This window comes from Schistocerca serialis, chromosome 10 (genome assembly GCF_023864345.2).
Source record: "Schistocerca serialis cubense isolate TAMUIC-IGC-003099 chromosome 10, iqSchSeri2.2, whole genome shotgun sequence".
Taxonomy (NCBI): domain Eukaryota; kingdom Metazoa; phylum Arthropoda; class Insecta; order Orthoptera; family Acrididae; genus Schistocerca; species Schistocerca serialis.
The window spans coordinates 156,986,772-157,130,950 of NC_064647.1; the positions used below are offsets into that span (position 1 = coordinate 156,986,772).

The window sequence follows — 144,179 nt, forward strand, 5'->3', positions numbered from 1 at the left end:
TTGTATTTGTGTGTTGCTTTTGCATTTGTGCTTATTGTTTTGTGAATAATTGTGACTGTTGTTAAAATGCCGCGAAAGACTGTGAATAGTGTATCGCGAGGTATTATGAACGAAATAAGCGAATTAAATAACTTCACCAATAGTACTAGTGACACGCAGTGTAATCATGACAATCCTGCGTCCACTAACAATCAGTGCATTCCAACCATTAGTGATGACTTTTACCCTGATAATGAACAAACGAACTCAATTGTCTCGTCTGTTAATTTGACGACAATTGATGACGCAGAACGCTCTATTGTAATGAGCGCTGCCCAGCTTAACACACCCGATTTGGAAAACTCAAGTAATGTACAGACAAATTTGTCTAATGAAAATGAACAGATCACACAAAGTAGGACAGATTTATTTAATTCCGAAACAATGACTGATAGTATACATTTGACTGACAAACCTTTTTGTAAATTTCAAAATGACCAAATGGTTACAGAAAGTGAAACAATTCCAGATCCACTATTGAACAGCACAGAGAATAGAAATGCTGACCTTGAGTCGAATCCAATTATGGCTTTGTTGCGACAAATGAGTAAACAACTTAATGAAAATAGTGTAGATAACAAACAATTTAAAGAGAATTTCAAACAACAGAATGAAAATTTCAAACAACTTAGGGAAGATAACAAACACTTAAATGAGAAACTAGACAATAATGACGAAAATCTCAAACAACTTAATAAAAAATTAGACGACAATTCCAGACAGCTTAGTGAACAAATTAGAGACGTTGCCGCGCAGTGCCATGACACTAAGGAACAGTTGCGCGTGGAAATTGAGGCTTGTTCAAAAAAAAATAGCGAAGAAATTAAGTCTGTTGCGCAGGAATTAAGAGAAATGCAAACAGCCGCAACAGACACACTCAGAGACGAAATTAGCAGAGTCGCTAAACAATGCTCTGAAAAAGCTGCACAATTACGGGACGAGTTTAAAGTAATGACGGTAGAACTTTCGCGCACAATGGACGCAAAGATAGACGCGAAATTCGAACAGCAGAACACTCAGATTAACGAGCGCTTTAATCAGCACATACAGAACAGTGATACGCGTTTCCGCAGATTTATTCAAGATCAAAACAAAGTAAAACGACAAGTCATGGAAACAATCACTGCACAAAGACAAGAGGACAAACGTAAAATGTTCGCGAAAGCAAAAACGTATGTAGACAATAATATTACTACAGTGTCCGACAAAATTAATACCATAGAACAATTGAACGCGGAATTAAGGGATGAAATTTCTGATCTTAAATCAAAAACAGATACACACACAGTAAATATTCAAACAGTGACAGATAGATTCGAACAATTAGATCTAACACAGGATTGCGATGTCATCAAAGCTGATGTTAAAAAACTGAGCGAAACTACGCGTAAGTTGCAAAAACAGATTAATGCGTCTGATTCTAAAACCGACGATCAGGTTAAAATACTGACTGAAAAATGTGATGAATTGGCCAGTCGTATTGATGTCATCGAAAATACTAATGACAATAAATCAGACGATACTGCACCGGTTTCACTTATCCAAACACCTGAATTTCAAAATTTACAGCAGGCAATTAATGAGATCGATTCGTCTAACAACACGTTACGTAGGAAGTTATCAAATTTACAACAAGAAGTAACAGAGATGAAAAACATTTCAGTTAATAACATACAGCAGACGCCACGTTGCGAGCATTTGTCAGAGTCACGCAGCGTGTATAATGTGAACAATTTACAGAGACTACGCGACTTAAAATCCGAAAAGCCACGCGACTTAAAATCTGAAAAGCTACGCAACTTGAAATCCGAAATGACACAGACGAACAGATTCACACACAAACCTGAACGTGTTATCAAACTGAGTGACGAGAACGTAGATTTCGAGCAATTTGCATTTGTAAGAAAATGTAAGGAATTTAATAATGACAGCGTACAGGTACACGATTTGCACTGTATACGACAATTTATCTTTGTACATTCACCGCTATTACCTGTAACGCAGAAACTAGCTTTGAACCAGAGGCGACAATTTGCTATTGTATTTTCATCAGCATTACGTATTATGCAGAAACTGGAATTAGCAAGAATACAGCGATTTACTTTTGGAATTTTACCGCTATTGCTTGCAACGCAAAAGCTAAAATTTATTTGCAGTGCGTAAATGACCTCAGGGGATTCATTACGCTTTAATGAATATGTGCCGTAGCGAGCATAGGGCCCCGAGCTGTAGTAGTGCTGTTTCATCTTTAGTTTTCTGCACTGCTGCCTTTTCTTCTACTATCCTTTATATCTATCAAAACTGCTCTTTAACTATTGCTCTATCTAGAATTAAGAAATATTGTACTGAAAACCCGATATGACAAATCTTTTACCGAATGTGACAATTTTCAACAGGCACTCCCGTAATGACAACCACCGCCGTAACTTTGTTAACAGATAAAATCGTAATCATCAGTATGTACAAAATTTTCGGCAGTCGCAACCACATTTTTGTAACAATAGATGTTTTTCACCACAATAGCATGAAAGTCAACCGCTTAGCATACCTAACCAACAATGCAGTCTACAAGGCCAACCAGGCTTTAATGTTTCGCCGCGTGCACGTATAGTCCCAGCTCCAACAAATGGTAACGCATGGCAGCAAAGAAATAACTACGTACAGACAACACTCTATTTCAACTCGTATCGCAATACACCGTATAGGAATGACTATCACGACAGACGTAAAAATAATGAGCACAATTCTCGGCGTACATTTAATAACAGTCGATCTTATGAGCAGCAACAACATCAGCAACAACAAATAATCATGAATGAAACAGACAATAGGTGTCATCCATAGCGTAACACGTCAGTAAGAAATAACAAAGCAGTTCATATAGTGGATATGCCACAATATTCTCCCGTAAATAACAGCACGTACGATAGAATTTGACCAGACACAGTACAGATTGCATATTCCAATAACGTAAGCAATAATTTAGGCACGCAGAATCTTGTTCACGAAAATGTTATTAATTTTGACGCCATCCGACACACGTTTGCATTAAGGACAGAATTACGACGTATGTAGACGATATTCTTATTGCAGAAGCTAACTGGTCTGAACACAATCTGATTCTTGAACAACTGTTACAAACTTTTCATGCACAAGGACTTATAGTTAATCTTGGTAAATCGCACTTTGGCAAAACTTCTATAAAATTTCTTGGACACGTAATTTCAGCAGAAGGCATTGCACCTGATCCGGAAAAACTTCAAGCTCTATGTGACATTACTGTTCCTACAACAAAAAAGCAATTACGCAGTTTTTTGGGCTTAATTAACTTTTTTCGTAAATTTATTCATTATTCCGCTTTAGACACGCCTAGACTATGCCAATTAACAGGTAAAAACACTATTTGGTCTTGGGATAAGCAAGCACATTCTGAATTTGTGAACCTGAAACACGCTTTGTTGAATGCTCCACTGTTCTCTCGGCAACAATCAGCAAGACGTAGCAACCAACTTCTGCAAAACAAATTTCAGTGTCATGTACATTCAGCAAGTCGCATTTGAAAACTTTATTTCATCGTCACTACAGGACATAGCGCAAGAGCAAAATAAGGACAATGTGTGGAAAGAAATTAAACACCTTTGGCAAGATAGGAAAAATGTTACGATTAGGAACCACTACACTGTACGCAATGACATTCTGTTTCGCCGCTCTCATCCTGACAGCAACAATTGGTTATTATGCATTCCTGACGAACTGGTTAACAAATTAATTTGGTACACTCATTTAAGTTACGCACATTACGGAGCACGAAAATGTTTTCTTATACTGAGACAGAACTCTTATTTTACTAACATGGAGAAACGTATACGACGAGTTTTAGCGTCTTGTAAAATTTGCCAGAAAGCTAAATCAGACACCACTTCACATATTCCTCCATTATATCCCATTATACCTGTTAAATTAAGACACATGGCCGCAGTAGATATTTTTGGTCCGATTCCGAGAACTAACAGAGGTTTTTGCTACATCTTTGTCGCTGTTGAGCTCATTTCAAAATTTGTTACTTTCACTCCATTACGCAAAGCTACTGCTAAAACTGTTTCGAAAGCATTTGTAAAACATTTTCTATTTCATGTAGGGCATGTGATGAAAGTAATTTCTGACAATGGATCACAATTTCGTAGTAGTGTATGGACACGCATGTTACGAGCCAGAAACATTTCTCCGATCTATATATCCAAGTACCACGCTTCTTCGAACCCCTGTGAACGGTTAATGAAAGAAATTGGTAAACTGTGCCGAATATACTGCCACAAAAGACATATTGATTGGGATACACACATATTCTCATTCCAAGATGTAATTAATTCCATTCCAAATGAATCCACTATGTTATCTCCGTCTATTATACTGAAAAACGTTGAACCACCAAACAAAATTAAAGAATTAGTAAACTTCCCTAAATGTCGTCGACTAAGACACTACGAAATAATTGACATTGCGCTGAACAACATCAAACGTGCCGCAGAGCGCCGGAGAAGACGGCAAAAACAGGTTTGTAGACGCCGAGACTTTCACGTTGGACAGAAAATATTAGTACGTACACATTATTTATCCAGTAAATTAAAAGGTAAGTGCAGTAAATTTGAACTTCTATACGCAGGTCCATATCGGATTCGCAGCATCCCTCACCCCAATGTTGTACACGTCGAAACTTTGAGAACTAGAAAATCGAAAGGCAACCACCATATCTCAAACATTAAACCGTTTATTGAATGAAGACACTTTATGATTCAACACACTATGATGTCATTTATTAATGCAATTATTTCACTTGACTAATTACTGATGATTATCGTATTTTTTCTTGGCAAGTGCCCGGCAAGGTAAGGTTAGCAGGTCGCTTTTCTTGTCGTTACACATCAGACCGTGCACATTTTCCACTTTTTTTGTGTATATGATTGTATTCCAGTTTTGTTTGTATGCACTGTGAAATAGTTAAGATATAACACACCTGTTGACTTTGACATTTTTTGCCTTATGACATCTCAACATCGTGACTGTTTTACATTTTTGCTGCTGCATTGTGATATTATCTGTACATTTTGCCTCTGAACACTGTCAATGTCTTTGACATATTACGTTTTCTGTCATGTTATGCTGTATGGTTAATTATGTTACCATAAACCAGTCATTATCTAGTGGGTATATGATTTAAATGCAGGACATTAATCTTTGTTCATCAATTTCAGAAAGAAATGATGCGTGTAAGAAATAAATTCAACAGAAATAGGAATTTCACCTACGGAATAAACGAAAGAAGATGCAATAACTTTATGAGGAAGAGTAAATGGATCAGGATTAACAAGCATTAACAAGAATATACTATACTCATCGTAGAATAGCAGTCTTAACTAATTTTTTCTTTCAGAATACAAGGTGATTGATGCAGGCTGTCAGACTGAACTACACATCTTAGTTTTAGTGATGAAGTATGCTAGAGATAAGGAATAGTTGTATAATGAGTAATGAAGTGATTTTTTGCAGATGATAATGAATACTGATGAATAATGATGAAGGATATGGTATTATGAATAATGAAGTTTTTATTTACAGGTGATGATAATAGCGAAGTTATGATAATATGGATAATGAAGTGATTGATAATGAAGTTTTTTCTTTACAGATGAGGATAATGTTGGAGTTTTATATTTATGCTATGTAGTTATTTAAGTATTTGTTGCAGTTTGTTTTGACAGCAGGTGTTATATTGCATAGTAGGATGACGGAAAGTTTTGGAAAGGACAGCTATGGAACACATTTTATACACATTTCACTACCTGTTAATTCGAAGTTCACTATTTTTCAGCATAGTGCGCGTTTCTTCTTTCAGGTCAATAATCCATTTTGTATTTTTTCCAGGAGATGCTTGTCATGATACTTACTAAAACTGTTACTTATTATACCTGTTCTAGTACTTGCATTTTTTTTTTTACCCATTTGTGTTTACCATTTATAAATGTAATCACATATACTGCCTTGTTACATAACCTTGCTACAGCTGACTCATGACGAATGACGTTACCTATCCTCATTGGCAGCAATAGGTCAAAAGCAAAAAGTGTTATGACTCAGCAATTAATTATCGATCCCAACGCAATGCATTGCTAACAAAAAAAATGTATTAACAGTCCCAAATAGTGATACCAGTTTGAGAAAATTCTGAATAATACTGATTAGCTCTGAATAGTATGTCACTTGAGTAATGACTTCTTAATGAGACAACAAAAATACACATATATATAAAATAATGCTTAGTAACTGGCTAGTAATTGCCACTGTTATTGTAATGAGACTACTTATAATCCCCATGATTATTAATGCTATGACTATAATTAACTGATTTTTAATAATGACTTCGTGATGATCTGAATAATACTGAATGAGGAACAATGCTTTATACTATTCGATTCCTGATGGCCACTGAGTGCCAATAATTAGTGTCACTTAATGAATTGTTATTAATTATGCCATTAATTAGCTCTTGTTTTCAATGTTGATACTTTGTAACTGGAAAAGAATGCGATTGTTTCATGATGCTTTGTAATTAGGAGAAGGTTAATGATTAATACTAAATTGGAATGACAAATGATTAATTAACTATGCCATACTTTGTAACTGGAAAAGAATGCGATTGTTTCATGATGCTTTGTAATTAGGAGAAGGTTAATGATTAATACTATATTGAAATGACAAATGATTAATTAACTATGCCATACTTTGTAACTGGAAAAGAATGGGATTGTTTCATGATGCTTTGTAATTAGGAGAAGGTTAATGATTAATACTATATTGGAATGACAAATGATTAATTATCTATGCTATACTTTGTAACTGGAAAAGAATGCGATTATTTAATAATGCTTTGTAACTAGGAAAAGAAGATTACTGATTCTATGTAAAACAATTAATGAACATTTTTCTGTAATACTACATACATGGTACAGAAATGTTCAATAACTGGGCTATGAATGCCGCAAACTACTACTGTAATTGACAATATTATGTGACTTAATGTCCTTCACCTCATGAGCTAACTACCCTGAATTACTGCGATGTCCATTTGTCCTGTTTTTCCTAGTGATCATGGAGCACTATATTTGGTTTTGCACTAATTCTACGTTGATGTGCCGTGTAAGAGCGTGGTGTTGACACGACATGCTGTCCACTACCGTGAGCGATGAAGACGTTATTATGGTCCCACTGTTTGGTGTACCTAATGTACTGCCAAAATAAAAAAAAAAATGGAATATTACTACGACAGTTCAGTGTCTTGGCTACACTGATAAATTCTGAGGGGAAAAGAACTTCAAGTTGTGTCACTTGGTGTTGTACTTCTGTGGAAAGATATGGACTTTCAAAACAGCTGTGTGCAATCTAAAGTGCTACAACCATGATGCAATCCTCCCCTTTCCTATCCTAATTCTTGTCACATAGTGAAAATCATTTTTGCTAACATTATTTATGTTCATGGCTACACATTTTTTTTCAATTCGCTAAACTCCAGTGCGAGTACACTTATGTCACTGGTCGACATGATTTTTTTTGCTATTATGTTTATTTATTGCCAAAATGCTAAAGACATTTTTTTTTGATTTGTTTTGAAGTACAGTATATGTGCACTTTTGTCTTTTATATTGTATATACATTTTTTATTTTCTGAACTACAGTGCATGTGCACTTCTGTTAGGTGTTAATATGTTTTCTACTGAACTTCAGTGCCTGTACACTTTTCTCATTTTTCAATATGATTTCTACTATTCTGTATATTCAATACTTTAATGCGAATGCACTTATGTCATTTTTTACTAATTGTACATACATTTCATCAATTACTGATATGTTCTCAACTGCAGTGCATGTGCACTCATGTCACTTGTCAACATAATATTTTGCCAGTCTGTTTATTTGTTCTGAATATGCTAAAAAATTTTTTTCAGTGCCTGTGCACTTTGTTATCTGTCAAATAATTTGTATATACATTTTTCTGATTTGCTACTATGTTTTCTACTCACATTTTGTCTTTGTCTGATATAGTTGGTACTTAGTGCGTGTGCACAACATTTAAATATTCTGTAAGTTGTAGAATTTTGTTAATTAAAGAAAAATTTTGCCGCGCTTGGCAAGTCCAAATGACTCACCATCGCTGCCAAATTTTTGCCCCCCCAGTGGAGGGTTATGAAACACGTATGTAACATAGCAGCGATGGCGAGGCATTGTAGCATCTGTGACCAGAGAGTATGCGCTTGACCGCGCGAGTGTTGCGAGCGGTTCTCAGTCTGTCGTTCAGCCGTTGCGAGTCTGTAGCTCTGTCTAGTTGAGGGCAGTACTCTGTCAGTAGTCGTCGCGAGCAGTAGCTCTGTTCAGTGGCGTGCAGTACGCTAGTAGTCGTCATGCAGAGCAGTCGGTCAGTGGTAGCAGTCCAGTGGGATTGCGTGATGTGGTCTGGCGACAACACTGGTCAAGATGCTGAATGAGGTATACTGTTAATTAAGATAATCATCGGATAATGTAAAGTTTAACTATTGTAACTAATTTTCAACAAGTGCCCCCAATAATAACTTTGATTTCAAAAGCAATTTTACATAAAATTTTCATTTAATTGAAGTAACTATTTCGTTCCACTTCCCTTAAACAAAAGTTTTAGTTTTCAATTAGATTACAAAAAAAAAAGGGAATATTATTATTTGCAATGCAGTTCCTCCAAGCGGTGCGCAACAACAAGAGCAGAAATTTGACTAGGTGTTGCAATGAGGTAAGAATTTAATTTTGATTTTTTTTGCACAGGGCCAAAGACCGATATTTCGGTTTAATTGAATCATTATTATCACTGAGATTTTCTTATCACTGAATGGACTTTAATTTTTTATGAAGAACTTATACTTGAGTCAGATTGCGATTCTCACTTTTATTGTCATTAAATTTAATTGCAGGGAGGTTACGTTTGGCTCCCATTTCTATTAAGTATTGTCTTTACATTCATATAAATTCTTTGTGGGGAGGTTACACTTATTATTTCTGTCTTTAAAATTTCAGTGGAGAGGTTACACTTAGCGCAATGTCCATTGGCATTTCTATATAATATCACCTTTTAAAATTTTTGTGGGGAGGTTACACCTTCCCCACAACATTTTCTATGTGTTCTTTCCAATTTAACTTGATCGTAATTGTAATAATTAAGTATTTAGTTGAATTTACGGCTTTTAGATTAGACTGATTTATCGTGTAGCCGAAGTTTAACGAGTTCCTTTTAGCACTCATGTGGATGACCTCACACTTTTCGTTATTTAGGGTCAACTGCCACTTTTAACACCATTCAGATATTTTTCCTAAATCGTTTTGCAGTTTGTTTTGATCTTCTAATGACTTTATTGGTCGATAAACGACAGTGTCATCTGCAAACAACCCAAGACGGCTGCTCAGATTGTCTCCAAAATCGTTTATATAGATAAGGAACAGCAAAGGGCCTATAACACTACCTTGGAGAACGCCAGAAATCACTTCTGTTTTACTCGATGACTTTCCGTCAGTTACTGCTAACTGTGACCTCTCTGACAGGAAATCACAAATCCAGTCAAATAACTGAGACGATATTCCATAAGCATGCAATTTTACTACGAGCCGCTTGTGTGGTACAGTGTCAAAAGCCTTCCGGAAATCCAGAAATACGGAATCGATCTGAAATCCCTTGTCAATAGCACTCAGCACTTCATGTGAATAAAGAGCTAGTTGTGTTTCACAGGAACCATGTTTTCTAAACCCGTGTTGACTGTGTGTCAATAGACCGTTTCCTTCGAGGTAATTCATAATGTTCGAAAACAATATATATTCTAAAATCCTGCTGCATATCGACGTTAACGATATGGGCCTGTAATTTAGTGGATTACTCCTACTACTTTCTGGAATATTGGTGTGACCAGTGCAACTTTCCAGTCTTTGGGTACGGATGTTTCGTCGAGCGAACGGTTGTATATGATTGTTACGCATGGAGCTAATGTATCAGCATATTCCGAAAGGAACCTATTGGTATACAGTATGGACCAGTAGACTTGCTTTTATTAAGTGATTTAAGTTGCTTCACTACTCCGAGGATATTTACTTCTACGTTACTCATGTTGGCAGCTGTTCTCGATTCGAATTCTGGAATATTTACTTCGTCTTCTTTTTTGAAGGCATTTCGAAAGGCTGTGTTTAGAAAGAGTACAGGCCTCAAGATCAACACTGAAGTCATCTAGACTTTAGACGCCGAGACTAACTGTGGAAAAAAACGGTTTTTAACTTTTTTTGCTGAACACACCTAGTATCGCATAGATCTTTGTCTAGATGTGGTCATCGCCTTCAAGGGGTACACCCTGCTCACTCTATGGCGGTTTCGTCACGAAACATGCATAATAGATCGAAACGAAATGGTTCAAATGTCTCTGAGCACTATGGGACTTAACAGCTGAGGTCATCAGTCCCCTAGAACTTAGAACTACTTAAACCTAACTAACCTAAGGACATCACACACATCCATGCCCGAGGCAGGATTCGAATCTGCGACCGTAGCAGTCGCGCCGTTCCTGACTAAAGCGCCTAGAACCGCTCGGCCACCGCGGCCGGCAGGAAATAACACTTTCTTGTAATATCGAAATATGTTACAAACTGTAGGGCGATGATGTTTAACAACTAAATGCAGTAGTGCGTCTGTATCCGTAATACGTGGAGGGACATGTGCGATGCTCGGTACACTAGTTTATTCAGACAATCGAACTGCATCGTCTTGTCTACCAATAAAAACTATACATATATTTGTAATAACATGAATCTCTTTTATTATTGCTAATGCAAGTACAATAGAAATGTATGCAGCGCAACCTAGTAAACAAAAAATTTAATACAGCTATACATTTCACATCTACAGTACTTATTTATGGATAGCATTAACTCTTTAAATAATACTTAATCTTGGACCGTCCAAGCATGCTTTACGAGCAGCTAAGTCATGAATTATTTTTTTTTTTTTTCTGGACTGATTTTATGCGGACAGTAAGCTGCAACCATAAACAAATGGGAACTCAGACTGTCAAAGGGGAGACGAGTGGTATGATAGGGATCGCTGGTTCCTTTTGTTTGGTGCTGCTGTTGGCAGTAGTTAAAGCTCTATACAAAGGGAAGTATGGCCATCCTTTCCCCTGCGTTTGCCGCCGTCTGCAGTTCAGGATTGCCCGAAACCGTGTCACGTGACATTAGCAGGCACTGTGAGCCTAAGCGTTACGTGTGAAGCATAAGAAGTGTTGTGTATCTTCGAAGTTGTAAGTAGAATAATGCCTCTGTGCCATGCTTTTGGCTCTTCGTTTCGAGGCGCAGAGAGAGGAAAACTGTACAGAAATCCTTCCGAAGGGAGAGACGCAACAGGAAGGAGAATATTGGTCGCAATGGGAAAGGTTGCAGGAACTCGATTTAACCATAAAAAAAGGTCAGAAGAGCTAATAGGATGTTTTCAGCCTGGGGGGGATGTTTTCAGACTGATATTTTCACTCTGCAGCGGAGTGTGCGCTGTTATGAAACTTTCCTGGCAGATTGTAACTGTGTGCCGGACCGAGACTCGAATTCGGGACCTTTGCCTTTCGCGGGCAAGTGCTCTACCATCTGAGCTACCCAAGAACGAATCACGTCTCGTCACACGCCAGTACCTCGTCTCCTACTTTCCAAACTTCACAGAAGCTCTTCTGCGAACCTAGCAGAATTAGCACTCCTGGAAGAAAGAGACCGACAGCCTGGGGGATGTTTTCAGACTGATATTTTCACTCTGCAGAGAAGTGTGCGCTGTTATGAAACTTTCCTGGCAGATTAAAACTGTGTGCCGGACCGAGACTCGAACTCGGGACTTTTTGCACAAGAGCTTCTGTGAAGTTTGGAAAGTAGGAGACGGGGTACTGGCGGAAGCCGCGCGGGATTAGCCGAGCGGTCTTAGGCGCTGCAGTCATGGACTGTGCGGCTGGTCCCGGCGGAGGTTCGAGTCCTCCCTCGGGCATGGGTGTGTGTGTTTGTCTTTAGGATAATTTAGGTTAAGTAGTGTGTAAGCTTAGGGACTGATGACCTTAGCAGTTAAGTCCCATAAGATTTCACTCACATTTGAACATTTTTACTGGCCGAAGTAAGGCTGTGAGGAGGGGACGAGAGTCGTGGTTGGGTAGCTCAGATGGTGCCGGCACGGTAGCTCAGCGTGTTCGATCAGAGAGCTGGTTGGCCTCTGTAATAAAACACTGAGTGAAAGGATCAACAAAACGAACTTGAACGGACGTCATGCCAAACTCAACGATCAACAACGATCAAAATGGAAAAAAAAGACGGTAGAGCACTTGCCCGCGGAAGGCAAAGGTCCCGATTTCGACTCAGTCCGGCATACGGTTCTAATCTGCCATGAAAGTTTCACCTAATAGGATGGTTTAATGGTAATATAATTACAAAATAGAAATCTTAGAGATAAAACTGCCACTGTTGGGAGATAAAACGAAAAATAGTGAGTGGTACGCTACAGTTATCACGTCTGGTAAAAAATTTGAACTGATTGACTGTACAGTATGGTTTAAACTTATATTTACGATGCTCGCAATAATAAATTGTACTTTGTTCCATGCGATGTAATGTACAAGAGAGAGAAAAAAAAATAGCACTAGACAAGTACCGGACCTACGACCGTTCATTAAAAAAAAAAAAGGGTTCAGATGGCTGTGAGCATTATAGGACTCAACTGCTGAGGTCATTAGTCCCCTAGAACTTAGAACTAGTTAAACCTAACTAACCTAAGGACATCACAAACATCCATGCCCGAGGCAGGATTCGAACCTGCGACCGTAGCGGTCTTGCGGTTCCAGACTGCAGCGCCTTTAACCGCACGGCCACTTCGGCCGGCGACCGTTCATTCAGTAACGATTAACGTTACCAGGCGACTTATTATTACTGTTGCAAACTGACCGCTAATATACATTATATTAATTCAAATACAGTTCTTACTGTTTCGCCGGCCGCGGTTCTAGGCGCTCAGTCCGGAACCGCGCGGCTGTTTCGGTCGCAGGTTCGAATCCCGCCTCGGGCATGGATGTGCGTGATGTCCTTAGGTTAGTTAGGTTTAAGTAGTTCTAAGTTCTAGGGGACTGATGACCACAGATGTTAAGTCCCATAGTGCTCAGAGCCATTTGAATCAAAATGTTGGCCATTGGCAAGTTGGCCGACTTCCCCTATACAGAGCTTTGACAGTAGTAGTGCAGGTCCGGCCTCTACCGGTATCTTACACAACCACAGTCCAAAACATTCCCCGCTTAAAACTGCCACGATATAGTGTCCGTGCAAACCCATGGCAAGGCAGTATCCAAACATGCAAGTGCTTCAGAAGCAGCGGTATATTTTCATCTTCATTTTCTGGACCACTAGTTGACAAGATGCTGGCGGCGTTAGCTTTATCAGTGACGTGGTTTACAATTTCGCTATCCTGCATGATTTGGCGCCCTGAACCTGCACCGTCGACGTTCACCCATTCTAGAACGTCCGCGCTCCGACCATTGTGGACTTAACATGCTGCTCATTGTTTTCCATTAGACTTTGAGAACATTCCACCATACCCAAAATTTTATTCCAGGCTTTTTCAAATTTTGTTCCTTAAGGGCTATTCCATGCTGCTGCGATCATGTGCGTCGCATCTGTCAAATCAATATTTTTATGATTTCCTAACAGACTTTCTTCTCCCGTCTTTTGTCTTTCTAGCAATAATTTACATAGCATTTCTTTTCTGTAACACCGTTTGAAAGTCTCAATAACGCCTTCATCCGCTGGCTATAATCAGGAGCCTACATTAGGTGGAAGAAACAACGCCAGTATGAACTCGTCTTTTCCCTTTTATGTTACCACGCGATGGATGAGTCGGTGCTTTGCCAAGCAGCAGTAACGTTTTCTCCTTTTTGTCATTCTTTAACTGATGGTCTTTTACAGAGAGTACAAAACCTTCCGCAAGCCACTCCGTGGCGCTCTTCTGTGAGCTGTAAGCAACAGGCACCACAGACATGTTATCTTCTCACCAGTGATACTGCATTGGGAAAAAGCAGGATTATTCTATAACATTGATGGATGCGATCAGATGCATTACTCTAACTTGGAGCTGGGTCACAGCGTAAACCATCAACAACGGTTTCCGACATGCGTGAATCACAACCGAAGGAAAAAATGCCGCTGGAACAGAAGACACGTTCGATGCTATCCGCATTGCTGCCAGAAATCAGCTGTGACATTCTCTCAATCAGTGCGAGTATGTAATGTATGTAATAATAGATGACGACCTTGTGAAGGGGGGTGAAGCTGACTCCTGCACGTGGTGCCCCTGCATAGGTACTGGACTAGATTCTCCAGTACTGAACTGAACGTCAGCATTCCAAAAGCATTGCATTATAGGTTTCACTATGAATGGAAACCAAAGGTCTTTATCAAGACCTCACCTTGTGATTGTATCAATCAACATAGAAGGATTGTCTGTTGCCAAAGAAGAACTCCTGCAACATATTGCCAAGGAACCTAGGTGTGATATTTTATGTATACAAGAAACCCATCGAGATGACACCATGAGAAGACCAAAAATCCTTGGGATGAAACTGGCAGTTGAGCGACCCCATAGACAATATGGCAGTGCTATCTTTGTGAGGAACGATATAGCTGTTCTCTCTACCTCACTTACAGAATTCAACAATATTGAAATACTGTCTGTAGAACTGAATGGTTGTATTGTGTCGTCAATTTACAAACCCCCAGGAGCAGATTTCCAATTTTCACCTACAGACAACTACACCAATCAACAAGCTCACTTTATTGTTGGAGATTTCAATAGTCATAGCAGTGTTTGGGGTTATGCTGAGGACGACAGTAATGGTGAAGCAGTTTTGACTTGGGCTGATACCAACCATCTTAATCTTGTCCATGATAATAAACTCCCACCATCTTTTAACAGTGGGCGTTGGAAACGTGGGTATAACCCCGACTTAATTTTTGTTAGCGAGAACATAGCTCACCAATGCAGAAAAACTGTTCTAAATCCGATACCAAATACTCAACACCGCCCCATAGGCTGCCAAGTGTTTGCAGCCATTACTCCTAGAATCACATCATTCCGAAGGCGATACAATTTCAAGAAAGCAGACTGGCAGAAGTTTGCTGATCTCCTTGACTCAGAAGTTTCACGCATAGAACCCTCAGTTTCCAACTATGATGAGTTTGTAGAAGCCGTGAAAAGATGCTCAAGACTCTCAACTCCCAGAGGCTGTCGAGTTAACTACATACCTGGCTTGACAGAAGAATCCGTGAAGCATCTACATAACTATATCCAACTTTTCAATGATAATCCTTACAGCATTGAAACTTTAACTGCTGGCCAAAATTTATCCTCAGCCTTAGCCAAATCCAAAAAAGAACGATGGATAGAGCTACTCGAGAACCTTGATATGTCTAAAAGCAGTCAGAAAGCCTGGCAGTTGCTGCGACGCCTGAACAACGACCCTGTCCACAATCATGGCCATGCAAACATTGCACCAGATCAAATTGCTCATCATCTAGTTCAGAATGGAAGGGTCAATTGTTCTAAAGATAGAACAAAACTCAAAAGAGAACCTGAACGTGAAAACAACCAGATATCAAATGACTTCATCTTACAAGAACTCAGAACCGCAATTCAGAAATGCAAAAATGGTAAAGCGCCTGGTCTAGACGACCTAATGATTGAGCAAATTAAACATTTTGGTCCCATCACGGAAAGATGGCTTCTGCAATTCTATAATGGTTGTCTGAAGCGGAAACAGATCCCTGCCATCTGGAGGAAAACTAAAGTTATTCCCTTACTAAAACCTGGAAAGGGTGCAGCTGATCCCAAGAACTACCGACCGATTTCGCTCCTTTGCCATTTGTATAAAATCTATGAAAGAATGTTGCTAAATAGACTCACTCCCATTGTTGAAAAACAACTCATACCTCAACAAGCAGGTTTCCGACCTGGAAAGAATTGTACAGCACAAGTCCTTAATCTGACTGAACATATTGAAGAGGGATATGAGAAAGGATACATTTCCGGGGCTGTCTTCGTGGACCTCACAGCAGCATATGACACCATTCAACATCGACAATTATTGCACAAAGTCTATTACATCACTAGAGACATTAATTTCACCAGAACTGTGCAGACACTTTTGGAAAACCGGCGATTCTATGTGGAGTTCCAAGGAAGAAAGAGTAGATGGAGAAGTCAAAGGAATGGATTGCCTCAGGGTAGTGTCCTTTCCCCCATATTGTTCAACATATTTACAAATGACCAGCCTCAACCTTCTCTTACAAAGAGTTTCATCTATGCAGATGATCTTGCCTTAGTCACACAAGCCAGAGATTTTGACACAGTAGAAAACCAGCTTACTGTTGCTCTCAAGGACCTATCTGAGTACTACAGAGTCAATAACTTAAGACCGAACCCTGCTAAAACTCAAGTTTGTGCTTTCCACCTACGCAATCGAGAGGCCTATAGAAAACTTACAGTGTTTTGGGAAGATCAAGAGCTTGAACATTGTTTCTACCCCAAATATCTGGGTGTCACCTTAGATCGAACGTTGACCTACAGAAAACACTGCACTAACACCAAGCAGAAAGTTGCTGCTCGTAACAACATCCTGCGGAAGCTCACTGGCAGCGTTTGGGGTGCAGATCCCAAACTACTAAGAACATCAGCCTTGGCCTTGTGTTATTCCGCAGCTGAATACGCATGTCCTGTATGGTACAAGTCATCTCATGCAAAGCAGGTTGATGTGGCCCTGAACGAAACCTGCAGGACAGTAACGGGATGCCTCAAAGCTACACCTATTGATAAACTCCATAAACTAGCAGGTATTGCTCCTCCAGACATAAGGCGTGAAGTCGCAGCCAAACTTGAGAGACATAAAGCAGATCATAACACCGATCACCTGCTACATGGATACCAGCTACCAATTAGTAGACTCAAATCTAGGAGGAGCTTCATGAGAACTACTACACCCCTCACCGGTCGGACTGGAGCAGCCAGACTATCTCAGTGGACAGCAAAATCTGACAGTAACGATTGGATGACTCCTTCTGAGACCCTTCCTCCTGGTGGAAATCAAGTCTGGACAGTGTGGAAGTCTCTAAATCGGCTCAGGAGTGGCGTCGGACGAACTAAGGACAATCTGTTTAAATGGGGCTTCATGAAGGAATCTTCCACCTTGTGTGACTGCGGAGAAGAACAGACAACCAAACATTTAATTAACTGTCCTAGATGTCCTGTATCATGTTCCACACAAGAGCTTGTTGATGTTTCAGACAATGCTGCTGCCGTTGCACAATTTTGGGCTAATACCGTTTAGTTTGTTCTTTTATGATTTGACCTGATTTGTTATATTGTATATATTGTAAATATTGTTGTAATGTTTTTGACTCGAAATAAATAAATAAACGACCTTGTTACAACCGAACCGCTAACTGAAGAGAATCAGGGCCACAGTGACCATGAAGTGAGCGAGGGAGATGAAGAAGAACAGGAAGAAGAAAGAAGTAAAGTACCTATCCCTATGCCACAGAAGCCACTGGAATAGTAAACATGTTCTATGAAGCTAGGCGAGGGAGCAGTGAAATTGCAAATGAAACAAGGGACACAGGACTTAATTTAGAAAGTGTGTATTGGGCAAATAGCAGAGTAAAACAAGCGATCCCTTCACTCCTAAGTAAAGAAGTCTGGTGTGTACTAGATATGCTGCTGTATGTACTGTATTCATGTAAGCTTACGAGGCAATGCTCTACGTAAAATAAAACAAAACTAAATAATTTTGTCCTTCCATTTGTCACCACAATAGACCGAAAACGACTCCTGTTTTTAACAACATAATTGTCAAGGTTGTTTGAATGTTATTACAATCAGATTCCACTGTATATAAAAAAAAGGGGGCGTTTTGGATTTATAGCAAGACCAGGTGAACACACTAAAGGAACACGCTTTTTTTTCTTTACTTTGTCGTGGGTTTACTCCTATTTGAACGAGACTAAATATTTAAGGAAATGGATGCTATACTCACCATCAACAAAGAAACTGTACTGTTTTTGCTGCCTATTATTTGCCTCTGAAAGCGATCCCAACAAAAAATAAATTCATTTCTGGCTTCTGTCAGTGGTGAAAATTGAATCCACAGAGCTCAAAGCACGAAGCGTCACCTGAACGCCTACGAAATTTAGAAAAATGGAAAACACTGTCTGTGGGATTGAAACGTAATAAAACTATTTGCAAAGCTCATCAGAAGATAGTTAATGAAGAAACATTTTACATCGCCTTTTACATATTACACTACTTTTAGCCCAGCAAAATCTTGCTTTCCACGGTCATCGTGAAAACGTTTCATCGGAAAACAGAGGAAATTTCTTAGAACTGATGCAAATATGATACAGTCTTAGGGTTGCCATATCTAGATTGGACCTCGTCGGCATACTCTGAGATGGGGATGTAGAAATGAAGTAAAAATGTGTTTAATGTAATTTCTTTTTATTTAGAACACAGTTACATGGTATCTTTTTACATCGGAAATATATGGTACACCATATTTTTCGGAAGATTTTACTTTCTTCAGCGCCGGCCGCTGTGGGGGATCAGGATCTTCAATGCGGAACCACGCGGCAGCTACGGTTGTAGGTTCGAATCCTGCCTCGAGTATGGATGTGTGTAATGCCCTTAGATTAGTTAGGTTTCAATAGTTCTAAGTCTAGGGGACTGATTACCTCAGATGGTAAGTCCCATAGTGCTAGGAGCCATTTGAATTCTTTACTTTCTTCAGCAAGACTTTTTTCCCTTTTACGTATTTATGAAACTCTGTGCAAGTCAGACGCTGGGTTTCTAAAAAAAAAAAAAATTTCAGATACACGTCGCCTGAAATCTTCACATCATTTTTAGTCAGGTATATTACAGTGTTTTCAATCATTACCGAATCTGGGCTTTCAGATAACGACGTGCAATCAAATACTTGCAATTTATTAAAAGAAATAGCCAATTTCTCTAAGTAATCAAATGGTATTTATATCGTCTCTCTCTCTCTCTCTCTCTTCCCTTTTGATATGAAAATGCTTTGATTTTTTTAATGTAACATGTAGTCAGGATTGTTGGGGAAAAAGGTTGTTGTTGTTGTGGTCTTCAGTCCTGAGACTGGTTTGATGCAGCTCTCCATGCTACTCTATCCTGTGCAAGCTTCTTCATCTCCCAGTTACTACTGCAACCTACATCCTTCTGAATCTGCTTAGTGTATTCATCTCTTGGTCTCCCTCTACGATTTTTACCCTCCACGCTGCCCTCCAATGCTAAATTTGTGATCCCTTGATGCCTCAAAATATGTCCTACCAACCGATCCCTTCTTCTAGTCAAGTTGTGCCACAAACTTCTCTTGTCCCCAATCCTATTCAATACCTCCTCATTAGTTACGTGATCTACCCACCTTATCTTCAGCATTCTTCTGTAGCACCACATTTCGAAAGCTTCTATTCTCTTCTTGTCCAAACTGGTTATCGTCCATGTTTCACTTCCATACATGGCTACACTCCATACAAATACTTTCAGAAACAACTTCCTGACACTTAAATCTATACTCGATGTTAACAAATTTCTCTTCTTCAGAAACGATTTCCTTGCCATTGCCAGTCTACATTTTATATCCTCTCTACTTCGACCATCATCAGTTATTTTACTCCCTAAATAGCAAAACTCCTTTACTACTTTAAGTGTCTCATTTCCTAATCTAATCCCCTCAGCATCACCCGATTTAATTTGACTACATTCCATTATCCTCGTTTTGCTTTTGTTGATGTTCATCTTATATCCTCCTTTCAAGACACTGTCCATTCCGTTCAACTGCTCTTCCAAGTCCTTTGCTGTCTCTGACAGAATTACAATGTCATCGGCAAACCTCAAAGTTTTTACTTCTTCTCCATGAATTTTAATACCTACTCCGAATTTTTCTTTTGTTTCCTTTACTGCTTGCTCAATATACAGATTGAATAACATCGGGGAGAGGCTACAACCCTGTCTCACTCCTTTCCCAACCACTGCTTCCCTTTCATGCCCCTCGACTCTTATAACTGCCATCTGGTTTCTGTACAAATTGTAAATAGCCTTTCGCTCCCTGTATTTTACCCCTTCCAGCTTCAGAATTTGAAAGAGAGTATTCCAGTTAACGTTGTCAAAAGCTTTCTCTAAGTCTACAAATGCTAGAAACGTAGGTTTGCCTTTTCTTAATCTTTCTTCTAAGATAAGTCGTAAGGTTAGTATTGCCTCACGTGTTCCAACATTTCTACGGAATCCAAACTGATCCTCCCCGAGGTCCGCTTCTACCAGTTTTTCCATTCGTCTGTAAAGAATTCGCGTTAGTATTTTGCAGCTGTGACTTATTAAACTGATAGTTCTGTAATTTTAACATCTGTCAACACCTGCTTTCTTTGGGATTGGAATTATTATATTCTTCTTGAAGCCTGTGGGTATTTCGCCTGTCTCATACATCTTGCTCACCAGATGGTATAGTTTTGTCATGGCTGGCTCTCCCAAGGCCATCAGTAGTTCTAATGGAATGTTGTCTACTCCCGGGGCCTTGTTTCGACTCAGGTCTTTCAGCGCTCTGTCAAACTCTTCACGCAGTATCGTATCTCCCATTTCATCTTCATCTACATCCTCTTCCATTTCCATAATATTGTCCTCAAGTACATCGCCCTTGTATAAACCATCTATATACTCCTTCCACCTTTCTGCCTTCCTTTCTTTGCTTAGAACTGGGTTGCCATCTGAGCTCTTGATATTCATACAAGTGGTTCTCTTCTCCTCAAAGGTCTCTTTAATTTTCCTGTAGGCAGTATCTATCTTACCCCTAGTGAGACAAGCCTCTTCATCCTTACATTTGTACTCTAGCCATCCCTGCTTAGCCATTTTGCACTTCCTGTCAATCTCATTTTTGAGACGTTTGTATTCCTTTTTGCCTGCTTCATTTACTGCATTTTTATATTTTCTCCTTTCATCAATTAAATTCAATATTTGTTCTGTTACCCAAGGATTTCTATTAGCCCTCGTCTTTTTACCTACTTGATCCTCTGCTGCCTTCACTACTTCATCCCTCAGAGCTACCCATTCTTCTTCTACTGTATTTATTTCCCCCATTCCTGTCAATTGTTCCCTTATGCTCTCCCTGAAACTCTCTACAACCTCTGGTTCTTTCAGTTTATCCAAGTCCCATCTCATTAAATTCCCGCCTTTTTGCAGTTTCTTCAGTTTCAATCTGCAGTTCATAACCAATAGATTGTGGTCAGAATCCACATCTGCCTCTGGAAAAAAGGTAAAGGATATTTAAGATTCTGTTGGAGTCGCGTATATTCTGCATGTTCGTAAATGCGACTTACATATACGCCAATGATTATCAAGGTTGCTACGCAGGTACAAATGTTAGTAAAAATGAGTATAGTTTTGCTTGTAATGATTTAACTGCGCTATCTAAACTCGTGGCTAGCTCAAAGATAATCAGAAGTAGCATGAAACCGTTACTGTTATAGCCCGTTAAATTAATTGTTGCGAAGAGAGAAATGATGTAACCACCTACGTGGCGTAGGGATTTTTACTCACAATAAATAATTTTCATTGAGACCGAGTTGGCTTCATTTTGAGTTAAGCATTTTATTGACAGTATAAATTTAATTGCGAAGCCAAGGAGATCGTAAGGAAAAGCTAGGCCTCGTTACCTGCTGCAATTTATCTATGCAATTCCGTAAGAATTCTGATAAAATGAACTTGCAAATATTAATACTGGAAAATTGCTGTCATTATTCAAAGTATTTATAATGTTAACTTGAGGGTGAAGCCTAATATTTAATTAAATATTACGTAATGACCGCCTGTGCCCCATCACGACAAAAGAAAGTCTGATCGGCAATCTTCTATACAACTCACCTTAAATAATTACGTTTCACTTAAATATTTCCACACGGAGGGAGGGGTTTTGAATAAGAACTGGAGAAATGACTGTTTTACCGAATGTTATAAACTCTAATACTCTATCTGACAGAACAGCTAAGCGACTTAATTCTTCCACAGCGGAGACAAAAATAGAATTCGATCTTTGAACCAAGTCTTTTTTAATCTTAATGAGATAAGACGTCCAGGCTACAAAGATTGGCTTTACATTGTATAGTTATTCTTTGATGCTAAAATATGTTTTATTTACATATTTAACACAAAAATATCATATTGACGAGGTGTAGATTTTATAGCTATCTGTCGTATTAGCTACGGTTTTTATCAATAGAAATATACCTAGTTTTGTACCTTTTTTAGACTTCACATTTACACGTCTGGTATAGGTATAGTTTAATTTTATTGGGCTATACATATGGTACAGAAAGCCATTGTCTCTTCCTCAAATTTCGAAATCAATTATTTCTTGGTTAGGGTTCTCATTCTTAAATTGTTCATATTCATCATGGTTTGCAAGTCAATAAAATTGGCAGTCTTACTTTCCTTCAGAAATCTTTGAGTTCTATTAACATATTTCTTGTTTCAGTTATCGAGGCTTTATTCTTCTCCACGCTTTTTACATTTTTTTTCAAACAGAGCCAGGTTTGAGAGCAGAAACACGAAGTAAATTTCATTGATCGGACAACTGAAAAGATTTGAAATCATTTTGGGTTGCCTGTCTTAAGAATTCTCTCAAGTGCGGGCATTAACGACAGTCATCTTGTTTTTGAGTGAGTTAGAAGGGTCTGATAATTGACATAAACATATAAATAGAACTCTTTAAACTTCTCTATCCTCACCGTGTATATTGAAAAGCAATTAAATATTTTCGTGACGATTATTTCAATGTCGAAGTTACGACTCCAGTAGCGCTTGACAAGAGGGGAATATGGGCGGGGCATTCAATTCCTTCTACGTATTTTCCACATTCTCCTTTACTTTGGTGAAACATATTCCGCTGGGAGCGCCGATGAAGCCCTCCGAAGTTCGTATTGGTATTGTAACCACACTCACTTATCTAATGGAATTTGCAATTGTCTTAGCTGTCTAGACAAAACTTTGCAACTGTCTCTGATGTTTCGTTATTTGGCGAGTCAAACTTCAACTGCTTCTGTTGGATTTCACCAGTTTCAGTAACGTACTGAACAACTAAAGAAAACATATTTTCAGCCTTGTGGTTCGATGCTTTGGTGCCTAAGCAATAAAATGAAACTTCTTGCAACTGTTTTATGCATTCGGATACGGAGTGTGGTGCGAGAATATTTTTAACAATCGCTGTAGCTTCGGTCTTGGATGTAGACTACTTTGCGGCGACCTTTAGAGTCAGGATACATCGCGGCATTCAGTTTTACGGTGCAGGAACTGGATTGATGATGGTTGACAATTTTATAAGCTGTTGTTAGTTCTGCAGCAGCAGTGAACACTTCTTCCTGAGCATCTTCGTTAACCATGAATGTAGAAATAGGCTTTGATGTCGATGCTACCGGGAATCTATTTGTATGGTTCTTCCTAGAAATGAGACGCTTCACACCTGCCTTACTTCCGTGAATTGCTGAGAAGAAACAGCTACAAATGTCACACAACGCTCTCTGATCCACACGTCTGTTCTTGACAAAAGCCCACTCTTTTGTGTAATCAACCAGGAAGTGACACTTTCTCTTTATATCGTTCGGAATTTCCATAAACTATGATAAGGATATCAGACCGTAAACAGTCGACAATAACACTTTAGTGTGGTCTCAGTTGCCTGGGACTGCAGTCGTGTGTGTGAGCTGCGTTTGCGTGAGTGTGTGTGTTCGTATGTGGGTCTATTGTTCACAAAGGCCATGGACCGAAAGCTATAAGCGTGAAAATCTTTTCGTTGTGCCTATCTGCGCCTCAGCATCTCCCCTATATGGTGAGTAGCAACTTTCCTTCTCATAATATTGTTACATTCCATCCTGGATTTTCCACTGTTTGACTTCAGTCATTGAAGTACACGTCACTATACACTTTACGTCCTATATACGAAGGTTGGAACTTAAATAGTGGCAACTACACTCCAGGAAATTAAAATAAGAACACCGTGAATTCATTGTCCCAGGAAGGGGAAACTGTATTGACACATTCCTGGGGTCAGATACATCACATGATCACACTGACAGAACCACAGGCACATAGACACAGGCAACAGAGCATGCACAATGTCGGCACTAGTACAGTGTATATCCACCTTTCGCAGCAATGCAGGCTGCTATTCTCCCATGGAGACGATCGTAGAGATGCTGGATGTAGTCCTGTGGAACGGCTTGCCATGCCATTTCCACCTGGCGCCTCAGTTGGACCAGCGTTCGTGCTGGACGTGCAGACCGCGTGAGACGACGCTTCATCCAGTCCCAAACATGCTCAATGGGGGACAGATCCGGAGATCTCGCTGGCCAGGGTAGTTGACTTACACCTTCTAGAGCACGTTGGGTGGCACGGGATACATGCGGACGTGCATTGTCCTGTTGGAACAGCAAGTTCCCTTGCCGGTCTAGGAATGGTAGAACGATGGGTTCGATGACGGTTTGGATGTACCGTGCACTATTCAGTGTCCCCTCGACGATCACCAGTGGTGTACGGCCAGTGTAGGAGATCGCTCCCCACACCATGATGCCGGGTGTTGGCCCTGTGTGCCTCGGTCGTATGCAGTCCTGATTGTGGCGCTCACCTGCACGGCGCCAAACACGCATACGACCCTCATTGGCACCAAGGCAGAAGCGACTCTCATCGCTGAAGACGACACGTCTCCATTCGTCCCTCCATTCACGCCTGTCGCGACACCACTGGAGGCGGGCTGCACGATGTTGGGGCGTGAGCGGAAGACGGCCTAACGGTGTGCGGGACCGTAGCCCAGCTTCATGGAGACGGTTGCGAATGGTCCTCGCCGATACCCCAGGAGCAACAGTGTCCCTAATTTGCTGGGAAGTGGCGGTGCGGTCCCCTACGGCACTGCGTAGGATCCTACGGTCTTGGCGTGCATCCGTGCGTCGCTGCGGTCCGGTCCCAGGTCGACGGGCACGGGCACCTTCCGCCGACCACTGGCGACAACATCGATGTACTGTGGAGACCTCACGCCCCACGTGTTGAGCAATTCGGCGGTACGTCCACCCGGCCTCCCGCATGCCGACTATACGCCCTCGCTCAAAGTCCGTCAACTGCACATACGGTTCACGTCCACGCTGTCGCGCCATGCTACCAGTGTTAAAGACTGCGATGGAGCTCCGTATGCCACGGCAAACTGGCTGACACTGACGGCGGCGGTGCACAAATGCTGCGCAGCTAGCGCCATTCGACGGCCAACACCGCGGTTCCTGGCGTGTCCGCTGTGCCGTGCGTGTGATCATTGCTTGTACAGCCCTCTCGCAGTGTCCGGAGCAAGTATGGTGGGTCTGACACACCGGTGTCAATGTGTTCTTTTCTCCATTTCCAGGAGTGTATTTATTCACAACCGATACAAAAGAGTTACGTGTTTGCACCAGTTACTGTCCTTCAAAGTAGTCACCAGCGTTGTGTAGAACCCGTTGCCAGCGATGTGGAAGGCGTAGTATACCGTTGGCAGAGCCTGTGCTGTTGATAGTGCGAATGGAGCGATATACTGCCTGTCGAATCTCTGGAACAGTTCTGAAGCAAATGCCACGAAGTGGTTCCTTTATCTTCGGAATCGAATCAAAGTCCAGGGACTTAAGGCAGGCGAGTATGGTGGATGGTACAATACGTCCCAGTCCCATCGACTGAACAGAGCAGCCACGGCTTGCGCTATATGCGCCCGAGCATTGTCGTGCAAAATGATGGGTGGGTTGCGCAGAAAGTGCCGCCCCTTCTTTCGCAAAACTTGTCGCAGATGATGCTCCAGAGCCCCAGTATGGTGAAAGTTATTCTGATTCTCGTGTACGACTGTGATGGTGTTATCCTATCGCATTACGTTCCTACACGGCAGACCTTCAATGCACAGTATTACTGCTCGTTTTTGAAGCATCACCTTCGACCAGCATTGCGAAAGAAGCGGCGACACTTTCTGCGCAACCCACCCATCATTTTGCACGACAATGCGCGGGCGCATACAGCGCAAGCTGTGGCTGGTCTGTTCGGTCGACGGGACTGGGAAGTACTGTACCATGCACCATATTCCCCGGAGTTAAGTCCTTGTGACTTTGATTTGATTCCAAAGATGAAGGAACCACTTCGTGGCATTCGCTTCAGAACTGTTCCAGAGGTTCGACAGGCAGTAAACCGCTCCATTCGCACCATCAATAGAACAGGCTCTGCTAACGGTATACTATGCCTTCCACATAGCTGGCAGCGGGCTCTACACATCGCTGGTGATTACTTTGGAGGACAGTAACAGGTGCAAACATGTAACTCTCTTGTATCGGATGAGGATAAATAGTTGCCACTATTTAATTTCCAACCCTTGTACCCGGAGTAAACACTTCAAACATTACTAGCTTGCACTCATCGTTCTTATCATGTTTAGAAAGAATCGTCTTATGAGATCGCTGTTCAAATGGGAACTGTCTGATTTTTCCGTGTGGCTCTGCTTAAATAGTTCCAGCCCCGTATTACTGGAGAAGTCTGGTATTTTCTCGAATATTGGCGCTAGATCTGGAAGGTGCTTGCATCGTTGGTGCAGCATACGCAACTTGCAACGACACGTGTGAGACGACCTTGTCAATATAAACTTGTCGACATGAATAAAACTGAAGCTGCATTTACACGTTGCGCTAACAGATCGCGTTACTTCAGTACTTGAACCAAGCTCATAACAGTGTTTTGCAAAATAGAGACAATATTGGCTCTTTTTGAGATGTCGGGACAAGAAGGTCCATGACGATAACGGTCCCGGTATATCGGAACGGACGGCAACATTACCCAGTATTGAAAGAGCACTGTTTAAAACTCGAAGAGTCCGCTGTTGGGTCAAAAAGAGTACGTTCTTATCCGTCAAAAGGGATACAAAATGAATTTATTTCCATTTTGGGAGAACACGTTAAGAAAAACAATTATTGTTGACATAAAAAGGTTAAATATTACAGAATAACTTTTGACAGCACCCATGATGAAAGCAGAACTGACCAAATGAGCCAAATAATTAGAGATGCCCATGTAGAAGATAAATGTTAATGTCGTGTGGCTAGGGCCACCCGTCGGGTAGACCGTTCGCCGAGTTGACGTCACGTCGGCGACCTGCGCGTCGATGGGGATGAAATGATGATGATTAGGACAACACAACACCCAGTCTCTGGAGGGAATCGAACCCGGGCCCTTAGGATTGACATTCTGTTGCCCTGACCACTCAGCTACCGGGGACGGACATGTAGAAGATGACATCGTGAAAGCTCAAGAATCCTTCTTAGGAAGACTGCAGATGATATGTCAAAAGACATTCAATAGAAGTTGCAAAAAGAAGTGGGCTGAATATTGCGTAGTGTAGGGCTCAAGGTTATGACAGACAGTGACAGGTGTACATAGAGGAGTACAAAGGAAAATTCGAGTTGTCAGTCCCACAGCTCTGTTCAGTCCCTGCACTGATCCGCCCTTAAATCTTTGTGGAATTCATGCATTCTCATGTGTTCCCTCTAGCGTCACGTGTTTGGGAACTATAGAGAGGTTATAATAATTCTTCTCGTCTTCTAATATAGATGGGAATTATTTTAAGAAAAAAACAGGAATAAGTATGAAACGATTGCCCTTTCTCGCTGAATTGTAACAAGTCATAAAGGAAAACGCGGAAACAATTGTGAGCACTCTGGAAGATTTGCAAGATCCATCAAAAGCAAACCTTGATAATAGATCTGCAGCCATATGTACTTTACCTTATGACCTACATCAACTTTTGGCACACGACACTGAAGGAAATAAATTTGGTCCAATAATATTCACAGGCTCCAAAACTGTAACAGACTTGTCAAATCGGAAACCCTGAATGAGTTTTTAGTGATGGAGCGAACAACATTTACAGACATAGCTGTCACTTTTGAAACTAACAAGTCCAATGATATTGACCGTCGACGAAGAAGAAGGGTTAACAAATCAACGCTAGTGACCTGTCTCATGGTGCTCGATTATCGATTCAAGAAGAAGTTCGTCGATCGTTGTTTTAATGCATAGACCGGTTTATTATAAGAACTGTCACAACGATACACGGCTATGAATGGAATTACCAACGTTTTCCAAATGGTTGAAACAAAATTTATGCTGGAAGCTTCCGACGATATTCTGGCTGTAACAGTGGAGAATCTGGTAGAAATTTACGATGACTTTGATAAGGAGCAAGTGCTACAAGAAATAAATTGTTAACGCAGGCATCCACGTGCAGCCGACACGAATGTGAACGTTCCTGCGAGTAGGACAGCCTAAGAATTTCTTCAGTTTATAGTTATATGGTTCTTCAGTGAGTCATTACCTTATACACCACTTACAGTAGTGGAAATCAGTATAAAGACAGGGTTCCTGCAAAAGTAATATACAGTGAAGCAAACAAGCATCGAATTTATTAAGAAAGTAGTAGATACATATAATACATAAACAATCACCAAGGAATTCGGAACAGGAGTAACATTCTGGATGGAAATTAGTATAAAGCCACTCACTGTTCTGTTGTGTTATTGCATTGTTAGTAGTTTGTCTGAACTCCACTCTTCCTAACTTCAGAACTTCTATTCGGCATTGATTTTATTAGGGTTCGTAGTTTTTGCACTGAAATTGTCACCCACTCTTCCTGTATCGCTCTTTTCAGCCTACATACGGCCTCATATTGCCTTCCATTGGATTAAATGTCGAGAAGCATGCACAGATGCATTATCTTACAAAAACATTAGATTTTCGTCTTCTAGGTCATCATACATTTCTAATCCATTCTGTCTCCAGCACCTCAGTGAACATGAGCGAGATTATTCTAGTGTTCATCCAAACAATGCACCTTTAGTGCAGAATGCTGACAAGACATACCAGTTCCACCACCAAAATTTCTGCTCATTCTTACCAGCTGCAGTGTTTGCAGATCATGCCAATCGTACTGATATCTATCAAGACCATCTAAATTAAACTTCTTATCATCACAGAAGATCACTGCCCCATTCTCAAGGCCATGAGATATAGTTTTCAGCAAGCTACAATCTAACCTATTTATGTTTAGTATTAGAGCAGGTTTCCGTAGTCGTTTCTTGAAGTCGGGTGTTTGTCATGTGACAAAATTTGTCCTAAACGTCTGGCAGTTACTAACAAGTGTAAATCCGCAATAAGGTGAAAAGAATAGCTGTTTGTGACCCTTGCATTGCTCAGAAGTAACCGTTTCAATGCGTGATACAATTTTCTACTGAGCCCATATTTTCCGTTCTGTCCATATTGTACACCCAATCTAATGAAATTATAAAACACTGTACTTGAACGGTACAACCTATTGGTGATTTGACGATAACTATTTTCCACGTGGCTATGTCACAGTCGTTGTTTATGTACACAACACTTATTGTCACTAATGGTGTCTGTTTCCTATCTGCAGGAAAGGTATGTACGCACACATTAACTCTGCACAGAGACGACTACTTTTATTCTGAGATCGAATCTCTGTCACCTGAATCGATAATATTTTGTTATATACCGTACTATTGACATCAAGTGAGATACCATTTGATTGCCTGTATACCGGATATTATGCACTGAAACAAGGAAGAAACTGTTATAGGCATGCATGTTTAAATACAGAGATAAGAGTTCGGCGCTGCGGTCGGCAACGCCTATATAAGACAAGTGTCTGGTGCAGTCATTAGATCGCTTACTGTTGCAACAATGACAGGTTATCAAGATTTAGGTGAGTTTGAACGTGGTGTTATAGTCGGCACACGAGCGATGGGACACAGTATCTCCGAGGTAGCGATGAAGTGGGCATTTTCCCGTACGACCATTTCACGAGAGTACCGTGAATATCAGGAATCCGGTAAAACATCAAATCTCCGACATCGCTGCGGCCAGAAGAAGATCCGTCGACTGAAGGGAATCGTTCAGTGTGACAGAAGTGCAACTCTTCCTCAAATTGCTGCAGATTTCAATGGTGGGCCATCGACAAGCGTCAGAGTGCGAACCATTCAACGAAATATCATCGATATCGATTTCCGGAGCCGAAGCCCACTCGTGTACCCTTGAGGACTCCAAGACACAAAGCTTTACGCCTCGTCTGGGCCCGCCAACACCAACATTGGGCTGTTGATGATTGGAAATACGTTGTCTGTTTGGACGAGTCTCGTTTCAGATTGTATCAAGCGGATGGATGTGTACGGGTATGGAGACAACCTCATGAATCCGTGGACCCTGCATGTTAGCAGGAGACTGTTGAAGCTGGTGGAGGCTGTGTAATGGTGTGGGACGTGTGGAGTTGGAGTGTTATGGGACCCCTGGTACGTCCAGATACGACTCCGACAGGTGACACACACGTAAGCATTCTCTGTGACACCTGCAGCCATTCATGTCCATTGTGCATTCAGACGGACTTGGGAAATTCCAGCAGGACAATGCAATACCCTCACATGTCTAGAATTGCTACAGAGTGCCTCCAGGAATACTCTTCTGAGTTTCAACAACCTCCGCTAGCCTCAAAACTCCCCAGACATGAACATTATTGAGCGTATCTGGGATGCCGCGTAACGTGCTGTTCAGAAGAGATCTCCACCTCCTCGTACTCTTACGGATTTATGGACAGCCCTGCAGGATTCGTGGTATGAATTCCCCCCAGCACTACTTCAGACACTAGTCGAGTCCACGCCACGTGGTGTTGCGTTACTTCTGCGTGCTCGCGGGGCCTATTAAGCAGGTGTACCTGTTTCTTTGGCGCTTCAGTGTTCTGCTGCTTACATCAACTATTCCAGCCGATGATGATAATTTTTCTACAAACATGCGTACGTTTATACTTATTTCCACTACTGTATAGCATTTACTAGAGAGTAGAACATACACTTCACAAATACTGGATTTTTTGGTCAGCCATTACCTCTACATAATTCATTTTTTACAAAATATACACTACAAAGTATTTGTAAGTAGACCGGAGCCCACATTTTGTTTTGCCGCCCCGGGCCTTCGACAGGCTTAGTCGTCCACTGCATCGCAGAGAACAGAGAATACAGCGTTCTCAGATGTTAAAGAACTTCTAAACCAAACTGTGCGTTTTGATGGCAAATCATGTGAACTTAAAAGATCAGTTACCATTATATACATATCATTTCAAAAATTTTGCAAACACCGATGGCATAGAAATAGGTCTAAAACTGTGTACACTATCCCTTTCTTCTTTTTAGAGTTCTGTACCTCAATCGGTAAAAACAGAACCCTTACAGTATCGCTTTGTTTCGTTTATTTATCTTTCCCTCTATCTGTTAAAGGCCCTTTTTCTCAGGAACGGATCGATGTATGAGGTCGAAATTAATGTCACATACTAAGGCCTATGGTCCCTTGGCGGTGTAAAATGTTAAAGCTTCGAAGTCAACGCAGTGAAGAGATATGGCCATTTACGTCACACATTTTAATACTCGCAAACTATAGAGTACTACCATTTCGACTAGGATCATGAAATGTAGCAAGAAACAAGGTTTCACAGAATAACCAAAGCAAATATACTAAAACTGTAAATCTGTAATTATATGAAACGGAAAAAAAGTTTTATCATTTGTTATCCGACTGTTCAGACCCCTTTTCCTCAGTAACAGTTGAAATTTAATATCTATGATCCCTTGGCGGTATAAAAAAATTGAAGTTTCTAAGTCAATGCAGTCAAAAGATACGACCACTTGTATCGCATAATTTGATACAAACTCACTCATCTAAACCTACAGGGCCTATAATCATGAAAGTTGAAAAAATTAAGGCTTAGCAGTCCAACCAAAGGCAAAAAATCCGAAATTTGTAATTTTGTAACTATGCCACACGAGAAGTCGGCTAGACGTATCACGCTGAAATGTACGTCACATACTAAGGTCTATGGCATAAAGGTCTTGGGTTGTATAATGAATGTAAGCTTGTAAGTCAATGTAACCAAAAGGTACGACCATTTAGATCATATATTTTGATACAAAATCACTCATCGAGACCTATGCGGTAATGAGCAACGTTTCACTGTACAACCAAAGTAAAAAATCCAAAACCCTTAATTTTTTATTATCTTCCACGAAAAAATATTTCTTTTGTTGTTATCCGACATCAGACTTGAAATTAAAACAATGAGTACCGCAGTTCTATATTCAGGCTGACTGAGTGGTAACCGTAGACATACATCAGACAAGCATGTGAAACGTTATTATCTATGTGCAGTAATCGCTCCTCGACATCTGATGACGGGTAAATTCCGAAACGCATCACATAATCGTAGATCGCTTGAGCAACAAAATGGACCAAACTACTGGAAAAAAGTGCAGGTCATTCCCGCTTTTAAGAAAGGTCGTAAGACAGATCCACACAATTATAAACCTATATCGTTGGCGTCAGTCTGTTGTAGAATTATGGAACACGTTTTATGCTCAAGAATTATGACGTTCCTGGAAATGAACATCTCCTCTGTAAAAAACAACATGGATTCTGCAAACAGAGATCCTACCAAACTCAGCTCGCTCTGTTCCTCCGTGAGATCCACAGCGCAGTGGACAACGGCGCTCAGGCTGATGCCGTGTTCCTTGATTTCAGTAAAGCATTTGACAACGTCCCGCATTGCCGTTTACTGAAAACAATGCGAGCTTACGGAGTATCGGAGCAGACCTGCGATTGGATTCAAGACTTTCTTGCAGAAACACGTCACTTTTAACGGATCTAAATCGACAGATGTAAAGGTAATATCCGGAGTACCGCAGGGAAGTGTGGTATGACCGTTGCTGTTTACAGTATGTATAAATGATCTAGCAGAAAGCGTCGGAGCTCTTTAAGACTATTCGCAGATGTTGTTTATACCAAAGTAGCAGCGGCAGAAGATAGTAAGAATTTGCAGAACGACCCACAGAGAATTGATGAATGGTGCAGACTCTGGCAGTTGACCCTGAACGTAAGTAAATGTAACATACTGCGCATATATAGGCAGTGTGCGATTTGTGCTTTTACCAGCGGGGGGGGGGGGGGGGGGATGTCTTAGGGGGTTAGTATAATTATATATGTTACTAGCTTGGACCATGGTTACCCATGGTTAGACAGTTATTTATAAATAGATGTTAATGCCGAAACTCACTATTGACGCGTATGAACTATCAGAAAAAGCATCCCTTGTTATATCTTTAAAAGTACATTATAGGCAAAGCTTATTTACAAAATCATCTACATACAGGTATATGAGGGGAATTCAAAAGGTAAAGGCACATTTGTGCAAAGCTGTACTTATTCTGATGATAGAAAACTGAAACATGCGTTATTTTTCTACGTAACCTCCCTGGACTTCAATGCAGTTTTCCCGACGTTTTACGAGGATTTTTTTTTTTTATTTCATCAGAAAATACGTTTTTCGGTTGCATCTGTAACCAATTTTGCACCGCAGCAATGACGTCTTCATCACTTTCAAATCTTCTTCCCTCTAGTGCTTCCGTTAAGGGTCCAAACATGTGAAAATCGCTTGGAGCCAGGTCTGGACTGTATGGTGGATGTTCCAGCACCTCGAATCTCAACTCCTTTATTGCGTCGGCAGAATGTGGGCGAGCGTTATCTTGCTGCAGGATGACACCTCTTCACAGTTTCCACGACGTTTGGATCTGATTGTAAGTTTTAGTTTCGTACGCAACACATCACATCCACCATACAATACGGACCTGGCTCTAAAGCCTCGTTTACGCTGGGGCGACGTCTTGCAACATTGTGGCATGCTACGGAAATGTGGCGTGCGTCACCTTATAGCATGCTACAACAGGCAACATCTTGCGGCGTGTGTTGCATGCGGCAGGTTAATTTATACCAAAGCAACAGAATTTGTGCCACACGTGTGTCGGTCTTGCAGCATAATGGATGATAAAGTGATCGCAGCGTCGGCCTACTTGGTACTTGCACATGCAGCTAACAACGGAAATGAAAACCAAAGGAAAAGAAAACTATGGTGGAAGAGAAGAGTATTTAAAGAAGGTCCATGAAATACTATCCTAGGAACTAGAAGCAGACGATGGTGCGTTATTTAGTAGTTTTACGAGAATGTCGACTGAAGACTTTAATTACTTACTGCAGTTAACTACACGTCTTATTGTAAAGAAAGATAACAACTGCCAAGACAGTATTTCACCAAGAATTAGATGGGCCATCACATTATGATTTTTAGCCACTGACGATTCATTCAAGTCACTAATGTACTTATTTAAAGTATCATATTCTGCTATTTCCCTCATAGTGCCAGAAGTATGTGAAGCTATTTCATTGGTGTTGAAGAATTACATAAAGGTAAGCACCCAACATTCAGTACTGATTTCATTTAAGTAATGTTTTATTGGCATTTTTAAGCAAATTAAAATGGATATTAAAGAACTGTTAAAAATACTTATTTCTAAAATCGAATTAATTCAAGCCCTTCTGTTTCTGTTTGAACGAATTCGTCACAATTATTATTGTCCACATATACAATTTCACAGTTAGGTTTTACAACCAATGTTTCGGTGCTCGGAGTTTGCTGTTCATACTCCCCCATGGCCGCTTTAAAAAGAACATTTGAAAATATGTGCTTGATATATGTGGGAGGTACATGTTCTTCAAGAGCTACATCGCCGTCATCTTTTGATACTGTGTCCTCTGTATCATCAGTCTGAAAAAATAGGGAAAGTAATATGTTTTACTTTTCAGATTCCAAAGGATGCTGAAGAATGGCAGAAGGTAGCAAGAAATCTCGAAGTGAAGTGGAATTTCCCCCACTGCATAGGAGCCATATATGGCAAACATGTGCAAATTATGTGTCCTCCGAATATTGGAAGTGAATACATCAACTGCAAAAAAAATTCAGCATTGTCCTTATGGCAATTGTAGACGATAATTACTGCTTTCAATATTTAAATGTTGGATGTCACAGGGACAGAAAGAGAGGGGAGGAGGAGATTGACTTAGAGGGGGAAAGAAATTGACCTTAATGAAGCGGAGAGTGATAGAGGGGGTAGGAGGTGATAGAGGAGAGAAGCAGATGGACAGAGAGAAGGGCAGGAGAAGATGGGGAGTGGGAAAAGAAGGAGATGGACATAAGGGGAAGGTAGAGACATCCGGGCATTGCCGAGTTTCTTTACCTCATTTATAAAATTAATAAATCTTCATATGTTGTTAATTAACATCTTTGTAAATGATTCATGTTATATACGATACTCAAACTATACTAAAATATGAGATGCATAAAATGTAAAATTAAAATTTTTCTGTTGTTTTGTGCTTAATTTTAACAATCTGAAATTATAAGTGAATGTTAATTTGTTAAATCATCGTATTATGAGACAGCCTCAGCAAAGTGTGGCCGGTTCAGCTTGTACTATAGTGCATAATGGTTCAAATGGCTCTGAGCACTATGGGACTTAACAGCTACGGTCATCAGTCCCCTAGAACTTAGAACTACTTAAACCTAACTAACCTAAGGACATCACACACATCCATGCCCGAGGCAGGATTCGAACCTGCGACCGTAGCAGTCGCGCGGTTCCGGACTAAGCGCCTAGAACCGCGAGACCACCGCGGCCGGCACAGTGTATAATGGTCATTTTAACTTACAGAGTTTAGTTGAAGAGACGAGATGAATGAGACTGCTCCTGAAGATTCGAGGGTTTACCTGTTGATTTATCAAGGACGCTATGGTGCTGAGACCTGATCCACTTTGCTGCAAATTTTTCTGCATCAAAGCAATGCAGTGGAGGTCTATTTATTGAAATGAAAAGTAGATTTGAATGTTTCGGAATTCGTAAGTGATTTCTGTGATCAGTCAGTGTTAAATTCATGGCACTAAATCGGCGTTCACATTCAGCCGTAGATATAGGTATGATTTCCTTTATAGATTCGAAAATCTTTAATTAGTGACGCACACGTGCTTTCACGTAACTTAAAATCCACCTCATTACACAAGCAAGAAATTGACATGTCACCATAAAACACACGTTTATAATCATCTGAAGGCCATGTATCTGAATTTAATACGACTACATCCGAAAAGAAATCCAGGTCCTCAAAGCGGTTTTTTATATTGTCTACCAAAGACTGAAAAATTTCTTCCGAAACGTCTGAAATCTGTTATATTCATCACAAGATGGGTCTTTAATTAATACCTCTTTGAATGTGCGCTTTTCCTCCAAGTCTTGTACTATCATCCTAATTCGTGGCGAGTCATTTGTTTTCAGTGTTTCAAGAGATCTTATAGCCACGTCAGTTTCCTGTTTCGCTTTAAGGACTGAAGAATTTCTGTTCTGCATAAAGAATGATAATACTTGCAGAACTTCTAAGGCCTCATAAAGCAAAACCAATTCGATTACAAGCAACCACTTTGTGCAATGTTTTAGTAAACCTTCAAATTTAGATCTCTCCTGAGTTGATCGGGAACCATCATGTCTCAGTTTTTCAAAAAGATGGACAAGAGAGCTGTGACTTTCAAGAAGAGCTCGAACAGCATTAAATGAGGAAGCCACCCAACGTACGCGAAAAATACGGCATAGTTTTAATAGCTGCGAGAATAGTTCTTGTGGAACACTTTGTAGTAGTCTCTGATTTTTGGGAGTTCGAGAAAACGCAGAATATAAGGAATCTAAAAAGACTTGTGTATGGTATACATCTGCTACATCATTCAAAACATCGTGGACAGCTAATTCGATTTTGTGGTTCATACAATGAACGACAGTTAAATCCTTATGTAAATGACTACGCAGTAGAGCGGGTACGCCTTTGTAAGGTGCAAGCATTGTTGAGTCACCATCTGTTGCGATACCTACAAAGTGGTTTTTTAGTACATCATTTGTAATGGCATACTTTTCAAGAGTTGCTTATAGTGTGCTGAAAATGCATTCTCCTGTCTCGTTTTCTAATTCAACAATGTCAAAAAAATAATTGTAAGCAACTCCCTCAAAGGACAAACGTAAATATATTTTTAAACGAGTTTTATTGGATACTAAAGTTTGTACCCGATTCTACAAGGAAGTGAGCAAGATTCTTTTTCATTTCTTCTCCTACAAACATAATGAAATTTCGGCATGCATGGTCAGAATGAAGCATATTACAGACTGATAAACCGTTAAGCTTTTGTAGTTCGTTTACTGCAGGATACGATCTCAATGATAATTTCTGTTTAGCTATTACATATGCAGATCTGAACAACGAAGCAGTTGTAATTACTTTTTATTGATGCTGCTTTCCCCACAACTTTTCACTTTCACTCACGCATTTTTCTAAACTTTTCTTTTCTTTTATACTCATGATTTCTACGCACTTCATGTGTGGTTTGCACTTTGCATGATCCCCGATTTTATCATTTAATTTTTTGGCGTTATTAGCAGAAAGACCAGCTAAAAACGCGTTATCGATACGCATACCTTCACTGCTTTCCACCTTAAGTTCACGAACTTGTGAACACACTGTGCATATTACTAAGTTTTTGTCATTTACGGACAGCCCAGCTTAGTCTTTTGCCAGTTTTGAATACGTGATAAGGCAACACAACTTCCTACTATAATCCCAAGAGTACTCTTACTCCCATTCCTATCTTGAGACGTGTCACAGTTTTCAGTCACCGGAGATTCAGTCTCTTCCCCTGTATTAGCACCATCATTACCGTTTTCTTGTTTACATTCACTGTCTATTTTAACTCTTGTAGCACCACTGTTAGTATCCTGACAGAGTTTGTACACGTATCAGGCAATGCACTGCTCTTAAGGAAATCAGAAATTTTGCTTTGTTTGAATGACATCCTGAAATTCCGTAGTTCTTACAGACCCGGACGCCCTCAACTCACTAATGAAGCTACTGAAGTGGGAACGTGTGAAGATCGCCGTGTGTTTGGCGGGCGCGAGGTAATGAACGAACGGCACCAGTTAATTTGGAGCACGCGATGCAGGGGAGCCTGTGTTAAGCTCCACCCACGTGGTTCGCGGCTAGCCAAGTCAGACTGTCCGATCCTGGTTGGTAGGTACCGTTGCTCACTTCGCACTACTTTGTGCTTTCGTCCCAGGTGCGTTAGTCCGTGCCATACCGTTGCCAAAAGATGGCCTAAAAATAAGTGTTCGCACAGGTACCGGGCCGGTCACCACCCTGTATCAGGGCTCGGGGTGGGAATTTCAGCCCCCACAGGTCACCCAACTCTGCGGTACGGCTGCTGCGGTATGACTGCCACACTACTTCCCTCGTAAGCTCGCAAGTAAACGGATGACGCACCTTAGACGGAAGCAACATGAGAATGATGATTTAGTTCTAAATGTTTTAAAATGCTTAACTACTACGTAACACTTTTTCAAAATTAATAAGCAAACATATTAACAGTATTAATAGTAAGACTGTATTAAAAATTTTCAGTGTTCGGCTCCAAAAATTTAAATTTTATGTTAAGTTTTATTCCAGTGCGTGGGAAAAAAACATCCCAGGTTGGGATGCATAAACTAAAACCAGAGGAGGGGATGGTCTGATGCAGAGGGGGGGAAATCCCCCCCATCCCCCCCCCCCCCCCTGCAAATCGAACACTGTATATAGGAAAAGAAATCCACTACTGTACAGCTTTACTATTGATGACAAACAGCTGGAGACAGCGTCTGCCATAAAACATCTAGGCGTAACTTTCCAGACCGACCTTAAGTGGAATGACAATATAAAACAGATAGTGGGAAAAGCAGACACCAGTCTCAGATTCATCAGAAGAATATTAAGGAAATGTAACTCATCCACGAAAGAAATGGCTTATAAGGCGTTTGAAAGCCCGATTCTTGAGTATTGTTCATCTATCTGGGACCCCTATCAGGTAGGACTGATAGAGGAGATAGAGAAGATCCAACGAAGAGCGGCGCGTTTCGTCAAGGGATCGTTTAGCTGTCTGAGATAGCGTTACAGAGATACTAAACAAACTCCACTGGCAGACCTTACTAGAGAGGCGTTGTGCATCACGGAGAGATTTACTACTGAAATTTCGGGACAGCACTTTTCAGGAGGAGTCGGACAAAATGTTACTCCCCCCCCCCACATACATCTCGCATATTGACCACGAGGAGAAAATTCGAGAAATTAGAGCCAATACAGAGACTTACCGACCAGCATTCTTCCCACGCACTGTTCGCGAGTGGAACAGGGTTGGATGGATCAGATAGTGGTACGGAAAGTACTCTCCGCCACACACCATTAGGTGGTTTGCGGAGTATGATGTAGATAGATCAAAAATAAAGTAGTCCCTTGCCTAATTTTTGACTTTTACCTTTGGGACCTAGCCAGGAAATTGAACAGACATTAATGAAAAGTTACAAATGTGGCACTAAGTATGGCGCTAAGATACGGAGCTCAGTGTTTCAGTATCGTACTCCATCATATACACGAAAATCCTTAGTCTTCAGCGATTTAATTATTGATTTTAATACGTTTGACTACTGCTTGTTATGTGTACAGACTAAATAACATGGCGGAGAGGCTGTGCTGCTCCACTCGCTTCCCAATGAAATAATAAAGGCAGTAACCAAGTCGTTCATTAGTTTATAATGAGCCGGTGTTTGTAAGGGGAGATGCACCTTCGGTTGACTTCCTGGCTGGTCGTTGGCGGGCGATCACGCCATGTGAGTCAGTGCCCGTCTAACAATGGCGCCCACTCACCTTTCTTGTGCCGACGGCGCCGACTGCCTTCTGTCACAGACAGCGGAAGATCGCGTGGCGTGACGTCACGTTTGTAATGGCGGCGCCGCAGTGTCCTGCCAGAACCACAGCAGCTGCCCAGTAGTCAACATGTGGGTGCCAGCTCTCCTGCTAATGATGACCGCAGCCTCCGTCGCCGGCGAAATCGTCGAGTTCCTCCAGTGCCCCGATCACAGTAAGTGTCCACACATTCTTTCCTGCCCGCCTTCTGCCTGCAATTCTCCCAGAAGCGAGTTATGCACGTCATGCAGAAAGTTAAAAGACGTCCGTGTGGAGCTATACAAGTCCGAAGCCATTTAATTTTACTGGTAAACTCTTTCTGGAGATCTGATTGTGTGATTCTCATGCATGCAGCTATTTCAGTTTTTAAGTCACAAAGCGTGTGTGGGCGATTGCTGTATCCTTCAGATTTTGCTGCTCCCCAAAGAAATAAGTCTGGTGGATCGAGGGGCCTTAGGTTTTTGAGCTGAAACGTTCCCCAAAAATATCTCATAGAGTTAGCTCTCCATCCAGTAGTGCCATCTTATTGAAGCTGGATGGTTGATTTCCTCTTCCTTTAGCCAGCCAGTCAAATCGTGGATCGTTAAACAATATCGTTCACCGTTCGTGGTTTCTTCGAGAAATAGAGGTCCAATAGGGGCCGTCTCGATATTCCTACCCACACTATTTTCTGATCGTACAATCGTGTCTCAAGCACAGCATGAGGATTCTCCGTTCATCATATTCCTGTGTTTTGTTAGCGTGACCACAGAGGTTGAACAAGATCTCGTGTATAGAAGGTGAAGTCCAGAATATCAGTGGTATTCCTCTCAATAAAACGCTAAAACCATTTGCAGTAAGGGATCGCTTTTCATGATCTGCGCTTTCAATTCATGCACTGCTATCAGTTTATACAACAACATTATCAATGTTTGCCTAACAGTTTTATGCGAAGTTGCAAGCCCGTTTTTATTTTTTTATTTTTTATTTTGCTAACTTGTACAAAGATTTTGCTGGTCCCTGCTGCACATAGAAATATCCAACAGCAACTGATCTGTTAGTTTAGGTGGTCTTAGAGTTCCATCTAACACTGAGCATGTCTCTGCAAATTTCTTTAGTCGACTATCTGCAGTACAATGAAGTGCAGCTGTTTGCCAAAATTTTTCAGGAAATATCCTCTGCACTAAATCTGTTTATTTATTACACTATCGAACGATACTTATGTTCGACAAGAAAAATATATTTCTGAAACGATAGCATTACAATTTTTTAAAAAAACTGAACTTCTAAACATCACACATTGCATTCAATAGCTTTCACTAGTTGAACCAAACAGTAAAATACCAGGCGACAGCTGAACAAATTAAAAGCAATCGTTTTTCTATCAAGAAACAGTTCTGCTAACTTGTGTTCTGCCGTACTTTATTTCGAACTTTCGACGTAATCCATATCTGTAGCCCATAGTCCAGTACATAGACACTTTCTGAGAACATTGTACACGTACTATGTTACTCTGGGACGTTGTCTCATCAATGGGCCGCAAAGTGTTGTTATTTACTTTTCAGCAGGGCCTTAAATTGAATATGACTGGTTTGCTGTAAACGTCAAGTGTTCCGTAGCTATCTACTTTTCGTCCAATGCTTTTCTTAACAAGCCACGTGCCACAATCCATTCACCCGAAAACAGTGCTTCACAGCTTTCTAGTGTATAAAATCTGCTGAAAATGGAATCCGATTCAGATTTTGAATTGGTATAATCTATATAATTATATAATCTATATAATTTTCGAATTTTTCCATTTAGGAGAGTGTGTGAATTTGAGCCAATTACAGTTTCACTTTCTTATCCTTTTTTTCTTTTCAAAACTTATTGATTAATTCACTGCATTTTTCTTCTTTTGCTCTGTCCATTTATTCCTTGCTGTTACTTTTTTTGAGACTTGTTCAATTTCCTTTTTTTTATTTTCTTTATGATTTGTTTTCAGCCCTTACTTTCTTCTTCTGAGATTTTCCATACTGTATTTTCGGTGGGAGCTTTTCTGTTTATTTGGTGTCCATGTACTGTTTTCTTTTTCATAGCTAATGTGGAATCCAGTTTACAGCGGATTTCACGCAGTTTACATAGAACTAGTTTGGTTTCATCTTTGCTGTTCGTTAATATAGCCACATCATCTAAAACACCAAGCATTTCACATTTTCTTTCCCTTCTTCTTCACACGTTGGATCTTTTAACGTGCTTTTCCCATTCCCCGATTACTTTTCTTCCTGTACAATGTTGAACAAGAGAGACGATAAGCCATCTCCTTGTGAGGTTCCTGTGTAAATTGCGAATGAGTTTGTAACTTCTCCAGTGAATTTCAGTTTCGAGACAGTTTTCGATCATGTGTCCTGGATGATGGCTCTAATCTTTCTATCGATTTCTGGCGTTCTAGGCTCTTAAACAGCGTTTATCTTCGAGAGACACGGCAGCAACCTCGACACCTGTACTAACTGTGCTACACTGTACTTCTGCAAGAGATGACCTTGTATTTTACTTTGCGATCTTCTGAAGGGTTTAATCGCTGATACGTTATTAACTGGCGTTTAATTATAACAAATCGAACCAAGAACGACGTGTTTTTCATGAATCACAGTGTTTTGTCACCTTAGAGCTGCGTACTTCCATAATATGCGAATAATAACAGAAAAATAACTAAACACGCAAATACTTTAACCAACAATATGGTGGTACTCGTCACTTCGTTACAACAAATCGTACCAAAGAATACGCGTTTTAGAGAGATCCACAGTCCGCTGGAACTTAAAAACAGCTTATAGTCATAGGATGTAAGTTATAACAGAAAAACCCACCAAATATGGGCTTCAACTGAAAACGAGAAATACAATCGCGTCAATTTTAATTGTGATGCAGATAGCGTACTTGCGTCCTTGGTTCAATCTTTCGTAGCACGTCGCCAAAATGTTGCAGAACTTATGCTGTGCTTCACACAACTCGTAAAGCTCCTGGTCAACATTAGCTAACTTGTACCGAATGTGGACGGCTTAAGGAAGCATGGAACTGCTGGTCAGGGCAAACTGTTTCACAGCTACCTCGGAAACCATACCTAGCTAATATGGCATACATAATTACCGTAATTCACGGATGACTTCTTTCAGTTATGATAAATGTGAATTATTAACTCCGAATAACTGCAATTAATATTTTTTTGTGATCCGCGATGTGAATTTCTAAAGTATCAGTCTTAATGTAGCAAATAAATAAATGCACTAGAAAAATAAACTGTGAATCAGAACACTCTCTCCGTCTGAACAGGCCTCGGAACGACCAAGGGTGCCGACCGACCGCCGTGTAATCCTGAGGCGATAGGCATCACTGGATGCGGTTTTGACATCAGTCTCCTGACTGGTTTGATACGCCACGAATTCCTCTCCTGTGCTAACCTCTACAGTTTTTTCCCTCTACAGCTCCCTCTAGTACCACGGAAGTCATTCCCTCATGTTTAGACAGGTGTCCTGTAATCCTGTCCCTTCTCCTTATCAGTGATTCCCACACATTCCTTTCCTCTTCGATTCTGCGTAGAACTTCCTGATTCATTACCTTATCAGTCCACCCAATTTTCAAAATTTGTCTGTTGCACCACATCTCAAATTCTTCGATTCTCTTCTGTTCCGGTTTTCCCACAGTCCATGCTTCACTACCATACAATGCTGTTCTCCTGACGTACATTCTCAGATATGTCTTCCTCAGATTAGGCCAATATTTGATATTAGTAGACTTCACTTGGCCAGGGATGCCTTTTTTTCTATAACTAGTCTGCTTTTGATGTCCTCCTTGCTCCGTCCGTCATTGGTTATTTTACTGCCTAGGTAACAGAATTTCTTAACTTCATATACTTCGGGACCATCAATCCCGATGTTGTTTCTCACTATTCTCGTTTCTACTACTTCTCGTTACCTTCGTCTTTCTTCGATTTACTCTCAATCCATACTATGTATTCATTAGATTGTTCATTCCGTTCAGCATATCATGTAATTCTTCTTCACTCTCATTCAGGATAACAATGTCGTCAGTGAATCGTATCATTGATATCCTTTCACCTTGAATTTTAATTCCACTCCTGAACTTTTCTTTTATTTCCATCATTGCTTTCTCGATTTACAGATTGAACAGTAGGAGAGAAATGCTTCATCTTTGTTTTACACCTTTTTTAATGCAAGCACTTCGTTCTTGGTCGCCCACTCATATTATTCCCCCTTGCATGTAGTACATATTGTATATGACCCGTCTCTCCCTATAGCTTACCCCTACTTTTTTTAGAATTGCGAACATGTTGCCCCATTTTACATCGCCGAACGCTTTTTCCAGGTCAACAACTCCTATGAACGTGTCTTGATTTTTGGGTTAGTCTTGCATCCATTATCAACGGCAACGTCAGACTTGCCTCGCTGGTTTCTTTAACTTTCCTAAAACCAAACTGATCGTCCTCTAACACATCCTTAGTTTCTTTTCTATTCTTCCGTATATTTTTCTTGTTAGCAGCTTGGATGCATTAGCTGTTAAGCTGATTGTGCGATAATTCTCGCAATTGTCAGCTCTGGCAGCCTTCGGAATTGTGTGGATGATATTTTTCCGAAAGTCAGATGGTATATCACCAGACTCATATATTCTACACACCAACGTGAATAGTCGTTTTGTTGTCACTTCCTCCAATGATTTTAGAAATTCTGGTGGAATGTTATCTATTCCTTCTGTCTTATTTGATCTTAAGTCCTCCGAAGCTCTTTTAAATTCTGATTTTAATACTGAATCGCCTATGTCTTCTAAATCGAATTCTGTTTCTTCTTCTATCACATCAGACAAATCTTCCCCCTCATAGAGGCTTTCAATGTATTCTTTCCACCTATCCGCTCTCTCCTCTACATTTATCAGTGGAATTCCCGTTGAACTCTTAATATTATCACCCTTGCTTTTAATGTCACCCAAGGTTGTTTTCACTTTCCTGTATGCTGAGTCTGTCCTTCCGACAATCATTCCTTTTTCGACGTCTTCACGTTTTTCCTGCAGCCATTTCGTCTTAGCTTCCCTGCACTTCCTATTTATTTCATTCCTCAGCGACTTGTATTTCTGTATTCCTGATTTTCCCGGAACATGTTTGTACTTCCTCCATTCATCAATCAACTGAAGTATTTCTTCTGTTACCCATGGTTTCTTCGCAGCTACCTTCTTTGTACCTATGTTTTCCTTCCCAACTTCTGTGATGGCCCTTTTTAGAGATGTCCATTCCTCTTCAACTGTACTGCCTACTGCGCTATTCCTTGTTGCTGTACCTATAGCCTTAGAGAACTTCAAGCGTATCTCGTCATTCCTTAGTACTTACGTATCCCCCTTCTTTGCGTATTGATTGTTCCTGACTAATGTCTTTAACTTCAGCCTACTCTTCATCACCATTATATTGTGATCTCAGTCTGCTCCTGGGTACGACTTACAATTCAGTATCTGATTTCGGAATCTCTGTATGACCATGATGTAGTCTAACAGAAATCTTCCCGTGTCACTGGGCCTTTTCCAAGTATACCTACTCCTCTTCTGATTCTTGAACAGGGTATTCTCTATTACTAGCTGTAACTTCTTACAGAACTCAATTAGCCTTTCTCCTCTCTCATTCCTTGTCCCAAGCCCATACTCTCCTGTAACCTTTTCTTCTACTCCTTCCCCTGCAACTGCATTCCAGTCCCCCATGACTATTAGATTTCCATCCACCTTTACGTACTGTATTACCCTTTCAATATCCTCATACACTTTCTCTATTTGTTCATCTTCAGCTTGCGACGTCGGCATGTATACCCGAACTGTTGTCGGTGTAGGTTTGCTGTCGATTCTGATAAGAACGACCCGGTCACTGAACTGTTCACAGAAACACACTCTCTGCCCTACCTTCCTATTCATAACGATTCTTAATTCTGTTGTACCGTTTTCTGCTGCTGTTGATATTACCCTATACTCATCTGACCACAAATCCTTGTCTTCTTTCCACTTCACTTCACTGACCCTTGCTATGTATAGATTGTGCCTTTGCATTTCCTTTTTCAGATTTTCCAGTTTCCCTACCACGTTCAAGCTTCTGACATTCCACGCCCCGACTCGTAGAACGTTATCCTTCCGTTGATTATTCAATCTTTTTCTCATGGTAACCTCCCCCTTGGCAGTCCCCTCCCGGAGATCCCAATGGGGTAGCATTCTGGAATCTTTTGCCAATGGAGAGATCATCATGACACTTCTTCAATTACAGGCCACATGTTCTGTGGATACACGTTACGTGTCTTTAGTGGAGCAGTGTCCATTGCATTTTGCATTCTCATGCCGTTGATCATTGCTGATTCTTCTGCCTTTAGGGGCAGTTTCCTACCGAGAGGACGAGAGAGTGTCCTGAACCTCTGTCCGTTCCCCCACTCTCTTTGACAAGGCCGTTGGCTGAATGAGGTGACCTTATGCCGGAAGTCTTCGGCCGACAATGCTGATTATTAATCAAAATTTAAGCAGCGTAGGGAATCGAGCCCGGAACCGAAGACTTTTTGATTATGACTCAAAGACGTTACCCCTAGACCACGGATGCGTTATTTTTCGGAGCCGCTACTTCTCAATAAAGCCTCTTTTCAATTTGCCTCACAAGGGCTGTGTGCACCCCCACTTGTCAATAGCGCTCGGCAGTCCGCATGGTCACCCGTCCAAGTACTAGCCAAGCCCGATAGCTCGGTGATGTGACGGGAACCGGTGTTACCACTGCGGCAAGGCTGTTGACTGAGTTAGAACACTGCTTGACAAAAACAGCGAATAAAACAGAAGGGGGACGGGGGAAAAGAAATGAAACTTGACGGGTTGGGACAGTATGCGATGTTATTTCAACGATTACGAAATCGAGTATTTACAAAGAACTCGGCAGTTTGAGATCACTCATTACTATGACGCTGCACATCGCCTGGATGCATGCACTGGTTCTGTCAGGAAAGCTGTTGTAGCCTCTGCTGAGGTAAGCTGGTCCACATACGGTGTAACTGGTCCTGGATACTGGCTCCGAGACAGAAATGACGCCGGATCTGGTGCCACACACGTTATATCAGAAGATCAAAACAAACTGCAAAACGTTTTAGAAGAAATGTCGGAATGGTGCGAAAAGTGGCAGTTGACCCTAAATAACGAAAAGTGTGAGGTTATCCACGTGAGTGCTAAAAGGAACTCGTTAAAGTTCGGTTACACGATAAATCAGTCTAATCTAAAAGCCGTAAATTCAACTAAATACCTAGGTATTACAATTACGAAAAACTTAAATTGGAAGAAACGCATAGAAAATGTTGTGGGGAAGGCTAACCAAAGACTGCGTTTTATTGGCAGGACACTTAGAAAATGTGACAGACCTACTAAGGAGACTGCCTACACTACGCTTGTCCTATCTATCTATCTATCTACATCCATACTCCGCAAGCCACCTGACGGTGTGTGGCGGAGGGTACCTTGAGTACCTCTATCGGTTCTCCCTTCTATTCCAGTCTCGTATTGTTCGTGGAAAGAAGGATTGTCGGTATGCCTCTGTGTGGGCTCTAATCTCTCTGATTTATCCTCATGGTCTCTTCTCGAGATATACGTAGGAGGGAGCAATATACTGCTTGACTCTTCGGTGAAGGTATGTTCTCGAAACTTTGACAAAAGCCCGTACAGAGCTACTGAGCGTCTCTCCTCCAGAGTCTTCCACTGGAGTTTATCTATCATCTCCGTAACGCTTTCGCGATTACTAAATGATCCTGTAACGAAGCGCGCTGCTCTCCGTTGGATCTTCTCTATGTCTTCTATCAACCCTACCTGGTACGGATCCCACACTGCTGAGCAGTATTCAAGCAGTGGGCGAACAAGCGTACTGTAACCTACTTCCTTTGTTTTCGGATTGCATTTCCTTAGGATTCTTCCAATGAATCTCAGTCTGGCATCTGCTTTACCGACGATCAACGTTATATGATCATTCCATATTAAATCACTCCTAATGCGTACTCCCAGATAATTTATGGTATTAACTGCTTCCAGTTGCTGACCTGCTATTTTGTAGCTAAATGATAAGGGATCTATCTTTCTGTGTATTCGCAGCACATTACACTTGTATACATTGAGATTCAATTGCCATTCCCTGCACCATGCGTCAATTCGCTGCAGATCCTCCTGCATTTCAGTACAATTTTCCATTGTTACAACCTCTCGATACACCACAGCATCATCCGCAAAAAGCGTCAGTGAACTTCCGATGTCATCCACAAGGTCATTTATGTATATTGTGAACAGCAACGGTCCCATAACACTCCCCTGCGGCACACCCGAAATCACTCTCACTTCGGAAGACTTCTCTCCATTGAGAATGACACGCTGCGTCCTGTTATCTAGGAACTCCTCAATCCAATCACACAATTGGTCTGATAGTCCATATGCTCTTACTTTGTTCATTAAACGACTGTGGGGAACTGTATCGAACGCCTTGCGGAAGTCAAGAAACACGGCATCTACCTGTGAACCCGTGTCTATGGCCCTCTGAGTCTCGTGGACGAATAGCGCGAGCTGGGTTTCACATGGCCGTCTTTTTCGAAACCCATGCTGATTCCTACAGTCTCCAGAAAAGTCATTATACTCGAACACAATACGTGTTCCAAAATTCTACAACTGATCGACGTTAGAGATATAGGTCTATAGTTCTGCACATCTGCTCGACGTCCCTTCTTGAAAACGGGGATGACCTGTGCCCTTTTCCAATCCTTTGGAACACTACGCTCTTCTAGAGACCTACGGTACACCGCTGCAAGAAGGGGGGCAAGTTCCTTCGCGTACTCTGTGTAAAATTGAACTGGTATTCCATCAGGTCCAGAGGCCTTTCCTCTTTTGAGCGATTTTAATTGTTTCTCTATCCCTCTGTCGTCTATTTCGATATCTACCATTTTGTCATCTGTGCGACAATCTAGAACAGGAACTACAGTGCAATCTTCCTCTGTGAAACAACTTTGGAAAAAGACATGTAGTATTTCGGCCCTTAGTCTGTCATCCTCTGTTTCAGTACCATTTTGGTCACAGAGTGTCTGGACATTTTGTTTTGACCCACCTACCGCTTCAAGATAAGACCAAAATTTCTTAGGATTTTCTGCCAAGTCAGTACATAGAACTTTACTTTCGAATTCATTGAACGCCTCTCGCATAGCCCTCCTCACACTACATTTCGCTTCGCGTAATTTTTGTTTGTCTGCAAGGCTTTGGCTATGTTTATGTTTGCTGTGAAGTTCCCTTTGCTTCCGCAGCAGTTTTCTAACTCGGTTGTTGTACCACGGTGGCTCTTTTCCATCTCTTACGATCTTGCTTGGCACGTACTCATCTAACGCATTACGTACGACGGTTTTGAACTTTGTCCACTGATCCTCAACACTATCTGTACTTGAGACAAAACTTTTGTGTTGAGCCAACAGGTACTCTGAAATCTGCTTTTTGTCACTTTTTCTAAACAGAAAAATCTTCCTACCCTTTTTAATATTCCTATTTACGGCTGAAATCATCGATGCCGTAAACGCTTTATGATCGCTGATTCCCTGTTCTGCGTTAACTTCTTCAAATAGTTCGGGTCTGTTTGTCACCAGAAGGTCTAATATGTTATCGCCACGAGTCGGTTCTCTGTTTAACCGCTCAAGGTAGTTTTCAGATAAAGCACTTAAAAAAATTTCACTGGATTCCTTGTCCCTGCCACCCGTTATGAACGTCTGAGTCTCCCAGTCTATATCCGGCAAATTAAAATCTCCACCCAGAACTATAACATGGTGGGGAAATCTACTCGAAATATTTTCCAAATTATCCTTCAGGTACTCAGCCACAACAGCTGCTGAGCCAGGGGGCCTATAGAGACATCCAATTACCATGTCTGAGCCTGCTTTAACCGTGACCTTCACCCAAATCATTTCACATTTCGGATCTCCGTCAATTTCCTTCGATACTATTGCACTTCTTATCGCTATAAACACGCCTCCCCCTTCACTGTCCAGCCTGTCTCTGCGGTATACATTCCAATCTGAGTTTAGGATTTCATTACTGTTTACGTCTGGTTTCAGCCAACTTTCTGTCCCTAGTACTATATGGGCGTTGTGACCGTTTATTAATGAGAGCAGTTCTGGGACCTTTCTGTAGACGCTCCTGCAGTTTACTATTAGCACATTAATATTGTTATTCCCTGTTGCATTTTGCCTACTCCTACCTTGCCGCGTCTCAGGAGGCGTCTTGTCGGGCCTAGGGAGGGAAGTTGTTGTTGTTGTTGTGGTCTTCAGTCCTGAGACTGGTTTGATGCAGCTCTCCATGCTACTCTATCCTGTGCAAGCTTTTTCATCTCCCAGTACCTACTGCAACCTACATCCTTCTGAATCTGCTTAGTGTATTCATCTCTTGGTCTCCCTCTACGACTATTACCCTCCACGCTGCCCTCCAATACTAAATTGGTGATCCCTTGATGCCTCAGAACATGTCCTACCAACCGATCTTCTGGTCAAGTTGCGCCACAAACTTCTCTTCTCCCCAATCCTATTCAATACTTCCTCATTAGTTATGTGATCTACCCATCTAATCTTCAGCATTCTTCTGTAGCACCACATTTCGAAAGCTTCTATTCTCTTCTTGTTCAAACTATTTATCGTCCATGTTTCACTTCCATACATGGCTACACTCCATACAAATACTTTCAGAAATGACTTCCTGACACTTAAATCAATACTGGATGTTAACAAATTTCTCTTCTTCAGAAACGCTTTCCTTGCCATTGCCAGCCTACATTTTATATCCTCTCTACTTCGACCATCATCAGTTATTTTGCTCCCCAAATAGCAAAACTCCTTTACTACTTTAAGTGCCTCATTTCCTAATCTAATTCCCTCAGCATCACCCGACTTAATTAGACTACATTCCATTATCCTTGTTTTGCTTTTGTTGATGTTCATCTTATATCTTCCTTTCAAGACACTGTCCATTCCATTCAACTGCTCTTCCAAGTCCTTTGCTGTCTCTGACAGAATTACAATGTCATCGGCGAACCTCAAAGTTTTTATTTCTTCTCCATGAATTTTAATACCTACTCCGAATTTTTCTTTTGTTTCCTTTACTGCTTGCTCAATATACAGATTGAACAACATCGGGGAGAGGCTACAACCCTGTCTTACTCCCTTCCCAACCACTGCTTCCCTTTCATGTCCCTCGACTCTTATAACTGCCATCTGGTTTCTGTACAAATTGTAAATAGCCTTTCGCTCCCTGTATTTTACCCCTGCCACCTTTAGAATTTGAAAGAGAGTATTCCAGTCAACATTGTCAAAAGCTTTCTCTAAGTCTACAAATGCTAGAAACGTAGGTTTGCCTTTCCTTAATCTTTCTTCCAAGATAAGTCGTAAGGTCAGTATTGCCTCACGTGTTCCAGTGTTTCTACGGAATCCAAACTGATCTTCCCCGAGGTTGGCTTCTACTAGTTTTTCCATTCGTCTGTAAAGAATTCGTATTAGTATTTTGCAGCTGTGACTTATTAAGCTGATAGTTCGGTAATTTTCACATCTGTCAACACCTGCTTTCTTTGGGATTGGAATTATTATATTCTTCTTGAAGTCTGAGGGTATTTCGCCTGTCTCATACATCTTCCTCACCAGATGGTAGAGTTTTGTCAGGACTGGCTCTCCCACGGCCGTCAGTAGTTCCAATGGAATATTGTCTACTCCGGGGGCTTTGTTTCGACTCAGGTCTTTCAGTGCTCTGTCAAACTCTTCACGCAGTATCATATCTCCCATTTCATCTTCATCTACATCCTCTTCCATTTCCATAATATTGTCCTCAAGTACATCGCCCTTGCATAGACCCTCTATATACTCCTTCCACCAAGTATCTAACCTAAAAAACCCCTATGTGCATTCCACACGTACTCCGCTACCCTTGTAGCCGCTTCCGGTGTGTAGTGGACGCCTGACCTATTCAGGGGGACCCTACATTTCTCCACCCGATAGCGGAGGTCGAGAAATTTGCACCCCAGATCTCCGCAGAATCGTCTGAGCCTCTGGTTTAAGGCTTCCACTCGGCTCCAAACCAGAGGACCGCGATCGGTTCTGGGAACGATACTACAAATAGTTAGCTCTGATTTCACCCCGCGAGCGAGGCTTTCCGCCTTCACCAATTCCGCCAACCGCCTGTACGAACTGAGGATGACCTCTGAACCCAGACGGCAGGAGTCATTGGTGCCGACATGAGCAACAATTTGCAGTCGGGTGCACCCAGTGCTCTCTATCGCCGCCGATAGGGCCTCCTCCACATCTCGGATGAGACCCCCCGGCAAGCAGACAGAGTGAACACTGGCCTTCTTCCCCGACCTTCCCGCTATTTCCCTAAGGGGCTCCATCACCCGCCTAACATTGGAGCTCCCAATAACTAATAAACGTGCTCTTTTAGAATACTGCTGCGTGGTGTGTGATCCTTACCAGATAGGACTGACGGAGTACATCGAAATATGGGAGAGAGTGTCATTGAAATGACACAGGATTTGGGCTGGACATTATTAAAAGAAAGACGTTTTTCGTTGCGACAGAATCTTCTCACGAAATTCCAATCACCAACTTTCTCCTCCGAATGCGAAAATATTTTGTTGACACCGACCAACATAGGGAGGAACGATCACCACGATAAAATAAGGGAAATCAGAGCTCGTACGGAAAGATATAGGTGTTCATTCTTTCCGCGCGCTATATGAGATTGGAATAATAGAGAATTGTGAAGGTGGTTCGATGAACCCTCTGCCAGGCACTTAAATGTGATTTGCAGAGTATCCATGTAGATGTAGATATCGGGGACACAACTGGCGATCTTTCTGGCCATGGGAGAACCTCAACATCAAACAGACAGGTCATAGAGATACGAGCAATGCGAGGACGAATATTATTGATCAATGGACACGAGAGGTGGCAGGACATACTGCTGTCTCGTCAGTGTTCCCTCAGTCACTACCAGTCACGACCTAACGTCATACCCAAGGCTGGCCACACTGTGACGCCAGGCGTAACAACACCTCTGAGCCTCTCCGACTACTGGAGGAATGGAATCTCTTCCCAGGCGCCACCATACACGCCCACAATGATCATCTGACAAGGAGACCCTCCATACTTTACCAGGTGTACCGTATGAAATGAGCGTTTTTTTGTGAAAATGAAACACTAATTTTGAATTGAAAGGTAAAAACATTTTATTCAAAGTATTGACCATTGCTTTCTATACATTTTGACCACCTTTCTGGCAATTTGTGGACACCACGCCAATAGAAATGTTCGTCTTTTGAAGCAAACCAATCAGACACCCAATTTTCGAATTCTTCGTAGGAATCAGCCAAAGCGTGTCCCATTGATGAAAACAAATGGTAGTCGGAAGGGGCCAAGTCTGGTGAATACGGCGGGTGGGGTAGCAGCTCCCAGCCAAGTGTTTTGATTGTATCCTGAACGAGTTTTGCTTTGTGTGCAGGTGCATTGTCGTGTAAAAAAATTACTTTGCCATGTCTTCTGGCCCATTCTGGTCTTTTTTCGATCAATGCATAGTTCAAATTGATCATTTGTTGTCTGTAGCGATTAGTATTCTTAAAACAAATCCATTTTTCATCGCCAAGTAACAAATCGATGTAAAATTGATTTCCTTTCATGTCTTTGAAGCAAAATTTGACAAATGGTTTTTCGGTTTTCCATCTGTCTTTAATTCAATTCATATGGCACCCATTTTCCACACTTTTGGATCTTTCCCATAGCTTTCAAACGGTCAGAAATTGTTTGTTGTGCAACAATTAGCATTGCTGCCATTTGCATCTGACTCAAAGTATCATCTTCATCCAATAATGCTTGCAATTCGGCGTCTTCGATCTTTTTTGGTGGTCTTCCACTTTCTACATTTCTTACATCAAAATTATTATTTCTGAACCGTTGAAACCATCTTTTACATGTTGCTTCTGATAGAGCATGATCACCATATGCCTCGACAAACATTCGATGCGACTCTGCAGCACTTTTTTTCAAATGAAAACAAAAAATTAATGCTTTCCGCAAATCATCAATTTCTGGTACAAAATTCGACATTGTTAACACGATGAAAACATATGATGTTGTTTGTTCCGTGACTTGATGTATACTAAATACAGATGTCATACCAACCAAACAAACAAAAAATTAAGGCTCGTTCACAACAAATGTTTCCTATCGACACATTTGTATCTTAACGCTCATTTCATACCGGTACACCTGGTAAATCACGGAGTTTGATGTTCTTCAAATATGTTGTAGTGGCACTTACCCTGAATACCTGGCCATCCGGTTTTTTAGCGACGGGCCTTGGTTTTTGAGAAAATCGATTTTGAAGTTCATTGGGAGCTTTGTATACCCGTGACATTACATATATTCCAAGCAAGTCAGCGTAGCGCAGCGGTAGAGGTTCGGCTACCGCGCTGGAGGTACCGTGGTCGAATGCTGCTCGCATATGTTTCTTTTCTGTATGCAAGAAACGTCCGGAAAATTTGGTCCTAACGTTCAAAAACGAGTAGATGAATTAACTGGGAAATACAGAAATGAAGTCGTGTCCTCCACGAAATCTGGGAAGTTCACGAAACTGGTGTACGAAGAATTTTTGCGTTCTGTAATTCTTCCGTATGTGGAACAGAAATTTTTTTTGTACATTATCGATTCGTGGGGAGGGCAAATCGATTCAACTTTAACCGATCATCTATTCACAAAGCGAGCACCTGTAGCCTAGAAGAGATCCCACCAAAGTGCACTCCTTATTGCCAGCAGTGCGATGTTTATTTTTACTGAGAGGCGAAAATCTTAATGAAAATTATTCAGAATACTCTCGACTTGATGAAAGACAATAGAGAGATCGCTTCTAGGGAAGATTCGATAAAACTGCATTCGCTAATCCTACACCAGTTTAGCTCACCTAAATTTGATAGTATGATTACATATGCATGGTTCGCATCGAAATTAGCAGATGAAAGAGAAATATTTTTGAATGCAAAAGAATTGTGTTTCCCCGGTATCGCTCATGAAGAAACCGTGCGCCTGCAAGACGGTTGCTTTCATAAAATGCGCTTGAGGCTGCGAAAATTTGTGCTTCGGTTGTTTCTATGATAAGTATATCCCACAATATTGTTCTGCCACATCAAGCAATGTGGACGATGAAAAATAAGATTTTGTAATATTTTATGACAGAAAAATTAATAACTGAATATATCTTCATAATTTCGCACGCCTTACAGTGTTTGTTGATATTCTTCGAAATAAAATTGAAAAATTCGGTCGATTAAAAAAAAAACGAAAGTACACAAGCAGAATTTGAACACGGTACCTCCAGTCAGCCCTTGTATTGTTGTCTTCAGTCCGGATACTGGTTTGACGCGGCTCTGCTTGTTATTCTACACTGTGCAAGCCTCTTCATCTCCGAATAACTACTGCAACCTACATCCTTCTAAATCTGCTTGCTGTATTCGTCTCTTGGTCTCCTTCTACGATTTTTACCCTCCACGCTTCCCTCCAGTAGTAAAGTGGTGATCCCTTGATGCCTCAGAACGTGTCCTATCAACCTATCCCTTCTTCTAGTCAAGTTGTGGCACAAATTCCTCGTCTATCCAATTCTATTCAGTGCCTACTCATTGGTTATGTGACCTACCCATCTAATCTTCAGCATTCTTCTGTAGCACCACATTTCGAAAGCTTCTGATCTCTTCTTGTCTAAACTAGTTATCGTCCATGTTTCACTTCCATACGTGGCTACACTCAATACAAAAACTTTCAGAAAAGTCTTCCTGGCATTTAAATCTATACTCGATGTTAACGAATTTCTTTTCTTCAGAAACGCTTTCCTTGCCATTGCCAGTCTACATTTTATATCCTCTCTACTTCGACCATCATCTGTTATTTTGCTCCCCAAACAGCAAAACTCATTGACTACTTTGAGTGTCTCATTTACTAATCTAATTCCCTCAGCATCACTTGATTTATTTCGACTACATTCCATTATCCTCGTTTTGCTTTGGTTGAAATTCATCTTATATCCTCCTTTCAAGACACTGTCCATTCCGTTCAGCTGCTCTTCCAGGTCCTTTGCTGTCTGACAGAGTTACAATGTCGTCTGCAGACCTCAAACTTTTTATTTCTTCTCCATGGATTTTAATTTCTACTCAAAATGTTTCTTTTGTTTCCTTTAGTACTTGCTCAATATACAGATTGAATAACATCGGAGATAGGCTGCAACCCCGTCTCACTCCCTTCTCAATCACTGCTTCCCTTTCGTGCCCCTCGACTCTTATAAATGCCATGCGGTTACTGTATAAATTGTAAATAGCCTTTCGCTCCCTGTATTTTACACCTGCCTCCTTTAGAATTTGAAAGAGAATATTCCAGTCAACACTGTCAAAAGCTTTCTCTAAGATTACAAATGCTAGAAACGTAGGTTTGCCTTCCCTTAACCTATGTTCTACGATAAGTCGTAGGGTCAGTATTGCCTCGCGTGCTCCAACATTTCTACGGAATCCAGTCTGATCTTTCTAGAGGTGGGGTTCTACTTGTTTTTCCATTCGTCTGTGAATAATTCGTGTTAGTAATTTGCAACCGTGACTTATTAAACTGATTGTTCGGTAATTTTCATAGCTGCTTTCTTTGGGATTGGAATTATTATATTCTTCTTGAAGTCTGAGGGTATTTCACCTGTGTCATACAACTTGTTCACCAGATGGAAGAGTTTTGTCATGGCTGGCTCTCCCATGGCTATGTGTAGTTCTAATGGAATCTTGTCTTCTCCCAGGACCTTGTTTCGACTTAGGTATTTCAGTGCTCTGTCAAATTCTTCACGCAGTATCATATCTTCTACTTCATCTTCATCTGTGTCCTCTTCCATTTCCATAATATTGCCCTCAAGTACAGCGGCCCTGTATAGACCCTCTATATACTCCTTACACCTTTTTACTCTCCCTTCTTCAGTATACTTCTATAAAAACGGAAATGAAATTCAAATAATTTGAAAGCCCTTTAAAACGCCACATTCGAGACATGTGATGCCTGTGACGTCACTGGCTAGCTCGCTGCTCCAACCGTCATAATGCTAATTAACAGTGCTGTCCTGTTTTGGATGTTACGTTTCGGAAAATGGGTTACAAGTAGTGTGTCGTACCACCCTATACAAGAATATCTACAAAAACTCCGAAAAGTTGTTTTTGAATGTTCCAGACAATGAGAAGATGCACAACATGTGGTTACACTGTACCAGCATATTACCATCACTTCGACTCACAAGCTCACTAACTTAACTAAAAATGTGCTGCGCTGTGAAGTTAACATTAACTTACCTCCGAGATATGCTCTCCCATTGTGACAACGACTGATAGCGTTAGTCAACGAAATTAAACTCCTAGCGAAAATTGTCGTTTTACCCAACTACGCCTCAATTATTCAGTAGCTAAGTTCTTAGAGCGGTGGACCGTCGAATTTTGTAAGATAATTTCGACCATCGCTGGTTCGAATCTAACCCGAAAGAATATTTTAACTTGTTTGTAGAACGACTCGACAGTCCTCTCACATGAAAATCAAATCACAATTACAAAACTTCATCACACTGATTAGAAATAGAATATCGTTGTGTTTTCCTTGCTGGCCCAGAGTTCAAGTCATAAAGAAAATCTTCGAAACACGCATTAGTAGATGGCTCAAGGTCTGTGTGCTAAGCTGTGCTTCCCTCCGAAGTTCCAAAATTGAAAAGACATGGGAAGTGTTTTTTTAAATCATGGTTCTACCCGTAAACAACGTAATACTGTATTTGTGCCTTGTATTATCACAAATAAAGGTATTGCCTCATTATTAGTGGCACTTGGAACAAACACTTTCTTCCCACTATTTTGCCGAAAAGCGACATTTACAGTACCATGTCTGCGTACATAAAACAATTGCAAAGAAGAAAACAGGAACCAGCCAGTGTTAGCAACGCTGTTTATTTACACAAATAGCGCCTTTAAAGGTTTCGGACTGACAGGTTCATCTTCAGACAGCCGTTCACGTTTATACCACACTTGTCCTTGTTTACATCAATTGTCGGAACAAAAGCCAACTACTGATGTAAAGAACGACAAATGTAATATAAATGTGAACAGCGGTCTGAACATAACATGTCTGTTCGAAGCAGGTAGCAGTGCTATTTGTGTAAACAAACACCATTGATAACAGTGGCTGGTTGCTGTTGTAAGAAGTTTCCTGTTACGGCACTTAGAACATTCTTAATAAAGTATACATTTTCTAACTTGTTTCATTATTTTTTACAGCGATGCGCTGAGTAGCATAACTCCATGGTACCAGAATACCTTCTCAATTCTTTATATACAGATCAGTTTTGTACAAACAGAGATACATTTTCTTTTATTTCAATGAGAGATTGCACATTTGATACTTAGAACGTGTTCCATTTCCACTCTCCAAATACTTCTAGGAATTCAAGAAAATCTGCACGTGCCTGATTGCCTCGGTCCAGTACTTTCAGGATGTCACGTAAGAAAAGCGAGAGATGGGTTTCTGAAGACCAATGTTTTTGCAGTTCCTGTTGGTTGGCATGGAGGTCGTCATTCTATTCGAGATACCTCATTACGTTTGAGCTAAGAACATGGGCTAAGATTATACAACCAATGGATGTCTGAGTTATTGGACTGTTAATTGGACTGTTAATATGACAAAAAATTTTGTCTCCAATTTTGTGGCTCACTTCTGCTATCTTTTTCGTATACGAATGAAACCAATGTTTTCTTCCACCCACTGGGCACAACTTTTTGTCCGAGGTATCTATGGTATATTATGGTAAAAGAGAGGATTCTGTGTAGAATCTGATCGGGATTCCATCCGGCCTTGAAAGTTTGTTGAATTTTAGTGTCAATACTAATTTATCACACTAATCAACTCACTCTGAAATATTTATGAAAGTGTAGAAGCCCGTGCGTGTTGTGAAACCGGACGTATTCCCTGTTGTGTACCGTCTGTGATGCCGCTCAGATCTCGTATAATGGGCCTTCCATAAGGACTAGTTAAGAAATTTGAGGGGCCGTCCTCGCCACGACCACAGCAGTGGGCGGAAGCTCTGGTCAAAGGGCCAGTCGACGCCCTTAATTGCGCCTAATGGGGCGGATATAATTCAAGTTTCGGCTGAGTGGCCCGGCGTCTCACGTTGTATTAAAGGCCCCTTTGTGCTCTAGATAGCCAGGTAGTGACCTAAGGAACCTTTATGTATAAAAGGGGTGGTTAGTATTTTGTACACACTGTGGAAATACACTGAAGCGCCAAAGAAATGGGTATAGGCACGCGTATTCAAATACAGAGATATGTAAACACGCAGAATACGGCACTGCGGTCGGCAATGCCTATTTAAGGCAAGTGTCTGGCGTAATTGTTACATCGGTTACTGTTGCTACAATGGCAGGTTATCAACATTTAAGTGAGTTTGAACGTGGTAATATAGTCGGCGATCGAGAGATGGGACACAGCATCTAAGAGATAGCGGTGAAATGGGGATCTTCCTGTACGACCATTGCACGGGTGTAGCGGGAATATCAGGAATCTGGTAAAACATCAAATCTCCGACATTGATACGCAAGGAGAAAGATCCCGCAAGAACGGGACCAACGGCGACTGAAGAGGATCGTTCAACGTGGCAGAACTGCAACCCTTCCGCAAATTACTGCTGATTTCAATGGTGTCAGAGTGCGAACCATTCAACGAAACATCATCGATATGAGCTTTCGGAGCCAAAGGTCCACACGTGTACCCTTGATGACTGTACAACACAAAGCCTGGGCCCGTCAACATCGAGACTGGACTGTTGATGATTGGAAACATGTTACCTGGTCGGACGAGTCTCGTTTCAAATTGTATCGAACGGATGGGTGTGTATGGGTATGGAGACAACCTTATCAATCCATGGGCCCTGCATGTCAGCAGGGGACTGTTCAAGCTGGTGGAGGCTCTGTAATGGTGCGGGCGTGTGCAGTTGGAGTGATATGGGACTCCTGATACGTCTAGATACGACTGTGACAGGTGACACGTACGTAAGCCTGCATCTGTTGATGTCCATTGTGCATTCAGACGTACTTGGGCAATTCCAGCAGGATAATGCGACACGCCACACGTCCAGAGTTGCTACAGAGTGACTCCAGGAACACTCTTCTGAGTTGACACACTTCCCCTGGCCACCAACTCTCCAGATATGAACATTTTTGAGCATATCAGGGATGCCTTGCAACGTGCTGTCCACTCCCTCGTACTCTTACCGATTTGTGGGCCCCAGTGGCGGATACACATGCGTAACTAATTGCGATATACTGTATCTATATTCCGATACATCGATGTATGGTATGCCAATCCTAGACTGTATATGAAGCGTAGCAGACGTGATCCAGAAAGCTACCCTCCAATATCCTTGACATTAATTTCTTGTAGAAACTTAGAACATATTCTGAATTCAAATGTATGAGATATCTCGAACGTAATGATCTCCTCCATGCCAACCAGCTTGGATTCCGGAAACACAGGTCATGCCAAATCCAGCTGTCACTTTTCTCACATTACACACTGAAACCCATGGATCAAGGCAGTCATTTGGATGCAGTATTTCTCTATTTCTGAAAAGTATTTGACTCAATGCCGCACCTACGATTATTATCAAAAGTACGATCGTAACGGGTAGCAAGCGAAATTTGTGACTGGATCGAGGACATTTTGGTAGGGAGGATGCAGTAATTAATCTTGGGTGGGGAGTCATTAACAGATCTAGAAGTAACTTCAGGTGTGCCCCAGGGAAGTGCTTTGGGACCCTTACCGCTCCTGTTGTATATTAACTCCCGCCACACCAACATGTTTTCAATAAACAGCATTACCAAAGAGGTGGGAGGGTAATTTATGTCCACCCAGAAGTAAAAAAAAATAATAATAAAAAATTGTTAGCTGTTGTTGACTTATATTAACGATATACATTATAAGGAGGTTCTGAGTTGTAAGTACGGTCCACAACTTGAAAATATGTTTTAGAACACTCTTAGCAATTCCAACACACTTTCAGTAATGTGTACCACCAAGGGGCTGGCGTACTTTGGGACCACCACAAAAGAAATTTTTTAAATTCAAATTTCGTTAATTATTGTTTACTCACAACACACTTTTTAAAGACATAATGATGTGTAAAATAGGACCATGGACCTGAAAATACCGAATAGGACATTCATTGCGAAAAGTCGCATCTACTACTGAAAGTCATTGGTTAAGTTTAGGGAAAAATTTTAAACATTTATGGAATCTGGTACAATAATTAATTTTTATATATAATCTACCTGACCAGATTGCAATATCTTCGAAAGATTGGCATGGTGTACCCACACCCCAACCCTTTTCGTATTGCGGAGGTTAACGATCTTGCAAAAAAATGATTCAAGTGGCTCTGAGCACTATGGGACCTAACTTCTGAGGTCATCAGTCCCCTGGAACTTAGAACTACTTAAACCTAACTAACCTAAGGACATCACACACATCCATGCCCGAGGCAGGATTCGACCCTGCGACCGTAGCGGTCACGCGGTTCCAGACTGTAGCGCCTAGAACCGCTCGGCCACTTCGGGCGGTAACGATCTTGCAGACAATATTAATAGTAACCTCACATCTTTCGCAGTTGGTGAAGTTATCTATACTGAGTAATGTCTGAAATAAAGTGTGCATATATTCAATCAGATCTTGATAGAATTCCAAAATGGTGCAAGGATTGACAACTTGCTTTAAATGTTTAGAAATGTAAAATTTCTGACTTCACAAAATGAAAAAAAAAATGTGGTATCCAATGAATATGTTACCAATCACAGTAGGAATCCGTCAACTCATACAAATACCTGGGTGTAACATTTTGTAGGGATACGTAATGGATCGATCACGTACGCTCAGTCGAGGATTAAAAATGAGGCAGACTACGGTTTATAGATAGGATACTAGCGAAACAGTCAATCTAGAAAGGAGATTGCTAATAAATCACTCACGTGACCCATCCTAGAATACTGCTCAAGTGTGTGAGACCTGTACAAAATAGAACTAACAAGGGATATGGAACGCATACAGAGGAGGGCACCACGAAAGGTTACAGCTTTATTCTACCCGTGGGAGAGTGTCACAATGATACTGAAGAAATTGAAGTGGGAGGCCCTTGAATATAGACGAAAATCATACTGAAATGTTGGAATCACGATCGCGGTCGAGTTTGGGCTTGTTCTGCGCACCTACGTCACCTATACCCCGACAGCCAATGAGAATTCAGTATGTTCTGACCGCTCTACTGTGAATGCTGCAGCTAATGAAAGCATCAAACGTGATCGTACCGAGTTGCTTAGTGAATTTCGATTCCATTTGTTGCGAGCTGTCATCGCTGATTGTCGTGGTAATTATAAATTCTGCTTAAGTAAACGGGAGACAATTTGCAAGATATAAGCTTTCTTCAAGCCAAAAGCACGCGCATGCGCGAACGCATCTGTCGCCTGGAATCGTCAACAATGCAATCCCCGTCCATGCCTCGACATGCTCGAAACGCCATCGTTCGTAGATGGGACTACAGTTTCAAGAGCCGGCTTTATTTATATGATGGCTCTAGGAATGTACTACAGCCCCCACATATCGCTCCCGTATGGACCGTGAAGACAAGATTAGATTATTTACACCACACACAGAGGCATTTAAAACGGTCATTCTTGCCGCGCTCCATACGTCAGTAGAACGGGAAGAAGCTCCAATAACTGGAACAATGGGACATAACCTCAGCCATGCACTTCACAGTGGTTTGCAGGGTGTGGATGTAGATGTTGATGTAGATGGTACCTTTACAGCTAAAACTAGAAGTGAAAGGTTTTGAGAAAGCAGCATGTTTGTGGAGACAAATATAAACCACTTCAAATCAAAATTTTTTGTCATATTACAAGTCTCATATAATCAAAGATATTGTAATGTAGGTGACTCGTCGCATTATAAGACTCTCTTCTTTTGCAGTGACCAGTCCGATGGGCAGTTGGCATCATTTTTTAAGTTGGCACCAGATCTCCACTCTTCACGTCTTTCCTATTCCCACGTCATTTCTTACTGAAACCTGGTGGTCAAGCATTCGGTTACGATTGTGGACGGGGCCGTCATCAGTTACTATTGGTTGCCTTATACAGTTACACACATTTATTTTTAAAACAGTAATTCCAGACTCAACCATAAATAAAAAAAAAAAATACCACACGTTATTAATGGTTCAAATGGCTCTGAGCACTGTGGCACTTAACATCTGAGGTCATCAGTCCCCTAGAGCTTAGAACTACTTAAACTAACTAACCTAAGGACAGCACATACATCCGTGCCCTGGGCAGGATTCGAACCTGCGACCGTAGCGGTCGCGCGGTTCCAGACTGAAGCGCCTAGAACCGCTCGGTCACAGCGGCCGGCCGTTATTAATGAAGGAATAAACAACTGTGTAAATAATAGTGTTTTCAGTGCGTTACAATTCAGCAAAGCACCGTAAAATACAGATACAAATAATGTTAAAAAAAAAAAACAAGCAAATGTGATCACAGCTCAAGGCCTTACACGCCAAGAATGGCAATACATTAATAATGTTTAAGAACTCGATGCAATTTACAACTTACAGGTGTTGAAATATTAAAAGGTAAGTGGCCACTAACACAGCAGAAGGTATCATACGCCAGGAATGGCTGTAAATAAGCTTTTAAGGCCTACTGCTAAAATACAAATACCAAATTATTTTTTCAAAGCAAATGATCACAATCACAGCTGAAGACCTTACATGCCAGGAACGGCAATAATACAAAAAAAAACTTTGAAACCTGCTGTAAAACAGCAAATGCAATAGCAAAAGTAAATTAAAAAAAAAAAAAAACAAGCAACTGATCGAGATGGTGTTCCAGGTATCGACGTCTGAGAAGGTCCGGCAACAAACTTTCGCGAGCGATGAGATAGGCAGCCAAGAGCTGCATTCACTTCACAAGATGGTAACTCAGACAAGTGGAAATCTAATGAATCACCAATGATTGCTGAAGATACCTTACGTCCGATAAACCAAATGCAACAATGGAACAATACGCCAGAGCCGGAACCGGCGGTCTGCACTACGTCCCCAGAATGCTCTGTTTAGAGCGACCGGAACGAGAAAGGAACCACTACCAGATTTCTGTCCGATTCTACAAACCCGAAAACCTGAACAAACAAGTCACAGTACAGAACACCAGACAAACTAACAGTAATTAAAACCCCACACGATATGCGTGCAAGCCAAAACCGAAATGAAGCCAACCAGAATTAGCAACCACACGTCATTGCGGAAACAATCGCAAAGCGAGCCAAAACCAAGTATCAAATGAGTGATATGAAATTCATTAGGCACACAAACGCACTGTGATAACTCTGACGACAGTTGGCAGAATGAAACAAATCTCTTCACTGTTTTGTTAATTCACAGTTGAATAACTACAGCGTTTAATCACTGAGCCAAGTGCCTTTAACACAGTAGGGTCTAAAAGTACTAAGCGGTATGCAGATCCACCAAACTGCACATTACGGCGCTATGATGATCTGTGACAACATTATATACATACTATGGGGCCCACACGGGTGACTGACTCCGCTCTACTTGGACTGAAATGCACTCATCTTAAGGCTTGCTGTATCCGTTTTACGACGAGGTCGTGCACTCGTGACCGCAGCCCTTCCATCTGGCAGTCCATGTGTGCCGCCAGCGCTCCCGGCGTGTTTTTCGCACTGCGCGGACCTGGCTCCTCCCGAGTCCCCAACCGAACTGGCCCACTCACACGGCCCAGAAAAACCACGACGTCGCCCCAAAGATAGGACAACAGTTACTACGTATCGATAACCGCCGCTGCTACCACTAGCGTACAGGCAATACTTCAGAAACCGAGTGGCGCCAGTCAACACGAGAAGAAGACAAAACAAATGTAACCATGCCAACTAAACGATACCTTCTGGCCTCCAACAGAGGGTGGAACCTACAAACAGCACCAATGCGAGCCACAGCACGGCTCAGTTAACAAATTTCTCTTCTTCAGAAACGCTTTTCTTGCCATTGCCAGTCTACATTTGATATCCTTCCTACTTCGGCCATCATCAGTTACTTTGCTGCCCAAATAGCAAAACTCCTCTATTACTATGAGTGTCTCATTTCCTAATCTAATTCCCTCAGCATCACCTGATTTAATTAAACTATCCCCCATTATCCTTGTTTTGCTGTTGTTGATGTTCCGCTCATATCCTTCTTTCAAGACACTGCCCATTCCGTTCAACTGCTGTCAAATTTCATCCGGAAACCTAAAAAGTTTTTATTTCTTTTCCCTGGACCTTAATTCCTACTCCACATGTTTCTTTTGTTTCCTGTACAGGTTAAATACACTCCTGGAAATTGAAATAAGAACACCGTGAATTAATTGTCCCAGGAAGGGGAAACTTTATTGACACATTCCTGGGGTCAGATACATCACATGATCACACTGACAGAACCACAGGCACATAGACACAGGCAACAGAGCATGCACAATGTCGGCACTAGTACAGTGTATATCCACCTTTCGCAGCAATGCAGGCTGCTATTCTCCCATGGAGACGATCGTAGAGATGCTGGATGTAGTCCTGTGGAACGGCTTGCCATGCCATTTCCACCTGGCGCCTCAGTTGGACCAGCGTTCTTGCTGGACGTGCAGACCGCGTGAGACGACGCTTCATCCAGTCCCAAACATGCTCAATGGGGGACAGATCCGGAGATCTTGCTGGCCAGGGTAGTTGACTTACACCTTCTAGATCACGTTGGGTGGCACGGGATACATGTGGACGTGCATTGTCCTGTTGGAACAGCAAGTTCCCTTGCCGGTCTAGGAATGGTAGAACGATGGGTTCGATGACGGTTTGGATGTACCGTGCACTATTCAGTGTCCCCTCGACGATCACCAGTGGTGTACGGCCAGTGTAGGAGATCGCTCCCCACACCTTGATGCCGGGTGTTGGCCCTGTGTGCCTCGGTCGTATGCAGTCCTGATTGTGGCGCTCACCTGCACGGCGCCAAACACGCTTACGACCATCATTGGCACCAAGGCAGAAGCGACTCTCATCGCTGAAGACGACACGTCTCCATTCGTCCCTCCATTCACGCCTGTAGCGACACCACTGGAGGCGGGCTGCACGATGTTGGGGCGTGAGCGGAAGACGGCCTAACGGTGTGCGGGACCGTAGCCCAGCTTCATGGAGACGGTTGCGAATGGTCCTCGCCGATACCCCAGGAGCAACAGTGTCCCTAATTTGCTGGGAAGTGGCGGTGCGGTCCCCTACGGCACTGCGTAGCATCCTACGGTCTTGGCGTGCATCCGTGCGTCGCTGCGGTCCGGTCCCAGGTCGACGGGCACGTGCACCTTCCGCCGACCACTGGCGACAACATCGATGTACTGTGGAGACCTCACGCCCCACGTGTTGAGCAATTCGGCGGTACGTCCACCCGGCCTCCCGCATGCCCACTATACGCCCTCGCTCAAAGTCCGTCAACTGCACATACGGTTCACGTCCACGCTGTCGCGGCATGCTACCAGTGTTAAAGACTGCGATGGAGCTCCGTATGCCACGGCAAACTGGCTGACACTGACGGCGGCGGTGCACAAATGCTGCGCAGCTAGCGCCATTCGACGGCCAACACCGCGGTTCCTGGTGTGTCCGCTGTGCCGTGCGTGTGACCATTGCTTGTACAGCCCTCTCGCAGTGTCCGGAGCAAGTATGGTGCGTCTGACACACCGGTGTCAATGTGTTCTTTTTTCCATTTCCAGGAGTGTAACATCGGGGATATGCTACAACCCTATCGCACTCCCTTCTCAACCACTGCTTCCCTTTCATGCCCCTCGACTCTTATAATTGCCATTTGGTTTCTGTACAAATTGTAAATAGCCTTTCTCTCCCTGTATTCTACCCCCGCGACCTATAGAATTTGAAGGAGAGTGTTCCGTCAACACTGTCAAAAGCGTTCTCTCAGTCTAAAAATGCTATAAACATAGGCTTGCCTTTCCTTAACCTGTCTTCTGTGAGAAGTCGTAGGGTCAGTATTGCCTCACGTGTTCCTACGCTTCTCTGAAACCCAGACTGATCTTCCCCGAGGTCGGCTTCTGCCAGTTTTTGAAGTCTTCCGTAAAGGATTCGTGTTTTGCAGCCGTTATCTATTAAACTGATAGTTCGGTAATTTGCACACCTGTCAACACCTGCTTTCTTTGGTAAGTACCTGTGCTAAACTAAATCAAATCAATAGCATTCGATACTAGGGGACAGGGGGCTTCTTGCCCATCCTGTAGTTTGTTTTCAGAGATGTTGCTGTAGTTTCGCGTTGTGCTGGTTGTGCCCACTTTGGGAACTTGGCTGAGAGTGCTGGTACTAGTTTTCGCGACAAATTGTGCGCATTAGCCGAGCAGGCCGGCGGTGGGCGGAGCAATTGAGGCGTTGCGCTGATGGTTGATTCAGGAGAGGCAGATGTGAGGCACGACGGCCCACGAGCCAACGGAGGAGACGGCCGTTAAGCTCTCGGTCCAGAGATACACACAGCATGTACACGTCCCTATCTCACCTGCATCTCACCGTTGCCAGAGACTTGGCTGTAACTGGCTAATTATTCATTACGTCACATGGAAGGGAGAACAACTGTAACGGCCCCGCCTAGTAACTTGGCCTGCGATTAGCTCTGTTGACATACGTGATATCTCACACTTATTGATCAAAGCCTTCAAATACAGATCTGCTCACAGGTCGTTTTTGAACATCAGTAGAAGTTGTTGAACGGAGCTTCTGTTATAGAATGTGATTCAAACAGAAAGACTAGATTTCAGTTGTTTATTACAAACTACACTGAAGAGCCAAAGAAACTGGTACACCTGGGAACTGACAGGGAATTGACACCATGAATCCTGCAGGCCTGTCCATAAATCCGTAAGAGGACGAGGGGTAGAGATCTCTTCTGAACAGCACGTTGCAAGACATCCCAGATATGCTGGATAGTGTTCATGTCTGGAGGGTTTAGAGGCTGTGGAAGTGTTTAAACTCAGAAGAGTGTTCCTGGAGGCACACAGTGGTAATTCTGGACGTGTGGGTGTATCACATTTTCCTGCTGGAATTGCCCAAGTCCGTCGGAACGCCCAATGGACATGAATAGCTGTAGGTGTAAGACAGAATGCGTATGTGCGTGTCACCCGTCAGAGTCGTATCTAGACGTATCAGGGGTCCCATGTCACTCCAACTGCACACGCCCCACGCCGTTGCCGGCCGCGGTGGTCTAGCGGTTCTAGGCGCTCAGTCCGGAACCGCGCGACTGCTACGGTCGCAGGTTCGAATCCTGCCTCGGGCATCGATGTGTGTGATGTCCTTAGGTTAGTTAGGTTTAAGTAGTTCTAAGTTCTAGGGGACTGATGACCTCAGATGTTAAGTCCCATAGTGCTCAGAGCCATTTGAACCCACGCCGTTACAGAGCCTCCACCAGCTTGAACAGTTCCCTGCTGACATGCAAGGCCCATGAGTTCATGAGGTTTTCTCCATAACTGTACACGTCCATGCTCGATGCAATTTGAAACGAGACTCATCCGACCAGGCAACATGCTTCCAGTCATGAACAGTCCAATGTCGGTGTTGACGGGCCCGGGCGAGGCGTAAAGCTTTGTGTTGTGCAGTCATCAAAGGTACACGAGTGAGCCTTCGGTTCCAAAAGCTCATATCGATGACGTTTCGTTGAATGGTTCGCACGCTGACACTTGTTGATGGCCCACCATTGAAATCTGTAGCCATCTGCGGAAGGGTTGCACTTCCTATCACGTTGAACGATTCTTTTCAGTCGTCGTTAGCCCCGTTCTTGCAGGATCTTTCGCCGGCCGCAGCGATGTCGGATATTTGATGTTTTATCGGATTCCCGATATTCATGGTACACTTGTGAAATGGTCGTACGGGAAAATCCCCATTTCGTCGCTATCTCGGAGATGCTGTGTCCCATCGCTCATGCGCCGACTATAAAACCACGTTCAAACTCACTTCAATCTTGATAGCCTGCCATTGGAGCAGCAGTAATCGATCTAACAACTGCGCCAGACACTTGTGTTATGTAGGCGTTGCCGATTGCAGCGCCGTATTCTGCCTGTTTACATATCTCTGTATCTCAATATGCGTGCCTATACCAGTTTCTTTGGCGCTTCAGTGTACATTATCTGATATCAAACTTGAAGTTGAAACAGTCAGTAGTTCTGCATTTAGGCAGACTAGTTCGTAGTGGTAAAAGTCATACATCAGGTAAGGAAGGATTTTATTGCTCATATGAGACGTTTCGGAATTTATGCATCATCAGATATTCAGGAACGATTACTGCACGTAGATATAACGTTTCAATTGTATGTGATACAAATAGTCGCCTACTAGTCTGTGAATGTTTGATTCACATACGTATAACTTGAAGCGCCATATCCACGTCCAGTAATCGCTGCTGGATATCTGATGATAGATATATTCCTAAACGCGCCACTTCAGCAATAAAGTCACTCCTCGCCTAATTTTCGACCATTACCGTAGCGACCGAGTCAGCCTTAATTGAGAACTGCTGATTATTGTAATGATGGTGGGCTGCGCCTTCACGATTCTATGTCACATTTGTAGGATTGAAATTAAAACATCCTCGAAAATCGTGGAATCGTTGGGGCCGATGTCTTGCCAGTATCAATGTCGATGACAGGCTAAGATAGTCGACTTTGACGAGTCTCGGAATGGATGAACTGTCTTTAGGGCCATAGACAATTAAGTTGGTACGAAACCCTCAGTGCGGAAGTCCTGCTCGCACCTAACCAAGAGTTTTTTCTGCCCTGAATTTCTTGAAAGAGGTAATTTTCCTAAGTAGAAAGCTTTTTTTGTTTCACATAAATATCTTATTTCATTATTAGTCATTAGCTTTCGAGTGCCTCTAAAAATCTTAGCCTAACAGTGAGACGATATTTATCAGAAATGGAAATTTGTGGTAAGTTCTATGGGACCAAACTGCCAAGGTCATCGGTCACTAAGCTTATACACTACTTAATGTAACTTAAACTAACTTACGTCAAGGACAACACACACACCCATTCCCAAGGGAGGGCTCGAACCTCCGACAGGGGGAACCGCACGAACCGTCGCTAGACCGAACGGCTACCCCACGCGGCGATCTTTGTCAGAAGAGGCATTTCTGAAATGGATATCGTTTGAGAATATGAGGGCGCCCTTTCGCAAGCAGAAATTGAAATGTTTGTCCGTCCATACTGAAAATAACGTTTTTTTCTTGAAACAAGACAGTCTCCGTTGCAAAATCTTTTTTATTTACAAGAAATGACGTGTGTCACTCTTTTGGGGCAGCATCCGATTTTCCTGTGATTGCAAGCCATCCCTTTTAGTTTTAACAATTACAGATACGCCACTGAGAGTGTGGCCTGGTGTTGGTATAACTTTCACATCTGCACCTATAATATAAGATTCCCCTGCTTTGAATGGATGAATAAAATACGTGTTCTCGAATGGTACAGAAAACCCCACATTATGTTTAGCATTCATAGAAAGGTTGTTGTTCCCTAAATGATCTGAATGGCCGCGAGAAAAAATAACACGTACTCAATTTCTTCGCAGGAGACTCCACGGAGTGCTAGTCCTTCGATTATGTGTTCCTTGTCCCGTGCTGTCATACTATGCACTGTCGTTTTTTTCGATCCTTTAATTAATGTGCAACTACAGTTAGGTTCCGTTCCAATCTCCGTCATGATTCAAGTAGTTGCAATTCATCCATCGATCGACATTTGAAAATCTACATCTACATCTACATACACACTCCGCAATCCACCATACGGTGCGTGGCGGAGGGTACCTCGTCCCATAACTAGCATCTTCTCTCCCTGTTCCACTCCTAAACAGAACGAGGGAAAAATGACTGCCTATATGCCTCCGTACGAGCCCTATCCTTGTGGTCTTTCCGCGAAATGTAAGTTGGCGGCAGTAAAATTGTACTGCAGTCAGCCTCAAATGCTGGTTCTATAAATTTCCTCAGTAGCGACTCACGAAAAGAACGCCTCCTTCCCTCTAGAGACTCCCACCCGAGTTCCTGAAGCATTTCCGTAACACTCACGTGATGATCAAACCTACCAGTAACAAATCTAGCAGCCCGCCTCTGAATTGCTTCTATGTATCCTTCAATCCGACCTGATAGGGATCCCAAACGCTCGAGCAGTACTCAAGAATAGGTCGCACCAGCGTTCTATAAGCGGTCTCCTTTACAGATGAACCACATCTTCCCAAAATTCTACCAATGCCTTCACGCATAGCTGATCAAAACACTGCCACAGATTCCTTAAATTTTGTAAATAAATGTAAATAAGAAAGATTTTTCAACCAAACTGCTATTTATTTCAAGAAATACATAACCGGTTGCCGTACCAGACGCCCAGAATGGAACGGAACCAATTTTAATCAAATAACGTTGTTAGCGTTTTATGCGGTCACTGTGAAGAACACGCGCATCCCGCGCGCAGTAGTGTAAGAGCGTGCTGGCCGGGACTGGAGCGAGCTATTCCTGCCACTACTCCAGCCGGGGCACGCGCCCACGCGGCAGTTGGGGCTTAAGTGCTTCCGGCTCGTGCCAGCGCAGCCCTCAATTGGAGTCGCAATTGCAGAGCTCGGCGGCCAGAGGTAGCACAGTCGCCACAACATTGTGGCACGAGACACCGCCTCATCACCTGGCCGAACAGCTGCTCCACATTATGTCAGAGCAATGGAAAAAAAAGTACAAGCACAGTGGTTAACAATGGTGACAGGAGTACAAAGTTTTGATTACCACATGGATAGACTCAATCATGAACCATGGACCTTGCCGTTGATTGGGAGGCTTGCGTGCCTCAGCGATACCGATAGCTGTACCGTAGGTGCAACCACAACGGAGGGGTATCTGTTGAGAGGCCAGACAAACGTGTGGTTCCTGAAGAGGGGCAGCAGCCTTTCCAGTAGTTGCAGGGGCAACGGTCTGGATGATTGACTGATCTGGCCTTGTAACACTAGCCAAAACGGCCTTGCTGTGCTGGTACTGCGAACGGCTGAAACCAAGGGGAAACTACAGCCGTAATTTTTTCCGAGGGCATGCAGCTTTACTGTATGGTTAAATGATGATGGCGTCCTCTTGGGTAAAATATTCCAGAGGTAAAATAGTCCCCCATTCGGATCTCCGGGCGGGGACTACTCAGGAGGATGTCGTTATCAGGAGAAACAAAACTGGCGTTCTACGGATCGGAGCGTGGAATGTCAGATCCCTTAATCGAGCAGGTAGGTTAGAACATTTAAAAAGGGAAATGGATAGGTTAAAGTTAGATATAGTAGGAATTAGTGAAGCTCGCTGGCAGGAGGAACAAGACTTTTTGTCAGGAGAATACAGGGTTATAAATACAAAATCAAACAGGGGTAATGCAGGAGTAGGTTTAATAATGAATAAAAAAATAGGAGTGCGGCTAAGCTACTACAAACAGCATAGTGAACGCATTATTGTGGCCAAGATAGTCACGAAGCCCACGCCTACTACAGTAGTACAAGTTTATATGCCAACTAGCTCTGCAGATGACGAAGAAATTGAAGAAATGTATGATGAAATAAAAGAAATTATTCAGATACTGAAAGAAGATGAACATTTAATAGTCATGGGTGACTGGAATTCGGTAGTAGCAAAAGGGAGTGAAGGAAACGTAGTAGGTGAATATGGATTGGGGCTAAGAAATGAAAGAGGAAGCCGCCTGATAGAACTTTGCACAGAGCACAATTTAATCATAGCTAACACTTGGTTCAAGAATCATAAAAGAAGGATGTATACGTGGGAGAAGCCTGGAGATACTGACAGGTTTCAGATAGATCATGTAATGGTAAGGCAGAGATTTAGGAACCAGGTTTTTAATTGTAAGACATTTCCAGGGGCAGATGTGGACTCTGACCACAATCTATTGGTTATGAGCTGTAGATTAAAACTGAAGAAACTGCAAAAAGGTGGGAATTTAAGGAGATGGGACCTGGATAAACTAACTAAACCAGAGGTTGTACAGAGTTTCAGGGAGAGCATAAGGGAAAAATTGTCACAAATGGGGGAAAGAAATACAGTAGAAGAAGAATAGGTAGCTTTGAGAGATGAAGTAGTGAAGGCAGCAGAGGATCTAGTAGGTAAAAGGCCAAGGGCTAGTAGAAATCCTTGGGTAACAGAAGAAATATTGAATTTAATTGATGAAAGGAGAAAATATAAAAATGCAGTAAATGAAGCAGGCAAAATGGAATACAAACGTCTCAAAAATGAGATCGACAGGAAGTGCAAAATGGCTAAGCAGGGATGGCTAGAGGACAAATGCAAGGATGTAGCGTCTCATCTCACTAGGGTAAGATAGATACTGCCTACAGGAAAATTAAAGAGACCTTTGGAGAAAAGAGAGTCACTTGTATGAGTATCAAGAGCTCACACATAAACCCAGTTCTAAGCAAAGAAGGGAAAGCAGAAAGGTGGAAGGAGTATATAGAGGGTCTATACAAGGGCAAAGTACTTGAGGACAATATTATGGAAATGGAAGAGGATGTAGATGAAGCTGAAATGGGGGTTACGATACTGCGTGAAGAGTTTGACAGAGCACAGAAAGACCTGAGTCGAAACAAGGCCCCGGGAGTAGACAACATTCCATTAGAACTACTGACGGCCTTTGGAGAGCCAGTCCTGACATAACTCTACCATCTGGTGAGCAAGATGTATGAGACAGGTGAAATACCCTCAGACTTCAAGAAGAATATAATAATTCCATTCCCAAAGAAAGCAGGTGCTGACAGGTGTGAAAATTACCGAACAATCAGTTTAATAGGTCACGGATGCAAAATACTAACGCGAATTCTTTACAGACGAATGGAAAAACTGGTAGAAGCCGGCCTCGGGGAAGATCAGTTTGGATTCCGTAGAAATATTGGAACACGTGAGGCAATACTGACCCTACGACTTATCTTAGAAGCTAGATTAAGGAAAGGCCAACCTACGTTTCTAGCATTTGTAGACTTAGAGAAAGCGTTTGACAATGTTGACTGGAATACCCTCTTTCAAATTCTGAAAGTGGCAGGGCTAAAATACAGGGAGCAAAAGGCTATTTACAATTTGTACAGAAACCAGATGGCAGTTATAAGAGTCGAGGGGTATGAAAGGGAAGCAGTGGTTGGGAAGGGAGTGAGACAGGGTTGTAGCCTATCCCCGATGTTATTCAATCTGTATATTGAGCAAGCAGTGAAGGAAACAAAAGAAAAATTCGTAGGTATTAAAATCCACGGAGAAGAAATAAAAACTTTGAGGTTCGCCGATGACATTGTAATTCTGTCAGAGACAGCAAAGGACTTGGAAGAGCAGTTGAACGGAATGGACAGTGTCTTGAAAGGAGGGTATAAGATGAACATCTACAAAAGCAAAACGAGGAATGTAGTCGATTTAAGTCGGGTGATGCTGAGGGAATTCGATTAGGAAATGAGACACTTAAAGTAGTAAAGGAGTTTTGCTATTTGGGGAGCAAAATAACTGATGATGGTCGAAGTAGAGAGGATGTAAAATGTAGACTGGCAATGGCAAGGAAAACGTTTCTGAAGAAGAGAAATTTGTTAACATCGAGTATAGATTTAACTATCAGGAAGTCGTTTCTGATAGTATTTGTATGGAGTGTAGGACGATAACTAGTTTGGACAAGAAGAGAACAGAAGCTTTCGAAATGTGGTGCTACAGAAGAATGCTGAAGATCAGATGGGTAGATCATATAACCAATGAAGAGGTATTGAATAGGATTGGGGAGAAGAGAAGTTTGTGGCACAACTTGACTAGAAGAAGGGATCGGTTGGTAGGACATGTTCTGAGGCATCAAGGGATCACCAATTTAGTATTGGAGGGCAGTGTGGAGGGTAAAAATCGTAGAGGGAGACCAAGAGATGAATATACTAAACAGATTCAGAAGGATGTAGGCTGCAGTAGGTACTGGGAAATGAAGAAGCTTGCACAGGATAGAGCTGCATCAAACCAGTCTCAGGACTGAAGACCACAACAACAACAAGACTCAATCTACACTCAAGAGCCAAAGAAACTGGTACACCTGCCTAATATCGTCTAGGGCGCTCGAGCACTAAGTGCCGCAACACGGCAACTCTACTAATGTAGTGCTGGAGGGAATTGACACCATGAACCCTGTAGGGCTGTCCATAAATCCGTAAGACTACGAGGGGTGGAGATCTCTTTTGAACAGTACATTGTAAGGCATCCCAGATAAGCTCAATAATGTTCATGACTGGCGTGTTTAGTGGCCAGGGGAAGTGTTTAAACTCAGAAGAGTGTTCCTAGAGGCACTCTGTAGCAATTTTGGCGTGTGGGGCGTGGGATTGCCCTGCTGGAATTGCCCAAGTCCGTCGGAACGCACAGTGGATATGAATGGACGCTTACGTACGTGTCACTTATCAGAGTCTTATCTAGACATATCAAGGTTCCCATATTACTCCAGCTGTACACGCACCACACCTTTACAGAGCCTCCATCAGCTTCAACAGTCCCCTGCTGTCATGCAGGGTCCATGGATTCATGAGGTTGTCTCCATCACATCATCGTCAGCTCGATACAATTTGAAACGAGACTCGTCCAACCAGACAACATGTTTCCAGTCATCAACAGCCCAATTTCAGTTTTGACGGGCACAGACGAGGCGTAAAGCTTTCTGTCGTGCACTCATCAAGGGTACACAAGTGGGCCTTTGGCTCCGAAAGACCATATCGATGATGTTTCGTTGATTGGTTCGGACGGTGACACATGCTGATGGCCCAGAATTGAAATCTGCAGCGATCTGCGGTAGGACTGCACTTCTGACACGTTGACTGATTCCCTTCAGTCGTCGTTGGTCCCATTCATGCAGGTCCTTTTTCCGGCCGCAGGGATGTCGGAGATTTGATGTTTTACCGGATTCCCTATATTCACGGTACACCCGTGAAATGGACGTACAGGTAAATCCTCACTTCATCGCTACTTCTGAGATGCTGTGTCCCCTAGCTCGTGCGCCGACTGTAACACTACGATCAAACTCAGTTAAATCTTGATAACCTGCCTTCTAACAGCAGTAACCGATCTAACAAATGCGCCAGACAATGTTGTCTTATATAGGCGTTGCCGACCATAGCGCCATATTCTGCCTGTTCACATATCTCTGTATGAATGCGCATGCCTATACCAGTTTCTTTGGCGCTTCAGAGTACTAGGGCGTGCTGAAAAGTAAAGCCTCTGAATTTTGTATATGAAGACTCTTAAAGCTTTTTAAATAAAAGAAACATTCTACATCTTTATTCTTCTTTACGTATTTATTTCTCAATATAGTCACCCTGGCAACAAACACATTTCTCCAAACGAGGGACCAGTGTGCTGATATGTTCAGTGCAAAATGTTTGACTTTGTTGACGGATTCACAACCTCACCTCTGCTTGCACCGCTATCAAAGTGAAGTCCTCGACGGTGTTCTTTAAGTTTTGGAAACAGCTGAAAATCAGATGGGGCGCACTCGAGATCGTATGATGGATGATCGATGACAGTGAACACAAGACGTCGCAGCGCTCTTGTGTGGTCTGCATTGTCATGCAGAAGGAGAGAGAGTTTCTTTTGTGGACGAATTCTTCGAATTAGAAACTCGATTACAGCACCCTATATCTCGTGCGCCGACATAGTTGCGTCCCTCAGCCATACGAGGCCCGCGAGAAAGACAGGCCGCGGCGCGTACGTCACGAAGGTAGTCCTGAACTCGCTCGTTCGCTCTGCTCAGCAGACAAAATGTGTTTCTAAACCTGTTAACTCGCAGCTGGACGTGTACGTACTAACGAGAATTGCATCTTCCACTGGAATCTGCTATTATGAAGTCTTACTGTGTAAGTAGGCTGTTTAGGTTTTTTTATTGGTAACGCCACCTCTGTATGAAAATCACTGGCTGTGCTGTGTGCAGTCGGTGGCTGCTTTGCATTGTTGTAATACTCGCCATTGTAGTGTTGGGCAGCGGCAGCTGGATGTGAACAGCGCGTAGCGTTGCGCAGTTGGAGGTGAGCCGCCAGCAGTGGTGGATGTGGGGAGAGAGATGGCGGAGTTTTGAAATTTGTCATGAACTGCTATATTTATATATGATGATATCAAGGTAAATACATTGTTTGTTCTCTATTAATATCTTTGATTTGCTAACTATCCCTATCAGTAGTTAGTGCCTTCCATAGTTTGAATCTTTTATTTAGCTGGCAGTAGTGGCGCTCGCTGTATTGCAGTAGCTTGAGTAGCGAAGATTTTTGTGAGGTAAGTGATTTGTGAAACGTATAGGTTAATGTTAGTCAGGGCCATTCTTTTGTAGGGAATTTTGAAAGTCAGATTGCGTTGCGCTAAAAAATATTGTGTGTCAGGTTAAGCACAGTCTTGTATAATTGTTCAAAGGGGAAGTTTCAACTGATAAACAGTACTACAGCAAAATTTAATTTAAAATCAATACTCGATGTAAATGGTATAACGATTTGTTTATAGCATTTAGTATCATCTGCTTAACAGTACTTATTACATGCTGGAAGTGGTGCCTTATGCAACTGATAATTATTTTGGCATGATTTTAATTTTATTTTTCCCCAGTCCAGCCGCAACAAATTATAAATAGGCCTGTGGACTTCTCATCATTATAGGACTAATAACAGTAAGATTCCATAATAGTAGATTCCAGCAGAAGATTCAGTTTTCGTTGGTACGGACACGCCTAGTTACGAGTTACCAGGTGTAGAAACGTAGTTTGTCTGCTGATTTGAGCGAACGAGCTAGGGCAAGACTATCTTGGAACCGTACGCGCCGCGGTCTGTCTTTCTCGCAGGCCTCGGCGCCGTATCACGCACTACGACTCCTAGTCCTCTAGCGGCGGAGGGTTGCAACTTTCGTCAGCAAAGCGGGAAAGTCGACCCAGTAATACGCATAATGCCTCACCCAATATTAAGAACAGAATAAAAAATTCGGAGGATTACTGTTCAGAACGCAGTCGTAGACGCGAAATTTTTTTATAGTGTAGAAAAATTAATTTAATGACGACACCAGACCAAAACTGTTTTTTGGCGTAATTTAAAATATTCAAATGTGTGTGAATTCAAAAATGGTTCAAATGGCTCTGAGCACTATGGGACTTAACTTCTGAGGTCATCAGTCCCCTAGAACTTAGAACTACTTAAACCTAACTAACCTAAGGACATCACACACATCCATGCCCGAGGCAGGATTCGAACCTGCGACCGTAGCGGTCGCGCGGTTCCAGACTGTAGCGCCTAGAACCGCTCGGCCACTCCGGCCGGCTGTGTGTGAATTCCCAAGGGATTATACTGCTAAGGTTACCGGTCCCTAGACTTACTTAGTAAACTAACTTATCGTAAAAACAACACACACCCTTGCCCGCGGGAGGACTCGAACCTCCGGCGGGAGGGACCGCGCAATCCATGACATGACGCCTCAAACCACGCGACCACGCCGCGCGGAGTGCAATTTCGTCGAAATAGGTATTACTTAAATAATATTTACAATTTACAGAACTAAATAAATAATTAAATTTTATTCTTATTGCATGCAGTTCAGCACCATGACGGTCCTTTTATAGGGTGCAGAACAATAACCGCTAGCACTCACAGTATAAGCTGATTTTATTTAATACCAGATTGGTTTCGGTCTTGTGCTAATCTTCAGGTGGTTTACATTCAATAACGGTACATGTTTCCACCCTCAGTGTTGGAGATCGTTGTTAAGTAGAAAACAAAGGTAGTGTTATAGACCTTTTGCTGTTCCTTATCTATATACACTATTTAGGAGACAATTTGAGCAGCCGTCTTAGGTTATTTGCAGATGGGGCTGTCGTTTATCGACTAGTAAAGTTATCAGAATATCAAAACGAATTGCTAAACGATTTAGAAAAGACATATGTATGATGCGAAAACTGGCAATTGATCCTAAATAACGAAAAGTGCGAGGTCATCCACATGAGTGCTAAAAGGAATCCCTTAAACTTCGGTTACACGATAAATCAATCAAATCTAAAGGCCGTAAATTCAACTAAATGTCTAGGAATTACAATTACGAACAACTTAAAATGGAAAAAACACATAGAAAATGATGTAGGGAAGTCAAACCAAAGGCTGCGTTTTATTGGCAAAACACTTAGAGAATGTTACAGATCCACTAAAGAGAAGGCCTACACTAAGCTTGTCCGTCCTCTTTTCGAGTACTGCTGCGCGGTCTGGGATCCTTACCAGATAGGATTAACGGAGTACATCGGGAAAGTTCAAAGAAGAGCAGCACGTTTTGTATTATCGTGAAATGCGGGAGAGAGTATCGCAGACACGAAAAAGGAGTTGGGGTGGACATCATTAAAACAAAGGAGTTTTTCGTTGCGGCGGAATCTTTTCACGAAATTTCAATCACCAACCTTCTCCTCCGGATGCGAAAATATTTTGTTGACGCCGACCTTAATAGGGAGAAACGATTACCATAATAAAATAAGGGAAATCAGAGGTCGTACGGAAAGGTATAGGTGTTCGTTTTCTCCCGTGCGCTGTACGAGATTGAAATATTAGAAAATTATTGTGACTGTGGTTCGATGAACCCTCTGCCAGGAACTCAAATGTGATTTACAGAGTATCCTTGTAGATGTAGATGTGATGATTACTAAATAGACGTAACTGAAACAGCTGGAAGTTGCCCAGCGACATGTGTTGTAAAATATTATAGTAGACCCAACTATTTCCATACAGGTGTAGTATTCATGTTGTTTCCACATTATATTTGCCATATTTTTTTTACAAAAATATCTCGATTTTTTTTTACACTTCAAGCGTATATTAGACACCATGGTAATTATTGGTACTCCTGTATTATGACTTTCAGGCAGTAGTGACACTTTAGATGTTAGTAACTTCAGAACCATACGCACTCAGAAAATCCAACGTATTTACATGGGAAAACAGAGGTTATGGGCAAGCAGCGTAGCTCTAAGAATTACGGAGATGTTACGTGCTACATAATTACAGAACCACACTGTTATTTATAATGCGAGGGTCGTTCAACAAGTAATGCTCCACAGTTTTTTTAAAAAAAAGCTATTACTATACATAGACAAACGTTATTGTTGGTGCTTCACATTTGATGTTCGTTCCGTGCGCCAATGAAGTTTCGAACCGTTCTGGCAGATGGTAGAGCCGGAGCACTACATACGACTCACGTTTCGAGTAGCGTGCTGTTATTGAATTCTTGTGCACAGAATAAGAAACCTTGGTGACCATATATAGACGTTTCTGTGCAGTGTATGGCGACGCTGCAGTTGATGGGAGTACAATTGGGCGGTAGATAAAGAAAGTAACACCTCCATGATCAGCTCCACTCGGGACGTCCTGTCACAGCCACTGCTCCAGACATGCTGAATCTTGCGGATGCACCCTCTATGGGCCGCTTAAAGATTCTCTACGGGGAACAAACTTTGAAGATGACGAGAGTGTCAGTCATGCAGTGAGAACATGGCTATGCCTACAGGACAAGAGCTTTTGCCAACAGGAAATACATGTTCTTCCACAACGTTGGCGTACGACCATAGAACGTGATGGAGACTAAGTAGAAAAATAGGACATGGACAAGACATGTTGATATTTATTGTCACCAACAATAAATATGTTCTGAGAAAAAAATGTGGGGCATTACTTATTGAACGACCCTCGTACATAGAACGGTTGCTTGCAAATTATGCAATGTTAAATAATCATGGACCTTTTTTAGCTGTTTGCGAGGGTGCAATTATTTAAAGTCTTAGTTCTTAAAAATTTCCTTAAAGATATGTAGAAGTGACTTGTCTGTCAGGTTTGTTCATTGAGAATGAAGTAAGGGGAGTTGGAGCTATGGATGTAAATTTCGAACTCTTCAAGAAGATTCATTTTCTTTCCTCTATTGACAGTGGGTAGCATCTGCAGGTTGTCTTTAATGGTTGTGTATGACTGGTGATGTTCGTTCAGATCTGTTGCAAAAGTACAGGGTGTTTTTAAATGAATATCGGGGTTTTAATGCTTTATAATATTTATTATATTACACTTACAGTTATAAGTGATATGTCAAATGAAAGAGCAACTCAAACAGTTTTACCAAGAACCTTATAAATGTTCAATGTGAGCACTAATTGTCACACTGCCGGCCGCTGTGACCGAGCGGCTCTAACCGCTGCAGTCCGGAACCCCGCTGCTTCTACGGTCGCAGATTCGAATCCTGCCTCGGGCATGGATGTGTGTGCTGTCCATAGGTTAATTAGGTATAAGTAGCTCTAAGTATAGGAGACTGATGACCTTAGATGTTAAGTCCCATATGCTTAGAGCCATTTGAACCTTTTTTTCACACGGTACACATCAAGGCTATAGCCGAGTTCTTCCCAAACGTTGATAAGTGTGTCTTCAGTGATTATAGCTTCAATCCGGTTTCTTAATTCAGGGAGGTCTGCTGGTAGCGGAGGCACGTACACACGATCCTTGATGAAGCCCCAAAGGATAAAATCGCATGGCGTTACGTCGTGTTAACGTGGAGGCCACGCAAAGCAAGCCCTGCCATTGGGCCCCTTGCGGCATACCCAGTGCTTGGGTACAGTGAAGTTCAACCAATCTAGCAGATTTCGGAGGAAACATTGCGCGCTGAGCATGTGCACTGGTGCCAAGCACAACTGTTTGAGTTGCTCTTTCATTTGACATATCATTTATAACTGTATGTTTAATATATTAAATATTATAAAGCGTTAAACCTCCTATATTCATTTATAAACACACTGTAGATTTATGAAATGCCGCCTGATGATAGAGCAGAGGCCCAGAAACATGTTCGTGTTTATAGAAAAAAGGGCGGACATAGGAGGAGCATTCAATAAGTAATGCAACACCTTTTTTCGGCCAATTCCGGTTGCAGAAATGTGTTATTTGTTGTGGGGCAGCCTGGGATATTCCTGGTTCGTCCCCTAGAGTTTTGTGAAGTTCCGGTTAGTGGCGAGGCTGTACGTAGCCTTGAGAATGGTGTCTATAATGGGTGTACGGTCCAAGCAGAGACCTTGGCGAAAAACCAGAGAATCTTTATTTGCAGATGCTTGAAGAATGGACCTGGCAGTGAACAAAAGCACGGTGAGTCGTTGGGCGAGGTGTCTATGACCATCGCAACAAGGTCACGCAAACCTATCGGATCTTCCGCGTGTCGGCCGGCCACACACAACTGTGACTCCTATAGTGTTGGAACGTGCAGACACTCTCATTCGAGGTGATCGACGGATCACCGTCAGACACCTCACTGCCCAGCTGGATGTCTCTGTTGGTAGTGCTGACACACTCGTGCACCAGTTGTGGTAATCAAGCTGGGCTCCTCAGGTCCTAACAGAAGACAGTAAAGAGCAACGAAGAACTATCTGTGCGGACTTGCTTGCGGGTTGACAGTTTTTTGTCTAACATCGACAGAGATGATGAAACATCGAACCGGAAACGGCTATCCATGAAAAGAAGCCACACCTCCTCGGAAGAAAAATTTCAAAGCCGTGCTCTCAGCCGGTACAGTCAAGGTGACGGTCTTCTGGGGCTCTGAAGTGGTTATTCTGTTTCATTTCTTCCCTTATGGTGGAGCTATCAACTCTAAAGTTTATTGTGATACACTCAGGAAATTGAAGAAACGACTTGAACATGTTGGTCGACACAGAAATGCAAACTAACTTGTCCATCTCCATGACAACGCACGGCCTCACAGAAGATTGTGCACCCGAGAGGAGCTCAGAAAACTTCATTGGACTGTTTTTCCTCATCCACCCCATAGCCCGGATTCACCCGTTCTGACTGTCATGTGTTTAGCCCAGTCTACATCTACATCTACATAGATACTCCGCAAGCCACAGTAAGGTGCGTGGCGGAGGGTACCCTGTTCCACTACTTGTCATTTCCCCCCGTGTTCCACTCGCATATAGAACGAGGGAAAAACGACTGTCTGTATGCTTCAGTACGAGCTCTAGTTTCTTGTATCTTATTTTTGTGGTCCCTACACGTGATTTATGTTGGGGACAGAGGAATCGTTTGGCAGTCAGGCAGTCGGGTTCAAATGCCGGTTCTCTAAATTTTCTCAGTAGTGTTTCCCAAAAAGAAAACCCTCTTCCCTTCATGGATACCCATTTGAGTTCCTGAACCATCTCCGTAACAGTTACATTTTGTCTGAATCTACCAGTAACAAATCTAGCAGCATCCTCTCAATTGCTTCGATGTCTTCCTTTAATCCAACCTTGTACGGATCTCAGACATTTGAGAAGTACTCAAGAATACATCGCACCAGCGTCCAACATGTGGTATCTTTTACATTCTCCCAGTAAACCAAAGTCGATCTTTTGCCTTCTCTACCGCAGTTTTCAATTGTTCGTTCCACCTCATAACGCTTTGCAACGTTAAACCCAGATATTTAAACGGCTTCGCTGTGTCAAGCTGGACAATAATAATACTGTATCCGAACATTACAGGTTTGTTCTTCCTACTCATCCGCGTTAACTTACATTTCTCCACATTTAGGGATAGCTGCCACTCATCACACCAACTGGAAATTTTGTCTATATCTCTGCAGTCACTCAACTTCGACAGCTTACCGCACACCACGGCATCATCAGCAATCAATCTCAGACTGCTGCCCACCCTGTCTGCCAAATCATTTATGTATTTACAGAACAACAGCTGTCCTACCAAACTTCTCTGGGGCACTCCTGACGACATCCTTGTGTCTGATGAACACTCCACAGGATCCGCGTTAACTTACATTTTTCCACATTTAGGGATAGCTGCCATTCATCGCACCAACTGGAAATTTTGTCTATCTCCCTGCAGTCACTCAACTTCGACAGGTTACCGCACACCGCGGCATCATCAGCAATCAATCTCAGACTGCTGTCCACCCTGTCTGCCAAATCATTTATGTATTTACAGAACAACAGCTGTCCTACCAAACTTCTCTGGGGCACTCCTGACGACATCCTTGTGTCTGATGAACACTCCACAGGATCCGTGTTAACTTACATTTTTCCACATTTAGGGATAGCTGCCATTCATCGCACCAACTGGAAATTTTGTCTATCTCCCTGCAGTCACTCAACTTCGACAGGTTACTGTAGTGACGTAACAAGACTGTTACGCCACTTGAGGTAGCCAATTGAAAGAAAGGCACGCGTACACACACGCCGACTGGCGTCAATTCTGGAACAGGATAACTATTGAATGGTAGCAAGAAAAGTACGTAGCTGCTTTATACTTAACTTTTATTATGTGATGAATACAGCGTTCTTCTTGAGACATTTATACTATAACTCTCAAAGTAGGTAAGGGTAATGGCGCCTTGCTAGGTCGTAGCCATGGACTTAGCAGAAGGCTATTCTAACTGTCTCTCGGCAAATGAGAGGAAGGCTTCGTCCGTATGGTCGCTAGCAATGTCCTCGTACAACTGGGGCGAGTGCTTGTTCGTATCACGAGACCTGCCTTGTGGTGGCGCTAGGTCTGCGATCACACAGTGGCGACACGCGGGTCTGACATGTACTAAATGGACCGCGGCCGATTTAATATGCCACCTAGCAAGTGTGGTGTCTGGCGGTGACACCACAGTTACCGCACACCACGGCATCATCAGCAATCAATCTCAGACTGCTGCCAACCCTGTCTGCCAAATCATTTATGCATATAGACAACAACAGTTGTCCTATCAAACTTCCCTAGGGCACTCCTGAGGACACTCTTGTCTCTGATGAACACTTCACAGGAAGCAATATGTGAACGATGTGGAGGTTATTGATGCAGCAAGACGTTAGCTCCGATGTCGAACATTAGTCTGGTACTGTGTGGGCATACAGGCCCTGGCAATAAGGTGTCGTAATGCCGTCGCAATGAACGGATATTATGTTGAATAACATGGTTTTGTAGCTAAAAAGTTGAAGAATAATACAGTGTACTGGAATCATGAATAAAACCAACCTGCTTTCAGAAAAAAAGTGTTGTATTACTTATTGAACGCCCCTCATAACGCCCAGTAATTCTTAGTCCTAGTAGTGTTTGCTCCTACAGCCAGGTACACGTGATTTACCCTTTGGCTCTTCTTGTTGCAGAAATGGACGGTGCTGTGGTGAGCCGCAACTGTTCGGTGCACGCCGTGCGCGTGCACCCCTGTGTTGAGGCGGCGTACGGGCAGCCCTGCAAGATCAGGAAGGGCCAAGCGGCCGGCATCTCCTTCTCCTACACGCCAGGTCAGTGGACAACCGGCCATGCCTGGCGCGCACATGTCGTTCGTCGTCGTCGTCGCCGTCGTCGTCGTCGTTGTTGGTGGTGGTGGTTGTGCTGCTGTCAGTGGAAGGGCACCAACGGCAGTACCATATCATCCACCAGTTTGGAGCCTCCAGAGACAGAGTAGATCCCACGGCCAGTAAAATATTAGATTTATGGTCGCCTTGCAGTAGACGATTGTAGGCACGTGGCTGAATCACATGCTCTTCACTCGGCTGCAGTTTTCTGACTGCAAACTAATGTCGTGTGAATACACCAGAGGTGTACAGGGTGACTTTTTCCACCATGTACAAACTGTAGGGAGTGATCGATGTGATGATACTGAACAAAAAAGATCTAATGAACTTATGTCTGGAAATGCATGGAGACCATGCTATGGACCATTTATTCAATCATACTGAGCAACGTGGCGCAGTGCTTAGCACACTAGACTAGCATTTGGGAGGAGGATGGTTCAACCACCGTCCAGCCATTCTGATTTAGGTTTTCCGTGATTTCTCTAAATCTCTACAGGCAAATGCTGGGATGGTTCCTCTGGAAGGGCACAGCCGACTTCCTTCCCCATCCTTCCGTAATTCGATGGGTCCAATGACGTCACTGTTTGTCCCTTCCCCCCAAATCAACCAACCAACCAATATTCAGTCATACATTGTTACAGAGACTGTGGTCTAATGCGCACTGTACCGTGCAGCCACAGTTATAGTATGTGTTGGTTTCCATGTGCCTCAACACATGCGTGCAGGCGCTGTAGCACTTTCTGTCTCACACATTCATATCGCCCAGGCTGCATCTGAACAGTGTCAAAGGCAGCATGAACATGCTGCTCCAGTGTCTCTACATCTGAAATGGGCTCTGCATACACGATAGTTTTGAGATGGCCAGAAATCAAACAGGTTGAGATCTGTTTAACAAACAGGCCATGCAACTGGACCCCCTCGTCCAATCCATCAACGAGGGAAGACACGATTGACATGTGTCCGGACATTATCGGGGAAGTGGAATGGAACACCATCATGTAGAAGCCACATAACCCGTCGAATCATCAATGGCACTTTTTCCAGCATGGAGGCAAGAAACGACAGTAGTTCCGCTCTGTTAGGCGACTTAGAAGGAAGACTGGTTCCGGGAGACAGTCGCCAATTATCCTGGCCCATACATTCTGGCTGCACCAATACTCATGATTCGCTATCACCATACCACGAGGGATCTGTATAGTAACCCACAGACGACTGTTATAAAAACTGAAGGTACAACTCCGCATAAAGGTGGCCTCATCTGTGAATAGGATGGCTACCACAAACTCCAGAATCGTAGTTGCCTGGCGAAGAAACCAGTGAAAAAACTGCTCCCGATGTGGAAAGTCTATTGCTAGTAAGCCCTACACTAACTGTAAGTCACAAGAGTAAAAACAATTGTCATGGAGAATGTTCTGCACTGTCGTCTGGCTTACCCTGTACTGCCAGGCCAACTGCCTGGTACTGACACGGCAGTCGCCTACCACAGTGTTGATCACATTTTCCTCCAAGTCTGGTGTCTGAACATTTCGGGTACGTCTTTCATAATTTACTGCTTCCTGAAACGGTCTTGTCTCAGACAAACTGTCGGCCGCTGTGGCCGCGCGGTTCTAGGCGCTTCAGTCTGGAACCGCGCGCCTGCTACGGTCGCAGGTACGAATCCTGCCTCGGTTATGGTTGTGTGTGATGTCCTTAGGTTAGCTAGGTTTAAGTAGTTTCTAAGTCAAGGGGATGATGACCTCAGATGTCCCATAGTGCTTAGAGCCATTTGAATCATTTGAACCAGACAAACGGCGAAACACTGTTGCAATCATTGAGTACTGTGATTGTTATTGGCGGAGATAGATCTCCTCATACAACGTTGCTGCATGCTGCTCGTTGTCATTTGCCTATCTGTAAGTTAACACCCCCAAGCTCTCGATTCGAATACGGAACCATTGTGTACAACGCTGTATCACATCCACTATAACGTGACTTAGCAAGAGAAGTGAATAGGACACAACATTACCAATTATTATGGCAGCAGAGGGCGCACCTGCCTAATATCCTGTAGGGCCCCCGCAAGCAAGCAGAAGTGGCGCAACACGACGTGGCTCTGACTCAAATAATGTCTGAAGTAGTGCTGGAGGGAACTGACACCATGAATCCTGCAGGGCTATCCATAAATCCGTAAGAGTATGAGTGGGTGAGACCTCTTCTGAACAGCATGTTGCAAGGCATCCCACATATGCTCAATAATGTTCATGTCTGGTGAGTTTAGAGGTCAGTGGAAGTGTTTAAACTCAGAAGAGTGTTCCTGGAGCCACCATTCGTAACAATTCTGGACATGTGGGGTGTCGCATTGTCGTGCTGGAATGGCCAAAGTCCATAGGAATGCCCAATGGACATGAAAGGGTGCAGGTGATCAGACAGGATGGTTACATACGTGTGACCCGTGAAATTTGTAATTAGACATATCAGGAGTCCCATATCGACCCACACCATTGCAGAGCCTCCACCAGCTTGAACAATTTGCTGCTGACATGCAGGGTCCATGGATTAATGAAGTTGTCTCCATACCCGTACACGTCCATCTGTACAATTCGAAATGAGACTCGTCCACCAGGTAGTATGTTTCCAGTCATCAACAGTCCAGTGACGGTGTCGACAGGCCCAAGCGAGGCGTAAAGCATTGTGTCACCCAGTCATTGAGGGTACACGAGACGGCCTTCGGCTCCGAAAACCCATATCGATGATGTTTCGTTGAATGGTTCGCACGCTGACACTTGTTGATGGCCCAGCATTGAAATCAGCATCAATTTGTGGAAGGGTTGCACATCTGTCACGTTGAACGATTCTCTTCAGTCGTCGTTGGTCCAATTCTTAGATGATCTTTATCCTACCGCAGTGATGTCGGAGATTTGATGTTTTACCAGACTCCTGATATTCACAGTACACTCGCGAAATGGACGTACGGGAAAATCCCCACTCCATCGCTACCTCGGAGATGCTGTGTCCTATCGCTCGTGCGACGACTATAACATCACTTTCAAACTCAGTTAAAACTTGATAACCTGCCATTGTAGCATCAGTAACCGATGTAACAACTGTCGCCAGACCCTTGTTGTCTTATAAAGGCCGCTGCCGTCCGCTGCGCCGTATTCTGCCTGTTGATGGTTGGTTGGTTGGCTGGTTTGGGGAAGGAGACCAGACAGCGTGGTCATCGGTCTCATCGGATTAGGGAAGGATGGGGAAGGAAGTCGGCCGTGCCCTTTCAGAGGAACCATCCCGGCATTTGCCTGGAGTGATTTAGGGAAATCACGGAAAACCTAAATCAAGTTGGGCGGACGCGAGATTGAACCGTCGTCGTTCCGAATGCGAGTCCAGTGTCTAACCACTGCGCCGTCTCGCTCGGTCTGCCTGTTGACATATGTCTGTATTCGAGTACGCTTCTTTATACCAGTTTCTTGGCTCTTCAGTGTCAGTTTGTCTGTGAACCGCTAAACTCCGAAACAACTGGACAAATTTTCGTAGGATTTTCGCAGGTAACTTGATCATGGATTGGGGCAATGTATAGGCTATACAGATATATGTAAACAGGCAGATTACGACGCTGCGATCGGCAACGCCTATATAAGACAAAAAGTGTCTGGTGCAGTTCTTACATCGGTTACTGCTGCTACGATGGCTCGTTATCAAGGTTTAAATGAGTTTGAACGTGGTGTTATTGTCGTCGTACGAGCGATGGGACACATCCTCTCTGAGGTAGCGATTTTCCCGTACGACCATTTCACGGGTTTACTGTGAATATCAGCAATCCTGTAAAATATCAAGTCTCCGATATCGCTGAGGGTGGAGAAAGATCCTGCAAGAACGGGACAAACGACGACTGATGAGAATCGTTCAACGTGACAGAAGTGCAAAGCTTCTGTAAAGTGCTGCAGATTTCAACGTTGGCCCATCAACAAGTGTCAGCGTGCGAACCATTCAACGATACATCATCGATATAGGCTTTTGGAGCCGAAGGCCCACTCGTGTGCTACAGAGTTGCTCCAGGAACACTCTTCTGAGTTTAAACCAAACTCTCCTGACATGAACATCTGGGATGCCTTGCAATGTGCTGTTCAGAAGCGATCTCCACCCCCTCGGACTCTCACGGATTTATGGTCACGGCTGCAGGATTCATGGTGTGAATTCCCTTCGGCACTACTTCATTTCTGTTGTTGCATATTGAATTCCCTTCTCAGCCACTGCGAGCATTAATAAAGGCCCACTGGCAGCGTTAATAAAGGGTAGTAAAGGTCTTTTTTTTTCCTCCATTGTTGTAGCTTTGGACATAAAATTGTAATGGATTATTTATGACGAATTTCATTACGGAATATGTGTGTTGTGACGGTGCAGCTAAAATGCCTAACTGCTTCAAGAACTACGTATATGACGACCGAGGGTGAGTACCAGAGATTACTGAACGAAAATATGTCAGGAGGTTGATTCGTTTGTTTCCAGAGCTAGCAATTATATGAAGAGCAAAAGTAGCCAAACTGAATTGTTTGAGAAGATCAGTAATACGCTTCTTCCATTTTAAGTTTTCATTAATGTGTACCCCCAAAAATTTTGAACATTCAACCCTATTTACTGACTCCTTTTTATGTGATGTGCTTGATGTGAATCTCTCTGTTCACAGAACTGAATACAGCGTGTTTTCGCAGAATTAAGGGAGAGTCCATTTTCAGAGAGCTACTTAATAATTCTTAGGATAATATCATTTATCAGCTCTTCTATTCTTTTCTCTCTAATTTGATTATAAGACTAGTACTGTCTGCTAAAAGCACCAATTTTGCTAGTTCAATGTTAAGTGGAAATTCTAATTAGTGGACCTAAAACTGAACCCTATGGACTCTCATTATAATTTTTTTTCCTTGGCCACTAAAATTTCATAGCTTCCTAGCATTGTTTGAATAATTGGGTGCAACTTTTTGTATTCTGTTTGTTATGTATGATTTAAAACAGTTATGTGTAAAGCTATCGATTTCATAAAGTTTAAGCTTTTCTAAGAGAGTAACATGATCTTCACAATCAAACACGTTGGAAAGCTCACAGAAAGTGCCACGGGCTATATTTTATTAATTATGGCTTGTACTATTTTGCGGGTATTATTAACTGCGTATTGTGATGTAACTGATATGTTCTGTTTATTTGACTTGTCAGTACATCCAGGGTGTGTTTTGGTTGCAGACGAGAGTGCGGAGCAAGTGAAAGCAGTGGCCTACTGGCACGGCAACATGGGTGACGTGGCCTTCCAGGGCATGGACACAGACGGCTGCCACTTCACCAGCTGCCCATTGACTGCCGGCGCCCGGGCCAACTACTCGTACGACCTGCAGATCAGCAGAAAGTTCCCCTCCGTGAGTACCTAGCCTTGGACCTTTTCCTTTCTCTCCCTAAAATGTGTAGTGACCGTTCTGGAGACCTAACAACTCCTCTATAGGAATCGATATGGCTTCAGCAATCACAAATGCTGTGAAACCCAGCTTGCTCTGTTCATCCATGAATCCAGAAAGCATAGGTTGTGGACCTAAGGTTGACACCTGGTTCTTGACTTCCTGACAGGAATACTCCATCTCCTGGTAAACATCAAACACACATCAACGAAAGTTTTGTATCACTGCGATAGGCTGTGCAGATGTGTAACCATTGCAACTGTTTCTGTACCAGTAGGAATGCCACCACTGACGTTGTCTGTAAACACATGCACAGTTACAATGAGCGCTACGTAGGGGTAGAACGTCCCACTCGAATGGACTGCAGCATTCCAGTTGAATCTAAAGCACTAGTATGGACCTATTAGAGTCGTTTGTGGAACGGACAGTCGCAACCAATGATCAGGCCTGGATAATCACATAATGCGTATAAGGGTTCTCAAACATAAAATTTGACCGTTGTATGCACTGGAGTTTAAGTGAAGTGGTGCAGACATGGAATCGGTTCCAACTGACAGGTAGTGTTGAGGACTTACCTCGCACAGACCGTCCGCGTTATACAGATGCGCAGGATTATCGGTATCTACAATTTTTTAGTTAGAGTACACGTGCTCCAGAACTGAATTCGGCCTTCGAAGAGACTACAGGAGGTCGTGTATCATATTACACTGACAACTTTATTGATGCAAATTTTGCATTCTGGACGATCATGAGGAGGAAAATGTCGTACACCACAACACCATAGTTACAGATGGGCAAGAAATCATGCCGAATGAATGCCCCAGGATTGGCGTAAGGTGCTTATGGACGAAACTCGGGTTGGATTGTCTCCTGACAATCGTAGCCAGTTGGAGCCAATTCTGTAATGTTGGTCGTCTCCAGCATTGTATCCCACATGTACAAAAGGTGGTGGTGAGTATTGTTCTGGGTTGGCATTATATGGTGTCACCATACGCCCCTCATGGTTGGTGAAGGAAATCCCGCTGCTCTGCAGTACGTATACGAGATTTGGTGACAATTTCACCTTGACAGATAGTGTGCTGTTCTCGTTTACACGTTTATTCAGCATGCTAGGGTCGCCAGAATAGAGTGGCCTGCCTGTTAGTTGGACATGAACCCAATCGAACACGTGTGGAATGATTGGAACAAGCTGTTTCAAGACGTCGACAACGACAACTACCAAATACTCTGCGCGGCTTGCACAGAATCGCCATTGTTGAGTGGGATAGTTTGGACCTGGGCTGGCTTGTTGATCTCATTGATGGTACACCACGATGGGTTCAAGCCTGCATCGGAGCGGGTGATGTTCAAGAGTTCAAAAATGGTCAAATGTGTGTGAATTCCTAAGGGACCAAACCGCTGATGTCTTCGGTCCCTAGACTTACACACTACTTTAATTTAACGGTAAAGACAACACACACACCCATGCCCAAGGGAGGACTTGAACCTCCGGCGGGAGTGGTCGCACGATTCATGCATGGCGCCTCTAACCAGGCGGGCACAACGCGCGGCGATGTTCAGAAGTGCCGAGAATAATCACCCATGAGAAGTAGACGATTTTGTTGTTACAGCTTTTCTTTATTCTTTTTTTAGTGATCTCATGCATCAGACCAATTTGGTTTTCTCCGCAATGAATTTCGAAATAAATTGGTGATGTAAACCTTTTATTTATGTGGTTACAAGCATACGGATTAGCCTAACAATTATTCAGTTGAATGAAAGACCTACTAGCAGACTGAGTATTTTGAATGAAATTTCAGATATTTGACTGTATGTTTAATAGTCATTTGTTTCACATTATCACCATTATAGCTTCGTAGTCATTGCCAAGGTTAAAGGTGAAGTGAGAATCAATAAACAATACAGATCACACACTGCAGAGCATAATGTAAAGAACATAAAACTGATTACATATTAAGTAGCGTTTCTGACACATCATAAAATGTCTGAGATGCCTGACTGACACGTCATCGTCAAAACCTTACAACATACACTGCAGCGCCAAAGTAAGTGGTATAGCCATGCGTATTCAAATAGAGAGATACGTAAACAGGCATAGTCATTGCCAAGGTTAAAGGTGAAGTGAGAATCAATAAGCAATACATATCATACATTGCAGAGCATAATGTAAAGAACATAAAACTCATTACACTGCGGTCGTCAATGTGTATATAAGACAACAAGTGTCTGGTGCTGTTGTTTGATCAGTTAGCGATGAAGTGGGTATTTTCCCATACGATCTTTTCATGAGTGTACCGTAAATATCAGAAAACCGGTAAAATATTGCTGCGGCCCGAAAAACGACGTCTGAAGAGAATCGTTTAACGTGACAGACGTGCAGCACTTCCGCAAATTGCTGCAGATTTTAGTGCTGGGCCATCAACAAGTGTCGGCGTGCGAACCATTCAACGAAACATCATCGATATGGGCTTTCGGAGCTGAAGGCCCACTCGTGTACCCTCGATGACTGTATGACACAAAGTCAGTCAACACCGAAATTGGACTGTTGATGACTGGAAACATGTTGCCTGGTCGGACGAGTCTCTTTTCAATTTACATCGAGCAGATGGACGTGTATGGATATGGAGACACCCACATGAATCCATGAACCCTCCATGTCAATAGGGGACTGCTCAAGCTGGTGGAGGCTCTGTACTGGTGTAGGGCGTGTGCAGCTGGAGTGATATGGGGCCCCTGATACGTCTAGATGGGACGACAGGTGACACGTACGTTAAGTATCTTGTCTGATCACCTGCATCCATTCATGTACATCGTGCATTCCGACGCACGTGGGCAATTCCAACAGGATAATGCGACACCCCACACGTTCAGAATTGCCACAGAGTGGTTCCACGAACACTCTTTGTTGTAACCGCGACCGCAACGGTCGCAGGGTTGCCGAGAACGAGCGCAGCAGGACCAAACGGGAGCGTCCCGCGAACAAACGAACGGGAAAGGACAGACACGAACAACGACGGACGACCGAGCGAGACCTTACGACGACAACACGCAAGAAGCAACGGGGTGACAAGAGACAACCAACTGAATCCACAACGTCCACTAGTACTGTAAACACGCTGTCTGTTGCCGAGATGATAGACTCCGCGAATTTCAGACTGCCTGGCTGAGCGAGAGGCAGGCGCTTATATACAGGATACGGTACGTCGCTATTGACTGCTGGAACCACGTGCTCCACCGTGGCATTCTCACGTTACACGCGAGCCAGGAAGGTGTGCAGCCACGGCTTACAGTGTGACGGTTGTAGAGAGTGGCAATCGAGGTCCATGCCGTCTGGCGCGGATTCAAAACCCGTGGTGTTCGGTACCAGACTATTCTGAGTTTGAACACTTCTGCCGGCCACAAATCTCCCAAGACATGAACATTATTGAGCATATCTAGGATGCCTTGCAACATGCTGTTCAGAACAGATCTCCACCCCCTTTTACTCTTTATGGACAGCCATGCAGGATTCGTGGTGTCAATTCCCTCCAGCACTACTTCAGATATTAGTTGGGTCCACGCCACGTCGTGTTGCGGCACTTCTGCGTGCTCGCGGGGCCTCTACACGATATTAGACACGTGTACCAGTTTCTTAGGCTCTTCTGTGTATATCTGCTCATAACTTTTGGTCTCATTACAGGATACGTTTACAATCACAGATCTTAAGGATGAAAGTGACTTTCGCATGGTGTGTCACTGGCAAGATAACTCGATCAATCTTGGACCATACACAGAAAGAACTGCTACAGTATATTACAGATGATGACAAGAAATACGCAATGAGACGGACAGAAATGACACTTTTTTTCAAAGAAAATAATTACACTGAAGTGACCGCAATTCATGGTGGTCCCTGGACATTACAAAAGGCGGGGGTGCCGGGATTGCCGCCGACGGCTCTGCAGTGTGCTGCCATACTCTCCACAAGGTCGGTAGGGAGCTGTTGTGGTGGAACTTCCCATCCATCCACCAGCACGGTTGACAACTGCTGGATGGTCCTCAGTCCATTTGGACGTGCCACAGTATGTCTCCTCAACGCATCTCACACGTGTTTGCTGGGATTTAAGTTGGGATATGGACAGGCCAGTCCTTTCACCCTCTCATTCTAAAAGGTCCTCCGCCTGCTGCTTTTCGATGTGGACACGCATTGTCCTCCATAAAAAGGAAGCCAGGGCTGAAGGCAAAACAAGGGGAAGGAGTACGGCATTGCAGTAATGCTGACCATTGAGTGTACTATGTTCAATGATGTGAGGGTCAGTACACCAACGCTTGATTATGACTCCCCAGACCACAATACTCGACCACCAAAACAATCATGTCCGACAATGTTCTGGGTGCGCCACATATTCCCACCTCTCGTCACATGAGTTTACGACCTGAATCACTACTGGGCTCATCTCAGAAGAGCACGCGATCCCACTCCCCGTTCGACCAGTTGCTATGTTCTTGGCACCATTGCAACTGGCGCTGCCAATGTGTGGGTGTCAGCAAACCATGGCGTACTGTTCTTCAGGCAACCTTGCCTGTCGCACAGTGTAGTGGCCATCTGCTGCCATAGGTAACTGCAGCTTCCAGTTTCCTGCTGGTAGTTCCTTGTGTGGAGTCATCCAGGTGTTTCCTCTGGGCCACGTTGTGATGAAGAACTCCACGACAGTGCACCGTAACTGCTCGCTGCTTGACACACTTTATTTTTTCCCATTCCTTCAACTGCTTTGTGTTGGGGGCTAGTTCCATTTGGCATTATAGTGACGCTCACCTCACGTCATGTGATGTCCAGGATTCTGTGCATGACAGGTAGACATCTGGCAACAGGCTCCTGCACTTTCAGTAATTTACACCGAGTAGTTAAATGCATTATATTACTTTATCTAGCTCATCGTTAACTTTTGCTCAACAGTAGAAAATACGGTTGAGATTTTACCCATAAATACTTTGACGTACTGTGCTGTGTATATGAGACCCAATACAGTGCTGTGACACACATCCACCATGCCCGCACGTCAGCTGACATTAACATTTGCCACATCTACTTCAGAGATAGCTACAAAGCAGCATCACTGTGTGACCTGTTTAATTTTTGGAGTGACAGTGTCATTACCAGGAAGGGGAACTGGATTATTTATTTTGCTTGGTGTTCGACGTATTCTTATAACACGTAAACATATCAGCCTCTTACAAATACACAATCCAGCAAGCCCAAATCAAACTATAAATACAGCCATTCTCAGACACGAAACAAATCGTCATCTCCTGTACTGTTTTGCATCTCCTCGGTTCCGAGAGTTACGGAAGGTGTACAAAAAACTGCAATAGAGATCAACATAAATATAATTTCCGCCCTTTTTATTGCTCATGAAAGCCACATATTGCATGCTGTACCACTATACAGCGAGACCTTCAGAGGTGGTGGTCCAGACTGCTGTACACACCGGTACCTCTAATACCCAGTAGTACGTCCTTTTGCATTCATGCATGCCTGTATTCGTCGTGGCATAGCATCCACAAGTTCATCAAGGCACTGTTGGTCCAGATTGTCCCATTCCTCAACGGAGATCCAGCGTAGATGTCTCAGAGTTGTTGGTGGTTCACGTCGTCCATAAAGAGCCCTTTTCAGTCTATCCCAGGCATGTTCGATAGCGATCATGTCTGAAGAACATGCTGGACACTCTAGTCGAGCGATGTCGTTATCCTGGAGGAAGCCATTCATAAGACATGCACGATGGGTGCGCGAATTGTCGTCCATGAAGACGAATGCCTCGCCAATATGCTGCCGATATGGTTGCACTATCGGTCGGAGGCTGGCATTCACGTATCGTACAGCCGTTACGGTGCCTTCCATGACCACCAGCGGCATACTTCGGCCCCACATAATGCCACCCCAAAACAGCGTTCCCTTGCTGCACTCGCTGGCTAGTGTGTCTAAGGCGTTCAGCCTGACCGAGTTGCCTCCAAGCACGTCTCCGACGATTCTCTGGTTGAAGGCATATGCGACACTCATCGGTAAAGAGAACGTGATGCCAATCCTGAGCGGTCCATTCGGCATGTTGTTGGGCCGATCTGTACCGCGCTGCTTGGTGTCGTGGTTGCAAAGATGAACCTCGCCATGGACGTCGGGAGTGAAGTTGCGCATCATGCAGCCTATTGCGCACAGTTTGAGTCGTAACACGACGTCCTGTGGCTGCATGAAAAGCATTATTCAACATCGAGGCGTTGCTGTCAGGGTTCCTCCGAGCCATAATCCGTAGGTAGCGGTCATCCACTGTAGTAGTAGCCCTTGGGCGACCTGAGCGAGGTATGTCGTCAACAGTTCCTGTCTCTCTTATCTCCTCCATGTCCGAACAACATCGCTTTGGATCACTCCGAGACGCCTGGACACTTCCCTTGTTGAGAGGACTTCCTGGCACAAAGTAACAATGCGGACGCAATCGAACCGCGGTATTGACCGTCTAGGCATGGTTGAACTACAGACAACACGAGCCGTGTACCTCCTTCCTGGTGGAATGACTGGAACTGATCGGCTGTTGGACCCCCTCCGTCTAATAAGCGCTGCTCATGCATGGTTGTTTACGTCTTTGAGTGGGTTTAGTAACGTCTGTGAACAGCCAGAGGGACTGTCTCTGTGACACAGTATCCACAGTCAACGTCATCTTCAAGAGTTCTGGGAACAGGGATGATGCAAAATCTTTTTTGATGTGTGTAGATGCATGCAATCCAGAAAATCAAAACCAAAGTGTAGATTTAGCCATTCTGAAATACGAAACAAATAGTGATCCCAAAAACTGTCTATATAGATGTCATTGTGTAAAACTGTAATCCATTCGCACCTGTTAACTTACATAAAAAGGATGGGACATGTACAAAAGTTGGACCAAAATATGAAAACACCGCGGAAATTGAATGCTTGAACATAAATGCAGATGCTAGCCCAGCCTACAGGTTGTGACGTCGTAACTGACCACAAACAGTACCTACGCAATGTGCTCTCTACATTGCAAGTGTGAGTCGTGAACAGAACAGTGTTCTGTGTAGCTGTGAGTGCATTATAGCGGAGCTAAGTGAATTCGACCGTGGGCACATTGTTGATGCTCGTACAGCGTTTCAAGAGGTCCCACATTGAAGATTTATATCACATACAGGGAAAGCAGTTACAACGCGGACGAAAGTGTATGGGGTGTGACCAAGACAGTTGGCCGTTGAAGAGGACTGTGACGAAAATAAGAAGACGACAGAAGCCTTTGCAGAACTGATTGTCGCACTCACGAAATCTGTCAGCACCAAAACAACACGAAGGGAGCACCATAAGGGCAGAGCGAGCTGATATATCAAAACCACTTGTCTTTGATGCAAACGCCCGTAACAGGAAACAGTTGTGCCAAAGCCACAAAGCCCAGACTGTGGAGCAATGGAAAAAAGTCATTTGGTTGGATGAGTCTTGTTTCACACCGTTTCCAGTTCTGGCTGAGTTTACGTCTGGCGTAAGCTGGGCCAAGCCGGCGGTACAGACTGCTTGCTGCCAAGAGTGAAACATGATGGCGATTCTGTGAAGATTCTGGCAGCCTTATCGCAGTATACTGAGGGCCCCATTGTTGCTCTGGAGGGTCGCATTACTGCCTAGGATTACTTGACCATTTTGGCTGGTAAGGTCCATCCCATGGTTCAATGTTTGTTCCTCATTGGTGATACTGTGTTCTGAGATGATAGGGCCCCTGTTAACACATCCCGCATCTTCCAAGACTAGTTCTGTGGGCACTTTGATGAAATTTCACCCCAATGTTGCTCTGGAGGGTCGCATTACTGCCTAGGATTACTTGACCACTTTGGCTGGTAAGGTCCATCCCATGGTGCAATGTTTGTTCCCCATTGTTGATACTGTGTTCTAAGATGATGGGGCCCCTGTTTACACATCTCACATTTTCCAGGACACTTCGATGAAATTTCGTGTCTCCCTATCCACCATTTTGGCAATGGCATTGCCGCAGTGGATACACCGGTTCGCGTCAGATCACCGAAGTTAAGCGCTGTTGGGCGTGGCCGGCACTGGGATGGGTGACCGTCTGGGCCGCCATGCGCTGTTGCCATTTTTCTGGGTGCACTCAGCCTCGTGTTGCCAATTGAGGAGCTACTCGACCGAATACTAGCGGCTCCAGTCACAGATAGCCATCATAACGACCGGGAGAGCGGTGTGCTGACCACACGCCCCTCCTAGCCGCATCCTGAGGATGATACGGCGATCGGATGGTCCCGATGGGCCACTTGTGGCCTGAAGACGGAGTGCTAGCCACCATTTGGATGAAAATTCCCGTCTCCCTATCAACCACAATCAACAGGTCTCAATAATATTGAGTCTTCGTTGTCTACTTTTGGGAGAATGTGTTGGTCACCATCCATCTCCATCATAGTTACCTGAACTTGTCACTATTTTGCAGCAAGAATGGTATAAGATTCACTAGAAACTCACACAAGACCTGCATTTATCCATTCAGAGACGACTGAGTGCTGTTTGAATGCCAACAGTTTTCCCAGCATGATAATGTGTTGTTGTGTTTGTGGTCTTCCATATTTATGTCCCACCCCTGTATGCGGCATCATCAAACAAAACCGGCTGTTCTTCGGATCATGTTTTATATTTCACAAAGACACAAGTAATTTTTATCTCAAGCTGCTCTTCCAGTCTAACATTTTCGTAATTATATATTTTTTGTCCTTTTACAGAGAGAGTACAGCGTGATGTGGAAGTTGTGGAACAAGGGCGAGCCCATCAAGTTCGAGTGCTGCTTCATCGTCAGGATAAAGATCCTGGGCGTGGGCAAAAACTGATAGCATCGTGACGTCATCTGACTTGTGATCCAGTAGCAGGAGGCTGGCGACTTCTAACACTGTGTCATTCCTCAGTTCTGGCATTAAAATCTCTTTCCGAATCATCTCCGCTGTGGAATTATTGCATCCCTTATCACCTTTGTGTGTTGATTGGCGACTCCATGTTGTCTTGTGCACTACGACCAGATAACAGGTATACTTGAAAAAAGAGATAGCATTGGTCGTATATTTTTTACTATTGCAAAATCGATTTTCTGTCACTGAGTGACCATCTTCAGTGCTATATTGTACACTCCTGGAAATTGAAATAAGAACACCGTGAATTCATTGTCCCAGGAAGGGGAAACTTTATTGACACATTCCTGGGGTCAGATACATCACATGATCACACTGACAGAACCACAGGCACATAGACACAGGCAACAGAGCATGCACAATGTCGGCACTAGTACAGTGTATATCCACCTTTCGCAGCAATGCAGGTTGCTATTCTCCCATGGAGACGATCGTAGAGATGCTGGATGTAGTCCTGTGGAACGGCTTGCCATGCCATTTCCACCTGGCGCCTCAGTTGGACCAGCGTTCGTGCTGGACGTGCAGACCGCGTGAGACGACGCTTCATCCAGTCCCAAACATGCTCAATGGGGGACAGATCCAGAGATCTTGCTGGCCAGGGTAGTTGACTTACACCTTCTAGAGCACGTTGGGTGGCACGGGATACATGCGGACGTGCATTGTCCTGTTGGAACAGCAAGTTCCCTTGCCGGTCTAGGAATGGTAGAACGATGGGTTCGATGACGGTTTGGATGTACCGTGCACTATTCAGTGTCCCCTCGACGATCACCAGTGGTGTACGGCCAGTGTAGGAGATCGCTCCCCACACCATGATGCCGGGTGTTGGCCCTGTGTGCCTCGGTCGTATGCAGTCCTGATTGTGGCGCTCACCTGCACGGCGCCAAACACGCATCCGACCATCATTGGCACCAAGGCAGAAGCGACTCTCATCGCTGAAGACGAGACGTCTCCATTCGTCCCTCCATTCACGCCTGTCGCGACACCACTGGAGGCGGGCTGCACGATGTTGGGGCGTGAGCGGAAGATGGCCTAACGGTGTGCGGGATCGTAGCCCAGCTTCATGGAGACGGTTGCGAATGGTTCTCGCCGATACCCCAGGAGCAACAGTGTCCCTAATTTGCTGGGAAGTGGCGGTGCGGTCCCCTACGGCACTGCGTAGGATCCTACGGTCTTGGCGTGCATCCGTGCGTCACTGCGGTCCGGTCCCTGGTCGACGGGCACGTGCACCTTCCGCCGACCACTGGCGACAACATCGATGTACTGTGGAGACCTCACGCCCCATGTGTTGAGCAATTCGGCGGTACGTCCACCCGGCCTCCCGCATGCCCACTATACGCCCTCGCTCAAAGTCCTTCAACTGCACATACGGTTCATGTCCACGCTGTCGCGGCGTACTACCAGTGTTAAAGACTGCGATGGAGCTCCGTATGCCACGGCAAACTGGCTGACACTGACGGCGGCAGTGCACAAATGCTGTGCAGCTAGCGCCATTCGACGGCCAACACCGCGGTTCCTGGTGTGTCCGCTGTGCCGTGCGTGTGATCATTGCTTGTACAGCCCCCTCGCAGTGTCCGGAGCAAGTATGGTGGGTCTGACACACCGGTGTCAATGTGTTCTTTTTTCCATTTCCAGGAGTGTATAACTTAAACTGGGATGCACTGTTGTCACTAAGCTTACGGCAATCACATAGACCTATGTGATTGCCGTAAGCTTAGTGACAACAGTGCATCCCAATTTAAGTTATACAATATAGCACTGAAGATGGTCACTCAGTGACAGAAAATCGATTTTGCAATAGTAACAAATATACGACCAATGCTGTCTCTTTTTTCAAGTATACCTTTTTTTTTGTGTGTGTGTGTGTGTGTGTGTGTGTGTGTGTGTGTGTGTTTGTGCACTGCAGTGGTACGACCCTCTTGTGTGGAAAAAGTAGAGTAATGGCTGCTTCCTATATCATATGTAATACCATTATCGCAGCAGCCTTTTCAGTAGTTGCAGGTGCAACAGTCTGGATGACTGACTGATCTGGCCTTGTAACACTAACCAAAACGGCCTTGCTGTGCTGGTACTGCGAACAGCTGAAAGCAAGGCGAAACTACAGCCGTAATTTTCCACGAGAGCATGATGATGGCATCCTCTTGGGTAAAATATTCCGGAGGTAAAATAGTGCCCCCATTCGGATCTCTGGGCGGGGCTACTCAGGAGGACGTCGTTATCAGGAGAAAGAAAACTGGCGTTCTACGGACCGGAGTGTGGAGTGTCAGATACCTTAATCGGGCAGGTAGGTTAGAAAATTTAAAAAGGAAAATGGATAGGTTAAAGTTAGATATAGTGGGAATTAGTGAAGTTCGGAGGCAGGAGGAACAAGACTTTTGGTCAGGTGAATACAGGATTATAAATACAAAATCAAATAGGGGTAATGCAGGAGTGGGTTTAATAATGAATAAAAAAGATAGGAGTGCAGGTAAGCTGCTACAAACGGCATAGTTAATGCATTATTGTGGCCAAGATAGACACGAAGCCCACGCCTACTACAGTAGTACAAGTTTCTATGCCAACTAGCTGCGCAGATGACGAAGAGATTGATAAAATGTTTGGTGAAATTAAAGAAATTATTCAGAGAGCGAAGGGAGACGAAAATTTAATGGTCATGTGTGACTGGAATTCGATAGTAGGAAAAGGAAGAGAAGGAAACGTAGTAAGTGAATATGGAATGGGGGTAAGGAGTGAAAGAGGAAGCTGCCTGGTAGAATTCTGCACAGAGCATAACTTAATCATAGCTTGGTTCAAGAATCATGAAAGAAGGTTGTATACGTGGAAGGGGCCTGGAGATACTGCAAGGTTTGAGCCAGACTATATAATGGTAAGACACAGGTTTAGGAAACAGGTTTTAAATTGTAAGACATTTCCAGGGGCAGATGTGGATTCTGATCACAATCTATTGGTTATGAACTGTAGATTAAAACTCAAGAAACTGCAAAAAGGTGGGAATTTAAGGAGATGGGAACTGGATAAGGTGACAAAACCAGAGGTTGTAGAGAGATTCAGGGAGAGCATTAGGGAACGATTGACAGGAAAGGGGGGAAGAAGTCCAGTAGAAGAAGAATGGGTAGCTTTGAGAGATGAAATAGTGTAGGCAGCAGAGGATCAAGTAGGTAAAAAGATGAGGGCTAGTAGAAAAACTTAGGTAACAGAAGATATATTGAATTTAATTGATGAAAGGAGAAAATATAAAAATGCAGTAAATGAAGCAGGCAAAAAGGAATACAAACGTATCAAAAATGAGATCGACAGGAAGTGCAAAACGGCTAAGCAGGGATGGCTAGAGGACAAATGTAAGGATGTAGAGGCATATACCACTAGGGGTAAGATAGATATTGGCTAAAGGAAAATTAAAGAGACCTTTGGAGAAAAGAGAAGTACATTGAGGGTCTATACAGGGGCGATGTGCTAGAGGACAATATTATGGAAATGGAAGAGGATGTAGATGAAGATTAAATGGGAGCAGGGGCGGATCCAGGATCTCGGTCAGGAGGGGGGGGCAAACTTTTTGGTACCTGCCTTCCAAAAAATTAATTCCAAATAAAAGCATTAATACTCTATATACGCGCGCGCACACACACACACACACACACACACACACACACACACACACACACACACACACACACTCACATATATATATATATATATATATATATATATATATATATATATATATATATATATATATTGTAAGTAGGGTGTTTAGGTTTTTATATTGGTAACGCCACGTAGCGCTCCGTATGAAAATACTGGCTGTGCTGTGTGCAGTCTGTGGCTAGTTTGCATTGTTGTCTGCCATTGTAGTGTTGGGCAGTTGGCTGTGAACAACGCGTAGCGTGTCGCAGTTGGAGGTGAGCCGCCAGCAGTGGTGGATGTGGGGAGAGAGATGGCGGAGTTTTGAAATTTGTAAGACTGGATGTCATGAAGTGCTATATATACTATGACTGTTAAGGTAAATACATTGTTTGTTCTCTATCAAAATCTTTCATTTGCTAACTATGCCTATCAGTAGTTAGTGCCTTCCGTAATTTGAGTCTTTTATTTAGCTGGCAGTAGTGGCGCTCGCTGTATTGCAGTAGTTCGAGTAACGAAGATTTTTGTGAGATAAGTGATTTGTGAAAGGTATAGGTTAATGTTAGTCAGGGCCATTCTTTTGTAGGGATTATTGAAAGTCAGATTGCGTTGCGCTAAAAAAATATTGTGTGTCAGTTTAAGCACAGTCATGTATAATTTTTCAAAAGGGGACATTTCAATATATATTCTGCTTTTAGTTTAATTGTGTATCGCTATGTGTTAACTGTGTTTAATGAAATAAACTTACTGCATTACCTAAAAAATCTTCTTCAAATACGACACGTGCACTTGAAAAACTCCGTGTATGTCTGCTAATGTAAATATGCTAATGTTCGTTTCCATTCTTAAATCTTCGAAATTAGTTCACCAATTGCTTTCATATGACAGAATGTTGCCATCGAATTCGCGCATGTGTTTATACGCAGCAATGACGATACAACTGCGAAAAGTTATATTAGGGTATTTGACTGTGTTCATCTTATATTGTTAATTACGTCAGTATCTGTTTGCATCTGCTGACCGTAACATTTATATTCTTACTGTATGAGAGAATGGATTGTGAATGAATCCACAGACGTTATTTTCGTGTACATTATTACATTTGGCTAATTAATGTTTGTTCACATTCCGCATCAAAGTGAGAAGAAAGCCAAAATGGAGGAGAAGCGTTCATCCAGATCGAAAACGTGCAATTGCAGAATAAAAGGGACTGTCGTAAGGTACTCACTATTTGCAACTAATGAGAATATTTTTAAGTATTTCTTCGGTGTTCATCGCTTAATTATCAACACCATCTCTTTGCAAATTGCCACTAGAAACAAAATCTTACATCCGCACTGCAGGGAAAGTGCTAAAAAGGGACACAGATCGCTCATGCCTCAGAGAATATTATCATTTTATTCGTAAGTATAGTTGTTTCTTCTGTAGTTTATTCACTAAATGGAAGAGGCTTCAAGGTCTCTTTTTGAATTGTTACATCAAACTGCGTGCCATTGTTTACATCTTCGACTTCAAGTAAAACATACTAGGTACGCCGACGTAATCAGCCCCTAGAGCAGTCGGAAAAAAATGATCGGTCACGCACCAGGGGGGTGGGGGGCAATTGCGCCCATTGTCCCCCCCCCCCCCCCTGGATCCGCCCCTGAATGGGAGATATGATACTGTGTGAAGAGTTTGACAGAGCATTGAGAGACCTAGGTGGAAACAGGCCCCGGGAGTAGACAACATTCCATTAGAACTACTGATAGCCTTGGGAGAGCCAGCCCTGACAAAACTCTTCCATCTGGTTTGATGAGACTTCAAGAAGAATATAATAGCGCCAACCCCAAAGAAAACAGGTGTTGACAGATGTTAAAATTACCAAACTATCAGTTTAATACGTCACAGCTGCAAAATACTAACGCGAATTCTTTGCAGACGAATGGAAAAACTGGTAGAAGCCGACCTCGGGGAAGATCAGTTTGGACTCCGTAGAAATGGTGGAACACTTGAGGCAATATTGACCCTACGACTTATCTTAGAAGATAGATTAAGGAAAGTCAAACCTACGTTTCTATCATTTGTAGACTTAGAGAAAGCTTTCAAATTCTGAAGGCGGGAGGGGCAAAATATAGGGAGCGAAAGGCTAATTACAATTTGTACAGAAACCAGATGGCAGTTATAAGAGTCGAGGGGCATGAAAGGGAAGCAGTGGTTGGGAAGGGAGTGAGACAGGGTTGTAGCCTATCCTCGATGTTATTCAATCTGTATATTGAGCAAGCAGTAAAGGAAACAAAAGAAAAATTCGTAGGTATTAAAATCCACGGAGAAGAAATAAAAACTTTAAAGTTCGCCGCCGGCCGGGTGGCCGAGCGGTTCTAGGCGCTTCAGTCTGGAACCGCGTGACCGCTACGGTCGCAGGTTCCTGCCTCGGGCATGGATGTGTGTGATGTCCTTAGGTTAGTTAGGTTGAAGTAGTTCTAAGTTCTAGGGGACTGATGACCTCAGATGTTGAGTCCCATAGTGCTCAGAGCCATTTGAACCTCAGTCGTTGTACATAGGCACACTACTAATGAATGACGATAGTTCTGCGAATAGCAGGCTAGTGCATAAGTGCGGTAACATGGCACAAGACAATGAAAGGCACAGCCTTTAACTGCGAAGCGCAAACGGCTAGGCGAAAACACCAGCCGTCTACAGAGCTATGAAGAGGAGTTGCAATAAAGACAAGTATAAAATAGCATTGGAGACATGAGAAGCAGCTGCGGCCAGCGTAATTTGGATACTGTACTTGTACGTTTACACGTTATGCTTATGTTTCTTTGGACGACTGTTTCACAATTTCAAAGGTGTTCTCACGAAAACATGATAATGAAATTTTTTCGAAACTCCACTAGAATCAGTTCACTTTTTGCTTTCGTTTCTAGTAGAAAATTGGTGGAATGAATACCCGGGCAATGCACGGTTTGTCAGCTATTAATAAATAAGGTTTAACAAACTGCGCTTCCTGCCACTTCTGTTAGATGTCATTCAAGTGCAGTCTTCACGTGGATAGACGCGAAGAACCTCTGAGTAGCACATTCGAAGCGGATAGAATAACAGAACAACCCGACAGTTGAGGGTAGAAAGGTGGGATAGGGGGGGGGGGGGGGCGGGACGATGTCATTTCGCAGTTACGCGTGAGTGCAATACGGCATCGGCAACAGCCAACAGCTATGTCGTTCAGTGTTGATACGCTCGTAGGTTCCCCATATCGTGCAGTATTTTTAGGTCGCTTAGCAAGAGTGTAATGGTATTGTCACTTTACTGATTAACTGCAAAGAGTGGTTCACACATTCCGTGGAAGAAACATACCGCACAAAGGAACCAAGGATATCAGAACAAATCGCAACTATTATTTCACTGCTAGCAAAGTATCCGTCAGCTGAGGTAGCAGAGCGATATGACCCCCGCGCACGCCAAGCTGTGACTGGCTGGTTGCTGCTATGGCAGCTCTCACATAAACCCCTAGCTGTCAATAACTTTATTAATCTGTTCCTGGTGCATCATCGTGGAGGAAGCCGCCTGGTAGAATTTTGCACAGAGCATAACTTAATCATAGCTAACACTTGGTTCAAGAATCATGAAAGAAGGTTGTATACATGGAAGAACCCTGGAGATACTAAAAGGTTTCAGATAGATTATATAATGGTAAGACAGAGATTTAGGAACTAGGTTTTAAGTTGTAATACATATCCAGGTGCAGATGTGGACTCTAACCACAATCTATTGTTTATGAACTGTAGATTAAAACTGAAGAAACTGCAAAAAGGTGGGAATTTAAGGAGATGGGCCCTGGATAAACTGAAAGAACCAGAGGTTGTACAGAGTTCCAGGGAGACCATAAGGGGACAATTCACAGGAATGGGGGAAAGAAATACAGTAGAAGAAGAATGGGTAGCTTTGAGGGATGAAATAGTGAAGGCAGCAGAGGATCAAATAGGTAAAAAGACGAGGGCTAGTAGAAACCCTTGGGTAACAGAAGAAATATTGAATTTAATTGATGAAAGGAGAAAATATAAAAATGCAGTAAATGAAGCAGGCAAAAAGGAATACAAACGTCTCAAAAATGAGATCGACAGGAAGTGCAAAATGGCTAAGCAGAGATGGCTAGAGGACAAATGTAAGGATGTAGAGGCTTATCTCACTAGGAGTAAGATAGATACTGCCTACAGGAAAATTAAAGAGACCTTTGGAGAAAGGAGAACCACTTGCATGAATATCAAGCAAGAACTTTGATGGAAACCCAGTTCTAAGCAAAGAAGGGGAAGCAGAAAGGTGAAAGGAGTATATAGAGGGTCTATACAGGGGCGATGTACTTGAGGACAATATCGTGGAAATAGGAGAGGCTGTAGATGAAGATGAAATGGGAGATATGATACTGCGTGAAGAGTTTGACAGAGCACTGAAAAACCTGAGTCGAAACAAGGGCCCCGGAGTAGACAACATTCCATTAGAACTACTGACAGCCTTTTACAGAAAGCAGATGGCAGTTATAAGAGTCGAGGGGCATGAAAGGGAAGCAGTGGTTGGGAAAGGAGTGAGACAGGGTTGTAGCCTATCCCCGATGTTATTCTATCTGTATATTGAACAAGCAATAAAGGAAACAACAGAAAAGTTCGGAGTAGGTATTAAAATCCATGGAGAAGAGATAATAACTTTGAGGTTCGCTGATGACATTGTAATTCTGTCTGAGACAGCAAGGGACTTGGAAGAGCAGTTGAACGGAATGGACAGTGTCTTGACAGGAGGGTATAAGATGACCGTCAACAAAAGGAAAACGAGGATAATGGAATGTAGTCGAATTAAGTCGGGTGATGCTGCGGGAATTAGATTAGGAAATGAGACACTTAAAGTAGTAAAGGAGTTTTGCTATTTGGGGAGCAAAATAACTGATGATGATCGAAGTAGAGAGGATATAAAATGTAGACTGGCAATGGCAAGGAAAGCGTTTCTGAAGAAGAGAAATTTGTTAACATCGAGCATAGATTTAAGTATCAGGAAGTCGTTTCTGAAAGTATTTGTATGGAGTGTAGGACGGTAACTAGTTTGGACAAGAAGAGAATAGAAGCTTTCGAAATGTGGTGCTACAGAAGAATGCTGAAGATCAGATGGGTAGGTCATATAACCAATGAAGAGGTACTGAATAGGATTGGGGAGAAGAGGAGCTTGGGGCACAACTTGACTAGAGAAGGGATCGGTTGGTAGGGCATGTTCTGAGACATCGAGGGATCACCAATATAGTACTGGAGGGCAGCGTGGAGGGTAAAAATCATAGAGGGAGACCAAGAGATGAATACACTAAGCAGATTCAGAAGGATGTAGGCTTCAGTAGGTACCGGGAGATGAAGAAGCTTGCGCAGGATAGAGTAGCATGGAGAGCTGCATCAAACCAGTCTCAGGACTGAAGACCACAACAACGACGTGCAGCCACGAGACTATGTTGCAGAATTCGTGGCTCTGTATGTTCAGGGTGGGTGGCGTTGCCGCACTGATAAGTATAATAAATGCCAACCCCTGATTATGTCAGTTTTTAGGTTTTGACAAAAAGGTTTTTTGTGTAAGGTTATATGGGACCAACCTAAGGACAACACATACACACATGCCCGAGGGAGGACTCGAACCTTCGACGCCGATGGGGAGGGGGAGTGGGAGAGCCGTGACAATGCGCCTTAGACCACACAGCTACTCCGCGTGGCATGTTATTTTTACTTAAAAGTGCAGTGAAATGGCAAAAGTAGAATAGCAGAATGTACATGTACAGATAGCGGTAGTATTGCCTACACATGGTATAAAAGGGTGCTGCATGGCAGGGCTGACATTTGTGTTCAGGTGATTCATGTGAAAAGGTTTCCGAGGTGATTATGGTCGCACAATGAGAATTAACAGAGCTTTTGAACGCGAAATGGTTGTTGGAGCTAGACACATGGGACGTTCCATTTCGGAAATCGTTAGGGAATTCAAAATTATCCACAGTATCAAGAGTGTGCTGAGAATACCAATTTTCAGCCATAGCCTCTCACCACAGACAATGCAGTGTCAAGGATACTGGACGATAGTTTTGTGGATCACTTCTACTACCCTTCTTGTAGACGGGTGTGACCTGTGCCTTTCTCCAAGACATGTGCACGGTTTTTTGTTCGAGGGATCTACGATAGATTAGGGACTAACCCAACCGCAAATTCAGTATAGAAACTGACAGGGATTCCATCGGGGCCAGGAGCTCTGTTCAATTTTAGCGATTTCAACTGTTTCTAAATATCACTGACAGTAATTTTGTTCATCCTTTAGATGGTATTAGGATTAAATTGGGTCAATTCTCCTGGGTTTTCATTTGTAAAGGAACATTTGAAAATAGAATTAAGCATTCCAGCTTTTCCTTTGCCACCCTTAATTTGTATTCCTGTTTCATACATTAGGGACTGGACACTATCTTTGGTGTCACAAACAGCCTTGACATACGACTCGAATTTTTTTGGGCTCTGTGAAAGATGACAACATTCTGCTACGGTAGTCATTGAAGCCATCAACACATTGCTCTCTTGACAGCGAAACGCGTTTCATACAGCATCGCTCTATCTACAGTATTACGTTTTGTTTTACAGCTATTATGCAGTAATCTCCGTTTCTTTACAGTGACTGTATATTATGGAGGTTTTCTCCCATTATGAGCTGTCCTACTGGATATATATCTGTCTACTGCATGGACAACTATTCTTTTAAACTTGAGCCAGATTTCCTCTATAAGCTCCTGCCGTGTGCTGAAAATTTTCAAGTTCCTCATTGAGATAAGACAATACCATTTTTTTAACTGGTTTATTGAACATATATATATTTCTGCCTGTTGTAGTTGTCCTTCGTACTTTGGCAATCATTGTTGCCACAACCGCGTCATGGTCACTGATACCAGATCGATATGGACGTCCTGAAAGACATCAGGCATATTCATCGCCATTAAATCCAATATATTTTCATCATGAGCGGGGTTCATTACAATATGTTCTAGATAGTTTTCAGAGACTGCATATACGAAAGTTTCACAGGATGTCTTATCGCGCCCACTACTATCAAAACTGTAATTTTCCCAGTTACTTGTTACATGATTAAAGTCTCCTCTGATGATTGCAGTTTGATTGGGGAACTTACGTACAAGTGAACGGAGATTTTCTCTAAAGTTTTCCGTTACAGCGGGAGATGATTATGGTGGGCAATAGAAGAATCCAATTATCATTTTATACACACCCCTGAGCCCTGGTACTGAGTCTTGTTCAAACAGTCTCACAAGCAACTTCAATTTCGACCTCGGTGGATACGAGTTTCTTGACTACTGTGACAAATACGCCACCTCCATTTCCTATTTGCCTAGCCTTTCGATATACACTTAAATGTTCCTAAAAAATCATACTATCAGTTTCAGGTTTCAACCAGCTTTCTGTATCTACTATTATGTGAGAGTCACTGCTTTTCATGAGCGCTTCAAACGCTGGCACATTGTTGCAAATGCTTCGGCAGTTTACCATTTGGATTTTAATACTCTCACCTGTGGGAGGCATTTCTTCTTTCGATCTTACACTGATACTTCTGGGTTTCCTTCAGCTATCGTTATCTGGGTTGGATGGAGAGTCGCCTAATCTAAAAAGAATCCCTTGTGTGCACCTGACACACATTCAGCTACCTGAGTAGAAGCCTCTGATGTGTAGTGCACACCTGACCTATTTAGGGGGACCATACAGTTCTCAACCCCATGGCATATGTCGAGGAAGTAGCAGCCTAGCTTGCGTAGCTTTAATAGGAATTTCGACGTATCTGGTACAGTCCTTCCACTCGACTCAGAACCAAAATGCTAGGTCTTCTGAACTTCTCTGCCAGTCGCTGGAATGACCCAAGAATGACGTCGGAGCCCAGACGACAGGCATCATTTGTCCCAATGTGTGCCACAGTCTGCAATTGGTTGCACCTTGTTCCCTCAATGTCTGATGGAATAGCCTCTTCAACATGCTGAATGAGGCCAACTGGTGTACACACTAAGTGCTCCTGGTGTCCTTTCCAGTCCCATGCTGGCATTTCCCTAAGGGGTACCATCATTTACTTTTGAGCTGCTGACGATTAATAGAGCCCTACCATTTTGCGTTTGCCTTCTCCTGACACCAAACAAAACAGGTTTCTCCAATACAAGTGAGTCCCAGTAGCTCGGTTTCAGTTTCAGTGAAAGACAGCGCCTAAAACTTGGGTTTCCAGCTGCTTAAGAACGTCAACCCATGTTTGAGAGCCGGCCGCAATGGCTGAGCGGTTCTAGGCGCTACAGTCTGGAACCGCGCGACCGCTACGATCGCAAGTTCGAATCCTGCCTCGGGCATGGGTGAGTGTGATGTCCTTAACTTAGTTAGGTTTAAGTAGTTCTAAGTTCTAGGGGACTGATGACCTCAGAAGTTAGGTCCCATAGTGCTCAGAGCCAATAGAACCATGTCTGAGAACGGCATGCACAGTGGGGGTGCATTTTGGCTGGTGCAATTATTACAAGGCAGTGAACAAATAACTTTAAATTCAACCTGCTGATCATCTTTTAATCTGTTGAGCCAAAAATCTGCTAATTCCCTGTAAGAATTGAAGCAGGTACACAAAACGAGGTTTCTATTAAGGCAACACAAAAACCTGTGGTAAAAATTTCAAATTTCCTAAACAGTTTTGATGTTAATTATATTTGTTAGCAAACTCGAAGCAGAATTAATTTACGATAAATGCAGATAATATATGGGGCTGCTCCTCTTTAAGGGAAAACTAGGTGTAACACAATACGTTAGTTAGAAAACCTGCTACAGTAAATAAATCACAAACGCCGATTTCTTACAAAATGCTTGTAGATTATGCAAAGGACAATAGAAGCTTTCGAAAATTCTCAAAAAACGCACGTCTATTTGCGTTGATATAAAATGAAACTCAGGGGTGATGTATACTTTGGCTGAACTGTGAACCACAAACACTGATTTACTATGAATTAAATTACGTATCCAAAACACTCGTACGGCAAACTTACGAAAATGCGGTTTTATAAGCGTTCGAAAATTCTGAAACTAATCTATTTCTCACGAAATCGTACAATGAAATCAGAGAAAGATTTTTTTGTCCTCAAACAATTTAAAAGAGCACAGTTAAGTTTAAGCCTGCAATTGACAACAACAGTACTAGTTTATCGCGGCACCCGCGAATGTGCAAAATTTCACAATATATCACAATATAAAAGGGCACTGATACAATCAATGAAAGATTACGCAGAAGAAGCAACGCGAACAGTAAAATATGTGAATCTAGAACTTTAAATCCGCACACGATCTTGTACAAGTGGCCCCACACAAGAGAAAATCCTAACTCGGCATTTATATTCAAATAAACGTGCGTAATCCTTGGATTTTTCACTTAACTAATTCTGTACACATTTCTGCACAGTCGTGCCGAAGAAGATCCCTGCAGCGTAAGTTTATTTCGATCAAAATCGCTAAAATGTGCAGCACCAAAAAGCACGTCTTCTGCCTGTTTCAGCTAACAACAAGATTATCATGTTTACTTGCTCGGCGTGCTAACGATAGATTATTGCGGAACTCTTCAAAAATACAATGGTCCGAATTGTTTCAGTTTTTTATACTAAAATTTGCCTTTCGAGTTTTTGAAAAAATTAAGTATAACAACCTCAAAAATTAATGTAAGTTACTGTACAATATAAAATTAGCTTCATTGTCGCCTTACTACAGCACGTAAACAATGCTAAGGATTGCCATTAACATTCCTGCTATCATATTATCACGTAAAACCACCTAAACCATGGTAAAGGTCACGACTTTGTATTGTTTACTTGCTTAAAAAATTATTCACATTTACCTGATTAGCAGCAACTTTTGAAGATCTTTGTTTGAGTCTCAGTTATCAACACCGTCCTCGTATTTGTACAGTTCGTCCCTGAAACCGTTTTCCTGGCACACCTTACTGCAACTAGCAGCCGTGGGTTTGACACACACTCTGACAAAGACTCCGCTATTGAGAATATAATATCACAGCTGCCATTTCTCGGTATATCGAGGAGCTATCAACTAATACGAATAAAGTGCATCACACACTACGTGTTACATGCAGTAACTCTGTTCAACAAAAACTGCCTTGCCACAGTTTACAGCCGAGGTCTTCAATTGATTAGCAAGGTGAGTTGCAGAAGAGAGAACCAGCATAATGGAAATAACATGTTGTCTAACTAACAACAAGTTATCTTTTAAAATACAAAATATGATACTTCATTGGAGCATAACGTTTATATCCATACGGAACGAGTGAATATAATCATAGATAAACGATGGAAAGAAGTAATATCCAATAATCAGAAACAAAAAAACAGATTTTTTAACGCCAAAGTATTACATTTACAAGAACATGTATACAGAAAAAAAAAACTTGTAGCAGTTCGCCCAAGTCATTCAGATGGCTTAACTTTTCACAGTGGTCAGGTGTTAATCTGAAGTGCTGTTACCCCATCTTATTTTATGTTTGAGACGGCATTTTTTGAAGAGGCAGAGTAACTACTTGAAGCCCTGTGGCTCGCTTGGTGACCAATTTTTTATCGAGAATTTTGAGGGGAGAGCCCTAGAACCAGCAGCCGTTTTTGGATGTATTTTGACGCTACTTTCATAGTGTAGCCCCGTGGAGAGCACATATTGATGGAGGTTTTGCGCCATCTCAACCGCGCTGAAGAGCCAAAGAAGCTGGTATACCAGCCCAGTATAGTGTAGGGCGCCCGTGAGCACACAGAAGTGTCGCAACACGACGTGGCAAGCACTTATGCTCAATAATGTTCTTGTCTGGGGAGTTTGGTGGCCAGCGGAAGAGTTTAAACTCAAAAAATTGACCCTGGAGCCACTCTGTAGCAATTCTGGGCGTGTGGGGTTGACGCGTTGTCCTGCTGCAATTGCCCAAGTCCGTCGGAATGCGCAATGGACGTAAATAGATGCAGGTGATCAGACAGGATGCTTCCGTACGTGTCACATTTCAAAGTCGTATCTAGACATATCAGAGGTCCCATATCACTCCAACTGCACCCACCCCACACCATTACAGAGCCATCCGCTCGATACAGTTTGAAACTCGTCCTCAGCGATGTCGGAGATTTGATGTTTTACCGGAGCCCTTATTTTCTCGTTACACTGGTGAAATGGTCGTACGGGAAAATCCCCAATTCATCGCTATCTCTGAGATGCTCTATTCCATCGCTTGTGCGCCGTCTGTAACACCACGTTCAAATTCACTCAAATCTTGATAACTTTCCATTGTAGCAGCAGTAACCGATCTAACAACTGCACCAGGCACTTGCTGTCTTATACAGGCTTGCCGACCTCAGTGCCGTATTCCGCTTCTTCACACCTCTGTATTTGAATACACATGCCTATACCAGTTTCTTTGGCGCTTCATTGTATATTGATAAAACATGCAGTTTTGACATGGACATACAGAAAGATCGTGTCTCCCTTTTGAAATGCTCTGGTTGGACAAATAAATTATGGCTGACAGCGTCAGTCAATTTACCGTATACCAATACACATGTCTTCGAGTTTTCATCACCCGTCACAAATCGTGACTGTGCTTGAGACATTCGTACGTAGGGTGTGCCTAACGTACTCGCCTATCTAAGAGCATGGTATTACGACGGAGAGACTGACAATGTCTTAGGATTTACATCAACATCTACATAGGTACTCCACAAGCAACCGTACGGTGCGTGGCGGAGGGTACCCTATACCACTACTAGTCGTTTCCTTTCTTGTTCCACTCGCAGATAGAGCGAGGGAAAAACGAATATCTATATGCCTCCGTATGAACCCTAATTTCTCGTATCTTATCTTCACCGTCCTTACGCCCAATATACGAGGGTTGGTACTTTAATAGTGGCAACTATTTATTTACAGCTCGTACAAAACAGACACGTGTTTCAAAGTTTTGGTTCAAATGGCTCTGAGCACTATGCGACTTAACTTCTGAGGTCATCAGTCGCCTAGAACTTAGAACTAATTAAACCTAATTAACCGAAGGACATCACACACATCCATGCCCGAGGCAGGATTCGAATTGCGACCGTAGCGGTCGCTCGGTTACAGACTGTAGCGCCTAGAACCGCACGGCCACTCCGGCCGGCCTTTCAAAGTTTTACTGGCCTTCAAAAGTAGTCACCAGCATTGTATATAATCTGTTGCCAGTGATGTGGAAGTCGTAGGATACTCTTAGCGGTGCCAGTTGTGTTGACAGTCCGAGCGTCGTGGTCTATTGCCCGACGAATTTGTGGCAGTTCTGAAGCAAATGCCGTGAAGTGTTTCCTTCAGTTTACAAATCGAGTTGAACTTTCGGGGGCTTAAGTCAGGGGAGTGCAAGGTGGTAGAGCACTTAGCAACCACATCAGTCAAACAAATCAGTAACAGCTTGCACTGTACGTGCTTGAGCATTGTCCTGCAGAATGATGGTCAGGCCCTGCAGAAAGTGTCACCACTTCTGTGTCTAAGCTGGTCCTGTCGCCACCCCCTACCCCCTCCCCCCTGCCCCGGAATGTGTGTACCCCAACTGTCTGCGTCTAGTGTAATCCATGGAATAATGCGAACGTGTTTCAAATGTCTGCGAGTCATGTAACTGAGATGGAAAGTGGGAACCAGCCAGGTGTTCACCTGGCGGATGTGGAAAACCGCCTAAAAACCATATCCAGGGACAGTCTGGAGAACTACCATGTGAAATCCTGCCTTCTGGCAGAACACTAATGATGATGATGATGACCCACTCACATATCTATGAATTTATTCCATATGTTCGTACCTTCGTTAGGGTACAAGCATATGGGGCACCGTTTCAAATGCTTTCCGGAAATGTAGAAATATGGAATCTGCCTGTTGCTCTTCAACTATATTCTCAGTACATCACGTGAGAAAAGGGCAAGCTGAGTTTCGCACTAGCGATGCTTTCTAAAACCATGCTGAATCGTGCACATAAGCTACTCAGTATCAAGATGATTTGTTATATTCGAACTGAGAATATGTTCAAGGACTCTGCAACAAACAGAAGTGAGGGATACTGGTCTGTAATTTTGCAGGTCCGGTTTTTTACCCTTCTTATATACTGGAGTCGCCTGCGCCTTTTTACGTCGCTTGGGACTCTGTGCTGGGCGAGAGATTCACGATAAATGCAAACTAGGAAGAGGCCAATACCGTAGAGTACTCTTTGTCAAACGAACTGACATTCCATACGGACCTGGTGATTTATTTACTTTCAAATCTTTCCGTTTTTTCTCTACGCCAGGAATGCTTATTACTATGTCGTCCATATGGGAGTCTGTCCGACGCTATGTTTGTACGATTCTCCTGTGAGAACGATTTCTTGAACATGAAATTTAAAACTTCGGCTTTCGTTTTGGTATCTTCAACTGCCACACCAGACTAATCAGCAAGGGAATGAATGGTGAGAAGTAAGGCTTAGAAACGCTTATGGCGCAAGAGCTTCATCTAAAGCATTAATTTATAATTATTACAGCGTGTTCAACAGAGCCCGGTTTTTTCGTACAGTTGTGATGAATTTAGTGGTGTACGCGCGAGAACTGCTGTCACTAATGAAAATATTGTCACTGATCGAGCAGTGCTTGAAGAACATGGGCAGGCACCTTATGAATTTATTCGGCGACACTGGACGCTAGCATGAGTCAAATCAAAAACTTTTTATATCGCAGTTATAAGTGCGAAAACTTTATTGTCGATGGATTCCACATAAATAATTCCCGACCGAAAACATCAAAGCACTGATTGGTGCAAAAAAGCTTTGGAGTAGTTCCAAGGTGGCACTTCAAATTTCGTTTGTAATATCATTACTGGCGATGAATCTTCGATTCATTTTTATGATGCTGAAAAGTCAGTAGGTGCAACGCGTCATCCGAAGAGAAACTTAGCCTACAAAAGTCCAACCAATTAGCAGTGCTTCTAACAAGCTGTTTGTTAGTTTTTTTTCTAAAACTCCCTACATTGTAACTGCAACAATAGAAGATACTGCCGACTGGTACATAAGTCTCTCTATGCCAATTTTTCAAAAAGTTCTTCAAAAAGAAATAATTTTCCATCATGACAACTCATCATCACACAGCATAATTTAACAACTGAGTATCAGGATGCCCTAAAGGTCAATACTCTCCACTGTACCGCCCTAACCTACCACCTTGCGAGTTCTGTTTGTTTCTAGACATTAAAGATAAAATGCGTAGAACCACATTTTCTTCATCACATGAAGCAGTGGAAACGCCTGGTGCAGGAGAGAAACGTGACGTCGAACAGAATATGAGATTAATCGAGAGTCAGGCGCGACATTGAGATCCAGTGCTAAATTTAGTGTGTGCAATATATTTACTAATAATTTAATTGACTGACCCGAGCGAAGACTTTGAAGGTAAGGTACTGACATAATATTATCATTTAATAACCTCGTTATGACAACCAATTCGATTTAAATAACACTATGGTTTCAATAAAACGCAATTATAAAGAAAAGAACGTTACATAAACGTTCCCTGTTGTACATATTGCCAACTGGAGCTCTGTGTTGGAATAGTTACTGAAAGAGGCGGAGTTCCATCAAATGTCAGATCTAATTCTATCAGTAGAAACAGCAGCCCGACTATAAAGACTACAGTGACAATTTTCTGAAACCAACATCCAAAGATCCTACAGAAATGCGGTAGTGCCGATAAATGAGCCAATGGCAGTTATTTTTCAATTGAATTGCAACACTCTCGTTTTCCCTAATATACCAAAGCTGTAAGCAATATTTACCACAGTATTCTCTGAACTGTGACCAGAGTGGAGACACATCGACCCAACGACTTCAGAGCGCAGCTGAAATCTAACCTCCACGTACCTTGATCAAATCCTGTCTTCCGCGTCCCAGGCACGATTCTCCTTGTCCACACCATCCCATCGACTCGTTTTTCACGTCTACAGAAACGAAACTTGTTGCTGTCTTCCCGAAAAAAAAGCATCCACTAATCCAACATGATGCCAGCGGCACAAAGCGGCGTAATTGTTTCATTGGCAAGCATTGGCGCCCAAAAATGCTGAAACACCAACACCTTACTGCCATGTGCTACGTACGTACGGTGTCAGAACTAACACGCTAATCAGTGCTCATTCTGCCATTAGCTGTACTGTGAAGCGTTGTTTCTTTAAAGGTCTCGTTGTTATATGCTGGGGTGGGGTTTGCATTTGGTATTCTTGTGTTGGGCCATGGCAATTTGCTCAGTCTTGCATGAATTATAAATCTGTTTGTATAGCGGAGATAGCTGAGTCGCAATGGCACAAAAAAAAAAAAGTTCACACAACTATAGCTTTCAGCCATTAAGGCATCCAGCAGGATCTGCAGTCACTACTCAAATCCTTAGGCCCATCCCAGAACCTCTCCCCACAGTCAATCTCTCTACTTACCCCTGCCACTCACCACACTCCTACCTTCTAAACACTTCCTGAAGTCCATAAACCTAACCACCCAGGACACCCCACTATGGCCGGTTACTGTGCCCCCACTGAGAGAATCACTGCTTTCGTAGACCAACACCATCAACCTATTACCCGGAACCTATCTTCCTATATAAAAGATACCAACCATTTCCTCCACCGACTCTCCACAGCTCCTGCTCATCACTATTGATGCCACCTCCTGTACACTAACATTCCTAGTGCCCATGGCCTTACTGCTATCGAACACTACCTTTCCAAATGCCCTATTGATTCCAAGCCAACAACCTTCTTCCTAGTCATCACGACCAACTATATCCTCACCTACAATTACTTCTCCTTTGAAGACATTACCTACAAACAAATCCAGGGTACGGCTATGGGCACTCACATGGCACCATCCTTTGCCAATCTATTCATGGGCCATCTAGATGAAGTCTTCCTAAAAACCCAGAATCCTAAACCCCTCTCCTGGTTCATATTCACTGATGACATCTTTGCTATCTGGATCGAAGATGAGGACATTCTATCCACATTCTCCAGAACCTCAACAACTTCTCTCCCATTTGTTTCACCTGGTCCTACTCAACCTAACAATCCACCTTCCTAGATGTTGACCTCCACCTCAGAGATGGCTACATCAGTACCTCCGTCCATATCAACTACCAGCAATACCTCCACTTCAACAGCTGCCACCCATTCCATACCAAGAAGTCCCTTCCGTACAGCCTAGCCACCCCTGGTCGTAACATCTGCAGTGACAAGCAGTCCCTCTCGGAATATACCAAGGGTCTCGCTGAAGCTTTCACTGACTGACCTTGTACAAAAACAAATCTGCTGTGCCTTATCTTTCCAGTCTCTCACCACCTCCCAAAGTCCCACAGTCCGTCCACAGAGGGGCATTCGCCTCGTGACTCAGTACCATTCAGGACTGGAGCAACTGAATTACGTCCTCCTCCAGGGTTTTAATTACCTCTCGTCATGCCCTGAAATGAGAAATGGCCTGCCCACTATCCTTCCCACCCCACCTACAGTGGTGTTCCGCCGTCCACTGAACCTACATAATATACTCGTCCATCCTTACACAACCCCTTCTCCCAATCCTTTACCTCATGGTTCTCATGGTTCATACCCCTGTAATAGACCTAGATGCAAGACCTGTCCCATACATCCTCCCATCACCTATTCCATTCTGGTCACTAACATCACCTACCCCATCAAAGGCAGGGATAATCTGTGAAACCAGTCATGTGATTTACAACCTAAGCTGCAACCACTGCACAAGTTACCTGTCTGCATGAATGACCACCAACAAACTGTGGCCAAGAAACGAGTGGACCACCCTGTTGCTGAATATGCTGCCAAACATGATGTCCCTCATTTTAATGACTGCTTGACAGCCTGTGCCATATGGATCCTTCCCACCAACACCAGCTTTCCTGAATTGCGCAGGTGGGAACTTTCTCTGCAATACATCCTACGTTTCCATAACCCTCCTGGCCTCAACCTTCGTTACTCACTATCCTCACCCATCCAGCCTCCTCCCTGTTCCCATTCCAGCACTACACAGCCGTCATTTCACCACCACACCCAGTCTTTTAATTTCTTTTTATTTCTCTCCTTTCCGCTACCCCCCCCCCCTTTCCCACCTTCTCTCCTGCCCTCCTTCTAAACTGCAGCACTTCACTGTCTGCCACCCCCACCATACTATCCCCCCCTCCCTGCTCCAGCCTCCTCCTTACCCCCACCCATCAAGCACTGGTGCTGCTGCTCGCAGTGTGTATGTGTGTCAATTCTTGACAAGGGCCTTAATGGCCAAAAGCTATAATTGTGTGAATCTTTTTGTTGTGCCTATCACGATTCAGCCTCTCTGCTATATAGTGAGTAGCAACTTTCCTTATCTAATATTGTTACATTCCATCCTGGATACTCCATTGTTTATTATAAGTCTGTTTGTTTGTCCTTGGCTTCCCAAGTTGGTAATAGCATTGGGGCCATTGGCCCCAGCGTCTTATCCACTACCCGCAGATTCACCGGGTATGGCTAGTCCACGTTGTCTGTGTATGTATGTGCGGTGTGGTGTTCCACCTCCTGTGTTGTGGTAGTGACTGAGACAGCCCAGCCTCCCACTTACCATGGCATCTCTCTATAAGTTAAATTCTTGACCTTACGGCATTTGGACCTTAGTTTAAATCAAGGTGTCTGCTACCCTAAGCCATCCTAGACAAGCCTGCCTCTGCCTGCCCCGCCTTGTCTTGTATTGCTGCTTGATTTGAATATCTTTCAATTCTTAATTGAGCAGTGTTGTAAATTTTAAAATCATTGTTATCTTCTGTTCCAAAATTGTTAGTGCCTAAAGGGTATTCCAAATCTTTTTTTCTAATCTTGGTCATGTAAATTCTAAAATAAGGTAAGATGTTGAAACTGTAAAATTTTGAATATTGTCACATTCCTTTTTGGAAAGTTGGTAAATTACTAGCGCCCTCAGATTGTTTTAATGGTAATCCTGAATTTGTAAAAATTTTTCTAAATAAGGACCATCTTCCTTGCTTGAAGTTTTACTATCTAATGGGTGGTTTAGAAATCATTACGGTAATGCTCTGTCTGTAATTGTAATGAAGTCAGATTTGCCTGGTTGAAAAATTGTGGATGGCTAAAATCTTTTGAGCTGTATTTTTGTGAATGTTAAACTTGTTATTTTAAAGAGGTTTTACTTGTCATGAAAAAAAGGTTATTCTGAGTTTGGTCCTTTTGGTTTGCTGTCATGAAATCTATCTGTTACTTACTATTGACTTATATGTTATTGATGTTTTCAAATGTATCTTATTAAATAAAGGATTACCAACTACTGTGAAGCAATGAATGGCCTTCGGTTAACTCAGCTTGCACCTTCCTCCCATCTGTTAAATTGTTGTCAAATCCAGGGGCATCTACTGAGATTTCAGTGATATCACCAGAGCATGGTTGTCCTGTTCTTAGAAGTCATTTGTTGCTCTTTATCTCGTATATTGGGTCTAATATATTACATTATAACTGTTTCAGAGCTGGGTCAGCGCGATGGAGAACAGTGCTTGTGTTGGATTATCTTACCTCCCGTGGGAGCTACCACAGTATGAGCTCCGACTTATGCATCAAGAGGGTGGCGGGGGGGTTCCTGAACTTGTGGCTTGATTATGCACCGTCTGGCCCAGTCCAGTTGACATTACCGTGAGGGCTACGGGCAAGGTAGATGTCGCAATTTCTACCTGTTCTTCTGCCATACAGGAACTCAACCGAAATCATAGTTTCCTTAGAGACAGTAAACCCAACCACAGACAATTATTAAGTTTACAAGCTAAAATTTGCCTCTGGAATAATCGTTTGGCTGAGTTTGTGGGTCTCCAGCATTGTCAATCACAGCAGGAGGCAGTTGATAACTTATAGGCTGAGGTTGAGAAACTGTTAGTTTCAGCTAGTACTGGGGAAGAGGAAGAGGACATCCTCGATAAGCAGACAACAATTTCAGCTCTGATCGATTTCGATTATGGGACATGACCTTGGCACCCCTTGGCTGCCGAAGTTCATGTTGCCTCCACCTTCACCAAATTGATCAACCCAATTACGAGGGCAGTTCAATAAGTAATGCAACACATTTTTTTCTGAAACAGGGGTTGTTTTATTCAGCATTGAAATACACCAGGTTATTCCCCAATCTTTTAGCTACACAACACTATTTTTCAACGTAATCTCCATTCAATGCTACGGCCTTACGCCACCTTGAAATGAGGGCCTGTATGCCTGCACGGTACCATTCCACTGGTCGATGTCGGAGCCAACGTCGTACTGCATCAATAACTTCTTCATCATCCGCGTAGTGCCTCTCACGGATTGCGTCCTTCATTGGGCCAAACATATGGAAATCTGACGGTGCGAGATCGGGGCTGTACAGTGCATGAGGAAGAACAGTCCACTGAAGTTTTGTGAGCTCCTCTCGGGTGCGAAGACTTGTGTGAGGTCTTGCGTTGTCATGAAGAAGGAGAAGTTCGTTCAGATTTTTGTGCCTACGAACACGCTGAAGTCATTTCTTCAATTTCTGAAGAGTAGCACAATACACTTCAGAGTTGATCGTTTGACCATGGGGAAGGACATCGAACAGAATAACCCCTTCAGCGTCCCAGAAGACTGTAATCATGACTTTACCGGCTGAGGGTATGGCTTTAAACTTTTTCTTGGTAGGGGAGTGGGTGTGGCGCCACTCCATTGATTGCCGTTTTGTTTCAGGTTCGAAGTGATGAACCCATGTTTCACCGCCTGTAACAGTCTTTGACAAGAAATTGTCACTCTCAGCCACATGACGAGCAAGCAATTCCGCACAGATGGTTCTCCTTTGCTCTTTATGGTGTTCGGTTAGACAACGAGGGACCCAGCGGGAACAAACCTTTGAATATCCCAACTGGTGAACAATTGTGACAGCACTACCAACAGAGATGTCAAGTTGAGCACTGAGTTGTTTGATGGTGATCCGTCGATCATCTCGAACGAGTGTGTTCGCACGCTCCGCCATTGCAGGAGTCACAGCTGTGCACGGCCGGCCCGCACGCGGGACATCAGACAGTCTTGCTTGACCTTGCGGCGATGATGACACACGCTTTGCCCAACGACTCACCGTGCTTTTGTCCACTGCCAGATCACCGTAGACATTCTGCAAGCGCCTATGAATATCTGAGATGCCCTGGTTTTCCGCCAAAAGAAACTCGATCACTGCCCGTTGTTTGCAACGCACATCCATTACAGACGCCATTTTAACAGCTCCATACAGCACTGCCACCTGTCGGAAGTCAATGAAACTATATGAGACGAAGCGGGAATGTTTGAAAATATTCCACAAGAAATTTCCGGTTTTTTCAACCAAAATTGGCCGAAAAAAAAAATGTGTTGCATTACTTATTGAACTGCCCTCGTATGTACCTGCTGAAGGACGTATCACAGTTGTCAGTCGATCAGTTAGCTCAGGCAGAGTGTTGATGGTGGGTTAATTGTCCATTTTAAAGGTCATGCCGATGCTCTCATACTGCTATCCGTAGTTTATAGTGCCCATTAGCCCGCAGCTCCTTACATGATTTTCGGCTGAGGTACTCCAAAGTTGGGGTAATCTAACTGATTTGACATGGCGTATTATCAAAGAGAAGCTGTCACTGTGTGTCCGCAATGAATCAGAACAGACACATTATTGGTGCGCTTAGGCACCGAATGAGGCTTTGCTTCCTTGTATAGAGCGCATTCAGACCACTGTTGCTGCCCTACAGATGATAGTTGAGGAACTGGAGATCATTTCTACCATTCTAAAAGGGATGAGCTCCAACAACCAGCAGTAAATCCGCCACCGTTTCGGAATTAAGCCAGTTAGTTGGTTTGACTGAAACCTGAAGGATTGCTAATGAACAGCATGGTCTGGATTCGGGAGGACAAGCTTCAAGTCTTCCCTCACTTAATGGCATTAGTCCTTATTTACCTGGGGAGCTGGTGATACTTTTGTTGTGGATCCAATGCTCATTTTGTGTGGGAATATGCTGTTAAGTATCCATCAAGATCTAGTAGCACCATTCGTGGAGGTGTCCGGCCAGTTGTGCCTGTATCATTGCTGCTGAGGGTTCTCTGCTCCACTTTATTTGTGCTAGTCTGAATCAGGAAGCTGTTTGCACCTTCCAGAAGTGTCATTTCCCTCCTTAATTATCATTGGTATTTAGAGTTCAGGAACACTTGCAATGTCTCTTCCATTAGCTCTTCTTCTCAGAGATGTCATACCGGCAATGGGCAAAAATTACCTCTAGTTGGAGAAATAAAGGGGAAATTGACTATTTGTGGGTTTTCTCGGCCTATTACCTTTTTCTTGTGAGGAGTTTGTCTGTTGTGCTAATCCTTGGGTACAACTTTATATGGTGGACTGGCCTGGAGATCGACTTTGGTTTTGACACCTTCTACGAGGGTTATTCCAAAAGTAAGGTCCGGTTATAAAAAAAAAATCAAAACTAAAATGTTTTTTCAAAACAATTGTTTTATTTACATTCCTTACATCTTTATCTATTTTTCTACATAACTTCCATACTTATTTAAACATTTGTCACATCGTTCAACAAGCTTTTGAATGCCCATGTTATAGAAATCGGCCGCCTGTGACGATAACCAGTCCTTAACTGCTTCTTTCACTTCATCATCTGTGTCGAAGCGCTTGCCGCCGAGAAACTCCTTTAAGTAACGGAACAGGTGGAAATCACTTGGCGCCAGGTCCGGACTGAAAGGAGGATGGTCCATCTGTTCCCATCCAAATTTCTTGATCAGAGCTTGCGTTTCATTTGCAGTGTGGGGTCTGGCATTGTCATGCAACAACAAGATTCCAGACGACAAAAGACCACGTCGCTTATTCTGGATTGCACGTCGAAGTTTAGTCAGGGTAGCGCAGTAGGCGGCTTTATTAATCGTTGTTCCTCTCTCCATAAAGTCGACTAACAATACTCCACGTCTATCCCAGAACACAGTCGCCATAACCTTACGTGTTGAGATTGTCTGCTTTGCCTTGACCTTGACTGGCGATGACGTGTGACGCCATTGCATTGACTGACGTTTAGACTCTGGAGTGATGTGAGAAACCCATGTCTCATCCCCTGTGACAACATTGTCTAAAAGACTGTCACCTTCCTTATGATATCGCTCCAAAAAATCAAGAGCAAAAGCCATTCTTTTCATTCGTTGGGGCTCAGTAAGCAGCCTGGGAACCCAACGGGCACACAATTTGTGAAACTTCAAATGTTCAGACACAATTCTGTACAAAGTTGTTCTACTCACATTCGGAAAATGCATGTCTACGTCTGTAATAGTGAATCGGCGATCTTCACGAATTTTTTTGTCAACCGCATTGACCAAATCGTCTGAAATCACTGATGGTCGGCCACACCGTGGTTCATCGTGCACATTATCCCGTCCTTCATTAAAAGCTCGCACCCACTTGTGCACTTTACTGTCGCTCATTATGTTAGGACCGTACACTTCAGTAATCTGCCGATGGATTTCCGCCGCTGAATTGTTTCTTGCAGACAAAAACCGTATCACTGCCCTTACTTCACAATCGGCGGGCTGATCAATTGTCTTAAACATTGTAAAGTGACACTGTGAACTACACTCAGCAACAGTAACAAAGCGAATGGCGGCGTTTGACGCGCAAGGCTTGCCGGGAGTCGGCGCGCATGCGTGTTTTGTCATTGGCGCCAAATTTCAATAGTTACGGCGAATCGGACCTTACTTTTGGAATAACCCTCGTATTTTACATTTTCTCCTTTAGGAAAGTTAGTGCTTTGTTTGTGCGGTTCTGTGGGTGGCATCAATTCTGTCCATCTGCAGGTCACGGAATTTGATGTTAGTCATTTGGGAGTCAATGAGAGGCAAGAATTGTTAGGTGTTTTCTGTGAATTTTTCGATGTCTTAACTGATAGACTCAATGCTACTAATCTCATCCAGTATAGGTCCATCTTTCTGATGATGTCCCAGTCCAGCAAGAGTCTTATTGCCTCTCCCTGCACAAGATGGCTGTCCTTCAGGACAAAATAAATCATATGCTTTGCCAGGGTGTCATTATGCTATCCATTTCACCTTAAGCCCCCCCTCCCCCTCCCCCCCCCCCTCCCGATCTTTTTGCTTCATAAGAGTTGAGACAATGATTACAGGCCAGTTGTTGATTATTGTGCACTTAATAAGAAAGTAATTTTAAAGTCAGTGCCACTTACTGATCTCCATAATGCCTTTATGTGGTTTTCAGGTGCCTCTTATTTCATGGTGCTCAATTTAAATCAGACATATTATCAAATACTTCTTACTGAATATTTCAAGCTGGCTACTGACTTCTGTACTGAATGGAACAAATTCAACAGGGTTCCTTTTGGCTTGTCCACTGGTGCTGCGGATTTTAAAATTCTGTTGCGTCTGTAACTACTTAGACAATGTGGCCATTTATAGTCAGTCATTCAGCAAACATCTTGAACATCTTTGTCAGGTTTTGGTTAGATTGCGGAAGGCAGATCTGACAGTTAAACCATCGAAGGTCACTTTGGCTAGGAGCCAAATTTACTTTTTGAGGCACTTGGTGTCCCATGACGGAATTAGAGTTGACCACGAACCCACAGTTGGCCTAAGGAATTTTCCCCCTCTGGTAAATAAGAAGGGCATTGTGAAGTTTATTGGCAGGCAAATTACTTTCAGAAGTTCTTGCCTAATTTTGATGCCCCCTTAAAAATCTGTGCAGGAAGAGGCAAGATTTCATGTGGGGAGAAAGCTAGCTGGCTGCCTTTGATGCAAGTAAAACTGCCTTAACTAATCTCTCAGTCTTAGCCATTCCAGACCACCTGCAGTGCTGGTTTTACCGCATTATTGATCCAGGAAGATAGAGGAGAGAGACATCCCCTTGCTTACACCTCTAGAAGATTGGCAAGACCCAAACTTAAATACTGTGTTTATGAGTGTGAGGTGTTGGCTGTGTTGTTCGCTCTCAAGAAATTTAAATTTTACTTGGAACACGGGGCAGGTCAATCTCGAGATTGATAACCAAGCCCTCAGTTGGGTCCACACTCGGCCTAGAAAGGCAGGAAGGATCAAAAGGTGGGCCATCCATATTTCAACCTTCCATTTTCAAGTGCGTCATTTTAGTGGTTCTGATAACGTGGCTACTGATGCACTCAGTTGAATGTTCAGAACAGATAGTGAGCCAGTTCTTCAACATCCTTCTAAAACAGGCATTCTTGTGGGCAGTATTCTTACCAAGGTTTCCCAGCTCTTCAGTGGTTTAAAGGGTAAACAGGATCAAGATCCTGATCTAGCACCTATTTGTAAGCAGCATTTTGACTGGAGTTTTGGTCCAAGGTTACACTTTGCAGAGAGGCATTCTTAGCCATGAAGTACATAGGACTGTAAATCTTAGAATTTGTTTGCTGACTGAGCTTGTTCCATCCATTTTCCATTATTTTCATAGATCACTGGTGGGAGGCCACTTAGGCATCCACAAAATGATTGTTAAGATTTGGCACCATGTCACCTGGCTAAACCTTTCCAAGGATGTTCACCACTTAGTGGGGGAGCATGAGCTCTGTAAAATAGCTATTTGGAACGTGAGCAACACCTGATGGATAAGTTGCTTATTGATTACATGGGACCCCTACCCTGCACTAACAAGGGAAACTCCCCATTGCACCCTTGCCAGATTTTGTGGGTAAGATGCACCAGTGGGTAGCCCATCAAATCTGAACACAGATCAAGCATGACAACGGAAGATATACTGAGCTGTGGAAAAAGAAGCAAAATAGAAACAGTAATGGTCCAAGCACAAGAAGTGCAACACCGAGCGAATTGGAAAATCAACAGCATCATTGTTGTGTGGTCACAGTGTTGAACTGCAAAGTATGAGATCCATACTCAAATCCCCCCCCCCTCCCCCCCCCCCCCCCCCCGTGCCCCATTTTCTAGCAAAATTATGAACTGTCTGCCTAGTCAATGAGGTATCAGTTCAGCTTCTGTTGTTTTAACAATTGTCACCACCTGCTGTGGTGGGGGAGGTTATAGAATATGACTCACATGATAGGAAATATTACTATCACAAGTAAATGTGATGGATAGTGAGAGCATACGAGATGCCGCGTAGAGCTTGCACAGAAATGAAAACAACAAATAAACAGGTGTGAACTGTGTTACAGCTTAGGAATTCAAGAGTCTAAACTTCCAAAACAGAATGTAAGATTTATAACGAGTGGTACTTGTATAGATCAAATAGGAGGTACATTTTCTGGAGGTCCCTTCCTCATATATCTCTGTTGCAAATAGATGTCACACCACGAAACAGACACAAAATTGAGTATAGCAGACTGATACATAAATAAGCAGATGGATAGTTCATGATTTTTGAGAGGAAAAAAAGGAAAAGAAAAATGGGCAAAAGGGAGATTTGAACACAGATCTCCCTTTTCGCAGTCCAACATCGTGACCTCACAACTACAACACCATCGCTCTTTAAATTTGGTCGATGTTGCATGTCTTTAGCCAGGGCTATTCATTGTTTCTATTTTACTTCTTTTTTTCCTAATTCAGTACACCTTCTTCCTGTTTTCATGTTCGAACTGTGTTCAGTTTTTGACAGGCTAGCCACCGGGCCATCTTACCACTACATCCAAGGGGGTTGCCAGGGGAACTTTTCCCTTCATAGGATAGGAACCATTACATTCTGGTTGTCATGGATTCCTTCTCCCGTTTCCTTTGGATTATTCCTACTTGGGCAGTGTTGGTATCTGTAACCATTCACCACCTTACCAAGATATTTTCTCTGTTGGTCATCCTATAATGCTAGTAAGTAATAATGTGCTGGCCTTTCTTTCCAGGGATTTTAAACGTTTCTGTTTTGGCAATGGCATCAAACACATCACCACCACCCCCTATTATCTGCAGCCCTCCTTTGAGGAAATGGTAAATAGGAATCTTAAGGCTGCCCTTATTATTTACTATGCAAGGTCTCAAACCAAGTGGAATAGTTCCATTCGCTGAATCAACCATGCTTTTAATTCAGTGCAGCACAAAGCCTCTGGAGCGGCCCTGGCTACCCTAATGCTTGCCTACCCTCTTAATTCTCCCTTGTCTGGCTTTTGGAATAATAATGACCTTTTACCTGAGATCTTCGACTAGGATGTTATTAGGAAGAATTGGGGGCGGGCCCAGAGAATCCTTGAACTAGCCCACAGTCGGCTGAGGAAACATTATAATCATAGCAGGTGGCCCGTTCAGGTTAAGGTTGGAAAAACCTTAAGGGTACACATTAGCCAGGTTAAGAGTGCTAATTAACCTGCCCCTCATGGATCCTTCCATCCCCCCTCCCCCCCATTCCTGGAAGGGAGGGTAAGTTTCCTGTGGTGGGGGAGCTGTGCCGGCTCATTTTCCGAGCTGTTTACTGGTGTGATCCATTTTCCTGTCACACCACCAGATGGAGCTTCAGTCATCTGGTAGTTGGCTCTTTGGTTGCAACAAGCTGGAGGCAGGTTGCTGACGGACAGTCGGACAATGAGAGAGAGGAATGGGTGACAAATGGTGATCGTGCCAATACGGGGCCCAATCGGCGACCGCTCATATCCAAGCGTGCAGCTTGACTGTCTTGGTGTGGAATGTTGGGCTTTAATCTGTTGCACCCAATTTACTATCTTGGTCGGCGAGTGGCCATCTGTTGATTTGAGCATCGTGATCACATTGATTTTCCCAGGTGAAAACCTGTCCTACAATATTTTTGGGTAAGGTACTTCTTTTTGTTGATTTTGGCACCTCTGCTCCGGTACTGGACTTGTTCCCATTAGGATGGTTTGCCTGCTGTTCTCCCTCTCTCCATACTCAAGCTACAAAATTCGCACCTCCTCCCTCCCACGCGTTAACTCCATTTTGGGATGCATCTGGCTATTGGTGCCTTTCGCACTAGTCCCGTTAATAGTCTCCTCACAGAAGCAGGGATTCCGTTCTGCACATATGACAGAGCCAACTCCTTGTTTCTTATGCAATCACCATTCGCCAATTCCCTGACCATCCTCTATACCCTGTGCTCTTTTTGCAATGAGGGATGTCTCCCATCTAACGGGTGTGATTGCCAGTTGGCATGCGTCTCACTTCCCTCTGTCAGGATCTCCATCTCCACTCACTGGACTGCACCCTGTATCTTTCCTCCCCCTCCCATACCCCCCGCCCCCGTTGGATGGTTCCTAGACCATGGATTAAGACTGATCTATTCCAGGGTAATAAGATTTCTCTCACTCCTATGGTTTTCCAGCGTCTTCTTGCAGAGTTTCAGGGTGCCACCATCTTTTAAACTGATTGTTCTAAGACAATCGATAAGGTGGGATATGCTTCCCCATCACCTGCTGGCTTCAAACACCACTTATTGCCAAGATCAGGTAGTGTGTTCACAGCAGAGCTTCTAGCCATTCACCAGGCCCTCCCCCCCCCCCCCTTTTTTTTCTTCAGCCCTCCCTCCACAATGGTTTAATTTATTCAGACTCCAAGAGCAGCCTGCAGGCTATTGACCGATGCTACTCTCGTCACCCTTTGGTCTCTGCTTTCCCTTGACCTCCTCTCTACCCACGAGCACGCCATCTGATCAGTCATCTTTCTCTGGTTCCAAAGTCATGTGGGCATGCCAGGCGTTTGGCTAGAGAAGCAGATACTTAACCCCTCTCCCCCCCCCCCATTTCCTTTCACGATTCCAGCTGCAGATATGCGGATCTACGTCAAATCTCTCTTTGCCCAAAAGTAGAGTGCCATCTGGAGCGCTACGGCTCTTAGTAATAAACTCCGCACAATCAAGGAGTCTACTGCAGTTTGGCTCTCTTCCTTCCACTTCTCTCAGGAATAGTCAACTGTTTTATGCAGTTTATGCATTGGTCATATCTGGCTCCTATGTAATGACCCATCCCCACAATGTAGTTGTGGAACCAGACTGATGATATCTCACATATTGGTGGAATGTCCTGTTCTTTTGGCCCTTCGTATTAGCAGACAATCCACAGATGGTTGAACTGGATCTCAGTTTCCTCTGTGAAAGTGTTTTTTATTTCCAGATATAAGGTTCTACTTTAGTCTTGGAGCAGGGGCAGGTTGGTTGTGGTTGGGACTTCTTTTACAGTCTTCTCGGTCTGTGACCCCATGACTGCCCCCTCTTTTCCAGTTTTTAGATTTGGCCTAATCTTTTATGCCTTTATTGTGTGTGTTTAAGGTTCATTATTTTATAATTTGACTCCCCTGAATGGTTCTGTCCACTTTTAGTGTACCCTCTTCCTTCTGTGAATAACTTCAGAATCGCGGGACAGATAACCTCGCTGTTTGGTCCGATAACCCCTCCCAATTAGTCAATCAACCAACCCTGTGTATCTCCCCTTGTGCATGATATGTTTCACAGTATTGAAACTGCATTTTCCTTTTTTTGCAATTTGTTCACCATTTTGCTGATCTTGTCATTATTACTTGGGTGCGAAATTAATTTGGTTGTAATATGTTCTTGGGCATACATTAGTGACCACTGAGGTTGAATATCAAGCCTGACTTTTAAGGTGGCAAGTTCTTGTTTGCCCAACTTGTGTATCAATTGTAACATCTGGCATGGTTGTGACAAGCGAATGGCAGCAGCCCGATGAATGTTGGCTCGTTTTCTGTGCTCACATTGGAAGGCCTTAGTGAGATCCAGCATTTCTCTTAAAACAAGGAATTTGTTGTTTGACTGTTGTATATGTTATTACTACTGTGATCTGATCTCATGATTAGGTATTAGTGTTTAAACATTTTTTCTTACTTTTAAGCTTACCTAAGCGACTTTGGTTTTTTGGGGGTCCTTGTTAACAGTTCGTTGTTTAGTCAAATTAATTCCTATTTTTGGTCATTACTATTAAACAATTAACAGGTTAATCTTTATTTTCATTATGCAGTCACTGTAACACTTAGATTTTGGACGATGTCAAGGGCAGGGTCTGCATTTGGTATTCTTGTATCAGTCCTTGGTAATTTAGTTATTTGATGCTCAGAATTGCATGAAATACATGTCTGTCTGTTTGCCCTTGGCTTCCCAAGTTGGTCATAACACTGGAGCTGTTTGGCCCCGGCATGTTATCCACTACCCGCTGATTCACCAAGTGTGGCTAGTCCACGTCGGCTGTATACACGTGTGTAGCATGGTGTTCCGCCTCCCACCTTGCAGTAGCCACTGAGGTGTCCCAGCCTCCTCGCTTACCGCATTACCTCTGTATAAGTTAAGTTTTTAATCTTATGGCATTCAGACTTAAGTTTAAATCAAGGTGTCCACTACCGTAAGCTGTCCTAGCCAAGCCTCGCCTCGCCCAACCTAGCCTTGTCTCGTATTGCTGCTTGATTTGAAGAGCTTTCAATTCTTAATTGTGCATCACTGTAAATTTTAAAATTGTTTTCACCTTCTCTTTCAAAATTGTTAGTACCCAAAAGGTGTTCCAAAACTTTGCTCTAATCTTAGACATAAAAATTATAAAATATTGTCAAGTGTTGAAACAGTATAATTTTGAATATTGTCACTTTCTTGTTTGAAAAGTTGCTAAATTGTGAGCACTCGCAAGTTATTTTAATAGTAATCCTGAATTTGTAAAAGTTTTTCTAAATAAGGGATACATTCTTCAAATGAGCGGTTTTCACGTTGATCTGGCAGTGCTGTCTCTGTAATTGTTGTGAAGTCAAATTTGCGTGGTTGTAATCATACAGATGCTTAAAATGCTTTCAAGCTGTATTTTTATGAATGTTTAACTTGTTAATATAAAGAGATATTAAATGTCATGAAAAAAAAAAGAAAAAAATAATTGTAAGTTTGGTCCTTTTGGTTCACCGTCCTGAAATCTATCTATCAGATACTATTGACTTATATGTTATTGATGCTTCCAAGGAAATTATAAAATAAAGTATTTATAAAATTAAGGATTTCCAACTATTGTGAAACAACAAATGGCCTTCTGTAAACTCAGTCTGCACCTTCCCCCCACCCGTTAAGTTGTTGTTGTACCCAGGGGCGTCCACTATGATTTCAGAGAAGAAAGAAAATGGAGAGTGAGAACAGGCTTGCTAGGAAGGAAGGTAGGAAGGAAGGAAGGAAGGAAGGAAGAAAGAAAGAAAGAAAGACATTGAGCCGCAAAACAGATGGACTTGTCCCATCTTCACCCACACAGGCTCCAAACATTGATCAGAAACATACCCCTATTGAAGCATGGAACATGTGGATAGTCTCTACTGCAATTGACATGGATCACAGAAGCACTGCTCTGGGAATACTACTCATGACTTTGACAAGTGCTATACTGCAAGCAGTGAGTGGAGGTGGCTTTTGTAGTGTACCACCCTATCAGTGGTGTCAATAACTTATCCACTCAAACACCAAAACAGAATAGTATTTGAAAGGTGTGCACTTTTCACTGCAGCTGCAAAGTGAAACTTTGCCACATCAATTTTTGGATGTATAATAAATTTCACTTACCCTTGAGTATATGCCATCAGTCATCAGGCTGGTAAATAGTTATGTCGGACACTTTTCTAAATAAATTATGTTTACTTTCTTGATCAAGTCATCTTTGACAAAGAGACAAAACCAAAAACACAAAAGCAGACTAGGTGGCCCTTGCCCTCCTGTTCTAGAAAGGTTCCACACAATTAGCTCACCATTTTACATTATTAAATGGTCTGTTACAATTGATTCATTACTAAAGACACTTGACAAGGTTTTTCACACACTGAATTTTTTGAATTTCTTTTTATGATTATTAATATTACCTTCTTTTACAAATATAACATTTTCTTTGGTAAAAATATGTGATTTTTTTAAAAATATATGCTACACATTAGATTGCTTTTATAAAAATCATTACTTAGTTCAAAAATATTACTGGATGGAAATAAAGAAAAGTATTAGTTAGAGTTAGAAATGGTCATTCGTTGCAGGAGCTACACATGTGCAAAAGTTTTAAAACTGTTATGTAATCAACAATGCACTAAGGAAGAAGAATAGCAAGCCAATACATTGGGAAAATTTGACTTAACATTTGTATTCAGTATGGGACTGTTAAAAATAATTTTAAGCATTGAAACAGTTTATCAAGGTTTTCTCAAGATGAGAAAAATGCTACACGTGTTGTTTCTGAAATAAGTGATTAAATTATACATTGTTTCTTTATTGGATACAATATTGTTTCCTGTAAAGAATATAATTTTGCATTGTTTCTATATGGCTAACAATGAAGTATATTAGATCACTGTGTTATTATCAATTGTGTCATTGCACTTTAGAATATTAAATGAAAGAAACAACTCTTATTGATCATAACATACTAAAATACCTAAGTCCTGAGAAGACGAGGCTTTCTGATTACATAATATGCTGATACTGTATACTTGGCTAAACCACTGTAATGACTTCTATTAGGACACATTTAGTAGAAAGGTAGGCCATGTGCACTCTTGTTGGTCAGAGACTTATTAAGGTGACCTGGTAGCCAGCACAGGTATAGTTAAGCACCTACTAAGCGAGAATTGCAGATAGTAAAACAATTTTTAACCTCTCTTCTTTCATTCAATTTTGAGTATCTTATTGGCAGAGAACAAAATTTTTTGCAAGAATTAGTAATTGAAATATTTTAAAGGAAAAGATTAATCACTAATATCACTGATGGCAACATTTTTAATACACAAACATAACTGTACATGTTTGCAACTCATACTTATTGCTTAAGCATGTGGCTATGGTGAATATTTTGCATGCTACTCTAGGTCAGGCATATTTAGAGAATATAATGAGGCTGCTGACAAAAGTTAACTTATAATGTCAATACAGAAAATTTAACTCAAAGTTGCTGCAGATGACACAGTCCAGAGATTTCTTTTCACCTAAGCCCACTTTATAAAACTGCATTTGGCTTGTTTATCCAAAAATCTAATGTAGTTGAATGTTTTCATTCCGACATTAAATTAGTTATTTTCTTTTTGATTTCCTAAAATCTTTATTGTATGTAAGCTGCTAAGGATTCTATCACACATTCACAATGCAAACTATTTTCTGCATGAAAAGAAGCAAAAATAATTTCCAACTCTGATACTGTAGCAAGTCTCTTGCGTCATGGGAAAGTAAGCCCACCCTTCAGTAGTACACTGATCCAGTCCTGTTTTGCTGTTAATTTTGCATCAACATGACTGTTTTAATTCCTAATGAACTTCCAATGTTTTTGCAGTTGAGTGTGCTGTGAAGTGAGCAACAAAGCAGCAGCCAGAGATCATATTCACTCAACAAATTACTGCCATTCAATTTTTTCCCCAAGAGATACCAAAATGGCAATACATAAAAATATAACCAAACCAGTCATTGCTGTGTGGGGCAGAAATGTGGAGAATTGATATATAAACAGCAAGAAAGATAAAGGATTTTGAAAATAAAATCTTGCAGGAAATATAGGACCAATTTGAGAGAGAGGAGAATGGAAAAGGAAAAAGATCAGGGAGATATATAATGAACCAGATACTGTTACAAAAGCTTAGAGAAGGAGAATTAGGTTGGCCACCACATATATAGAAGAGAGGGAGGATTAAAAGTGGGTGAGGTATCAGAGAAGAAACCCAGAGGACAAAGACCTTCAGGCAGACCAAAAATTAGATGGAGAGACCAGGTGGTCAATGATCTTCAGTTACCATAATGCTACTGGTTATTACTGCATGAGTAAATCCCCTTTAATGTTACTCCTTCGAAAGGCATTCAAAATTTGAATATGGGCATGTACTAATGGGAAGGAATTGGATTATGTTTCGTTACCCGAAAGATTAAGTTTTGACAGGGGACAAGATTTACGTCAATGAGAGTCAAAACAATGTTATTCAATGTGTAAAATGAAACTGTAGTTGTGTCAATCAAAATGGTTCCCATTCAAACTAGGCAAAGTGATTCCAGGTAAATATACTGTTAATCAAGAAAACAGACTGTCAAATATGACGTTACTATGAAATGGAATCTGTTTGTTAAACTGGATGATTATCTAGCAAGTAAGTTGTTATCCATGATCAACAGAAATTAAAAAAAACTAAAACATCTTGGCAGCAAACTACCTCTCCGTAACATACACTGTCTGTTCTAAAGCAAGATAGATAGTGTTCAACAATATAAGGCAAAAGATAGATTGCTACTCAACGTAAAGATGACATGCTGAGTTGCAGACAGGCACAACATAAAGGCTTACGATTTCACTTTCAGCCAAAGCTTTCTTCAGAAAAGAAATAAAAACACAACACACATTCATTCACACAAGCAGGCAACCCCCCCTCCTCTCTCTCTCTCTCTCTCTCTCTCTCTCTCTCTCTCTCTCTCTCTCTCTCTCTCTCTCTGACAAATAAATTATTATTAAATAACTTTACAGAAAATAGGAACAATTATTTACATGTGTGATGAAATGAACACAGTAACACAGGTGCTGCATTATACATAGAAAAACATAGCAGTAACATGAAGCAAGTACTAGTAGCAGAGGAAGGCGCCAAGGGCAATACTAGATGAGGCCAAAGCTGCCTGGTTTGTGGGGCCAGGAGACTAACAGTAAGCTAGTCAGCATTAGAAGGTGAATTCTGTTTATCACCATCACAAAATATACCAAGATCACAAATCCCATAAAATTCTTCACACAGCCTGGCAGTCAGGACATAGGTTGCATTGGCATTTTTGACATACTCGCAAGTGAAAACGTTTGAAGAGTGTGATTTTTACAAATGTTTTCAGAGATTTTCTTGACTTCGGAAGTTGAAACCACAACCACTTCTAACAAGTGTGTTCTGTTGAGGGTGTACCTCATTTCAACACACCAAAAACATGATTGATTCAATGAAACTCTGTTGTGATCCTTATGCATAATTTATTTCACAGTTTGAACGGTGTGGTATGTAGATCTCTGTGGAACCATTCTGATGGGGACATCCATTGACATTGACATGAGCTCACAATATATAGTAGGTGCTGAGTCAGAATGGTGTGGACTGCCACAGACTGGCAAAATGTCGTGTTTAGTGATGAATCCCAATTTATTTAGGGGACAGATAATAACCACATATGGGTTAGTAAGCAGCTTGGTGAACAATACAGTAACACTTGACTGTTGTTGTGGACAATCTTTTATTAAACTCTTCATAAATACGATGTTGTCAGGCACAGTGATTCTGTTGTCCATAAAATAAATTGGTAATAATTTCAGCAAATGTGGTATACTAAAAAAATACTTTTTTTGTCCTTAGGGTCCAAAAAAACGTCTTAGTGGAGAACATACAATGTTGTTTTCACAATTATGAACTTTTTGCTCCCATACCACTTTGAAAAAAAAAAAAACTATCATGGTTACTCGAACATTCTTGGGCGATCCAAGTACTGCATCCATTGAATCTTAACTTACACGATGGTCAATCTCATGTCATTAAAGCTTAGGACAGCCATGGTTTTAAATGATGTGAATATTGTTGATTTAGCTGTAGTGATACGTAGTACTTAATTTAAAATGTCTGATTTACAATTAAATTGCTTCGTTCACTTTTGGAATACTGAAAAGCAGGGCGAAGTATAGTTCTTCCTCATTGAATAAACATATGTTTTTGAAGAGAGAGAAGGGATTAGGAAAGAAGACAAGGAATTTATATTTATTGTCTATAATACAACATACAGTCACCAACAATTTTTATTTTACAATTTCCATTGCCTACTTTGGCCCAAATTAACAAGTACTCATCAGCATTCAACTTCTTCTTTCTGCTTGTTGACAATACAAAGGGCTTATCTGGAACCAGAGTACCATAAAGCAAGTATTCCTGAAGTCTCTGTTATACTCCATAAGGAGGAATTCCTTTGTGAAATGACTTCTACAGTTTGGCTCTCTTGGTAGACAAAACTTGCAGGGTTTGAGAGCCCTCTTCCACACTGCTCCGACCTTACTGTGGCATTATCTTTGTGTTACGTAGTCTTCTGTATTGCCAGAACCTGCAGCACCAAGGCTATTTCCACACCAGTTGGAGATTTCTGGCATGGAACTTCATTTGACATGACAGATGCAGCAGCATATTTTGCATTTTCTGTTTATAATCTGGAAACGCTTCTTGACAGCGTGTCGGTGAACGATGCAGGAGATCCGCACCGCCATAGTAGGCAAGGTCCTAATGGAGGTGGTTTACCATTGCCTTCCTCTGGCGGTAATGGGGATGAATGATGATGACGAAGACTACACAACAACACCCAGTCATCCTGGAGCAGGTGAAAATCCCTGACCCTGCCACGAATGGAACATGGGACCCTGTGCTATGGAAGTGAGAACGCTACCACGAGACCACGAGTGGCAGATGCTTGTAATCTTGTGGATGAAAATGTTTGGAACACTTCCTTGTGTTTTTAACGTTGATCTTATCTTCACTGAGATAATCATTCACATTGGAGGTTGAAGTCTTTTGGAAAATAGTGTTATGGGGATTCTCTCAGTTCTAGGCCAAGACTTACAATGTTAAGCAACAGCAAAATACAATGTGTTTTTATTAATTTTACTTGGAAAATAATATGAATGACACACACAATTACAAAAAAATATCACTACATACTAGAATACATCATAGGCCTCAAACTACACACAACAAAATGAGAGGTACAATTGTGTTTCTAGTAGAATATTAAAATCTTGTGCTGCCCTCGAATTGTTGTTAAGATGTCTTTGTAATTAATCAATGACTTGGGGCACATTTCCTGAAAGATTTAAATATGTTGTTGTAACAGCCATCTACAAAACTGGAATAGAAGCATGGGATGCCACACCACAAGTAAATCTTCATAAGCTTTTAAAGTTGCAGAAGAGGGCTGTAACAATAATTTGTGGTGCAAGACCAAGATACTCACGCTGTGTTCTATTCCATAAAGTTGGGATATTAACTATTATAAATATGTACACTGATCTGGCCAGAATATTACGTCCACCTACCTAATATCCCATATGTTCACCTTTGCCATGGATAACAGCGACGACACATCATGGCATGGAAGCAATGAGGCATTGGTAGGTTGCTGGAGGGAGTTGGCACCACGTATGCATGCACAAGTCACCTAATTCCCATAAATTCCTGGGAGAGGGGTGATGAACTCTGACGCCGCATTCAATCACATCCCAGATGTGTTCGACCGAGTTCAGATTTGGCTAGTTAGAGGACCAGCACAACAATTGGAACTCACCACTTTGTTCCTCGAACCCCTCCATCACATTCCTGGTGTTGAGACATGGCGCATTATCTTGTTGAAAAATGCCTCTGCCATCGGGAAACATGATTCTCATGAAGGGTGTACATATGCAAGCAGTGCACAATACTCATTGGCCAGCATGGTGCCTTGTATGAGTTCCACTGGGTCCATGGATGCCCACATGAATGTTCCCCAAAGCATAATTGAGCTTCTGCCAGCTTATCTGCATCTCACAGTACAGGTATCAAGGAGCTGTTCCCTAGAGGACAATGGATTCGTGCCCTCCCATCAGCATGATGATGAAGCCATCGGGATTCATCAGACCGTGCAACACTCTGCCAGTGCACAATGTCCGGTGCTGATGCTCACGCGCCCATTTCAGCTGCAGTTGCCAATGTCAACATCGGCATATGCATGGGTCGTCAGTGTGGAGGCCCATCATTAGGAGTGTTTGGTGCACTTTGTCTTCACACACACTTGCCCTCTGCCCAGCATTAAAGTCTGATGTCTGTTCTGCCACTGTTTGCCACCCGTCCTGTTTTATCAGTCTGCCCAGCCTACAATGCCCGACATCTGTACTGAGGCACGACCGCTCAACCCCATGATGTCTGGACTCGGTTTCCCCATGTGTTGAAGACACTCACCACAGCACTCCTCGAACACGCAACAAGTCATGCAGTTTCTGAAATGCTTGTGTCAAGCCTCCAGACCATCACAATCTGTCCTTGATCAAACTCAGATCATGCACCTTCCCCATTCTACACATGGACAGCTCACTCACTGATACTAGAAAGCACCGTGCGCATGTCTGACTAGCAGTCTTTCCACTCCCACCACAGATGGGTTTATATTGATTGAAGGGCAGTGGTCATAATGTTCTGGCTGATCGGCGTATATTTTTAAACCGATTACGTTACCGCAAGCACTCTGACCTGAAAAATTATGTTGCCGCAAGCACTATGACCTGAAAACCACAATACCAGAAACATAGATCAGTTTTGTCTCATAAGCCACCAAACTGCACTTTAGCAGAGAAACCTTCTATATGCAGGATCGAGGCTTGTCAATTCATTACAGGGTTCAGTCACATGACTCCCCACTGCAAAATTTCAAACCAAACTAAAAAGAATATTCATTGTCAACCAACATTAACCACTAGATATCTGTTTTGCACAGAATAAAAGCAATTTTCTGTAGGCTTCATTATGCATGTGTAGCATCATTTAATAGAAATGCTTTGTCATCCAGTTTTAGTTTTAAGTTATTTCTTAAATAACTAATTTGAAAATAGATCTTAGCTGAAATCAAACAATGGAAACCTCAGGGTGGAATATCAACAATATAAGGAGAACATAGATTGCTGCTCACCATAAAGATTACATGTTGAGTTGCAGACAGGCACAACGAAAAGACACTAAACATTACCTTTCTACCAAAGCCTTCTTCAGAAAACAAAAAACACACACATTCATCCACAGAGAGAAAAAGAGAGAAAGAGAGAGAGAGAGAGAGAGAGAGAGAGAGAGAGAGAGAGAGAGTGAGTGTGTGAGTGTGTGTGTGTGTGTGTGTGTGTGTGTGTGTGTGTGTGTCCTTTCTTGACCCCCACCCCTCCCCTTATTTTTTTTTAAATAGAAAAACGAAAGAAGGAAGGCTTTGCTTTAATGTGTCTTTTCGTTATGCCCAGCTTGTCTGTAATTCAACATGTCATACTTACAGAGACTAGTAATCTGTCTTTTCCTATTGTTGATACAGATTATAGCTGCTAAGGTGAAATGCTCTCTTCTTTCAAATCATGCCTCACCTATAAGTAAATTACTTGGAGCCCTGTGCCTTATTGTATCACATTCTGCTGTAAAACATGTACATACGTGCAGCCATTTGTTATGAACTGATGGATTCAGCAAAATGATCCTTGTACCATATGACATTGAATATAGTTCTTGTCTTATTATTATTATTATTATTATTATTATTATTATTGAGGAGAACCAGTTATCCACTGGCACATTTCTAAATGATGGAACCATATTAAAGAACCACTGTAGCTTCTATTTCATTATTCAAGTTGCCTTTATTGTGTTATTGGCCAGTTTTGGTCTTTTTGCCAGATTCAAATGTATAATGTTGGTGATGTGTGTGTCACAGTCTGCAACCAGTTTCATGCTATGTGGACACATGCACACAATAGATCATGTACATAAAAACATTACAACAAGCTTCCTGGTCCTCACAAGTTCATGTAACAGTTCAATGTGTACTTTTGTACCGACATACATTAAGATATATGTTCACTTACTTTCATTTCTTTATGAGAATGTAACACCACTTCAGTCTAGGAGAGGGATATCTTATGTAGTAGGTTAGTGTCAGTCTCACCCTAACTAAAACAACAATTGGTGTAGTCATACATTTCCCTGCTGTAAATATGATCAATCTGTTTGACAATTCACAGCAGATGGACTGAAAGGTACTGAGATTGCAGTGCCACAGTGTTGCAAACATTCAAACTAAACAGAAAACAAAATTCCCCACAGTCCACAGGACCCCACCATACTAGTTACCGGTTAAATATGTTAGGCCTGATGACTTGGCAGGCACTTGTCAAAACAATAAAATACAAGGAAGTTGATTGGGGCAGTGAAATAAAAGAACCAAGTGAAAGTAAAGAGTAAGTATAATTGAAGTAAAGATGCACTTGAAAATCATATACAGGAAATAAATTTTTTCTAATAATTAGACTATATTTCCAAATCTCGTGTATTCTGGAAACCACTGAACTTCCTGGTTAAGTCACTAATATATTTACCTAATTAAAAACAGACATAATATTGTACATACGTTTTCAATAAAAATGTTCTACATGCCAAAAATTTGTAAAGGTCCTTGCATCTCACCAAATGCAGTAATAAATTGTAAAGTGAGAGTTTAAATGTTTGTTTTGCGAGTTCTCTGTAAAGTGATCTTAACCACAGTATTAACTCATTCCATAAAATTTCTGGGAGTGCTGTGTCTAAACTCTTCTTAGTATTTCAATGGCTTGTATAAATCATCATATTTTTAAATACACTTAAAGACAGCAAAAAATTGTAAAATTATTCAATTACAAAAAAGTAAAAACTGAAACAGTGGCAGGGCCATGAAACAGGTCAAATAAAGATTGGCTTTCCGACAATGAGGTACCGTTATTTCTGAGATGGGAGTATTAGCCTATTTCTTTTTTTTTTTATACATGCACAAGGAATGTGGTGGAATGTAAAATTTTAATGATTGAATCACTAGCATTGGTGTATATACTTGACTAAATGCTAAACAAGCAGTAACAGGTAAATGACTGCTAAATGTTGTAACTGGAGCACAGTAGCTCTTGAGAGATGCAAGATATTAAGTTACACTAATAGATTATTTCACTTTCTAGGCCCTGTTTGGTTAAATTTTCAAACTGAGGTCTTGCAAGAGGTCCACAACAATTATATGAACACTTGAACATGTTCCTATTACTACTTTAAGTCGCTAATAACAAGAGTCCAATTGTTATTGAAACTTTCTTATTAATTCTTTTCAGGCAATGCCCATCTTGAGAATATCTGTCAAAAAAACATCACAGCTGCCATACAAGCACAAATTATGTATGACACATTAAGAGCAAACATATGGGTTCATCAACAAACAAGTTTACATACTACAGAAAAACCTTACTTCAGAATATGAAGTCAAGTATCTATTGTAACATTGGTGCTCAATTAACAGTACTATCCCATTACACAATTAGCTATCATAACATACCACTCAGTAGCATGACTGTAGGGGTGCTAGCATCTTGTGTCGAACTTTGATGAACAGTTGTCAACAAAATAAACTATAAAACCATAACATAACTGTAAACCATGGTAAAGGGTCTTTTCACTTATGAAAACTAAGAATCATAAAACTGCGGAAGATCACATGCAGACAAAAGTTCATCATTAATACATGTGGTATGAGGAAGGGATGATGGGATGGGAAGAGAAGGAAAGGACGACAAGAAGGGGAGAGTGGGAGGAGTACAAAATAATCTCACCTTACATAAATGACAGCCAGTGATCTCTAGCATTGGCAAACTTGAAATATGGAAGATAGACCTACTGTAAGACTATTAGGTATTGCAAAAAACGTAATAAGGTGAAAGTGAAATTTCTTTGAAGCACACAAACATATTATTAAATTATTGCAGCCATAAATACATGAGCCTGTAATGTATTCTGTATAATGTTATTTAGAATAAATGACTAAGTCGGGGTAGGAAGAAGCACCGGTGAATATGCACTGGAATGGGCAGGAGGATTGTGGAGGAGCATAGGGCACCCAGAAAAAATTATCTTTATTTACCTATAATGCCACTGCACTAACATAGTCACAGTACAATAAACTATCTGAAAATTTACAAACACCAAAAAAGCAATAAAGAGTGGCAATAGTGTTCACCAGGCCATAG

The 144,179-nt window shown here is 42.6% G+C and overlaps 1 protein-coding gene and 1 pseudogene across 1 annotated transcript; both read left to right on the plus strand.

The window, feature by feature from the left end:
- Positions 1 to 39,950: 39,950 nt before the first annotated feature.
- On the plus strand, positions 39,951 to 99,792 carry LOC126424992 (MD-2-related lipid-recognition protein-like). The gene is made up of 4 exons (XM_050087890.1): positions 39,951 to 40,118; positions 85,251 to 85,388; positions 90,654 to 90,823; positions 99,611 to 99,792. Exons 1-4 carry the CDS (start codon positions 40,034 to 40,036, stop codon positions 99,713 to 99,715), a joined length of 498 nt encoding a protein of 165 aa, XP_049943847.1. The 5' UTR covers positions 39,951 to 40,033; the 3' UTR covers positions 99,716 to 99,792.
- On the plus strand, positions 98,859 to 98,976 carry LOC126425644 (5S ribosomal RNA; annotated as a pseudogene).
- Positions 99,793 to 144,179: the final 44,387 nt, after the last annotated feature.

Excerpts from the sequence above, each read along its gene's own strand:
- LOC126424992 (XM_050087890.1), top strand. The coding sequence starts at position 40,034 with ATGTGGGTGCCAGCTCTCCTGCTAATGATGACCGCAGCCTCCGTCGCC. Across the intron at positions 40,119-85,250 it reads CCTCCAGTGCCCCGATCACA|AAATGGACGGTGCTGTGGTG; the intron begins GTAAGTGTCCAC and ends TTCTTGTTGCAG. Across the intron at positions 90,824-99,610 it reads TCAGCAGAAAGTTCCCCTCC|AGAGAGTACAGCGTGATGTG; the intron begins GTGAGTACCTAG and ends GTCCTTTTACAG.